Source organism: Oryx dammah, unplaced genomic scaffold (genome assembly GCF_014754425.2).
Source record: "Oryx dammah isolate SB20612 unplaced genomic scaffold, SCBI_Odam_1.1 HiC_scaffold_5, whole genome shotgun sequence".
Taxonomy (NCBI): Eukaryota; Metazoa; Chordata; class Mammalia; order Artiodactyla; family Bovidae; genus Oryx; species Oryx dammah.
In genome coordinates, this window is record NW_024070189.1 from 38,729,051 (window position 1) to 38,873,229 (window position 144,179).

General features: G+C 43.2%; 1 protein-coding gene, 1 long non-coding RNA gene and 1 other non-coding gene across 4 annotated transcripts; 2 read left to right on the forward strand and 1 right to left on the reverse strand.

Moving 5' to 3' along the window:
* The first annotated feature begins 3,866 nt into the window (after window positions 1–3,866).
* Window positions 3,867–3,938, forward strand: TRNAC-ACA. Its single transcript has one exon. It is a non-coding gene; the product is annotated as a tRNA-Cys (tRNA).
* A 6,118-nt stretch (window positions 3,939–10,056) lies between these two features.
* Window positions 10,057–17,613, forward strand: LOC120863358. 2 transcript variants are annotated; one of them, XR_005720979.1, is made up of 5 exons: window positions 10,057–10,194; window positions 10,485–10,594; window positions 15,412–15,471; window positions 15,877–15,939; window positions 17,373–17,613. It is a non-coding gene; the product is annotated as an uncharacterized LOC120863358 (long non-coding RNA). The 2 variants fall into 2 exon arrangements; XR_005720980.1 differs by lacking the exon at window positions 15,412–15,471.
* A 1,420-nt stretch (window positions 17,614–19,033) lies between these two features.
* ADRA1B (adrenoceptor alpha 1B) lies at window positions 19,034–79,208 on the reverse strand. Its single transcript, XM_040239492.1, has 2 exons — window positions 77,963–79,208; window positions 19,034–19,662 (listed from the first exon to the last, which is right to left on the reverse strand). The coding sequence occupies exons 1-2, from the start codon at window positions 78,909–78,911 to the stop codon at window positions 19,064–19,066; spliced, it is 1,548 nt and encodes a 515-aa protein (XP_040095426.1). The 5' UTR covers window positions 78,912–79,208; the 3' UTR covers window positions 19,034–19,063.
* Window positions 79,209–144,179: the final 64,971 nt, after the last annotated feature.

Consider the following 144,179-nt stretch of genomic DNA (forward strand, 5'->3'; position numbering starts at 1 on the left):
TTTGATTTAGTGAGGATGAGAAGGAACTGATTTTCTAGAAATACAAATGCACAGAAATAGATTAATCACCCAGTGGTGTCCACTTCTGCTGGCAAAGCAAAATTAATGTTCTAAGAAAAAAATTCAGGGGAGTATCTCTTATTGTTCCACGTACTTATTTTTTTGTTAACTCTGTTTTGTGATTTGTCTGAATCAGACAAATTTTGGGGAGGCAGGTTAAAGGGTGCAAAATGAAGACTATTTAACAAATTACCCAGTCCTCATAAACAGGTCCACACTATGCATTATTTAGTGTCAAAATTTCAGCTATGGTGAGGCTAACTTCAAATATTTTTGGCATGCTTTATTTCTACTCCATCTGCATGGTTCGAAGAAATTTATCACATTTTACCACCAGGCACTTAGGAAGAAAACTACTTATTCTCTCATGTAGGCATAAAGGAAAAGCAAGAAGCAACATCAACTGTCTACCTTCCACTCCTCTTTTTCCTGACTTTGGGACAAGGGACACCCTGAGATCAGGACCTATTTTCTAGGTGGAGATCTCTTACCCAAAGTCACTGTTCCTTCTGGATCACAGTGTAGAACTCGGGTCTCCCCCTCCTGTGTCTAGGAAAGCCCAAGGACAGAGCTGCTCATGAGGCCACGTGCTGATGATACATATGAGAAGTTCCGGGGCCCAACAAGGATCCCTTCCATGCCTGACCTTCCAATCTTGTCCCTAAACTAGAACCAGGTTCCTACTGCCCATCTCTTCCATGTTTGTAAACAGGACTATTCTACCCTAGGAGCTAAGTTCAGCTGGGGAGGGCTTTCATTTGGCTAGGTTCTGCTGGGGAGTTATACAAAGTTATATGTTGATTTGTGACACATTTTGTGCCAAAATACAATCACTATTTGAACATCTTTTCTTTTTCTCTTAAATTCTGTTTTTAAAGGGAGAAGAAACATTTGTATGAGAATGTTCCCAGGCACAGGCAGACGTAGAACTTTAAAAATACTCTCTTTGCTGTGATTACTAATGTTTTATTGACTCTGACCAAACACGTGTATTGCACAAAGTTAGGCCTGTGTAAGGCAAGAGTGGGTTAAAAAAAAAAAAAAAAAAGTCCACATCAAGAACTGTCTTTTAGAGCAGGAATGAGACCAATTAACTTTTCTACTTATTTACGCCAGTGATGTTTTAGCATTTTTTATAGATGCCGCCCCACTCCCCATCCCCCCTGGAAGCTACAGAGCTGGTGGGCTATTTAATCCAGTTGTCTACACTAAAGTCCCGGGGCTGTCAAGGCATCAGTTTGAAGGACACTGGAAACTCCTCAGAATGTTTTTTCTTATCTAGGAAGATTTTTCTAAGAACTAAAATGCAGAGAGCTGCTTTTATTATACCTTAAAATGAATAGCCTTTTAGATCTTAGATTTAGAAATAGTGCTCATTTGGGGGCTTCTTAGTAACCATTGCTCTGAGGGGCTCCTTGAATGGATGAATGATGAAAAGAAGTCTGAGTGCTTGTCGAGGCTGCTTAGAGAGGAGTGGACTCTGCTAGTAGCATCCTCGTGGGAGGATAGCTATGACCAGCACTGTGAACATGACTCACGAAGACCCGTTTCTAGAAGATCCTCTCACTTCAGGAGGATGAGCTGGGGTTTGGGAAGTAGTGAGACTGACAAGACTGACTGATTCTTGGGGACTTCCCTGTCCAGGGGTTAGGACTCTGAGCTTCCACGGCAGGGGGCATGGTTCCATTCCTAGTTGGGGAACTAGGATCTCACATGCTGTAGCACAGCAAAAAGCAAAAAAAATTAAAATCGTTTTGAAACACATCAAGTTGATTGATTCTTGTCACCACCCATCCATCCCTTCCCCTGTTGAGGACTTCTGTGAGAGAATCATGGCTGAGTCCCCAGTTACCCTCGAGGTCAGCTCCAAAGGCCTTGGGGGAAAAGCCAGATTCTGCCTCCTCAGCTTTAATTTCCAAGCCGCAGGCCTCCCTGGCTCACTCCACTTACTCCCTTAGAGTGACACAGTGACAGGGTGGGGGTGGGTGGGGGCTGCTACAAGTTGAGCCTTAGCCAGAACTTTGTCCGCAGCCTGTAATTTCCACAGGTTTGATGGGCTCCAGTTCCTGAAAAGTAACAGTATTTGAACAGTGTATTGTTTCCCAAACTTCAGTCATTAGTACAGTCACCACATAATCTTTGCTATTTCTGGGGTCCTCTATTATTTCTGTATATTTAAGATAATAAAAATAATAAATTATGTATATTTAAAAATAATTTCTGACTGAACAAAAAATAACTTCACCGCTTTAAAAATCTATTTTAAAAGGAAAAATTCTGTGTCATCTGCATAGTTGAAATACTAGTGCCACTCGCTCTAAAGAGAAGCTTTCAGCAGAAGTAGATGCAATGAAAATGAAACAATATGCTTAAAGTTGAGCTCTGAGGCTGCCTGCCTAAAGCCCTGGGCCTAAGGTGTGCTACTTCTTTACTTAAACAAGAGAGGGAGGGAGGAAGAGAGAAACAGAGAGGGGTTGTTTGGGCTTTACTAGCACCAAAGTCAGACTTTCAATATGATGTAATCGGAAGGACTAAAAGAAACTGAAAAGACAGTACTTTCTCATTTTACTGTCTAATATTATAGGTAGGCAGCATGCAAAGTACATTAGCTGAGCAGTTGCTGCTGCTGCTGCTGCTAAGTTGCTTCAGTCGTGTCCGACTCTGTGTGACCCAATAGACGGCAGCCCACCAGGCTCCCCCATCCCTGGGATTCTCCAGGCAAGAACACTGGAGTGGGTTGCCACTTCCTTCTCCAATGCATGAGAGTGAAAAGTGAAAGGGAAGTCGCTCAGTCATGTCCGACTTTTCGAGACCCCATGGACTGCAGCCCAGCAGGCTCCTCCGTCCATGGGATTTCCCAGGCAAGAGTACTGGAGTGGGGTGCCATCGCCTTCTCCAGCTGAGCAGTTACAGGATCTTAAAAAGTTAAGATCAGGGACTTCCCCGGTGGTGCAAGCAGGCTCCAGGTTTGATCCCTGGTCAGGGAACTAGATCCCACATGCTGCAACTAAAGACCCCATATGCCACAACAAAGATCAAAGATCCAGAGTGCAACAGCTAAGACCCAGCTGCTGCTGCTGCTGCCCAGTTGCTTCAGTCGTGTCTGACTCTGTGTGACCCCATAGACGGCAGCCCACCAGGCTCCCCCGTCCCTGGGATTCTCCAGGCAAGAACACTGGAGTGGGTTGCCATTTCCTTCTCCAATGCATGAAAGTGAAAAGTTAAAGTGAAGTTGCTCAGTCGTGTCTGACTCTTCGAGACCCCATGGACTGCAGCCTACCAGGCTCCTCCATCCATGGGATTTTCCAGGCAAGAGTACTGGAGTGGGTTGCCGTTGCCTTCTCCATAAATGTTTTTTTAAAAAGGATCAGAAGGTCATAATGAAATCAATTTCCTTCTTGAATAGATAAGGAGAGATGAGGACAAACTAAATTTTTTATTGTAGTCAAATACACGTGAAATTCACTATTAGTGATATGTAGTATATTCACAGTGTTGTGCAACTATCACTGCTATCTAGTTCCACAACACTTCCATCATCCCCAAAGGCCTTCCTGGACCCATTATCAGTCATTCCTCATTTCCCCCCTCCTAGCCCTGGCAACCACTAATGTGATCTCTGTTCCTATGCATCTGCTTACACTACAATTTTATATAAATGGAATCATGCAACATCTGGCCTTTTGTATCTGGTTTCTTACACCTAGAATGATGTTTTTAAGGTTCATTCATGTTGTAGCACGTATTAGTACTTTTCATTATTTTTTATGGCTAAGTAATATTCCATTTATATTCCAACAGGGACTTCCCTGGTGGCTCAGATGGTAAAGCATCTGCCTACAATGCAGGAGACCCGGGTTCAATCCCTGGGTTGGGAAGATCTCCTGGAGAAGGAAATGGCAACCCACTCCTGTATTGTTGCCTGGAAAATCCCATAGATGGAGGAATGTGGTAGGCTACAGTCCGTCGGGTCACAAAGAGTCAGACATGACTGAGCAACTTTACTTTCACTTTTCCATTTATACTTGTACCACATTTTGTTTATCTATTCATCAGCTGAGGTACATTTGGGTTACTTCCACCTTTTGCTCTATGCTGCTATGAACATTCATATACAAAGTTGTGTTTGAGTCCCTGTCTTCAGTTTTTTTGGGTATATACCTAGGAGTGGAATTGTCAGGTTAAATGGTCATTCTATGTTTAAGTTACTGAGGAAATGCCTATTTTCCACATTATACCATTATACCATGGGTTATACCATTTTCCATTTCAATCAGCGATGTACAAAGGTTCCAATTTCTCTGTTTCATTGTCATCACATGTTATTTTCTGGGGTTTTTGTATGTTAAATTGTAGCCATTTTAGAGAGATGGACTAACTAACTCTGATTGAACACTAACGCTCCATTTCTTCTCTGATTAATTCTCCACTCAGCAGCCAAATTAATCTTTCCAAAATGCACATCTGATCACATCATCTGATTTTTGATCCCAATCTCTTAGGATGAAGACAAAAAACATCCCAAGTCCTCCGGACTTTGGCCTGGTCCTTGTCTGCCTTTCAGCCGGCACCATTCCACCCAGGCCTTTTCAGAAAGCATCCTCTTGCCAGAGCATGGAGAGTTCCCTCTGCCTGGAATGCTCCCTTCCCACACCCTCAAAGCTTAGCTCAGGCTTCACTCTCTCAGGAAAGCCACCCTCCACCAGGCCAGGGGGCTTGTCCTCAGCTCTTAGAGCACTGTGCATTTAGCCTTTTTAACACCGCCTGTTTGCAGTTACATATTTATTCATGTCATTATTTGGTCCTGTTGGAGAGCTCCACCTTCACTCTGCAGAACAGTCAGCAATGAGACCTTGGGCACTCCTTGAACTTGGAGCACGTGTCTTTCCCCTTTTCCATTCAGTCCTCCCAACGAAGGAGGATGAATTGTCCTTTCTCTGCATTCCTTTGCTCTAAGAGCAACTTTTCCCTTCCTCAAAACCTCATCAAGCATGCAGGGTTGTCTGCTGGGTTTGCTTGATTCTTAAATTCAGAAAACACTTATAGGACAATAAAAAGCATGAACACTGTTCAGGAAATGAAAAGATGAGACAGACTGGGAGAAAATATTTGCAAAGCATATATACATTCAAAGAATTGGACTTAGGATACATAAAGAATTCTTAAAAGTCAGTAAGATTTAAAACAAAAACAAAAATGAGCAGACAATTTAGACATATGATCAAAGATGTAAGCACATAAAAAGATGTTCAATATCACTAGTTATTAGGGAAACACATATAAAAATAAGCACGTAAAAAGATGTTCAATATCATCAGTCATTAGGAAATGCAAATTAAAGCCACAATAGAAGCTATACACCTGCTGCTGCTGCTGCTGCTGCTGCTCAGTCGTTGCAGTCGTGTCCAACTCTGTGCGACCCCATAGACGGCAGCCCACCAGGTTCCCCCGTCCCTGGGCTTCTCCAGGCAAGAGCACTGGAGTGGGTTGCCATTTCCCTCTCCAATGCATGAAAGTGAAAAGTGAAAGTGAAGTTGCTCAGTCGTGTCCTACTCTTCGCGACCCCATGAACTGCAGCCTACCAGGCTCCTCCGGCCATGGGATTTTCCAGGCAAGAGTACTGGAGTGGGTCACCATTGCCTTCTCCGCTAGAATGACTACATTTGAAAAGACTACCATTACCAGGTATTGGTGAGGATATGGAGCTTCTAGAGATCTCACACATTGTTGGCAGGAATGCAAATGGTACAGTAATTTTGGAAAACAGTATGGCAGTTTTGATAAAGTTATCATACAACACAACAATTCCACTCTTAGCTATTTACCCCAAAGAAAGACAAACATCCATGTGTACACACACAAAGATCCTCAGCTGCTGGCTGTGCTGAAGAGGTCTCCCCAGCAGAGGTCAGTCTGCTGCGTGTTGACAGGGTATTTTCAGCCATTACAAAGGAGACATATAAGATGTTAAGTTATCAGTCTTGCCTTTGCTTTTACAGAGTTTTCCAGGGGAATGAGGTTAAAAAACACCCGATAAAAATGCTATATAGGCTTTGTTTTCAGACACTAGAAAAAACTCCAAGTAGCTCATAAGATTCCACTGTGAGAAACACAGAGTCTGATGAGGGGAATAAGAGTCAGGCTTCCCTTGTGGCTCAGCTGGTAAAGAATCCGCCTGCAATGCAGGAGACCTGGGTTAGATCCCTGAGTTGGGAAGCTCCCCTGGAGAAGGGAAAGGCTACCCACTCCAGATTCTGACCTGGAGAATTCCATGGACTGTATAGTCCATGAGGTTGCAAAGAGTCAGACACGACTGAGTGACTTTCACTTTTCCCATATTTAGTTCCTCTAGGGAGGATTTCATATCTATGACACTGAGGAAAACTGTAAGGAAGATCAGTGGTTTCTAGGACTGAAAGTGGGAGGAGAGCGGCTACATACGATGAGTGAAATTTGGGGGTGTTGAAATCTAGATCTTGATTTCAGTATTGGTCACACAAATGCATACAGTTGTCAAAATTTATCAAACCATACACTTAAAAAAAGAGTAAGTGTAAAAAGATTTTTAAACTACTAAGAAAAATTGAAGTATAATTAATTTACATGCTGTATTAGATTCAGGTATACAGCAAAGTGAGTAAACTATATTTTCCAGATTCCATGGCATTACAGGTTATTAGAAGACACTGAATATAGTTCCCTGTGGTATATAGTAGGTTCCTGTTATCTATTTTATGCATAGTAGTGTGTATATGTTAATCACAAACTCCTAGTTTATCTCTAAGTTTTATTTTATATAAATTATACCCAATAAAACTGACTTAAATACTTGAAATTCAACCATAAAAAAGAAATAATTTAAAAATGGGCAAAGGACTTCCAACAAGCATGTAAAAGATGCTCAACATCACTAACCATTAGGAAAATGCAAACCAAAACCACAGTGAGAGGGGTCTTCCCTGGAGGTCCAGTGATTAAGACTTCGCCTTCCAATGCAGAGGGTGCAGGTTCAATCTCTGTTGAGGGAGCTAAGATCCTACAAGCCTCCCAGCCAAAAAAACCAGAACACAAAATACAGAAGCAATATTGTAACAAACTCAATAAAGACTTTAAAAATGGTCCATTAAAAAAAAATCGTAAAAAACCACAATGAGATACCATCTCATACCTATTTAGATGGTTACTATTAAAAAAACAAAGTAACAACTATTGATGAAGATTTGGAGAAACTGGAATACTTGGGCACTGTTAGTGTGGATGTCAAATGGTGCAGTTGCTATGGAAAACAATATGTTAGTTCCTCAAAAAATTAGAATTATCAGATGATTCAACAATTCCATTTTTGGATAAATATCTAAAAGAATTGAAATCTGAGTCTTGAAGAGGTATACATACACCCATGTTCATAGCAGCATTATTCACAAAAGCCAAAAGATGGAAGCAACCTACATGTCCATCAGAGAATAAATGGATAAACAAACTGTGGTATATACATACAATGGAATATTATTTATCCCTAAAAAGAAAAGGAACTGACATATGTTACAACATAGATGAACATTATGTTAGGTTAAATAAGCCAGTTGCAAAAAGACAAATACTGTATGTGAGGTGCCTAGACTGGTCAAACTCATAGAAACAGAAAACAGAATGGTGGATGACAGGGGCAGGGCAGGGAGTTGGAGGGTGGATAAAGTGAAGTCGCTCAGTCATGTCCAACTCTTTGCGACCCCATGGACTGTAGCCTACCAGGCTCCTCTGTCCATGGGAGGGTGGATAAGGAGCTGTTTAATGGGTACAGAGCTTCAGTTTTGCAAGATGATTCTGGAGATTGGTATACAACAATGTGAATATATTTAACTCCATTGAATTACACATTTAAAAATGGGTATGACAGTAAATCTTATGTGTGAGTGAAGTGAAAGTCACTCAGTTCTGTCTGACTCTTTGCAAGCCCATGGACTATACAGTCCATGGAATTCTCCAGGCAAGAATGCTGGAGAGGTGGAGTAGGTAACCATGCCCTTCTCCAGGGAATCTTCCCAACCCAGGGATCGAACCCTTGTCTCCCACATTGCAGACGGATTCTTTACCGGTTAAGCCACCATGGAAGCCCTATGTGATGTGTATTTGACTGCAATTAAAAAAAACACACACAAAACACCTTAGAGCACTTTAGGAATGTGTGTGTGTATATATATGTCCTGTATACAAAAAAGCCAAACAGGGAATATACGAAATAAAAAGAAAAACCTTTCTCTGTTCTTTTTTCTCTCTAGTACATACTCTCATTCCCATTTCCTGTGGAGAGTCACACACACAAATATATAGCTTTAAAACGTACATAAATGGAGTGAAACTATATGTACTATATGTATCGTTAGGTAACCTGCCCTTTCCCTAGCGTCCGCCTCATTTTAGAGATTTTCTGTCAGTATGCAGCCAGTGACTGCACTCCTTCTAACCATCATACTGCATTTCATAGCTGGGCTATGCATAATCTATTTAAGCATTTTTCTCTAGATGGATAGTTACATAGTTTCCATTTTCTCCCTTCCCCTGACAAAGCTGCAGTAAACATCCTTGCACATCTCTGTGGGCTTGTAAGAGTCTCCCTGTGGGTCACAAGCCTACAAGTGCTCTGTTGAAGGAACTTTCCCTTAAAATGTTACAGATATTGCCAAACTGCCTTCCAAAATATCTTCTCTAAGACCACCCCCTAGTACTGCATGAGGTTGCCTTGTATTCACACTCTCACTAGATTATCAATTTAAAAAATAATTCCTGCTGGGCTTTCAGAAGCCCCCAGAACCCCAGCCAAATAGCCCACTTTTCCCACTGACACAGTGGCCACCAGCTCGGTCTTGTTCTTGCTATCTCTCTCTCTAGGAATGTCCTCCCTAACCCCACTACCCCCAGTCCCTTTCCAAATCCTGCAGGTGGGCTGCAGCTCCCCCACCTCAGCATTTTCCTGGACACCTGGGCCTCACCTCCTGCCTGGAGGCCTCCATGGAGTCCAGGCCTATCTAACTGCACCTTCCATTGCTTCTTCAACAGCACCTGTTTCTTAACCTAGAGCTTTTCAGGTGTACCCACCAAAATCTCTCTACCCGCAGGAGAGAGTGAAAGCAAGAACTGGAATGTCTGGGGTGCACAATTGGAAGGCTTCCCCGGTGTCTCAGTGGTAAAGAATCTGTCTGCCAATGCAGGAGATGCAAGTGACATGGGTTCCATCCCTGGGTCAGGAAGATCTCCTGGAGGAGGAAATGACAACCCACTCCAGTATTTTTGTTTGGAGAATCCCATGGACAGAGGGGTCTGGCAGACTGCAGTCCATGAGGTCTCAAAGAGTAGGGCACGACTGAGCATAGCATACCGAGAGGAAAATTTCTTTCAGATCCCTCGGTTTAAGATTCTAGTTTTATATTTAAAATGTTTTAATACGTCTCACCCCATAAAATTGGTGCTTCAGGAGAGGCCCCACATTGATCCCACATTTCTGTTAAGTCCCTGGCACATCTGTATACCCAGGTAGAAAAATGCAATCTTAGTTTGATCTTCCTCACTACTCCCAGAGTTCTCCAAAAGAGACAGACTCAGATGTAGACTTACCTGTCTGGTACAGGGAGGAAGTTCAGTAAATTCACTCAGTGTTTGGTGCACTTTCCCTCTATTTGACTTGTCAGTTGGGGAGATCACGGAATTGCAAAGCAATTTCATGCCTTCACACTCCTCTCGCTTAGGCGCGCTGGACGACAGGTGGCGCCCGGGTCCGCCTCACCGCGGAGCTTGTCCTGCTCCCAGCACCTGCTCCAGAGGAGTCCTGGAGCGGTGTCGGTCACTGCAGTGTCTAAAGTACTGTTTCCCAGTCTCTGCACGTACACAGGAAGGAAGCTCGACTCTGGGAGACGAGGAGCGGTCCCGGGAGGCTTCATCTCTGCTGTGCGCAGCTGGAGACGCGGCGGCGCCAGCCCCGCAGGAGAGCCCAGCGCACCTCGGCGCGCACTGAGCTCCCCGCCCCTGAACAGCGATCCCAACTCCTGGCAGCGGCAGAAAACAGAAATCTTACGCCACTTATTTATGAGCCTGCTAGAGAAGGAAATTGAAACCTCTTGGTGTGACTTAAAAGACATGGTAACGACTGCTATGTGATTTCTGGAAACTGGTTCCCCAAGCTTGTTACAACACCGTCCTTTCCCCCCCTCACCTCTCCCCCCCACCCCGGCTTGGCTTCTTCCTTGCTGGAGGCAGGGGTGGGAGGTCAAAAGCTTGGGACAGAAGGATCAGAGGAGAAAAGTCATTTCTCTGAAGCCACCTAGGCTTAAGGCAGATGGCCAACTCAGTGTTTACCCAAGCAGGTCCTGGAAAACAGTAGACTCTGGTGTATGTGGAAGGGGTGTAAAACCTGATCCTTTTCCTGACAGGGTGCATGTGCTTCTCCAAAGGTAGCTTACCCACCAGCGGAATCATTTGCGAAAAATGCAGATTACCAGGCTTTACTTCCACATAACAAATCAGCCGGGAGAGGCCAGAGGTGGTAGCCCGTGGGTCTGTGTTACATTTGCGGTAGTAGTTCTCTTTGGAGAAGGCAATGGCAACCCACTCCAGTACTCTCGCCTGGAAAATCCCATGGGAGGGGCCTGGTAGGCTGCAGTCCATGGGGTTGCTAAGAGTTGGACACGACTGAGTGACTTCACTTTCACTTTTTACTTTCATGCATTGGAGAAGGAAATGGCAACCCACTCCAGTGTTCTTGCCTGGAGAATCCCAGGGACAGGGGAGCCTGGTGGGCTGCCGTCTATGGGTCGCACAGAGCTGGACAGGAATGAAGTGATTTAGCAGCAGCAGCGATTATTCTAGGGATTATCTCATTATCACCCACCCAAGCCTTTGAGGTAGGCATTTGACCCCCATTTTACAGGGGTCCTAAGATGATATAAAACTTTCCCAAACCAAACATCTTCCCAGTTCTTAGCAAAGGTTCTTCTCCAGGAAGGACAGGGGACATTGGAAAAGTTACAACCGAGTTTCTGGTCTGAGATAAGTAGAAACCCTCGCCCCGAACAGCATTCCTTAAACTACGGTTCTTGCACTGTGAAATTGAGTTAGTGGGCCACAGTTAGCACTATTTTAAGTGACCATGTAATTAATAATACAAAATGAGAAAGAGAGTCTATTCTGTAAGCAAGTATAAACTTTATGAAACTTTTGTTCCTTATATCTGTATGCCTCAGTGGTTTTCAGCTGTGGACAATTTTGTCTCCTAAGGAGACATCTGGAAATGTCTGGAGACAGTTTTGATTGTCACAACTAAAGCGGGACAGGAAATGCTTCCGACATTGAGCAGGTAGAGGCCAGGGATGCTGCTAAGTATCCTACAGTTCACAAGAGAGCCCTCTGTCCACTCCCTTAGGAAATAATTATCCAACACATGCCCTCAAGAAACCCTGGTGTAGGTATATCTATATATCGAGATCTACGTGTGCTGGGCTGCAGTGTGCAGTGTCCCATTCTGTGGGTTGTAGTCAAAAAGCTTGAGAGCTCGTAGCCTAGAAGACTCCTTGGAAATCCAGCTCCTGAACCTAGTTCTGCCACTGAGCTTTGCTCACCAGGCCCTAGTAGCATCTGTCCCTGCTCAGAGGATCTGAATGCACTATTGGTTTTCTCCTGGTTTGCCTTTATTGTCAGATCTCCCCAAATAGGATTTCTCCCAGGAGAGCTGGCATGTGGACATAAGTAGCTTCAGAAGAGAACCTTCTGGGACTTCCCTGGTGGTTCAGGGGTTAAGGCTGTGCACTTCCAATGCAGGGGTCTTGGGTTTGATCCCTGATCAGGAGACTCTGATTCCACATGCTGGAGCGGAGCAGCAGGAAGAGAACCCTCTAACACCCATTAACCCTGGTGCAGACAGAAGGTTTTCACTTTCCTGTTGGCCAGTTCTGAGACCCTTGGTTCTCCTTGTGTCCCCACACTGAGCTAATCACTAACACTAGTTGAACACTTTCTGTAAGCCCAACACTTCTCAGTTCCATTCATTGGAAATATTTCTTCCTCTTAGCAACTGTGTGAAGAAGATTCTGTCATGGAGGTTTTACTAGTGTGGGAACTAAAGCTCAGAGAGGTTAAATCACTTCACTAGGACCGCACAGCTTGTCAGTTGCAGAGCTAGGGTTTGAACTCAGCCTAATGACCAGGCTATACTGCCACTTTCCAAGCTATGTTCTGATTGGAACCTAGGCTTGAAACACGTCTATCACACAGACAGACCTGGTAGGAGAGGACGAATTCTAAGCTGGGGCCAGGCAGTGTTTAGTCTTGTTCTGACTCTTCCCCTTTTACCCCGGAAAGGAACTTTCAGAGGTTCAGCTTCCCAGTCTGTCAGGTGGGGATTCCTGTACCTGCTAAGCCTGTCTTAGGAAAACTGCTCTGGGAACACTATGGACATGGAACTGCTTGGGCCAGTCCTTTAAAGACACCCACCCTGTCACCTCTTACCTCTTTGACATGCCTCTTCATCCAGGTTCTCATTTGTTGCCTCTTAGAGCCTCCTGTATCCATCAGCTTGGGCTGCCAAACAAACTCTGCAGACGGGGTGGCTTAAACAACAGACATTTCTTTCTTACAGTTCTGGAGACTGGAAGTCTGAGATAAGGCACGAGCAGACCTAGTCCTTGGTGAGGACCCTGTTCCCGACTTGCAAGTGACTTCTCTCTCACCACGTCCTCTCATGACGGAGACAGGATGCTCTGGTGTTGCTTCCTCTTATAAGAGCACCCATCCCATCATGGAGGCCCTGCCCTCCTGAGCTCATCTAAACCTAATTACCTCCTGAAGGCTCCACCTCCTAACACCATCACATCGAAGGTTAGGGCTTCAACTCGAATCCTTTCTCCCTGGAACTCCCAAAGCCCTTTATCTACTGGCCTCCAGTGGCAACGACGCTGGGTCCTTCCAAAATTCCTGTGTCTTCAGGGAATGTCCAATTTCCTCTTCCAGACTGAAATTTTCACGAGACAAACCCTGTGTTTTATTTGCGTTTGTTTCTTTGGCTCCTGGCTTTGTGTAGGTGCTCAACAATCGCTTGTAGGATAAATGAAAGAACAAGTGGGGGAGTGAAGTACAGGTGTGAGTGGTTGCTGGGTTTCAGGTGGTGTTTGGCAGAGACACAAACGTGCTTCCAGCAGTAGCAGCTGGCACTACACGTGAGAACAGTCACCAGGTTTTTACACTTTCATCTGCTCCTGAGCTGTTCTGGAAGCTTGTATATAGATGCTGCTTTTCTGATGAGGCCATCAGCAAGGGCCAATGCTCTTTATCTTACTAATCCCAATGAAGTTGTCTCCACAAATAGCTTGTCTCTGAGGATTGCGCTTTGAGGAGAGAACAAAAGCGGAATCATAGATTGGCAGAGCTTGGGGGTTGTCTTTGACTCAGGGCTTCTGATTGCCAGACAATAGACAGAAACCTAGAGAGGGGTGGGGACTTGGGGGCTGGGCTATGACCAGATGCCTGGCCTTCAGCCTCCCGCCTCCACTGAGGGGTATATGAAAGCACTAACTATGAAAACACAGGGGTGCTGGGTAGGCAGGACCCAGCTGACATTCTTCAGATGCCTCCTCCTACAGGAAGCCTTCCTTGACCAGGACTGCCCCTGGCCCAGCTCCCAACATCAGGTTAGAGGTAGGAGCCCCTGCCATGAGGTCCCCGAGCACTCTCTTCTGCTGTGAGAGCATTCTGACACTCATGGGAGGTAACATACACTCATTCATTCAAAAATATTCAAGCACCTACTGTATGGGAAGCACTATTTTAGATGCTGAGGATATAATAGTGAACAAAACAGACAATAATACCCACCCTCACGAAGCTTGTATTTCTAGTGAGCATAGGAAGACAACAAAACATGAAAACAGATAAAAATATATAACATGCTCAGTTCAGTCGCTCGGTTGTATCCAACTCTTTGCTACCCCATAGACTGCAGCATGCCAGGCCTCCCTGCCCTTCACCACCTCCTGGAGCTTGCTCAAACTCATATCCATTAAATTGGTGATGCCATCCAACCATCTCTTGCTCTGTCATCCCTTTCTCCTCCTGCCTTCAATCTTTCCCAGCATCAGGGTCTTTTCCAGTGGGTCATATAACATGCTAGGCATCAATAAGCGCTGAATGATGTGGGCGGTGAGGAGGTCAGTTTTAAATAGGACAGCCAGAGGAATCAGATGACCCCTGAGGGGTGACATTTGAGGAAAGACGGAAAGGAGTTGAGGGAGGAAGCCACATGGACAGAGTGGGAGCTAGGCAGAGGTGTCAGCAAGGGCAAAGGCCCTGAGTAGGGAGCAAGGCTCCCCAATTTGAGGACCAGCAGAGGCCAGCGTGGCCACAACGGAGCGAGGGAGTGGGAGGGGCCTGGGAGAGAACGTCAGAGCAGACGGAACATTTGTTCACTCCCCACTTCCCAACGCACACTCTTCAGTGAACTAAATAGGAAGACAAACATGGCCAATTCCTGGCTATTAAGCTTCAGAAGGCAGGTCCAGGTACAAGGTGGGAGGACTGTGAGAGGATGCAAGTTCTTCTGAAGTGACATGACATTTCTTCATATCTTCACTCTCACCCTCAGCCAGCCTAAATAGAGATTCTGCGGACTGATGGGGTAGGGTGAAGATGGTCCTGAAGGAATCGACTGAGAGCAGGTGGGGTCGCTGGAAGGAAGCTACCATGTCTGTTTCCAGGGCCAGGTGGAAGTCCACCCAGAGTCTGAGCTGAGGATTGGTTGCTCTTCTCCTTTTTGGCATCTGCTGAGGCCCTCTTGGGGATAACAGGCAGGGTGAGGCCAACCTTCATCTGGAGAAGTGATGCTCAGTACTTTGCCTAGGTCCCATGCACTCCCCTCCCAAGGTTCCAGGGCACTTACCTATCACCTCCATGCCCCAGATGTAGATGAAGCCTGACACTTGGGGTCTCACCAGGAGAGGATGGTGGTAGACACCACCCCAGCCCAAATCCTGTCACACACGTAAATGGGATTCCCTGGTGACTCAGCCACCTCTCATCCAGGCTGGGCTCCATCTCTCTTGTGTATGTTTCTCTCTTGATTTGGCTACTTCTCTATATCAAGAGAGTAAAATCTGTTGAAATCCATGTATCTGTTAGGAGATTTGGGTTATTATGCTCAGTTTTCTCTGGTTTTTATCAGACTTTTAAAGGAGCTGTTGGTTTAAGAAGGTTCAGTACACATAAGGTGGCCCACAGATATTAAAAATAATGCCCAGTCTGGCAAAGCTCTTCGGTATTTTGTCTCATCCCAATGTGAGGTCAGTGCTAATTGTATCCACTATTTTCACGCAGGGCATTCAATCTCAGGCCTGAGTAGCTGGTTCAGACAGTGGAGATGGGCCTTGAACCCAGGTACATGTTCAGAGCAGCCCAGTGTCCCCTCCTCCCACTCCTTTATCATGGGATGCACTATCTCTAAGACACCCAGGCTTCCCTCACACACATATTCTGTCTTTGTCACTCTAGAATGTTCTATAACATTATTTTTTATTAAATTTCACTTTTCCTTTTAGTTTGGGCTGATCACTGCTTTGAGTAATATGTTTCTTCATGCTATGACACAAAATTCTTTTACTCTGTTATAAACTTGTGTCTTTTTTCCTCAAGTTGGACCTGAGTCCTAAAACCCTGATGTCTGATGAATAGCACTGAATTTTTTTTCTTTGTCCCTTTACTCAGATTCTCTAAACTTCATATATCAAAGTAATGAATAACTAATACTCTGCGAATAGCTACCCTTTATTGGATGTTTTCCAGGTGAGTAGCACGGTGTTGTTTTACCCTCATAATCTCATTAGATCTTTCTAATATCCCTATGAAGTAAGTATTATTATTATTACTATTTTATAGTTAAGGAAACTGAGGTTGTGGCAGGAGTGGGATTTGAGCCCAGAACTGCAGGATTAACTACTGCCCTTGCCAAGCCACTGCCCTCTTTACTTTAGTTGCTGTAAAAATGTATCCCCGTGCATGCTTCAAGGGTGACAAATGACCCAGCAGTGGTTGGGTGGCTGGAGATGATAAAGTAGGGCTGCTTTACGGCCAGTTGTGAGGTCAGAGCAGAGAGGACCTGCTCTCCCCAAGGGCTCTTGATGAACTCGTGGCTTTGGCTGGGGTACACCGCAGTGAGGCTTCCTGGAGAGGTCAGCGTTATTGCAGGCCCTGGCTGGGGGCAGATCTGGAACCTAGCATTCTCTGGGGATGTGAGCCATGGCTTGGTCAATTTTCCTTCTGGAAAGAGGTATGAGGCTGTCACTGCTATTTTGTGCTGCTGGGTGGCCTCCAAACACCAATCATGTCTGAGGTCATTGGAACTGAGCAACTCAAGGAATACCTTTGGTGACTGTGGCTTTAGATACCCGAGGTCCAAATTATAACTTGCGTCTGCCCAGTGATTCACTGTTCAGTGTTTACACCACAGTGAGCTCATTGAATTCTTTGTGCTTCCTGCTGGGCTCTGATGATCGTGTCCATTTGATAGATGCGGAAACAGATGAGAAGAGGCAAGGTAAATTGCCCAAGATCTTGAACCCAGGTCCTGTTGACTCCAAGTCCCATTCACTGGTGATCTTCAGACTTCATGCTGTGGAGCCCTTGAGTGTTCGGGGCAGGCCAGGGAAAGGGCTGAGGAGGTGGAGGAGGAGGCCAACGGGCTGAGGCTCTGTCTTCCTTTTCCTACTTCACTCCAGGCCACACTTGCATCAGGATTCTGTGACAGACTTATTTGAAATTTTTGTGTTGCTAAGAAAATATTTCCAGAGGACTCTCTCAAATGGTACTTTCTTCTCTGGGAATTGGGCACAGGCTCTTCCTTCCCTAGGACTCCCTTTTTTCTATAGAGGCAGGGAGATACCTGCTCTTTGTTGGAGAGTATACTCAATCCCAAGGTGGCAGCACAAGGGAAGGGAAACGTACTGGACAGGGTTGCAGCAAGTCTTAGCCCTAGGTTAGTGTGACTTGGCAAGTCATTTACCTTACCCTCTGTATCTGTTAAGATGAGGGCATTGGCCTACATAATTCTGAACATCCAGTTTCATTGAAGTCACCAGTGAATCTGGGATATCATGCTTAGTTCATAGGATCTTAAACAGAGCTGAGTCACTTGAAATTTGATGAACATGTAGTAATTTTTTTTTGTATGCATTTTTTTTCCCCTGGAAGGTGTACCTACAGCTTTCATCAGAGTCTCAAAGGGGTCTGTGATACAGAACAGCTAGCATCTAAGGATTTTTTTCTTTTTCTCTTTTTGGCAGATATGCTGGGGAATCATATTTCTCCTTAGGGAGGGGGCTAAAGTTATAAGAATGGTGTGAGAAAGCTATTTGGAGAAAGGAAACAAGGGAAACTTATGAAGACAAGCAGAGCTAAAAGATGGAAGCTATATCAATGAGTAAGAGCCTGTGAGCAAGTGGGCAGTACTATTTAAGCTCCTGGATCCAGCCATGCCTGATACCCCAACACTTTTCAGCTAAATAAATGACTGCTCCTCCATTCTTAAGGCATTTTCTATTTCAATCATCTATCGGATAAATAACTGATGTGCTAATATTACTGGAAGAAGCTACTGCCATTTAAAAAATTAATGAATCACAACATAGAAAAAGCAAAATAGGAAGAGAAAGGGATTGAGGGGGTTTCCTCTCAGGTTTTTTGTTTTCAATTTCAGGGAAGAAGAATGCTCCTTATTTTGTTCCCCATCCTTTATTCTTTTAGCAAACCAGAGGCAGAAAAGACCTTAGAATCAATCTTGACATTACACAGATGGGGAACCAAGATCCAGAGGAGATGTGACTTTCTCAAGGTCATATACTAAATTGGAAGCAGCACTGAGAGTAGAACAGAAGTTACCTTCTGCAAGGTATGCTCCTCCTCTCCGCAAATCTTTCCTCAGTGATTCTTCTCCAGGCAGGCTCTTCAGTTAGCAGAGCTTAGGAAAGTTCTTACACCCACATGTGTCGTATCCACACATGGATCCTTATCTTGCCCAGAAAATTCTGCAGTCTGGCTTTCTTCTTCCAGTTCCATGGGCACAGGCGAACAGTGCAGTGTTTTGTCCAAAGATGTTGGAGGAGGTAAGGGACCCAAGCCCTCACAGGTGACAGGCCCACCTAGGTAGCCCCAGCTAGGATTGGGGTCCTGGGGATCTGGACCAGGGCAGGTATTGCCCACGGCAGGAGGATTTACAACTGCTAAGGGTCAAAAGGAGACAAGCGGGATCTATGGGACAAGTCCAGGGGTCACTTTCAGCCGCAGGGTTAGATTAGTGCAGCCCTTAAAGGCAGGAATAGCAAAGGCACAAACCCGGGCCAAGCCGGGGCCGGCACAGCCATTACCCATAGGGTCGGCAGGAGAGAGGGGCATACCTGGACGCGAAGGTAAAGGAAAGTCAAGAGCCTACCTGCCCCCGCATTCACAAACCACTCAAAGCTGCACAGGAGAAATGACCTTTAATGTCCAAACTTTGTTTCCAACCCCGCCAAAGTGACACCCTTCAGGGAAGTACAGGAGGGGCTTGAGAGGTAAGAAATCAGGAGACAGACAGCGCCCCGGCGCCTCCTGGGCGCACGCACACTCGCTCTGCCCCCCTCGCGGGCGGCCCCACACACGCACACACGCAATACACGCACATCGCACAGACACACGCACGTGACCCCACAGTTAAATACATGTACAGAGGGACTCGTTTAGATATATACAGAGAGAGACGGAAATCCCGGCCGGCGTCGGGTCCCCCAGGCTCTCAGCATGCTCGGCCCAGCTCTCCGCGCTGTACCTGGCACCCATGCCCCTGCCAGAAAAGCAGCTGCCCCTCTTCCCGCCCCCCTCCCCCCGTTTCCCGGTGGGGCCCCGAGTCTACCGGGCGCCGACACTCCCCTCCCCCCTCCGCCCGCCCTCCCCCCACGATGATGGGCTCCCCAGGGAAAGGAAGCGGTGCGCGGGGACCCTAAAACTGCCCGGGCGCCAGGGGCATGTTGCTTTTGAAGCCGGGCTGCCCGTTGGCCACGTCGGCTGCGGCCTCGTGGCCGGCGTCCCCGTCAGTCCCGGGGCTCTCGGGCTCGGCAAGGAGCTTGAAGGTGAAGAGCGGCCCCGAGTCGCGGCGGCCGCGGCGGCCCGGGGGCTCGGGCGCGGGCAGGCTCAGGAGGGCGCCGGGCGCCTTCCACTCCGGGAAGGCGCACAGCTCGACGGGCGGCGCCGCGCCGCGGCCCAGGTAGCCGGGGCTCGGCGAGGCCGAGGGCAGGGTCCGCTGGCTGCCGCTCAGGCAGCTGCCGCTGTCGTCCAGCGAGTCCTTGCGCGACTGCGAGCGCTCCAGCGAGCCGCCGCGCGTCCACGGCCGGTAGGTGTAGCCGCAGCCGCCCAGGCGCCGCCGACGGCGGCGGCGGCGGCGGCCGCGGCACTGGCACCCGAGGATGCGCACGAAGGCGCGCTTGAACTCCTTGCTGGAGCACGGGTAGATGATGGGGTTGAGGCAGCTGTTGAAGTAGCCCAGCCAGAAGACCACCTTGAACACGGCGTCGGGGGCCTTCAGGGTGGAGAACAGGGAGCCTGCAGGGGGAAAGGGTGGGGTGGGCACGGGTAGAAAGACAAACAATCGGTGAGCAATCAGACCCTCTCTTCCGTGTGATTTGCCCACAAACTGTCCACCGGTGGTATTCCTGTCTCCTGCCTCCTTTGCCCAGGCCAGTTCCTCTGCCCGGAATACTGCCTTTCCATCTCAAAACACATGACTCCTACATGCTTTTTTTAAGTCCAACCTCCATCTCTTCACCTTCGCCCATAAAAGTTTTCCTGATTCAGCTAAACAGGATCCAAGCAACTGCATTTATAACGTTCTTAGGACAGTGCTGACCACTTTCTTCGTGAATGGTAATAAGAACCACACACAGTTCTTGCACAGCTGTTGGAACGGCACTGTGTTGGTTCCTCACCTTCTATTTTATCCTTCACAGAATGCTATGAAATATGAGATGTATTAAAGACCTAAAGGTGAAACCTTTATAAGGTAAAAGAAGACAAGGTAAACGACAGTCTTACCGATGGAGAGGTGAAGAAAAACGACTTAACACTTCAAAAAGATCAACTGTGGGGCAAGAGTCGGAGAAGATATTTACAATGTCTCAAGACTAAGGTCCGTCTAGTCAAGGCTATGGTTTTTCCAGTGGTCATGTCTGGATGTGAGAGTTGGACTGTGAAAAAGGCTGAGGGCCGAAGAATTGATGCTTTTGAACTGTGGTGTTGGAGAAGACTCTTGAGAATCCCTTGGACTGCAAGGAGATCCAACCAGTCCATTCTGAAGGAGATCAGCCCTGGGATTTCTTTGGAAAGAATGATGCTAAAGCTGAAACTCCAATACTTTGGCCACCTCATGCGAAGTGTTGACTCATTGGAAAAGCCTTTGATGCTGGGAGGGATTGGGGGCAGGAGGAGAAGGGGACGACAGAGGATGAGATGGCTGGATGGCATCACTGACTTGATGGATGCGAATCTGAGTGAACTCCGGGAGTTGGTGATGGACAGGGAGGTCTGGCGTGCTGTGATTCATGGGGTCGCAAAGAGTCGGACACGACTGAGTGACTGAACTGAACTGAAGACTGTCAAGAGATTGGTATTTAGAGTATATTAGGACTCCTAAAAGTCAACAAGAAAAAGCATTCCTAGTAGAAACGTGGGCAAAGAAAAGGAACAGGCAATTTACAAAAGAGAAAACTTGAGGGCTAATGAGCATATGCCAAGGTGCTCAAAATATTAGGCAGTCAAATAAAGTGAGAGCCACAAAGTGAGAGAACATATTTGTTACATTGGCAAAAATTAGAAAGCTCGATAGTGCCAAGTGTGGAAACATGGGGAGTCTCCTGCTGGTGGCGGACACAGGCTGTGAAGACCTGATCCCATTAAGTATACGGATACCTCCTGACCCAGCAATTTTGCTCCAGGGCAGGGATCTGAAAGAATTTTCACACAGGTCATCAGGGGCCATGTGTGACTATGCTCAGGGTGATGATGTTTATGGTGTTTATGGTGACAGAGCTGGAAAACACTTGGGTGCCCCTCACTGGGAATTATGGAAAAGGGGAGTTTGGACATGCATAGCAGAGCAATTACGAAGTACCTAAAAGTCCAAATAGCAATATGGAAAGATCTCAAATACCTTGTTCTTTGTAACAACAACAACAAAAAGTAGGAAACAGAATGAGCTTTATAACATAACATCTTTTAAGTAACACACCAAACAACCAAACTCATTTGCAAAAACACTTTCAAGTTAAAAAATACATATCAAATGCAAAATGGGTGTCTATGGGTGAGGCAGAGGGAAAGGGGAATAGGGGATAGGAATAAAAGGAAATGAATCAATAAAATAAGAGAGACGCCAGACTTAGACCTATGATGATGGGGTGCTGGTAACTGAGAAACATGACTAACTCACACGTCTGAATCGAGGTCCAAAAGCATTTAATGCAAAATTAAGTTCAAAACTATTTCCATTTTAAATACAAGGCAACTGAGACTTGGAGAGGTTAAATAACTTGCCCCAGGCCACATAACATGTTTGTAATATAGCTGGGATTTAAACTCAATTCTGTTTGAATATGAAACATTTTTGTTTGTTTGTTTTGAATGCTCTTAATTTCCCTTTGTGGAAAAATGAGAAGCTATTAAAAAGCAAAAAGAAAAGAAAAAATATTTTAAAAGCACAAACCCACAATGTAGAGATACCACATTTTGGTACACAAACTTCCAGATTTTTTTCCTGTTGTATATACTACACACGTAAATACATACGTAAATGTTTGCATATGTACACGTAAATGTTGCAGATACATATACATATGTAAATGAATATATTTGTTGTATATACATATGTAAATGTTTTAAAAATGCAATTATACTTCACAGAACATTGTGTAACTTCAAACCATGTCCCTAAACCAGCCACTCCACCTGTAGCACAGTGACTTCCGTATTCCTGTCTAACCTCCTCTGTTACACTGTGAGCTTCCTAAGAGCCTGGTCTTTGGGATCACCTTTGAATCCATTTGAAGGAAGAGCGTATGAGTGGGAGAAATCTTAGCAAATCTCGAAATCCAACTTCCTCACTTGATCCATGGAGACACTGAGACCCAGAAAGTGGCTGAAGATCCCACAGTTGTTGCATAGAAGCTGTAAGAATCCCAATTTTGGATTGCACTTGAGTTTTCCCCCTGCAGTACTTGACCTTCTTGATTATTGAGCTCTGGCTTGTTACAGGGAGCCTCCTGATTCTCTGCTTGGCGATAGAGGGATGGTGGCTGGCCAGGGTTTCTGCTGCAGGGTTAAGTCAGAGAGGGATTAAACTTGGAAAGGTTATCCATACTTGTTGCATGCTCGCCAAGCTGCTTCAGTCGTGACTGACTCTCTGTGAGCCTATGGACTTGTAGCTCACCAGGCTCCTCTGTCCATACGATTCTCCAGGCAAGAATACTAGAGTGCGTTGCCATGCCATCCTCCAGGGGATCTTCCCCTACCCAGGGATCAAGCCCGAGTCGGCTACGTCTCCTACATTCGCAGGCGGGTTCTTTACCACTAGTGCCATCTAGTGTTAACTATAAGTATGCTGACTTCTCAACTCTGGGTTAGGGCTAGGTGAGGCCAATGAGGGCGCCACCTCGTGGTCTGATTCGTGAAAAGGTCTGCACCGTTGGGTTTTTGTCCCAATGTCCATCACCGACTCGATGGATGTGAGATTGAGCAAGCTCTGAGAGTTGGTGATGGACAGGGAAGCCTGGCATGCTGCAGTCCATGGGTCGCAAAGAGGTGAACACGACTGAGCGACTGAACTGACTGTCCAGGATTATCCTTTGGATAGAAGGCTCCAATGGCAATGCAAATATGACGTGTGGACCTCAGATATGCAGATGACACCACCCTTATGGCAGAAAGTGAAGAGGAACTAAAAAGCCTCTTGATGAAAGTGAAAGAGGGGAGTGGAAAAGTTGGCTTAAAGCTCAACATTCAGAAAATGAAGATCATGGCATCTGGTCCCATCACTTCGTGGGAAATAGATGGGGAAACAGTGGAAAGTGTCAGACTTTATTTTTTTGGGCTCCAAAATCACTGCAGATGGTGACTGCAGCCATGAAATTAAAAGACGCTTACTCCTTGGAAGGAAAGTTATGACCAACCTAGATAGTATATTCAAAAGCAGAGACATTACTTTGCCAACAAAGGTCCGTCTAGTCAAGGCTATGGTTTTTCCAGTAGTCATGTCTGGATGTGAGAGTTGGACTGTGAAGAAAGCTGAGCACTGAAGAACTGATGCTTTTGAACTATGGTGTTGGAGAAGACCCTTGAGAGTCCCTTGGACTGCAAGGAGATCCAACCAGTCCATTCTAAAGGAGATCAGTCCTAGGTGTTCTTTGGAAGGAGTGATGCTAAAGCTGAAACTCCAATACTTTGGCCACCTCATGCGAAGTGTTGACTCATTGGAAAAGACTCTGATGCTGGGAGGGATTGGGGGCAGGAGGAGAAGGGGATGACCGAGGATGAGTTGGCTGGATGGCATCACCAACTTGATGGACGTGAGTTTGAGTGAACTCCGGGAGTTGGTGATGGACAGGGAGGCCTGGCGTGTGGCAATTCATGGGGTCGCAAATAGTCGGACACGACTGAGCGACTGGACTGAACTGAACTGGACACCTAGTATCCATGATGGGGCGAGTTCTTTCTGCCCATGTGGATGGTCTTGTTTCTGTCACAGAGTTTAAAGGGAATAGTTAAAGTGGTCTTGACAAAAATGGGAAACTGGAGAATAAATCTGGGAAGTGGAGAGAGGGAGCTAACAGTTGGTAACCTTGTGCATTACTCTGGAGGGTAAATGTTGGTGAGCATGTGCACAGGTAAGCACACTATCCATGAGGACATGTTAAGGCCTGGGATTGAGCTGGGGTGGGGCACAGACAACTGTGGCAAAGGCTGGGAGGGTCCAGAGGAGGAGAGCATCCTTGCTGAAGACAGACTTGTAACTCTGCTTGCCAGCCCTGGTGAAGATGGTAGTAAAATGGCCTAAAGGGGGTGTATCCTGAAGGACCAGCTTTCAAAGGATACACGAATTACAATAATACTAATAGCTAATATTCATCAGAACCATCAGTTGCATTGTGTGTGCTTTATGCACATCCTGCACTAAACCCTGTACACCATTCACCTGTTTAATGATCACAATAATCTCTAGGCGAAGGCACTATAGTTGGTCCCATATTATGGATCAGGACACCAGCATATGAGTGGTAGCTTTTTACATTTTTATACATTCATTCTTTCATTTGTTTATTCATTCATTCCACAAATATGGAGCTCTGCTAAGTGTCAGGCAAGAGGCCAACCCGTGGGGATACAATTAGGGGTGTTTCTGTTCTGTGGCAGTCCACAGGCTTGCAAGGAGGCAGTTCATTGCACCGGAACACACACAGCATTATGATAGGGGCATAAATGCCATTCTCTCCTTCTGTGCCATAGGGCATTTCTCCCTAGGTTCTTCTTCACCTGCATCACACTGAAAGCACCTTGTTAGGGATAAAGATGGGCTGGAAGTTTGTCTTTATTTTTTCACAAAGCACTCTCCAAGGACCAGTGGGCTGAGATGTGCTCAGCCAAAGGGAAGGGGGATGATGTTGATTTTCTCATGGCGTTCAGTTACAGCCACAATTTGAGCTTGGGCTCCCTGAGATGCCTGTTCCTCTGAGAAGAAGGTCATTCTTTGCCTTTAGCCAATTTAGGCAATGTGGCCTGGTGAATTGAGCTCAAAGTTTGGGATCACAGAGGCCTGGTTTTGCATCCCTTTTTTTTGGAGTATTGGCTGTTTGACTTTTGAAAAGTTAATTGGCTCTCTCAGGCTAAATTTTCTTATCCATAAATTGGGGATAACATCTGCTTCATAGGATTATTCTGAATACATGAAAATATCCATGTGAAAATACTTGATTTGGGGTCTGGCACCTTGAAAATTGATAAATGGTGGCCATTTTCCAAATATACATTATATCCTGGCCCATTCATTGCCATCCTCCAGGAACTCTGCTGATTAACCCTACCTGACTCAGAGTGACTCCTTTATTCTGTACCCCTCAGAACATATACAATCAGATCTTATTCTGTTATTTTATTGTTTGTCTGTTAATGTTGCTGAGCCATCCCAGGGCTGACTAAGTCCTTGTTTACCACCCAGACTGTAAACTCCTTCTGGGCAGAAACCATATCTTTATCTCTTTTCCATTCCAGGAAAAGAATATTTTTATTACATTTTATTAATATTTTATATTTTTATTATAAAAGTGGCACAATGGAGAATGAATAGGGGGAGCACAGAGAATTTTTAGGGCAGTGAGATTTTTGGTATGATACTATATTGGTGGATATATGTCATTATACATTTGTCCAAACCCATAAACTGTACAACACTAAGATTGATTCCTAATGTAAACTGTGGAATTCAGGCGACCATGTGTCAATATAAGTTCACCACAGTACCTTCTTGTCAATTTGGACGTGAACCTAGAACTGCTCTAAAAAATTAAGACTATTAAAAAAACCTCACATCCTTAAAAAGAGGGTTTCCCTGGTGGCTCAGATGGTAAAGAATCTGTCTGCAATGCAGGAGACCCAGGTTCGATTCCGGGGTCAGGAAGATCCCCTGGAGAAGGGACTGGTAACCCACTCCAGTATTCTTGCCTGGGAAATCCCATGGATAGAGGAGATTAGTGGGCTATAGACCAGGGGCCCCAAAGAGCTGGACACGACTGAGCGACTCACACACAATACACATATCTTCACAAAGCTAAAAATAGAGTTTCCATATGATTTAGCAATCCTATTCCTAGGCACATATCTGGAAAAGATGAAAACTCTAATTCAAAAAGATGCCTGCACTCCAATGTTCACAGCAGCACTGTTTACAACAGTCAAGACATGGAAGCAACTCAAGGGTCCATCACCAGATGAATGGATGAAGAAAATGTGGCGGGCGCACATGCACGCGTGCGCGCACACACACACACACACACACACACAGAGGAATATTACTCAGTCACTAAAAAAATGAAATGATGCCATTTGCAGCAACATGGATGGACCTAGAGACGGTCATATTAAGTGAAATAAGTCAAAAGAGAAAGACAAACACCGGATGGCGTCACTTACATGTGGAATCTGAAATATGACCCAAATGGGACTTTGTTGCTGATACAGTGGTTAACACTCTGCCCTGTCAATGCAGGGGGCCCGGGTCTGACCCCAGGTCAGGGAGTTGGATCCCACGTCCTGCAACTAAAGCACCTGTATGTCACAACTAAGACCCAGAGCAGCCAAATAAAGTGATAACACAAATGAGCTTATTTACAAAACAGACTCACAGAGGCAGAAAACAAACTTACGGTTACTAAATGGGAAGCAGGGCAGGGATACATTGGGAGTAGGGGACTTACAGATCCACACTACCAGATATAAAATAAATAAACAACAAGGATTTACTGTGTAGCACAGGGAACTATCTTCAATACATGGTAATAAACTATATGTAACAGAATTGAAAAAGAATCTATATCTATATATATATAGATATAAACAAATCACCTTGTTGTATACCTGAAAGTAACAAATATTATAAATTACTTAAACTTCTACTAAAAAAACCTGTCATATTTAAAAAGTGACACCTGCTAAATTACACACTACAAAAAAATCTATGGCAGAGCCTGGTGGGCTCTCGTCTATGGGGTCGCACAGAGTCAGACATGACTGAAGCGACTTAGCAGCAGCAGCAGCAGCAGCATAGAGTGAAAATTTTCTCTCAAGTAGATAGGACCAGAGTTAACAGTTCTGTTTTTATCCTTTCAGATGGATTTTTAAAATGGGGTCATACACATACCTTTCCCCAAATTTATTTCTTCACTTAGAATATATAAAAGACATTTCCTCATGTCATAACATTACATCCTGCTGTCTGGATATATAGTAGTTCACTTAACTCTTTTCTGATAGTAGTCAAATAGGTAATTTTCAATTTCGGGCTATTACAAAATGCAGTAATGAAAAGCCTTATGCATCTTGTGTTTTTGCACACTTGAGTGTTTCTGCAGGGTAACATTCTTCATGAGGAATCACTGGGTAGGTTCCATATTTAACTCCTGACAGCTAGCCAAACCGCCTTCTGACTGGCTGTATCAATTTACTATCCCATTGACTGTGTAATGAGTGTGATATTTTCCCCAGACCTCCACAACTTTGTGGTGTGGTCAGTTTTGAATCCTCTTGTATCTGGAAGCTGAATAATGACCTTGCCCACCCTCTTGTTCCATTTGCATTCTCCTTTATTTTGTTCTCCAGCAGACCAGAATGGCTCTCCCACCTTGAGCAAGCCCTCAGTGACTTCTGACAGGGACTGCCCTTTTCTCATTAGATTCTGACTCTTGGTATGGAATCCTGGTTCTCTCACCAGACCCGTGACCTTGGGCAAGCTTCATACTATCCCTAAGCTTCTTCAGTTTCCTCATCAGTAAAATGGGTCTAATAAGAGTATCACCTTCCCTGGGTTGTTTTGAGGATTAAACAAGATTAAACATGTAAAGCTCTTATTAGCATGCTGGGTGCCAGGTTCCTGCCACCTAAATCAACTCTGCATTAATGCTAATTAACCAAATGATAATTATTCCTATAAACTGCTCATTGGGCTGAAATCTAATTACAGAAAATCGATGTTTGTTAACTTGATGTATCATTTTGGGTCAGTTGCTTTCCCTTTCTGGGGCTCAGTTTCCCTCCTTTAAAATGTATTTATTTATTTTACTGAAATAGAGTTGATGGACAATATTATGTTAGTTTCAGGTTCAGTACCTAATCACTTGACATAGTTTCCCTCCTTTAGTTGAGTGGTTTGATCCAAGTCCTGTCCAGCCGTATCATTCACAGTCTATGAGGCCAGCGCTAGAAGCCCTGCCCATCCCTGCTTCTCCAGACCACCACAGAGGGGCAGTGCGGGTCAGGGACTGGACGGCCACGCGCCTCGAATTCCACACATATTTCGGCCCCTTCCTTCCTCTCTCTCCTGCCAGCAGCACAGTAGCCATCGGGATTAGGGGCTCTGTGTGCAACACCAGCATGTCCTGGTGGGAGCCAAGAGCCCTCATTAATTAGGGAAGGTGCCAAGCCTCCTCGGCATGAAAGCATGTTGGTGACAGGAATCCTTTTTCCTCTGGGCACAAAAACAGACCTTTGGGCGCCAGTGAAGATGCCAAGGGGCTTCCCTGATGGCTCAGTGGATAAAGAATCTGCCTGCAATGCAGGAGACACAGGAGACGTAGGTTCCAGCCCTGGGTCATTTGGAAAACCCCCTGGAGAAGCAAAGGGCAACCCACTCCAGTATTCTTTCTTGGAAAAGCTCTTGGGCAGAGGAACTGGTAGGCTATAATAGTCCATGGGGTTGCAAAGAGTCAGCCACAACTGAGCAACGAGCAAGAAGATGCTAAAAGAGGGGGCAAATATCAGTGGGAAATGTAGGTTCCTGGAAGTAAGGCTGGAAGTAAGGCTGGTGTCTGCTCTTTGCCAGGGTTACCAGCTCTCAGTGCATGTCCTTGAGCCTGGCTCCACATCTCCTGCCCATGAAATGTTCCCATGTGCCTTAGCCCTGAGTCTTAGCATCATGGCTTGGCAGAACTGAGGAACCTTCTTCCTTAAGGGAAGGTCAGTCAGGGTGAGTGACTTTTACAAGGTCACTTGGCTGGTGAATGGCAGTACGAGAGCCCGAACCTGTTCAAGTGTCCTTCACTTGATCCAAAACAACATTTATCGAGACAGTGGAGCTCAGTGATTAAGGACCTGTTCAGCTAACACAGGCAGGTACACCTGGGTTCAAGACCCTGACTTCTTAGCTGAGTGAACTTGGAGAAGCTGCTTGAGTTCTGTTTCTTGGGAAACAGGAATGGTGATAATTCTTTTCTGAATGGATGAGTTGAGCTTAGGCTTGGTAAATGCTTGGCATGTTAAAAGTACTCAATAAGTACAGCTATTTGACTGCTGCAAACACAATTACTGTTACTACCGCCAATGCTGCTGTTGCTGCCAGCACTATTGCTATCAAGATGAAGGAAATGGAGAAGAAGACGAGATCTCCTGTGCAGAGCAGGTGTCAGGACTCTCACCCTACTGCTCTTCCCAGCACAGGCCCAGGGATAGGGCTCCAGGTGGTTCTGGAACTTGATGAAACTGTGTGTGATATTCATGCACTTTTCTGGGGGTGAATCCATAGCTGTCATGGGCTTGATGGGGTCAGCAACCCTCAAAGGTTTAAGCCTCACCCATCTCAAGTCTAGAGCTTCCTAAGCATCAGTCACTCTACTCCTTGGACCACCCATTACTTAATGTTTTTCTCTAAATCAACTCACTTTTGGTATCTAAATTTTTTTTAAAAGAAAGCTTTTTATTACTGTTTAAAAACCTGCATTATTTGCTATAAGCAATGCAATGGCAGAGAAAAAGAAGATGAAGACAAAACGTTATTAGTAGCTCTGGATGGCTCCATAGTGTAGTGTGTCTGAGCCTCCTCTCTCTTTTTCAAAGAGGGAGATTAGCTCGGGTTGAGGGGTGTTGAAGACTTGCTGGCCTTAAACTGAGGGGCATTCATTCCTCTTTGAGGACCTGAAGGATTGAAAGAGAAGGGAACAGGGAACATTTCCTCACTAGAGAACCCAGCCGCTGGCACACAATAGTGCTAAATAAATATCTGTTCACTGACTGACCGACTGAGTGTGTGAGTCAGGTTTTTGGTGCCATCTCTGGCTCGCATCCCAAGCCATCTTGCATATCACTCAGATTCGTGGTCATTTTGAGCAGTGTGGGCACAGCTCTGGGAAACCACTTGCAGGAGGCCCCATGGCTCCCTTAGGGTGCCTCTTGCTAGTCTCTTACTGAGGTTTTTCAAACAGATCAAATGAGACGACACTTCTGAAAGGGCTGGGAGGGGTTGAAAGCTTCACATCTGGCTGGGGCAAGTAAGAGGTAGAACTTGAGAGGAAAGGGATAAAGCAGCAAGCAGATGGTGCAGTGAGCCCACTCATATCACATGGGCTTTGCCTGCTGAAGGGTGACTTAGAGGGATGAAGTACAAGGTTCCAAAAGCTAAAGTGAAGCAGGATCAGCACAAGGAGAAGTACTTCTTGGCTGGACTATGGTCCGGGTGGGTCATCCTTAAAGTGCTATTCAGTGAATCTGAACAGTGAATCCCCACTCTTCAAAACCACAAGGTTTGTTTCTGGAATAGTAGCTACTGTGAAGATCCCCTGGGGAAGGAAAGGGCAACCCACTCCAGCATTCTGCCTGGGAAATCCCAGGGACAGAGGAGCCTGACGGGCTACAGTCCAAGGGGTCACAAAGGAGTTGGACGTGACAGAGTGACTAAACAACAACAACAAATTCTGTGTCAGTCACTGGCCACACGCCTAACCATCTTTACACCCTTTTTAACTTCGTCACCCAGCTCTGTTGCTAGGACAGCTCAGCGTGACTGCACCCTGCCTGGCTCTAGGGGGCGCCATTCTGCCCACTTGGACTCCTTGGTGTCTGAGGGTCCAACCTAAGGGCACTCATTGGAGGCCACGACTATTACACTTGAGGGAACGGAACTAGCTCCAAGTCACAGAGCTAATGGGCGCAGAGTTTGAATATGAGTCCAGGAAGCCCTTACAGAGGCTGTTAGTCACTTTCAATACAATTCATGGGGAAACAAAATACACATGCTGATGTGTAAAAAGGCCTGGAAAAATAGACACGAAAGGAGACATCAACTGTGTTTATCCTTTGGTGTTGAAATTATGGGTGAATTTTTATTCTCTGGGCTTTTTGGTGTTTTCCAACATTTTCTCCATAAACATGAATTACTTTTGTAATTGAGAAAAATCCAATGAATATTACTTAAAAGACGAAAAAATGAACCAAAAGACACTTTTTTAATGTTCCATTTAAATATAATCCACATGACAGTTCTTTGAGCAAAGTGGGATTATCCGTACTTTTCAGATGAAGAAACAGAGCTGTAACTAGAAGGCAGCGCTTGTTCAAGGCTCTCTACAGGTAAGGGGGGAGAGGGGGGTTGAAATGAGACCTTTTGTTGTTAAGCCCAGCAGCCTCCTCTGTTAGTTCCTGATGTGTCTGTGGCCCCCTGATGTACCTTATTCTCTTACTGTGGACCCTGTAATATTCCTTCATTAAATACTGGTTGAAGGAATGACCAGCGGGTGGGGATTGCACCAAGGCATAGAGAAGTGCAGAGCATCTGGTCCCTCCAGGGCTGGGTGGTTTGTAACATCCTTCTGAGTTCTGACAATCTGGGTCTCTAGGATTATAAATTTGATTTGACTTATTTCACAGTCAGCATCACACAAGCAGATGACCTCAAGGGAGCCAGTGGGTGGTAAAACCATTTTGATCAGCTTGTAAATAGAGTGGAACTCCCTTTCAATGGGGCTGTTATTAGGAGCATTTGGCTACACCTTCAGCCAAGCCAAGTCTTCCCAGTACAAACAGTTTGCCCAATAAAAACAAAACAAAACAAGAAATGTCAAATACTCGTTACTAATTCTTTCAGCATTGAGAAGGAGGTTTCCTTGGATTTGGAAATTCCCTTCGAGGTTTTTCCATTTTCATTTGCCACTTAACCCTGGAAAGAGATCACAAAATTGACCAACAAATACAATATCCTCAGGGCCAAACAGACCCATGTTAAGTTTTAAAGCAAATGTTGAAGACAATAATAATCACCAGAGCCACTACTTATAATGAACTAAGAACCAGTTATTAGGTACTATGTTTACAAACATTCTCTCATCCAATCCTTCCAGAAGCATTGCTATTATTATATTTCATTCTATGGATAAGGAAACTGAGGTTTAAGAGATTAATGAAGTCACATGTCTAGTAAGAGGTAGAGTTAAGATTAAAATCTAACTCTAAAGTCTGGGTTCTTACTCATTGCTTAATAATAAGAAAAAGAAGCTTCTATTCATTTCTTTAAGCACTAGGCAATTTCCCCCTCAACTGGAACAATCTTTCTCTTCACTAAACTGTCACAGTATTTTATCTGAAGCTAAAATATGGTATTTATCACTCTCTATCTTGAATTACAGTTGCTTGGGGCTATGCCTCATCTAAGATTAGACTGTGAGCTTCTAGAAAAGAGAGTTCATGTCTGATTCTTCTCTTTCTACTCAGGGCCTCTCACAGTGCCTGACACAGAATAGCTACTCAGTCAACATGTGTTGCAAGAATAATAATTAATAATAAAGACAGCAAGCCAAAATACGTTAGCCCTTGGCTACTCAAGGTGAGGTTCATGGATAAACAACATCAACATCACCTGAGTGCTTGTTAGAAATGCAGAATCTCAATGATCCAGTGAATCAGAATCTGCTATTTAACAAGATCCTGAGGTGAGAAGCATTGCCTTAGTCCACATTACAATTTTATTTTAAAAATTGTTTTCCTGGGTATCTTGGAATTCACGGATGAGCAAAGGCTGGGCTGAAAGCCACCTCAACATGGGACTGACTTCCTTGTCCCAAACCCTCCAGTGGCTCCTGTAGTTTATAGGATAAATTTCAAACTGTTTAGGTTGGAATTTCAGACTTGTTCAACCCGGCTGCAATGGACTGATTCTTCGCAACATAAGAGTTGACTTTTCTTGCTCTTTTCCTTTCATCTACTCTGTCCACTGATCTGAAATGTCGGTTCCTTTCCCCTCCTTCTCTCCATCCCTTCTAGGCCTGGCTCAAGATCCTCCTTCTCATAACCTCAGCCCACAATGCCCAGCTTCCTCTGAAGTGTGAAAATAGAAAGAAGGGGCAGGCTGTGAAGACCTGCTCAGATCCAGGTAACTGACACAGCTTAGCTAATTTCGCTCTCACAGTGAGGCAGGAGGGAGAAGCGGGTTCTGTAATTCTTAACTTAATTTAGAGATGAGGAAATCAAGTCTTCATGTGTATGGAACTCACTCAATGTTACACAGCTATTAAACTGTAGAGCTGGGATTCAAACCCAACTCTGCATGAGCTTCCCTGGTGGTTCAGACAGTAAAGAATCTGCCTGCAATGCAGGAGTCTCAGGTTTGATCCCTGGGTTGGGAAGATTCCCTGGAGAAGGGAGTGGCAATCCACTCCAGTATTTTTGCCTGGAGAATCCCATGGACAGAGGAGCCTGGAGGGCTGCAGTCCATGGGGGTCACAAAGAGTCAGACACGACTGAATGACTAACACTTCACTTCATTGCCTGTCCCAAAGCTGGCATTTTCCCTAACAAACAACACAGCCTCTGAACTCTCAAAATACTTCTAAGTTGGGGGAAGACCAGAATTATTTACTTTCTATTTGTAATGGTGTCTTTATCTGGCCATTAAAACACAGAAACCAAGAATTTTGTGGCACTGTACCTCAGTGGTTCTTAACCTAAGTATTCTGGTTATGCAAGTAATTTAGCACTGCATAATTTCAGGAGTTCACAGACTCACTGAATCCCATCCATGGGTGCCCAGGAGATGCAGTCACCAGATTAAGAGTCTCTGCTATTCTCTCCACAGAATTCTATCACAACAGCTGCTGAACTTATTTACCTAAGAGTCTGTCTCCCTTGTTCACAAGCTCCTCAAGGCCAGGGTCAGTCTTACTCATCTTGTTTTTCTAGCACCAAACACAGAGCTCGGGTTATAGTGAAGGCATAAAACCATTTGTTGAGCACATAGCCTCCTCTTCACGTGCCTGACCCAGTATCTATGTGATTCATGGTAGGTGTGGGGGGATTTTCTTGCTTAGAATGTGCTTCCTTCCTCTTCTTTATTTGTTTAAATGGTAACCACAGGGACTTCACTGGTGGTCCAGCGGTTAAGAATTCACATTCCAATGCTGAGGACCTGGGTTTGATCCCTGGTCAGGGACCTAAGAGCCCACACATCATTAGGCAACTGAGCCCATGCACTGTAGAGTCTGTGCACCACGACTATTGAGCCTGCACACTCTGGAGCCAAAAGTACAGCTCACACTATGAGCCACCACGAGAGAAGGCAGTGTGCTGCAACAAAGACCTGCCACACCCAAACAGATAAATCTTTTTCAAAAGGTAACCACAGGCCAATGCCCAGTTCAGTTTTTGCCCTCTTCCTGAAATCTTTCCTGACTGCTCCAGGCCTCTTCTCCTGTATTTTCCATCAAAACACAGGCCATGTCACATAGATCAATATGGAATGTCATTCTTAAGTGCCATTTGTCTCTTTAGACAGCATCAAAGCTGTTTGAAGATGGAGTCTGTCCTATATTTCTAGCACAGGACTGGGGATCAGGTCAGGGACATCAACTGCCCACTGGTTAATTGATGGACCCATTCCCACTTCAAAGAGGGAAGCTACCTCTTGGCTTAGGCCCAGAGTTGGGAGCAGATGGGATGGAGTGGTTTCTGTAGCACTTAAGGGTCTATCTTTGATGCCAAACTGAGTGTGTTCCACACTTTGACCTTAATGGCAATTTCCCAATAGAACCCTTTTAAAACTGAGCATTGATGGGATCTATGTGAAGGAAGCCATACGACTTTATGAACGGACATCAAAGGAAGACGTGTAAAGGGAGAGACACAGCTTGCTTTACTATGTTGCTGTTGTTCTGTTGTTAAGTCATGCCCAACTGAGACCCCATGGACTGCAACACGCCAGGCTTCCCTGTCCTTCACTATTTCCTGGAGTTTGCTCAGACCTGTGTCCACTGAACTGATGATGCCACCCACCCATCTTGTCCCCTGTTGCGCCTTCTCCTCCTGCCCTCAATCTTTCCCGGCATCATGGTCTTTTCTAATGAGTATAGAAAGTCTATCCAAGACAACTTCATTTCTCCTTGAATTCATCCGTAAATTCAAGACAATCTCATTAAAATACCATCAGGGTATTTTTTAGGGACTGGAGTGGGTAGAGAGAAGAACCTAAATGATCCTAAACTAAATATATGGAAGAATATAGATGATAAAAGAATAACCATGAAAAAAATATCCAGGTTAATTAAAACAAGTAAAGAGGAATGACAGGAGTGGTGTGCGGAAGCTTATTTCTGTATAGATAGTAAAATGTACCCAAAAGTCATCTCCCATTATAAAAACATTTAAAAAACTCTAGGGCAGGAAGTGCAAGAAAAGGCAGATAGGTCAATGCAATTATATAGTTTATAAAGAGAACCAAATATCCATGAGAATTTGATATGTCATTTCAATGCTTGTGGGAAAAAAGATTATTCTATAAGTGGTGTTGGGACAATAGCTATTTAGAAACAAATAAAGCTGGATCCTTACTTTATTTCTTACATTAAAATAAACCCAGATGGATCTAATATATTAAATATTAAACATTATTAAAAATATCATAAGATATAGTAAACATTTTTATATGATTTTGAAATAGGAAAGACCATTTTAAGCATGACAGGAGTTCAGGATCTGTAAAGTATTGCTGTATTTGCCTGGACATTTAAGGTCACAAACTTTGAAAACAAAGCTATAAGAACTGAGAGAAACATTTGTAACTCAAACAACAGTAAAAGCAATAATATTTCTAAAACACAAAACTCTCTTTCAAATCAAGAAGAGAAAAAATTCAATAAAAACAAAGGAAACCATATGGATAAGCAAATAACAAGAGTAAGTACAATGGGTAGCCAGTGAATTCACGAAAACACCATAAAATTCCTTTACCAAGCAAATGAGGCAACGGCACCCCACTCCAGTCCTCTTGCCTGGAAAATCCCATGGACGGAGGAGCCTGGTAGGCTTCAGTCCATGGGGTCGCTAAGAGTCGGACACGACTGAGCGACTTCACTTTCACTTTTCACTTTCATGCATTGGAGAAGGAAATGGCAACCCACTCCAGTGTTCTTGCCTTGAGAATCCCAGGGACGGGGGAGCCTGGTGGGCTGCCGTCTATGGGGTCGCACAGAGTTGGACACGACTGAAGTGACTTAGCAGGAAGCTGCAAAATATTTCAGGTCTATTAGTTTGGCAAATATATGAAAGATTTTCATACATTCTGTGTGGGAGTGCAAATTTTGGATAAAAAAACTGATGTTATCTAATACTATTAAAATGATCTTAGCTTTTGCTTTTGATGTAAATACTCCACATCTAGGAATATATCCTATAGAAGTAGTCATAAACAGAACAAAGGTAAAAGTACAGAGGACTTCCCTGGTGTTCCAAAGACTAAGACTCTGCACTCCCAATGTAGGGGGCCCAGGTTTGGCCCCTGGTCAGGGAACTGGATCCACCTGCCACGACTAAGAGTTAGCATGCTGCAATGAAGATCAAAGATCCTGTGTGTTGCAACTAAAATCCAACACAGCCAAATAAATAAATAGCACAGGATACTCCAGTAATGTGCCCCCGAAATGGGAAATTACCTACATTCTAGCAATAGGGGATTGTGAAATAAACCATGAAGCATTCATGCATTGAAAGACCATACATCTATTAAAATGGTAAGCTAGGTCTACCTGGAATGAGGCTCATGATCCAGTTAAGTAGAAAAAAGCAAATTTCAGGAAAGAAAGTCTAGTATGATCTGATTCTTGTAAAAAAACATGTGTGTGTGCACACATGTGTGCACACATGTGTGCATGTGTCTGTGTGTATGTTCATAGGGCTTCCCAGGTGGCTCAGTGGTAAAGAACCCACCTGCCAGTGTAGCAGGCACAGGTTTGATTCCTGGGTAGGGAAGATCCCCTGGAGGGGGGCATGGCAATCCACCCCGGGATTCTTGCCTGGAGAACTCCATGGACAGAGGAGCCTGGCAGGCTACAGTCCAATACGGTTGTGGAGTTGCACGGACATGAGCACATATACACGCGTGTTCATAGAAAAAATCTGGGTGGAAAAAACTTCGTAACGGTTATCTTTGGAGGAAGGCTTTAGGGGAAGATTTTCACTTTTTATTTAAAATTATTTTTGCAATGAATAATCATTACTTTTGTAATTAGAAATAGGGAGAGAGGGGAGATGGGAAAAGGAGAGAGAGAAAGAGAAGTCGAAAATATTAGCAAAAACAGCCAGCCTAGGGCTAAATAGCTGACTGACATTTATGCACGGTCATCACATTTCTGGGCCCCACTTCCTCATGTGTGAAACAAAGGGGTTGCATTAACACTCATGCTCCCTGTTTCTTGGATTCTCAGCTGTGTTCACTCCACTGTCGAGGTGAAAGGGAGACTAGAGGAGAAGGCAGGAATATAGCTGTGGCCAGAGCGCCTTCGAGCCTGTAACAAACAGGCAGTGAAGTACTGGAGCCTGCCCTCTGAGAAGCAGATAGCTTGCTGCCTGGCTGAGATGCTCAGAGCAGTGGGATGAAAGGCTCCAGAGAGAACAGGGACCATTACTGGCCTTGGGGAATCAGGTGGTAAAACGCTGAGATGGGACCACTTAGGCCATTAGGCACTGTGCGATGCCTTTCATCCCTTCTCTGAGCAGCTGTCTGCTGGCCCCTACTGCCTTCCTCTTTCTGACTCATCCCTCTGTTCTGTCCTTTGGCTGGTGGGAGTCCAGACTTATCTGCTGGCTTGCCGGGTCCAGGCTGGGACCCCTGGACAGCTCCGCATCTCCTCTCCACTGGTCTGGCCTGGTTTAGGACGCACTCCTCCAGAGGGGACCAGACCTGGGCGTCATGCCTCCCTTGTCACCTGCGGCCCTCAGGGTGCATGGTGCCAGCCCGCTCTATCTAGGATGTCTTGCCTTCTCACCAGAGCCCTCGCCTGTCTTTCTGTATCCCGAGGGCCAGGGACATTGCTGGTGTCATGAATATTGTATGATGAAATGATTAGTCTTTGCTGCTTAATATGTGCTGCTGTCCAGATTTCAGCAAATCCTCGTCTTGCTCTTCAGTCCAGGTTCACACACCTGCCATAAAAGGACCCCCAAACTGCTGCCCTTTCTCACAGCTCAACGGCTGCTCGCTGCTAGGAAACTTTGCAGATGCAAGTGCCTAGGAGACCGTTCAGAGCTCAACTCAGAGATGGCTGGTAGGCCAGAGAGCTGGCTGGGCTTGCTGTTACCCTGGAAGAATGTTTTCTGAGAATTTCCGTGAAGGGACAGGATGTAGTTGTTCGGTATTTACTGCCTATGCTGTTTATATACATATGTAGCCCTGACATAAATTGGAGCCTTTCCTCTCCTTGAAAGCTAGGCAAGGTGATCTTGAATGCCCCTTTTCCATAACCCTGGGATGTCTGAAACTCTCCCTCAGTGTTCCTGGCTCCTGGGTGGGGCAGGGGGGATAACTTTATCCCTCTCTCCTGTTTCTTGGCTCTATTTCCCTAGATGCCTGCTGTGCTTATAGCACCCTGAAGCACTGAAGAGGAAAGTCGCCTGCACCAAGTACTTAAAGCAGTGCTCAGGGCTGGGCTCCCTGCCCCTCTGCTTGCCCTCTCTCACCTCAACTCCTTTCCTCCCACATTGCTTCAGGGGTTCCAAATTCTTATTGTTTTTAGGGCAATAATTTCTGTTCTCTCTTCTGGTAGCTTTGGCATCAGCATTATTGAGGGCAATAAGGAAGACAGGATGTGGGTAGTGATGTGAAGAGATGGATTTCACTTTCCACCTTCAGCTCTAATTAAGATATTTACTTAAAAACAGTTCCTTTCCTCAAAGAACCATATTTTCAGAAAATACAATTTCTTCACCTCTTTCATGTAAACAAATGCTTCTTTCTCAGTTTAATGTAGGTTTTTAGGTTACTGCTTGCAGTGGGAGGGCCCCAAACTTTGATCCACTTCACAGAGTCTTTATTGAACAACATCTCCTACGTGTCTGGAACTGGTTGAGAATTTAATCCAGGAGATTAACACTGACTGGGAAAGCAAGGAGATTTAAGCCACTGAGTTTAAAACAACCATCATGCCCATTTTATGGATGAAGAAAACTATGGTTTAGAGCAATTAAAGATTACATAGTGGTGGAGATAGGATTCAATCCCAGGCATAATCCCAGAGCATCTGATTTTTCTGCATCTCAGTGCTGATTCCCACAGACCAGAGACTTGCTATTTCCCTGGAACATTCTTTGTGAAGGGGCCTAGAAGAAAACCAGGAGATGCTGGTTACTTGCCAAAATGGAGAGGTGTTTGTGGGTGATAGTTTGGGAAAGGGTCATTAGATTTTATGCTTCCCTGATGGCTCAGCTGGTAAAGAATCTGTCTGCAATGCGGGAGACCTGGGTTCGATCCCTGGGTTGGGAAGATCCCTTGGAGAAGGGAATGGTTACCCACTCCAGTATTCACACTGTAGAATTCCATGGACTGTATAGTCCACGGGGCCACAAAGAGTTGGACATGACTGAGCGACTTTCACTTCACTTCATTAGATTTTGCTACTTTCAGAGAAATTTCCTGCAAAACCAATTCCATCTTTGCACATTTTGAGGAGACAGGAGCTGAAAAGACAGGGAATTGCTTCCCCTTTGTGAGTGAGGGTGTAACAGTAGTGGGGCAGGTGTGTTTCTGGGGGCAGGTGTGTTTCAGACAGCTGGTGACCTTAGTGCTTGAGTAGGGAGGTCTGATGTCCTATGCAGTGTCCTGATCACAAGGAAGGTGGAGAAGTTGGGGTGACTCTCATGATAGCTAGAAATGGACTCAATCCTTATGATGTTGCCCAAGAAGATACAGAAGATGGTGGTGATCTGAATTTAACAATAACAACAATAGCCGTTACCATCTACCAGGAGCATATAAGAGACAAGGGCTGTACTGAACCCCTAACATGCATTATCTCAGTACCCAAAACAACTCAGTGTGGGAGGTACAATTACTGTCCCCATTTTACAAATACTGAAATTGAGGCTTAGAAGAGAAGTTATTTCTTCAGAATCACAGAGATATTAAGTAGTAGAGTCTTTGCTCTCCTATCTTTTGCCATTTGGACCTGGTGAGAAAGGCCCCCAAAACACCAAGGACTAAAAGGGCATTTTAAAAAGTGGAGCAGATTCCACAACAGGATACAAGAGGGTGCAGGGGAAACAGAAAAGCTATGTTGGGGTGTGAATATATTAGTTTTCAGATGACTCATATTCCCAGCCAAATCCAGGAGGAACTGTAATTATTTAGAATTGAAAAGTCATTGTCTGTCAGCTCCTAGCCTTGTGAAAGTAAGCTCCAGGGGCCCAAAAAGGTGGGGGGTAAAGGGACATTTAACCCACAAACCCTTCCATCGCCTGCAATGCTGAGAACCAACGTGAGAGGATAGGGCCTAAGATGAACAAAAAGTAATAAACAGAGATAAAAAGAAAGAGCTAAGCCAGACAATAAAAGGACAGAGCAACTCCCTTTTCATTACCACTCCTCCTCATGTTTCTGACAAGAATATGGTTGTCCTGTGCAGAATAAGACCTCCAAGGTGGCCACGGACAGGCAGCAAGGACAGGGAGCCCGGGGTTCAGCCCGAGGAGCTGCCTGCAGCCTCCATGTGTGCCTCCTGGTGGTCTGGCAGCCCCAACCTGTCTATGCAAATGGAGCTAAACCTTCCACTGGGTCACCCCCAAAGGCAGTGCACTCCAGAGTGCTGATTCCTCTGTCCCCCTCCTTCCTTGAAGGCTTGGACCAGATGTTCCACCCCTAATTCTGAAAATGCCACTGAGCCTCAACAGATCATTATTAAAAACGGCCCCCAAAGCATGTGCTCTGGCCAAAAGGAAGTCCCCAGAAAAAACCTTCCTGGCAGAGCGGCATCACAGCAGATGGATGGGCGAGATCCTGGCCCTCATGCTCCCCTCCCCTCTTGTCTTCCTCCACTGCTGGTGATAGGAGAGGCTTGATGGATCTGGGATGAGGTTTTCCAAACCATAAAGGAGCAGGATGACAGGGGAGATGGTGAAAGACACTGGCGTGTGAAGAAGTGCATTTGGCAGAAGGAGCCCAGCCTTGTTCTTCGGAGGCTGCTGAAGCGCAGGAATGGGGGCAGGCCAGGGCTGGCCTGTCCATCTGCTCTGAGGTCTTGCTGGTTTGGGGGAGGACAGCATGACCTCAGAAGAGAGTTTTGACCTGGGTACCACCCCTCCACAGGGCAAATGGACCATTATTGTGCCTGGGCATTTTATTCCAGCTTTTTCTGATCTGGTTCCTTATACTGAAGGACTGTTAAAAAGAATCATCTGGTCAAACCAGCATTTGACGAGGTTCATTAGCCCTGATTTTAGTTTTAGTTTCACTGAGAGCATAGGAGTCCTTAATGGTGTCCGTGAATTCCCAAAAACACAAGGTCATCTGACGTGCATGTGTGCGTTTTATGTGTAGCTGCTTTACAGCTTCCATTAGATTCTCAAAGGGGCCCACGTACCAAAAAAAGGATAAGAACAATTGGTTTAAAGAAAATCAATGTTTTGATTGGGAACCAGGTTGCACGCATGCTCTAAAAAGCATGAGTAAGCTATCAGAAGTCTGGACTTTATTTCTCTAAGGACAACAAAGATTAATAATGCCCAGTGTTGGCGATGATGCAAGTGAGTGGGCATTCATATCCTGATGGTGGAAATATGAATTGGAACATGCTTTCTAGAGGACAATTGGGCAATATGACTCAGAGATCTTACAATCTGATGTATTTAGTTATCCTGAAATTACAATCCTAAGAATTTATCTTAGTGATTAAGGGCGCTGCCTCTGGAGTCATTATCTATGTCATTGTTGGCAAATTACTCAATCTCTCTAGGCCTCAGTTTCCTCACCTATGAAATGAAGGTAATTTTATTTATTCATAGGACTCTTGGGAGGGTTAAATTTGATAATACAAATGAGGTACCATCTCATACTGGTCAGAATGGCAATCATTAAAAAGTCTACAAGTAACAAATGCTGGAGAGAGCATGGAGAAAAGGGAAGCCTCCGACACTGTTGGTGGGCATGTAAGTTGGTGAAACCACTATGGAAAACAGTATGGAGGCTCCTCAGCAAACCAAAAATAGAATTACCACAGACATATACCCAGACAAAACTACAATGTAATTCAAAAAGATACACGCACCCCCACGTTCACAGCTGCTCTATTGACAATAGCCAGAACATGGAGACAACCTAATTGTCCATTGACAGATCAACGGATAAAGAAAATGTGGTACTATACAATGGAATATACTTCCCTGGTGGCTCAGATGGTAAAGCGTCTGCCTATAATGCAGGAGACCCGTGTTCAATTCCTGGGTTGGGAAGATCTGGAGAAGGAAATGGCAACCCACTCCAGTATTCTTGCCTGGAAAATCCCATGGAACAGAGGAACCTGGTGGGCTACAGTCCATGGGGTCTCAAAGAGTCGGACACAACTGAGTGACTTCACTTTCACTTTCATACAATGGAATACTACTCAGAGGTTTGACAGAAAACAACAAAAGTCTGTAAAGCAATTATCCTTCAATTAAAAAAATAAATTAAAAAAATGAAATAATGCCATTTCCAGCAACATGGATCCAACCATAAATTATCATACTAAGTGAAGTAAATCAGAATAAGAAGGATGAATACTATATGATATTGCTTGTATGTGGAATCTAAAGCATGGCACAGATGGACCCATCTACAGGACAGAAACAGATTCACAGACATAGAGATCAGACTTACGGTTGCCAAGGGGGAGGAGCGGGGAAGAGGGATGGCCTGGGAGTTTGGCATTAGCAGATGCAAAATAGCATATATAGAAAGGATAAACAACAAGGTCCTACTGTATCGCACAGGGAACTATATCTAGACTCCTGGGATAAATCATCATGGAAAAGAATTTTTTAAAAATGTATACATATATATGTGTATAACTGAGTCACTTTGCTGTATAGCAGAGAGGGGCACAACATTGTAAATCAAGTATACTTCAATAAAAAATCAACCAATAAATAAAGATAATACATGTAAAATGCTTAGTACAGAATCTGAGTAATAAACGCTCAATAAATGTTAGTTATTATTATTTAGATATAAGAACTTTGTTGCCACATTATTTATCATAACTAAAATTTTGAACCAATCTCAAATATTCAATATAAGTGTTTGGTTTAATGATCCATATATCTCAACCATTAAAGATTAAATTAGTGAATATGTTTGGAAGAATGTTCATAATAGTAGGTTACAAAATAGCATGTAGGGTATCATCCCATAGAAAAATGGCTGAGTAAATAAATATACATCAAACATTTCAGTGGTTATGTGTGAACAATGGCATTTTATTACCTTTTTGTTTTTCTGTATCTTCTAAAAATGAACAATAAGACAAAACTAACCCAATAAAGGAGAAGGCAATGGCACCCCACTCCAGTACTCTTGCCTGGAAAATCCCATGGACGGAGGAGCCTGGTAGGCTGCAATCCATGGGGTTGCTAAGAGTTGGACATGACTGAGCAACTTCACTTTCACTTTTCACTCTCAACCATTGGAGAAGGAAATGGCAACCCACTCCAGTGTTCTTGCCTGGAGAATCCCAAGGACGGCAGAGCCTGGTGGGCTGCCGTCTATGGGGTTGCACAGAGTCGGACACGACTGAAGCGACTTAGCAGCAGCAGCAGCAGCAGCGACCCAATAAAAGTTACTTATATAAAAAATAAAAACAGATGACTAATCTTAGTTGAGAAATACTGCATGGCCTTGAGTAATTATTTCTGTGAAGGTTCCTTTCTTTGTGTCTAAAATGAGAGCTGTGCCTCTTTCTTCCTGAGAAACCGGGAAACCCAAATGGATGGGTGGGGTGAATGTGGTTTGTGAAGGGTGATACCTGACGTGCACAGAAAGGCAGGGGCTCTTAACCAGAATAGCTTTCCCCAAATAATCTGCGTTGTCATGCAGGAGGGACCCAGAGACCCAGTTGTCTGGACTCCAAAAACCTGCCCCCAGCTCTGGACCAAAGTCCTGTTATGATTATCTCTGGGGAACTTGGTATGGATTGAGGATGAGAGGCACAGCGACTTTTAGCTACGAAAATTGGTCTGCAGTCAGGATCCCAAGTTTAATCTCTGTGAAACGGATGGGCAAGTGTGGCCATGCTTACTAATTAGGCAGCAGCAATGTAATTGATCAAATCAATTCCCTTCATGACGCAAAGCCAAAGAACCTAGGGACAGCTTGAGCTTGGAGCTTCCAGAAAGCCAGAGAACATGAATTGCTCTGCCAGAGATGTTAACGCAGTTAATTTAGATTGTTTGTAAATTGCTGACTCCCTTCTCAATAACAGACACACTGTGGCTTCTATGTTCCTCGAGTGGCCAGGCTCTGAGTTGGGGGATTTAAATTGTGCTCATTCATTCTTTTCCTGGATTTACAGCAAGCATTAAACTTCATCAGGTTTAAAGAGCCCTTGTTTTCTGGAAGAAAGCAAAGTTATAGCCAGGTTTCCCATTTCATTTACAAATTGTTGTTGTTGCCTCACCGTTAATTTCAAACTCAATGCATTAAAAAATGTAAATGGGAAACCATTAGAAGAAATGTGGCTTATTTCAGGAACAACATTTTCAATTTATTAAGTACAGATCAAAGGAAAAAAAATGAGAGAGGCTGCTTTGGTTGAGTGAAATGAGCATGGGGATGTGGAGGCAGACAGAGCTGGTTCCAAGTCTGGTCACTATGAGAGAGAACTTGGCCCAATTATTTCGCCTTTAGCCTCAGAGAACTTGGCCCAATTATTTCGCCTTTAGACTCAGTTTTAGGCTTCCCTGGTGGTTCAGACGGTAAAGAATCCACCTGCCATGTGGGCGACCTGGGTTCAATCCCCAGGTTGGGAGGATCCCCTGGAGAAGGGCACGGCAACCCACTCCAGTATTCTCTCCTGGAGAATTCCAATGGACAGAGGAGGCTGGTGGGCTACAGTCCATGGGGTCACAAAGAGTTGACATGACTGAGCGCCTAAGCATAGCATAGCACAGCCTCAGTTTTCTTAGTTATTCAATGGAAAGAATGACTTCATCCTCAAAGGGTGGTGAAGGTTAAATAAGAAAACATACTGCAACACCTAGTTCAGTGCCAGAGACATAATAAGTGTTCAGTAAATATTGGTTCTCTGCCAGTGTCTTGTCCCCTGAACAAACCCTGGAAATCATGGCTTTGTTCTATTACAGACTCATGTATCCCAGTCCTATAGTCTGTGCTATTAGATTTCCAGACTGTTCTAGACAATGGCAACTTGCAGTCTTAACAGAATTTGGACATGTGATTCTCAAGAAGGGGGTGCCTAACAGAATGTGGGAGTTGGAGTTTATGTCAGGTTTGAAGAAAAGCACATTCAACATTATATTAGAATTTTTGTTTATACGAAAATACTGTTGTTTTCATACTATCCATCACAGAATGCAAGGCTCAAATCTCTTGGTTGGCTGTGTAAGAGAATCTCTGATGGCAGAGGGCATGCAACTTTGAGTTTGGAGAAAGGGGTCATAGGTTAGGCAAGACTGAGAAAATTGATTTCCAGAATGTCATTCTGGAAAAACATACTTGGAATGCCAGAGACTGACAGGATGGGGAGCTTTGGGGTGTGGAAAAGTTTTTCTTTCTTGGTCTGGGTGCTGCTTACAGCGATGTGTTCACTTTATGAAAACCAACAGGGCTCTGTCCTTATGATTGGTGTGCTCTTCTGTATGTATGTCACACTTCTATAAAAAGTGTAAAGAAAAACAAGTAGTATATACTTTGCATACATTTAGTATGAGATGGGACAAGGCCTAAAGATGTCTCAAGTCATTTAGTAAGGAAGGAAGGGTTCTCTGTAAATCCTACATCACGTTTATGTTTCCTGGATGGTTTCACTTTTTATATATAAAAACAGAGCACAGTCCCAAGCCATCATCACCTCTCTCCTGGACCATTTTTAAAACTGCCTCCCAAAAGTGTCCTTCCTGCTTCCATTCTTGAGTCTCTACAATCAATTCTCCATTTATGCACAGAGGTCTTTAAAAAACATAAATCAAACTATATTATTTCCTGTAAAACCGTCCAATGATTTTTTACTACACTCAGAGAAAACTAAACTCTTTATCATGACCAGGAAGACCATACAAAATGTCCATGCTGTCTTTCAACCTGACATCCTTTGTCACCTCTCTCCTCTTTCTCTTCACTCTAGCGCTCTGGCTGCCACTTTCTTGTACCCTTCTAGTCCACCACTTTGTTTTATTTCCTCTCTAGGAGTTACAGTCACTGGACATATTGTTCACTTACATACGGAGTATTTGTCCAGACCCACTCCCCAAGAATGATGGCTTCAGGAAAGTGGAGGCTTTGCCTGTCTCATTAGAGCTGCAGTGCCTGGAAGAGACTTTGACACAAAGTAGGTACTTAACATGTGAGCTGACTGTGTGATTTTTTTAAGCCTTTCAATCTCTGAACTTCAATGTGTCCTCCCTTCCTGCCTTTACAGACATCTGTAAACTTAGGTTACTAATAAGCCTCTCTTCTCATCTCTAGGGTTGTTGTAGAGACCGCAGGAGATAATGTATATAAGGCACTTAGCACAGGGCCTGGCACATCGTACAAATGGTGGCTGTGCTGGCTGGTGCTAGCAGCAGGGTCTTGTTAATCTGACATCTACTAGAGGGCTCTGATTCATTTATCATGAGCAAGCAGTCACCTTTTATTAGGGACACTTTGACAAAATTGTAACATGGTATGTCGAGGGGCCAGGTTTCCCAACATCATCCTGATGTTTCTTTGGCTGTTTGCCATTCTCTCTGCATGTTAATCAATTATTGACTGGTTAACAGAGACTTTGTGCTGCGATCATCCTTCAAAAGGCAGGGCAGATGAAATTTGTATCTAGAAGAATGAGCAGCCTCTGGGACACTGTGCCAGGGTCAGATGTAAGAAATGAAAACACAGAAGCAGGAGACTCCAGCCAGGAGATGTTGGCCGGTGAGAAAGCAGATTGCCAAGGCTCTCCACTAACAAATGGGATCACTTGTTCTTGGGACATTCTGAGTAAACTGGTATCTTTAGAACGGTTTTGTTAAAAAAAGGAAAGGCTGCTTGAAAGGTTCAGAGGAAACAGAACTTGTCTGTTTTAAGAAGTTCCCAAAGGTAAACATGCTGTCAGTAAGATGATGATGTAAATAAATGGGCACATCTTGAGTAAAGATCCTCATTGAATGATAAAGAGCTACTGATCTGAAAGGAAGAGAACACACAGAAAAATAAAACTGGAGAATGAGAGTCAGAGAGAGAGAGAGAGAATGAAGGAGAATGGGAGCCAACTGTGGTCGTAAGTCAGTCACTCAGTAATAACATACTGATTGGAAGAGAATCACCATGGCATTTTAGCTACACAATGAGAAAGTATTCCTTTGTATTCTTTTTCATTTTACCTTTTTTCCTTGTGATTTGGGGAAGAAAAGATTGGAAAAAAAATTCAGAAAAATTGAATGAAAAGGATCTCTCTTCTTCCCAAACTCTGGGGGAAGAAAAATCCCCTAAATAGGGTCACATGTAGCATTCTCAACCATCTCAGCAGAGGCACAGGCTACAGGAAGCATGAAAGAATCTCAGGGTTTCACCGAGATAGACCTCTTAGTGAGAGGTGATGTCAGTGACAGAGAGGAACTCACCCAGCTAACAAATCTAATCAGGTTGGAGTGCAGGCCCTTCAGGAAACCAGAGGAAGGAGCCCCACAGGAGAATTTCCAGCCCTAGAGAGTTCAGGGAGAGGCAAAGTTGAAGTGTTGTACACAGCAGCTTCCCACGAGTTATTTGTTTCACACATGGTAGTCTATATATGGTGAATGCTAATCTCCCAGTTCACTCCACCGTCCCGTTCCCCCAGTGGGCCCTCATGTCCGCTCTCTACTTCTGTGTCTCTATTCCTGTCCTGCAAATATGTTTATCAGGGAGCTCAGCTCAGTGCTCTGTGATGACCTAGATAGTGGGATGTGGGGAGCGTGGAAGGGAGACCCAGGAGGGAGGGGATATATGTATACAGACAACTGATTCACTTCATTGTATAGCAGAAACAACATTGTAAAGCAATTATACTCCAATTTAACGAAAAAAAAAAAAAGTAGTTTGCTTTAGCTGGGAGAATATAACTGGTTAATTAACAAAGTATCTGATTATACTTAGGTAGTTTATTTCTTTGAAGCAAGCTCTTTGTTATATTTTTCTTTATTCCTATAGGGATGATCTAATTTATACTTTTATTTTAATAAAGAGAGCTTTAAAAATCATTAATTACACACACAAATGAGAAACTTTTCTTTGTAAAAATTAAGAACCTATCTTTGACAACTGCCTCAATTTCAGAGTCCTTCCTTTATGTAGCTATTGATATCTTTTTGGTGAATAACCTTACAGTATTATTCCCCTTTGTACAGGTATTTGGAGATATTGCAGGTTTAGGTTCAGTTCATTGTGACGAAGTAAATATGCAGTAAAGTGAATCACCTGATTTTTTTCCCATTGTATATAAAAGTTATGCTTATATTATACTCTATTTTAAAGTGTGCAATAGCATTATGTCAAAAAAACTACATATAGTACCTTAATTAAAAATATTTTAATGCTAAAAAAATGCTAACCATCATCACCATGAACCTGCAAGTGAGTCATAATCCTTTTGCTGGTAGAGGTCTTGCCTTGATGTCATTGACTGAGGTTGCTTAAGGTTGGGGTGACTGAGGCAATTTCTTAAAATAAGACACCAGTGAAGTGTGCCACGTCTACGGCTTCTTTTCAGAACGATTTCTCTATAGCATGCAATGCTGTTTGACAGCATTTTACCCACAGTAGAACTTCTTCTAAAACTGAAGTCAGTCCTCTCAAACCCTGCTGCTGCTTTATGAACTAAGTTTACATAATATTCTAAATCTTTTGGTGTCATTTCTCTTCCTTTCATGAATGATTTCTCTGTAGCTTGCAATGTGGTTTGATAGCAAACTGAAGTCAGTCCTCTGAAACCTGGATGCTGCTTTATGAATTACGTTTACATAATAGTCTAAATCCTTTGGTGTCATTTCAACCATATTCACAGCCTCTCCACCAGAAAGCAGATCCCATCTCAAGAAACCACTTTCTTTGCTCATTCATAAGAAGCAATCCCTCATCCATTAAAGTTTCACCATGAGACTACAGCAATTCAGCCCATCAGTCACATCCTATTCCAGTTCTCTTGCTGTTTACACCCCATCTGCAGTGAAGTCTTGAACCCCTCAAGGTCATCCATGAGGGCTGGAATCAACTTCTTGCAAACTTCTGGGTTTTAAAAAACTTTTAAAATTGAAGTATAGTTGATTTACAATGTTGTGTTAGTTTCTGATGTACAGCCAAGTGATTCATTTATACATAAATATGTATGTTATTTCTCATATTCTTTTCATTATGGTTTATTAAAGGATATTGAATATAGTCCTCTGTACTATACAGCAGGACCTTGTTGTTTATTTTATATATAGAAGTTTCTATCTGTTAATTCCAAACTCCTAATTTATCCCTCCCTTACCCTCTTTCCCCTTTGGTAACTGTAAGTTTGTTTCCTATGTCAGTGAGTCCATTTCTGTTTCATAGATAAGTTTATTTGGATCACATTTCAGATTCCACATGTAAGTGATACCATACAGTATTTTCTCTTTCTGACTTATTTCGCTTAGTATGATCATCTCTAGGTTCATTCATGTTGCTGCAAAAGGGATTATTTTACTATTTTTTTATGGCTGAATAGTATTCCATTATGTATATGTACCACGTCTTCTTTATCCATTCATCTGTTGATGGACATTTGGGTTGCTTCCATGTCTTAGCGATTACAAATAGTACTGCTGTGAACACTGCGGTGCATGTTTATCTTTTCAAATTACAGTTTGATCTGGATATATCCAGGAGTGGGACTGCTGGATCATAGAGCAACTCAATTTTTATTTTTTTAAAGGACTCTTCATATTGTTTTCCATAGTGGCAGCAACACTTTATATTCCTACCAACAACATTGGTAGCATTTCTCTAAACCCTTTCCAGCATTTGTTATTTATAGATTTTCCGATGATGACCATTCTGACTGGTGTGAGGTGATACCTCATCGTAGTTCTGACTTGCATTTTTCTAATAATTAGCAATGTTGAATATCTTTTCACGTGCCTATTGACCATTTGTATGTCTTCTCTGGAGAAATGTCTGTTTAGATTTTCTGCCCATTTTTCAGTTGGGTTGTTTTGTTGTTTTTGTTGTTATTGAGTGATATGAACTGTTTGTATATTTTAGAAGTTAAGCCCTGTTGGTCACATTATTTGCAAATATTTTCTCCCAGTCTATAGGTTGGTCTTTCATTTGTTTATGGTTTCCTTTGTTGTAAAAAAGCTTATAAATTTGATTAGATTCCATTTGTTTATTTTTGCTTTTATTTTTATTGCCTTATGAGATTGACCTAAGAAAACACTGATATGATATATGTCAGAGAATGTTTTGTCTATGTTCTCTTCTAGGAATTTTATGGTGCCATGTCTTATATTTGAGTCTTTAAGCTATTTTGAATTTATTTTTATATAGGGTGTGAGGGTGTGTTCTAACTTCATTGGTTTACCTTTGGCTGTCCAGCTTTACCAGCACTACCTGTTTTAGAGACTGTCTTTTCTTCACTGTATGTTCTTGCCTTCTTTGTAAAAGGCTGACTATAGGAATTTGGGTACATTGAGTATATGGGTTTATTTCTGTCCTCTCTATTCTGTGCCATTGATCCATATGTCTGTTTTTGTGTCAATACCATGCTGTTCCAAACTTCTGTTAATATTGATTAATGACCTCTTCCCATGACTCATGAATGTTTTTAACAGCATCTAGAATAGTGAATTTTTCCCCAAAGTTTTCAATCAACTTTGTCTTGATCCATCAGAGGAATTACTGTCCATGCTGGTTACAGCCTTATGAAATGCATTTCCTAAATTATAAGACTTCAAACTGAAAATCCTCCTTGATCCATGGGCTGCAGAAAGGATGTTGTATTAGCAGGCATGTAAACAGACATTAGTCTCATTATAGATCTCCATCAGAACTCTTGAGTGACCATGTACATTGTCAATGAGCAGTAATATTTTGAAAGGAATCTTTTTCTGAGCAGTACGTCTCAACAGTGGGCTTAAAAAATTCAGTAAACCATGTTGTAAACAGATGTGCTGTTATCCAGACTTTGTTGCTACCTTGGTAAAGCACAGGCAGAGTAGATTTTAGCATATTTCTTAAGGGCCCTAGGATTTGCAGAATGAGAAATGAACACAGATTTTAACTTAAAGTCACCAGCTGCTTTTGTCCCTAACAAGAGAGTCAGTTGGTCCCTTGAAACTTTCAAGCCAGGTGTTGACTTCTCCTCTCTAGCTATGAAAGTTCTAGATGGAATCTTCTTCCAATATAAGATTGTTCTTTCTGCATTGAACATTTGTTGCTTAGTGTAGCCACCTTCACTACAATCTTAGCTAGATCTTCTGGATAACTTGCTGCAGCTTCTACATCAGCACTCGCTGCTTCACCTTGTACTTTTATGTTGTAGAGTGGGCTTCTTTCCTTAAACCTCATCAATCAGCCTCTGTTAGCTTCAGGCTTTTCTTCTACAGCTTCCTCACCTCTCTCAGGCCTTGTGGAACTGGTGAGACGGTCTTGCTCTGGATTAGGCTTTGGCTTAAGGCAATGTTGTGACTGGTTTGATCGTCTCTCCAGAATACTAAGTTTCTCCACATCAGCAATAAGACTGTTTCACTTATCATTCTTGTAGTCACTGGAGTAGCACTTTTAATTTTCTTCAAGAACGTTTCCTTTGCATTACAACTTGGCTAACAAAAGGCCAAGCTTGTGGCCTATCTTGGCTTTCTGCATGCCTTTTTCAATTAAGCTTAATCATTTCTAACTTTTAAGTGAGAGATGTGTGACTCTTCTTTACACTTGAACATTTAAGAGGCTACTGTAGGGTTTTAATTGGCCTAATTTCAAGATTATTGTATCTCAGGGAATAGGGAGACCTGAGAAGAGGGAGAGAAATAGGGAAACAGCCAGTGGGTGGGGCAGTCAGAGCACATACAATATTTATCAATTAAGCAAGTCATGTATGGATGTGAGAGTTGGACTATGAAGAAGGTTGAGTGTCAAACAATTGATGCTTTTGAATTGTGGTGCTGGAGAAGACTCTTGACAGTTCCTTGGACTGCAAGGAGATCAAATGAGTCAATCCTAAAGGCAATCAACCATGAATATTCATTAGATGAACTGATGTTGAAACTGAAGCTCCAATACTTTGGCCACCTGATGCAAAGAGCCAACTCATTGGAAAAGACCCAGGTGCTGGGAAAGATTGAGGGCAGAAGGAGAAGGGGTTGACAGAGGATGAGATGGCTAGATGCCATTACTGACTCAATGGAAATGAATTGGAGCAAACTCCGGGAGCTAGTGAAGGAAAGAGAAGCCTGGTATGCTGTAGTCCCTGAGGTTGCAAAGAGTCGCACCTGACTTAGTGACTAAACAACAATGAAGCCCTACACAGGCATGGTTTGTGCTTTGCCCCGCTCCTTACTATAGTAAACATCAAAGGTCACTGATCACAGATCACCATCACAGAAATGACAATAATGAAAAGGTTTAAAATATCGTGGAAATTACCAAAGTGTGACACAGAGACACAAAGTGTTGTTGGAAAAATGGTGCCCATGGACTCAATGCAGTTTTGCCACAAACCTTCAGTCTGTAAAAAGCACAGTATCTGCTAAGTGCAATAAAGAGAAATGCACCAAAATGCTTGCATTTTTAGATATACACTCATAGAAAATAAAATATTGGGGATTAAAAAAAATGTTACATTTTACACTGTATGCAACAGGCTTCAGCAATACATGAACCGTGAACTTCCTGATGTTCAAGCTGGTTTTAGAAAAGGCAAAGGAACCAGAGATCAAATTGCCAACATCTGCTGGATCATGGAAAAAGCAAGAGAGTTCCAGAAAAACATCTATTTCTGCTTTATTGACTATGCCAAAGCCTTTGACTGTGTGGATCACAATAAACTCTGGAAAATCTGAGAGAGATGGGAATACCAGACCACCTGACCTGCCTCTTGAGAAACCTGTATGCAGGTCAGGAAGCAACAGTTAGAACTGGACATGGAACAACAGACTGGTTCCAAATAGGAAAAGGAGTATGTCAAGGCTGTATATTGTCACCCTGCTTATTTAACTTATATGCAGAGGCCATCATGAGAAATGCTGGACTGGAAGAAACACAAGCTGGAATCAAGATTGCCGGCAGAAATATCAATAACCTCAGATATGCAGATGATACCACCCTTATGGCAGAAAGTGAAGAGGAACTAAAAAACCTCTTGATGAAAATGAAAGTGGACAGTGAAAAAGTTGGCTTAAAGCTCAACATTCAGAAAATGAAGATCATGGCATCTGATCTCATCACTTCATGGGAAATAGATGGGGAAACAGTAGAAACAGTGTCAGACTTTATTTTGGGGGCTCCAAAATCACTGCAGATGGTGACTGAAGTCATGAAATTAAAAGATGCTTACTCCTTGGAAGAAAAGTTATGACCAACCTAGATAGCATATTCCAAAGCAGAGACATTACTTTGCCGACTAAGGTCCATCTAGTCAAGGCTATGGTTTTGCCTGTGGTCATGTATGGATGTGAGAGTTGGACTGTGAAGAAGGCTGAACGCTGAAGAATTGATGCTTTTGAACTGTGGTGTTGGAGAAGACTTTTGAGAGTCCCTTGGACTGCAAGGAGATCCAACCAGTCCATTCTGGAGGAGATCAGCCCTGGGATTTCTTTGGAAGGACTGATGCTAAAGCTGAAACTCCAGTACTTTGGCCATCTCATGCAAAGTGTTGACTCATTGGAAAAGACCCTGATGATGGGAGGGATTGGGGGCAGGAGGAGAAGGGGATGACAGAGGATGAGATGGCTGGATGGCATCCCTGACTCGATGGATGTGAGTCTGAGTGAACTCCGGGAGTTGGTGATGGACAGGGAGGCCTGGCGTGCGGCAATTCATGGGGTCACAAAGAGTCGGACATGACTGAGTGACTGAAATGAACTGAACTGAACTCTCTGAAACTTGTTTCTGCCCTGCAACAATTTGTCTTGCAGATCTTTCTTCACTAGATTGAATCCAGTCTTTCTAACTGCTGCACTAAAGTTCACTGTATGGATGTGTCAGGGATTTTTTCTTACTTGCCTACAGGTGGACATTTAGGTTGCTTCCCAAATAGAAGAGTTTTTTTTTTTTTAAATTACAGGTTCACTGAGACATCACACCATAAAATTCATCCTTTTAAAGTGTACAATTAGTGTGTGTATGCACAGAGTTGTACAACTATCACCACTATTTAATTCCAGAACATTTTCATCACCCTCAAAAAACACCTAGTACCCATAGGCAGTCACTTCCATTTCCCCTCTCCTCAGCCTCTGGCAACCACTAATTTACTTTCTCTCTGTGTGAATTTGCCTATTCTGGAGATTTTGTATACTGGAATCACAGAATATGTGACCTATTTGGCTTCTTTCCCTTAGCCTTTTCAAGGTTCATCCACGTTATGGCATGTATCAGTACTTCTTTCTTTTCTTTGGCTAAATAATACTCTATTGTATGTATTTATCAAATTTGTTTATCCATTTTTCAACTGATGGACATTTGAGTTACTTCTAATTTTCATCTATTATGAATAATGCTGTCATGAGAGTTGATGTACAGATTTTTTCTGTGAGCATATGGTTTCAATTCTTTTGGGTATATATCAGAAGTGGGATCACTAGGCCATAAGGCATCTCTATGGTTAACTTTCTGAGGAACTGCCAAACTGTTTCCCAAAGTCACTGCATCATTTTACATTGCAATGAATATATATAATATAAAATATAAAAAATATGTATGTATATATTATTTTTTAAGGGCTTCCCTGGTGCTCAAATGGTAAAGAACCTGCCTGCATTGCAGGAAACCTGGGTTCGATCCATGGATCAGGAAGATCTCCTGGAGGAGGACGTGGCAACCCACTCTAGTATTTTGCCTGGAGAATTCCATGGACAGAGGAGCCAAGCGGGTTACAGTCCTTGGGGGTCCAGAGAGTTGGATAGGACTGAGCAACTAACATTCATGCATATTTTTTAAAGTAAGACATAACATATTCACGGGGTAAATGGATGTGTTTATTCTCTGGAGATATCACCAACCACGTTGACAGCAAGCTGAGAAACACACTAACACAGCGGTGCCTGGTAGAACCTTCTGAAAGATGTGCTGTCCAATATGTCAGCCACCAGCCACATATGACTACTGAACACTTGAAATGGGACACTGGTGACTTAGGAACTTTTAATTTTGTGAACTTTTAATTGTATTTACTTTTAGTGAATGAATAAAGTATGATTCATGTTTTCTGACCAATGGCTACTGTATTGGACAGCAGAGTACTTGTTCTCTCCTTCCTGTAAAAACTCCAAGTTCCCCCCAAAAATCACCTTGAAGATACTGAGAAAGTGACCTTCTGTCTGATTTGTACCTGATCTGAGCTCCAAACTAGCTCCTGTCACAGACATGATAGAGAAGAAATTCAGAGACTTCAAGGTCTTAAATCAGAACTGCACCACACTGAAATTCAGCAATCTCCCAACTTTTTCAGAGATATATTTGGAAAACCGGCCCTTTGTGTATCTCCTTTATGCTTTCAGCTCACTCAATTTGAAGAACTGTCTTTATTATTTAGTTCTTATTACAAGAGCAACACATATTTGGCATAGAGAAGCATGAGAAGAAAACACAAACTACAGGTAGTTGCTGCTAATATCTTGTGTGTGTAAGTGTGTGTGTCTGTGTGTGTGTGTTTGAATGTGTATGTAATCATGAATGGAATTTATTTATATTTCAGTTTTGAGGACAGGAATAAAAGTGACAGTGGAACCAACCAATCTTGTTTTCTTGTTCACAGCTCCTTTTTATAGTTCCTGTGATAAGGTGCTATTCACTTACTGTGTTCTCATGTGTGCTGGGCTTGTGCTGAGCAAGACCCAGTCTCTTGGGGGAGAGGGACATCAAGAATCCATTCAGCCCAGAGTGACAAAGTTCTGATGGGGTGAAGCAAGGGTAGGGGAGCACAGGACAGGAGTGTCCACTACACTGTGGCGAGCTGTAGAGGATGGCAAATGTACATTTGATTACATTTGAGTTGGAAGAATTCACGACACAGAGAAGAGGGGGAGGGGTACTATAGGCAGAGAGAAGAGCGTGTGCAAAGGCTTTGGACACAAGGCAGCAGGCATGTTCAGGGAAGGGAGAGTGCTCTCGTGTGGTAAGAGACGTAATACCAGGGTCCCCTGTGGCTCATCTGCTTTACTGTCACTTAATCCTCCTATTTCCCTGATGAGAAAAGTCAAATGTCACCCCCATGTTATAGGCAGAAGGTGGGAGCTGAGAGAGGAAGTAATTTGCTCAAGGCTGTCCACTAGTGAGGGCAAAGCTGGGACTCCTGTTTGTTGAGCATAAAGCTTAGCCTTTTTTTTTTTTTCTATTTAATATTTTTTAATGAGGCATCTTTGTGACAGCAATCCTGGTGTATTTACTGGCAGTTCAGAAAATTCAGTCTTCAGTTCATTCAGTTCAGTTCAGTTGCACAGTCGTGTCTGACTCTTTGCAACCCCATGAATTGCCGCACGCCAGGCCTCCTTGTCCATCACCAACACCCAGAGTTCACTCAAACTCACGTCCATCGAGTTGGTGATACCATCCAGCCATCTCATCCTCTGTCATTCCCTTCTCCTCCTGCCCTCAATCCCTCCCAGCATCAGAGACTTTTCCAATGAGTCAACTCTTCGCATGAAGTGGCCAAAGTATTGGAGTTTCAGCTTTAGCACCAGTCCTTCCAAAAACACCCAGGATTGATCTCCTTTAGAATGGTCTGGTTGTATCTCCTTGTAGTCCAAGGGACTCTCAAGAGTCTTCTCCAACACCACAGATCAAAAGCATCAATTCTTCGGTGCTCAGCTTTCTCCACAGTCCAACTCTCACATCCAAACATGACCACTGGAAAAACCATGGTCTTGACTAGACGTACCTTTGTTGGCAAAGTAACATCTCTGCTTTTGAATATGCTATCTAGGTTGGTCATAACTTTCTTTCCAAGGAATAAGTGTCTTTTAATTTCATGGCTGCAATCACCATCTGTAGTAATTTTGGAGCCCCCCAAAATAAAGTCTGTTACTGTTTCCACTGTTTCCCCATCTATTTCCCATGAAGTGATGGGACTGGATGCCATGATCTTTGTTTTCTGAATGTTGAGCTTTAGGCCAACTTTTTCACTCTTGTCTTTCACTTTTATCAAGAGGCTCTTTAGTTCTTCTTCATTTTCTGCCATAAGGGTAGTGTCATCTGCATATCTCAGGTTATTGATATTTCTCCCGGCAATCTTGATTCCAGCTTGTTTTGTGCTTCTTCCATCCCAGCATTTCTCATGATGTATTCTGCATATAAGTTAAATAAGCAGGGTAATAATATACAGCCTTGGCATACTCCTTTTCCAGTCTTGAGTGATGGAGTCCAATTGTGGAAAAATATTTCTGCCATGGTCAGAAGCTCAGAAGCTCAGAAGTTACCCGCTGGTAGTTCAGCAGGATGCTAGTGTGACTAGATCTGTGTTTTAGGAAGATCGTTGTGGCAGCAATGCACTGGTGGTTTTGGAGAGAGCTCAACCCACACTGTAAGTAGGTCTTCAGTTACCTGAGACTGAACTACTTTCAACACATCAAACACACACACACACACACACACACACACACACACACACACGGCTTCAAAGACAGACTCTGAGAAGCCAGTGCCTTTTGTTTCTCTCTTCCTTCCCAAATGAAAATCCATACTAGCAGCTCGAGTTCTATGTCTTTTCCAGACTACAGCAGGAGGAGGTTGTGGAGAGGGGACATTGCTCCTGGCTGGAAGACCTTGAATAAATCATTTCTTAGGCCCTCTTTTGTAATATGAAGTTCTTAGAATTTCCATCTTTAAATGCCCTTTCCATCTTTTAAACTGTCTGGCTCCTAACAGCAGTGGGACCTATTAAGGGATTTCACTCTGGCCACACATCATGGTTTTTGGAGAGCTGAGATAGTCTGAGACCAGCTGCCTCAGATTCAGAGCCTCTCAGCATTTTCTGCATGAGACTAGAGATCTGGCTTTCTAGGGATCATGGAGGACATAATAGAATCTTCTTTTGTTCCCAGGCTAGGCCAATGGCAGCAAATAACCTAATTAGGACCTCACAAGCAGCTTGCCCAGTGAAAGGTAATTTAATTAAAGACTTATTAGTTGTTATAACTACTTTTTAATGAAGCTTTATTACATTCAACCACGCAGATACCAAGCAATTGTATTAAATGTTGGCAAATGGCTCATTAGTCTTTGATTTCACTTTTTTTTTGCATCATTCCAACCTATCCTGATATTCAGATGCCAGTAGCTCATTGTTTCTCTTCAAAGCCAGATGCAACCTTGAAGGCATACTTCCCTCTCTTGTCCCATTTCTCATTTCTCCAGGATTCCCTGTCTATTAGAATTGCATTGGAGCAATATGAAGGATAGGGAAAGGTTCCCCACTGGCCTTCCATATTCCCTAATATTTCTATCCTTAATCACTCCCAAGCTGCACAATTTCAAGGACTAAGGGCCTCTGGTTGAAGTGTAAATGGTATGGTGGAGGCAAACACAGAAAACCATTATTATGAATTAATACCTTAGTGAAGATTAGCTCCTCATAGTAGCTAACTGGCCAATAAATGAGACTGCAGTAGAATCAACCCTGGACTGAGTAGTTTTGATAGCTGTTGGTGTGTAAAGCATGGGGGAAAAAAAACAAGAGTTAATTAGTTTTTACTATGCAACAGGCACTGGGCTAGATGTTTTCATATTTATTATCTCATTTAATCCTCTTAACAACCTTGATATGAATGTATTACAATAACTGATTTACATATGAGAAACAGGAGCACAGAGAGGTTAAGTCAGTTTCAAAGACACACAGCTAGTAAGAGGAAGAGTGAGGATTTGAAGTCCCAGGATATGAGGCAAGGGCTAGAAGAACATGATAATGTGGGCAGCCTTGGCTTCTAAGGGGAAGAATCAGGTCACTGGGGGTTAAGATTCCCAGGGGATTACCTATGGCCAGGTGAACCCCAGGACGGGGGGCACTAAAGACTAACTTGGCAAGGCTTATAGTTTGGCCCCAGCAGGGCTGAGGAGTTCGTGTTCTGCCTCTCTTCATCATTAGTGGGCAGTGTGATGTCATTGTTAAGAGGATAGGATTTGGTGGAAGGTTGACCTAGATTGAGATCCTGATTCCAGTCCTTTTCTATAGCTATGACCCTGGGCAAGCTGTTTAGCTTTCTCAGCTGAAATTTTCTCATCTGGAAAAAGGGATAACAGTATCTCCCTCATATTCTTATGCAAGTTAAAGAATATATGTGAAGCTTCCAGCCCAAGAGAAATGCCAATAAAGAGTAGCTCCTCCACTTTTGAACAGGTATTGGTGAGCTCTGCGAGCTTTGTTGCAGCAGTGAGGGCCACGGGCAACAGGAAATGGACCCACAGGGAATGTGAGATGTGGCCTTATTAGGTTGTGCGTATGCTCAGCCGTGTCCGACTCTTTGCGACCCCGTGGACTGCAGCCTGCCAGGCTCCTCTGTGCATGGGATTCTCCAGGCATGAACACTGGAGTGGGCTGCCCTGCCCTCCTCCAGGGGACCTTCCCGACCCAGGGACCCAGCTTCGGTGTCCTGAGCCTCCTGTATTGTCAGGCAGATTCTTCACTGCGAGCCATCTTATTAGACTGCTGTTGCTGCTGCTGTCGCTTCAGTCGTGTCCGACTCTGTGGGACCCCAGAGACGGCAGCCCGCCAGGCTCCCCCGTCCCTGGGATTCTCCAAGCAAGAACACTGGAGTGGGTTGCCATTTCCTTCTCCAATGCGGCTCTTAAACTTGAGAGTGCATCTGAGTCACCTGGAGTACTTGAGAACCCAGACTGCCTGGCTGAACCCCCAGTTTCTGACTCAGTAGGTCTGGGGCATCATCTCTACTAGCTCCTGGGTGATGTCGATGCTGCTGGGCTGGGGACCACACTTAAAGACTCGGAGCAAAAGCCCTTCCTAGTGGGTGCTCTCTGCACGTAGCCCAGACCTGAGCCCGCGGTGAATCAGAGAAGCAGCGCTACGGCCTCTCTCCTTTTCCCCATCTTCTACCCCGCTTCTGTAGTTTCTTGGGGTTTTGGGAGCCAGTCCTTGTGAAGAGGAGCCAAAAAGACTAGCTTAATTACGATGCTTTAATTTTTTGCTATGCTAGCCCCTGGGCTTGCTTAGGTTGAAGGAATATTTGTGGTTTAAATGAACCCATTTTGTGGCTGAAAGTGCTGATACAATTTGTTCTTTACAGAGAGCAAGGAAGGGTTAGAATCTGAGTAACAACTTCCAGTTAATCTATTAGCCTGAAATTTTATATTTTAAGTAAGTTTACCACTTTAACAAGTAGAATAAGATATCCTCAGATAAGCAGAAGCAACAATGTTTGCCTTCTATCATTCTTTTTACTAAGAAGAAGCAACTCACTGACTACTAGTGAGATAATGCATGTGGAAATGTCTAACACAATATCATAACAAATAAAATTATAATGTATTATGTTTTTTGAATAAATATTTTAAAGCCCTTACAAAATGATAGAATGCTTTCTATTAGGATTTCTCTACTTTGGCATAACCAAGATCTTGGGATAGGTTATCGTTTGTTGTGGGGGGCTGTTCTGTGCTCTGTAGGACTCTTAGTTGTATCCTTGGTCTCTCCCACTAGATGCCAAGAGCACACCCCAGTCATGACCATCAAAAATGTCTCCTGACACCGCCAAATGTCCCCTGCAGGGCACTGATCCTTGATTGTGAACCACTGCTTTACATGAATAGTCTTATCTCATCCTCACAAAACCCAGTGAAGTGTTATTTGTCCCATTTTTAGAGAAGACCGGGGGAGAGGAGGAACAGAGAGGTTGAGCAATTTGCTATAGACTACCCAGCTAGTAAAGAAGCAGGAGCAGAATTTGAACTCAGAACTGATCTAATCCAAGGCCTCATTTTGGACCACTCTCCTCTTTCCTTCTAAGAGGACCCATTTAGGAAAATGTAGAGAAGAGAATCTACTCAATCAGAGGCAGCCTGGTGATTGCCTCTGAGAAGGAGAGAGATGAACGGGACAAAGAGTGGGCCCTTTCAGATGTACTTGCAACATTTTATTTCTTAAGAGAAGAAAGAAGATAGGTAGCAAATTTAGCAACATGTTAACATTGGTTAAATCTGGATGTAGGAGTCATGTGTGTGTGTGTTAGTCTCTCAGTCACATCAGACTCTTTGCGATCCCACGGCCTGTCCATGGAATTCTCCAGGCAAGAATACTGGAGTGGGTTGCCATTCCCTTCTCCAGGGGATCTTTCCAACCTAGGAATCGAATCAGGGTCTCCTTCATTGCAGGTGGATTCTTTACGATCTGAGCTGCCAGGGAGGTCTCAAGGAGGGCTGTCATAAGTACCAGTTCAGTTCAGTTCAGTTGCTCAGTTATATCTGACTCTTTGCGACCCCATGAACCGCAGCACGCCAGGCCTCCCTGTCCATCACCAACTTCTGGAGTCCATCCAAACCCATGTCCATCAAGTCGGTGATGCCATCCAACCATCTCATCCTCTGTCGTCCCCTTCTCCTCCTGCCCTCAATCTTTCCCAGCATCAGGGTCTTTTCCAATGAGTCAGCTCTTCACATCAGGTGGCCAAAGTATTGGAGTTTCAGCTTCAGCATCAGTCCTTCCAATGAACACCCAGGACTGATCTTTAGGATGGACTGGTTGGATCTCCTCACAGTCCAAGGGACTCTCAAGAGTCTTCTCCAACACCACAGTTCAAAAGCATCAATTCTTCGGTGCTCAGCTTTCTTTATAGGTATCATGGTGTCTCAAATTATTTTTGATCTCCTAATCTTTAAATGAAAGGAACTGATCCCATTTTTATTTCCCCCAAAGACATAGCCTATCTTGTCAACAGATACTTATTAAATGTATTCTGCAAAGTTGATATTATATTAAAGGCTTCAAAATGTTAATAGCTGAAATATTAATAGTTAATATTTTTGAAATATTTAAAGTGTCTGGGACTCAGCTGAGTTCTTTTCATCTATTTTCTTATTTATTCCTCACTCCAATCCCATGAGATGGTCTCAGTCTCATTTTACAGATGTATTAACTGAGGCTTAGAGAGATGAGCTGCAGAGTCAAGACTTCAGACCTGGATTCATCTGATTTCAATGTCCCTGTTCTTTCTAGTACTCTAAGCTGCCAGTCAAACAGAACTTGTGAAGGGCTACCAAGGATGTTGCAGAGAAGGGAAGGTCCCAGCCCTCTTTAGTGGATGAGAGGGGTGCAATGGGCATGACAGAGACAGGTGACTGGAAAGGCTTTCCTGAGGTTCTGAGAATCCCTGGTTTAGGATCTTCCTGATCTCCCAACTTGGTAGCAGTGGATCAGAGTTCACCTCCTCCCTTCCCTGTCCAGGATGGTGGTTCCAACACCTCTAGATTTAGTACAGTCTGAAAATAACCCTGCCTCTCCATCTAGACCAGCAGTTCAAACTCAAGAGTACATCACCACCCTGATGACCAGGGCCCCTGGACTGCCTCTCAAAAAGCCTTCTTCCCCAGCAGGATCTGCTTGACAGGCCTTCTCCTTGCTTCTTAAGTAATGCTCAATTCAATTTTCACTTCGTGAGGCTGGCATCTTCCAGAGTCAATTTGAATTTTGCAGCTAAAATGTGGTGCACTTGCAATGCCCTCATCTAAATATAGACTGTCCACTCCTGTTTCCTGGATCCACATAGGCCCTCATGGTCGGGTGTGGCAAGCTTGGGTGCCCGAAGGAATCCTTCCTTATTAACTCATCCTTGAGTGCCTCAAAGCTGACTGTTTTCCTGGGGTGTGTGGGCAGGGAGGTGGGGGAGTATCTTGTTTAGTTATTGTTTTTAATGGGTACATGAGCCCCAGGGCCTCGAACCATTGATGTGGATCGCGGTGGGTCTGCCAGCCCTGTGAAAGATCAAATCTGTTTAAACACTGTGGGTGACTGCTTTTTGTTCTCAGATCCTGTATGAAATATACACATTCCAAGGCTGCTGCCTGCTCGGCTCCCCTGATGGATGGGATGTTGCGTTCCAAGAGGGCGGTTTGCTAGCCTGAACTTTGGAAGGCTGGCACCAAATTAGTTGGAAGGATTTGAAACTTTCAAGCCATCTTATCACCTCTGAGTGGAAGCTGACTTGTCACACAGATGTCTGAAGCTTCCCCAGGTAGTGAGGAGCTATCAGCATAAAAAGTGGTTTCTTTAGCTATGCTGAAACACACTTAGTGGGAGTGCAAATTGCTACATCCTTCCCAGAGGGTAATCTGCTAATGTATCTGAGGTGTTTCACATGAGTCTACCTTTGGATGCTAACCATTCAAAGTGGATTTTATCCTAAGGCAATCCTGAAGAGCAAGTGTACAAAAGATATTAAAGGAAAAATACATGTATAAGAAAATCTGACAGCTAAAAACTCAAAGCAATCGTACATCAAGAGGGGATGGCTTATCAAACATGCAAAAAGGCGTGCAACTTCATTCACAGAAATTTCACCTATCAAGTTGGCAAGATCAAAAAGTTTGGTAGTAAACTATTAGGGAATGAGTGGTCACTCTCAAATGTCAGTCAAGGAAATACAAATTGGTATAATCACTATGAAGAACAATTTGAAAATATTTATAAAAAATTAAAAGTTTCCTCAGAATAGTCCACTTCCAGGATTTTAATCATATAATGTGGGAAACAGTGAAGTATGTATAGGAATATTCACTACAGTGTTGTTTGTAATAATAAAAGAGTTGAAACAACCTAAATGTTCTTCTATTGAAGTCTATTTGGGAAAAAAGGAATACTATGAAGTTAACAAAAAGAATGAAGTTGCTCTGTTTATCTTGAAGTGGAAACATCTCCAAGATGCACTATTCAGTGAAAAAGCAAAGTGCAAAACAGTATATTATTTCTATTAAAGAGAGCATATAAAAATATTTTTATATGCTTAGAATATTTCTGAAAGGATGTGCAAGAAACTGGTAATAATAGTTGCCTCCAGGGAGGAAAATTAGATAGGTGGGAGGGAAATTAGATAGGTAGGAACCAAGGAAGTGAGAGGGACATGCTTTGCATTCTACACTCGGGCCTTGTGAATGTGATACCTTGTGTGTGTCTTACCTATTAAGATAAATCTGACCACTACTGTCATAAGTGGATTGGTTAATCACATTATGGTACTTCCTAGCCTGGTGGGCTGCCGTCTATTGGGTCACACAGAGTCGGACTCGACTAAAGTGACTTAGCAGCGGCAGCAGCAGATGGTGCTAGTGGGAAAGTATCTGCCTACCAATGCAGGAGATACAAGAGGCATGAGTTCCATCCCTGCGTTGGGAAGGTCCCCTGGAGAAAATGGCAGCCTACGCCAGTATTCTTGCCTGGAAAATCCCATGGACAGAGAAGCCTGGCAGGTTACAGTCCATGGAGCCAAGAAGGAGTAGACATGACTGAGCGACTAAAGACACACACTTTCCATTATGGATTGCAATACGCCCTTAAAGAGATGTGAAATATAAATTAGAAACTGAAATGATTCAGATTTATTGAAATGGTAAGAAGTCCATACTTTATATTTAGTGATAAAAGCACTACGTGGTCCTATTTGTGTATATACACACAGGCACACATGTGAAATAATGTGAAATATGAAGTAACAGAGGCGTGTAAAACATTAAAATCTACTCCTCCTCACTTCATGATACTCCTGAAAGTGACTAAGTTAATAGTTTTTAAAAATAAGATTATATATAATCCTGTGAATTATCGTTTGCACTTCAGTATCATGAACAACCCTCCTGCATGATAAATCTAACCTGCTCATATTAACAACTTTACATTTTAATATATTTTAAATTCCTTAGATAGTAAATTTTTGAACATGATCAGGTTAAACCTAAAATGCCAAATATTTCTTGCTCCAGTGATTCCATTTCTTGGAATTTATCCTGAGTATGTGGGCACAGACACAGAGACAAGAGTCCTCATTGCAGCACTGTTCTTAGTATGAAAAAAACAAAATTAACCTAATGTCAATGAACGGGGAAAATGTTAAATAAAGTAGGATACTCCATAAACGGATTACACAGACATGAAAAGGAAAACAGTAACTATAGCATTCTGACAGAGAACTATGTCTAAGATATGCTATTGAGAGTAAAATGTAACCTCCACTATGGTGTTTATAAAATGATACCATTTGTAAAATTACACAGGATGCACACACACATTCCACACACATACAACTCAAATATTTACACATACACACGTATGTGTGTGGATGCTTACAAATAAATAGACTATGTCTGGAACTATATGGAATCTGGTAACAATGTTCGCTCCTGGAGAAAAAGACGAAGGTGCTGGATAGAGGGGACCTGGGGTCTGGTGTGGTTAGAATAATTTTTCTATTTTTTTCTTCTTTCTGTTTTAAATAAAAGTCTATGTGCTATTATAGACTTTTTTTTTATTATGGTGCTTAAATAAAGAAACGAGATTTAAGAATTGCTACGAGTAAACATGCCAGATACTTATAAAGCACAAAGGTGTACAAGTTCCCTGTAGTCCCAAGACTATATAATTTGAAAGAACACACAGTATAGAAAACATCATGTCCTGAAGTACATCTTTATAATGTCATAAGACAGGGTCCTTGTTCTCGGGTTAGGGAGTTTCTGAATTAGGGTAGGAAAAATGACCTATCTCTTTTTTTTTAAAATTAATCTTTGGTTGAAAGTTAGCATTTTCTTCAGCAGGAAGGCAGGCAACCAGCCACAGAAGAATTAGCAGGTTTGCCACCATAGAAATCAGATTTATGATGTTATATTACATTTGTTGCGGATATCTTGACATATTCCCACTTGTCACTACCTCAAATTATAGTAGTTATTTATTTGACTTGCTGCTAGGTCTTGTTTATTTAATATGTTAATAAAGAAGAACATTGTTTTACTCCACAATAAATTTGTTTTTTCAACATTATAATAGCTATTTCAACATAATTGATTTTCTTTGAAATCCTGTGTATCTTATTTTATGTATCTGTTGTGAGAAGGGGCTTCACCAGATTACCAAAGAGGTCCATGGAACAAAAAAGCCCAAGAGCCCCTGTTTAAGATAAATTCTGAAGAGTTGGGGACAAGGAGCTGCAAATGACTCTCTGAGGGTATACCTGGGAGCAGGTACCACTTTCTCATGATGCCAGGGGGTGATTAATGGCCTGAATATAGAAATCAGAGATGCAATTTTTTTTTGTTTGTTCCAGTTGGTGGCACCCTGTCCTCCCCCGCCAGCTGCCTCTCTGGATCTCTGCCCAGCCCTGTGCTGGTGGTGTGAGCCCTGGGGCCCATGCTTGCGAATGACAGTGAGCCCGGCTTGCCCTTGGTCCTATTTTAACCTCCTTCTGGGGCATGGCCAGGGTGCTGAGCTCAGCCCCTAAGCGATGCATGTTAGCTTGGCAGGAAACTCTGTCTTAAACAGGAATTTTAAAAAGTGTGCTAAGCCAAGCCCCAAATGCATCCCAGCTTCAGGGGAACAAGACACTGTGGGCAGATACCCCTGGAAAAAATTAAATGGGGCTCTGAAAGGAACGGTCCGCTTGCCTGTGTTAGGACATTCTGTTTCTGAACGTTTCAGTGTGAACTGTTCATTGGCGTGACTTTTATAGTGCACTTTGTGAGCTCACACCACAGAGGGGCGCTTGAATGCTCCCAGGGGGCTCACGTGTCCTGCCCCTGGGTGTGGTCACGAGTGTGTTGTTGACAGAATTCTAAGAACACAAGCCTGCCAGTGAGGACGGTACCCTGAGCTGACCTATACTCTGTTGTCCCAGGACAGGCGTGAAGGATGGCTGGATATGCCCCACCCCTACTGCCATTCCAGCCTGCTAAGTCCCTAAGACATAGCTCGCTTTTCTTTTCCTCCCTCAAATATCATTTTGGCCCACCTTATTTCTGTCTCCTTTATTCTGGAGACACTCATTCAGATAACACCATTTGCCTTGTGCTGAAATGGATGCACTCATGAAGTCTTTAGGGTCAGACAGCCATGGATTCAGATTCCAGCTCAGTGACTCACTTGTGCACGCCTGGTAAACTCACTGATGAAGACAAACATTTACAACCAACTTTTACATTAATCCGTTTCCCACAAAAACACACACATGAAGTTGTGTCTTTCCTCCTTAAATTCATGCCCAGTTCATTCTCTCATTATTAATCTTTCTCTGTCCTGCTGAGGCCTGGGTGCCGTACTCCTCCCACCCCCATCTAAGGTTTCTCAGGGAAATCAAGTCACCCTCGGCTGTTACTTTAAATACCGTTACTCCCGGAGTTAAAATATCAAGGCACTTTTATCATTCAAACTGAGACACTTTTGAGAATAAGAGAGGATTACAGTAATCATCAGAACCCTTGGTAACAGACGTAAGTGGAGACTGGGCCAGGCAAAGTGGGATGTCTGGTCACCCCATTATGGAGCAATGCTATGTCACCCACAAACAGACTCAGTGTATCTTTAGAGTGTTAGCAGAGCTGCTGGGCACCTTCACTTTTTTTAGGAGATGCTTGGGTTTGATCCCTGGGTTGGGAGGATCCTCTGGAGAAGGGAAAGGCTACCCACACCAGTATTCTGGCCTGGAGAATTCCAAGGACTGTATAGTCCATGGGGTCACAAAGAGTGGGGCTTGACTGAGAGACTTTCACTTTCACTTTGATGTTAAAGAAATCAAAGTAGACTTCCTGGGAAAATTAGAATCTTGGCCTTCTTCCCATTTATTTTAGGGCTGTGTGCGTGTGTGTGTGTGTGTGTGTGTGTGTAAACCATTTGGAAGTGGGGGCAGCATTCACTTCTCAGTGTCTTGGACCTTTCTAAAGGTCTTAATTGGGCCCTGATGCAGAGTCACCAGAATCGTGCCCTCCTCTCCCACTTCTGTGGTGATCAGCTCTGACCACAGCCCTCCCAGAGGTGAGAGGGAGGTGACAAGGGCTGAGAAGGTCAGGGAAAATGGGGACTGACTGGCAATAGACAGGTCTCCCAGAGGCAGTGGAATGGCAACCTTTCATAAAGAATTAAGACGTTGTCTAATTTTCAAGCTCATACCTTGTGTCCACGCTGGTCTTCACCTATCTAATCTTTCTTCATTGGCCCCATAAGCAGACCCATACTGACATTTTGGTTTCACAAAAGTAGTCAAGGCAGTTTCCTTCCAACGTGCTTGTGGTGGTCTCAAGGAATGGGACAAGTCACCTAAGCTCTAAATCTGTTTCCTCAGTTGTAAAGTGAGTAGAACATTAATACCTATCTGATAGGTCATTGGCAGGTTCAAATAGTAGGTGAACTCTGGTGCATACTGTACGAATCATAGCTGCAGTTGCTGTTCTTACTGGGAGTCTAGCAAGTACCTGTCTCTGGGCCTGAAGGACAGGAAGATGAGTGAAACCTGGACCCTTTCCTCCAGAGGTTTGCAGTCTGGTAACACTGCTGAAGATGTACCTGTCAGTCCTATTCCCATGAACAAACGTGACAAGCACCACACACAAGGTATAAAGGCAACCATCACTGCCTGGGAAAGAGGTGGGGGCCAGGAAAAATTCCTAAGAGAGGTGTCCACAAAATCAGGGGTCTACAGGTGGGCAGGATATGGATATTCAAGGGTACGGGAAGAGCATTCCTGCCGGAGGGGACAGTATGAAGAAACACATAGGGGGAGGAAAATACAAGGTGTACTTGGGGAAACGACAAACGATTTGAGTCACAGCACTCACCTAGCACTTGTATTAGGCAAGATGGAAAGATGTGGTCCCTGCCTACAAGAAGTTCTCATGTAAGTCGCGAGGTTGCTAGAAAGAGCATTGCTGCAGTGTTTGGGGGTGGACCATGGGCACTTCGTTAACCTCAGGGCTCCTCTCTTCATGGGGCCCTCCAAAGCCCCAGGAAGGATCCCAGTGTGTCTCCTCCAGGTTGAACTATTTTGTAAAGTTCTCATGAGTAAGATCTGTTACCTGCAACGTGTTAGGACCACTGTGTATTTCCACTCCCCCTTCCGTCTGCTGTATTCCCCTTCACGTGCATGTTAGTATAGGGGTCATGGGCATTTTGGGGAACCAGCTAAGAGTTAAAGATATGTTTCACTTGGGTTCTTTTGAAAATACATATGTGGTGTGCAGTATTTTCTTTTTGTATGGCTAGGTTATCACTAGTCAGGATTACTGCAAAGTGGAAAACCAGCTTTTAGAAATACTCTCTTGTCCATGATGCCAGCCTTTGTGACTTCAAGAGGTAGGACCAGAGGCTGATTCAAGGTAGGAGAGAGTCCTATGGTGCATGTGGTCTCAACCACACCTATGAGGTGCAGAGGTGAATCCAGCTCTGAAATGTATACAGCCAGAAATTAGGCTGTGAAAAGTGTTCTAGATTTTATGTGTTTAACCCCAAAGCCCAAATTTGATAAAAGCCTTAAAGGGTATATGGCATCACTCATGTGTTGAGAAGCTGAAAAAAATCTAAAGCACTCATAATAAAAGAGAAATTGTGACTTAGCTTGCTAGGGGAAAGACCCAATTATTTTTATATTCTTTATGTTCTCACCAGGATATGATGCCTCTTGGTGGCTGAATAATAGGCAGCTACTCGCCCTTCCTTTCCACTTTCTCAGAATAGACTCTGCTTTCCCTAGGGCCTCTTTGAGCTTCCAAAAATCAGGGCTTAGAGTCCCACACCTAGGATCCCCCTGATAATGAATCCTTTCAGTCTTATCTTATTGCCTAGATGTGAATTCAGGTTCTGGCATTAATCAGCTGAGGGAAAAAAGTGAAAAAGTAAAAATGTTAGTCGTTTAGTCATGTACGACTCTTGTGACCCCATGGGCTACAGCCCACCAGGCTCCTCTGTCCACGGGCTTCTCCAGGCAAGAATACTGGAGTGGGTAGCCATTTCCTTCTTCAGGGGATCTTCCCCACCCAGGGTTTGAACCCAAGTCTCCTGCATTGCAGACAGATTCATTACTGTCTGAGCCACCAGGGCAACCTCAATCAGCTGGGTAGCTTGAGGCAAATCATTCAGTCTCTGAACTCCAGTTTCCTCATCTGTAAAATCAAGGCAACAATAGTATCCACTTGGTAAAGTCTCTGGAGAGGAGTGAATGCGAGAATGCACAGAAAGCACTCATTGCGGTGTAAGCCAGGCACACGGCAAGACCTAATAAATGGAGCTATTAGTATTATTAGCAGACATGGTTAGGGAACACAGTGACTGCGGAAACATCCTGCAGATGTGGGAGAAAGCAATTTCCCAGTGTGGCCTGACGGCCATCCGTTATTTTTATGAGCCACACACACTCAGGTAAAGGCATCGCCTGCATTACAGATCTTACGAGGGCCATCTGTGATGGCACTGCAGCTACACACACACCCGCTGGCATTTCTGTGCTGTTTCATCCCAGCAGTACTGGGTGTTTCCACAAATGGCCCCCAAACTATCATATCTGACAATCATGACCCTACATACATCATCCTTCCCTGTCCCCAACCCCTGCCCCAGGCCTCTGACTCTTACAGCAAAGCTGAGGCTAATTTGTTTATCCATCACTGAGAGGATAAATCCTCCTCCTCCTTTCTTCCACAAATATTTTTCATGTCTAATCATCACGGTGTCTTCCATGATTCTAAGACTTTAGGAAACTCATAGAGAAATTTCAAAAAAATTTTGGTGGGGACAAACATAGGGTTACCAACTTTTTATCTTGTCAAGTAAACACTGCATACATACACACACACACACACACACATACACAGACTATCATCATCACTTATTACCATCATTCCATTAAAGAAATGTTACTTTAGTTTCCCAAAATAGGACATAGTCTTTAGAATAAAAGAACAGTCATTTATATTGAGTACATTTGGAAAAACACAGAATTTTCATAACTTCTTTTTCTCATTTTTGTCATGAGCCAGTACAAATTTTATCACTCATGGGCACTAGACCTCAGATAAATGTCTGGAAGTACTGTAGTAATAGCAAGAATAATATAACAAATGTTTACTGAGTGCCAAATATGGAGTCCGATAGACTCCATTTACTAGCTGTGCGACCTTGGGAGATTTTATGAACCTCTCTGAACTCTAGACACAGGGTGATGATACTGGCTCTGCAGAGGGGCTGAGAGAATTATAAGCTGTATAGAATATTCAGTGTTGAGCAGTGTACCCGCTACACTGGAGACCTGCTTCCACAGTGCTCACTCAACTCGCCTTCTCCAAGGAGGCTCTAGCTTGAAGAATTCACTTTCCCTTCAATCTTCTGCCATATGGACTGGCCTGAAGGACTGGGCAGGATTGAGGATGCTTCTGGCTACACTGGGCGAAGTTTAACCAAACTCTCTTGGCTCCCCATGGAGTGTTCATTCCAGGTACCAGGCATCGCAGGGACTGGTGCTATGCTGGTGACATAATTGCCTGTGGGGACTGGTTAAAAGTTGAAACTCATGGTCCCATATGAGAGAGTCTGATACAAAGGGTCTGTAAGGGGAATTCCAACAATCTATGCATTTGAAAGCAGTTCCCTGCCAGATGTTTCTACTGAGCATGTGGGTTTGCTGATGGGTTCTGACTTTTGCTTTGGGACATTTTGTCTACTCAACTTATAAGTGTTAATCGCTCAGTTGTGTCTGACTCTTTGGAACCTGATGGACTGTGGCCTGCCAGGCTCCTCTGCGCTTGGAATTCTCCAGGTAAGAATACCGGAGTGGGTAGCCATTCCCTTCTCCAGGGGATCTTCCCAACCCAGGGGCTGAACCCTAGTCTCCTGCATTACAGACAGATTCTTTACTGTCTGAGCCACCAGGGAAGCCCCTACTCAACTCAGAAGAGTGTCTGGCATATCATGGTGTCTTGTGAGCCCTGATAAATGGGGTCTGAGGAGAGCCTGGGAGGAATCTTCTTGGTTTTTACCTAGTAACCTCAAGCATATTCCAGATATATCTCTTGCTCTCCTGTATCATAACCAATCCATCCCCAAGTCTCTGAACCATCTTCCTTCCACCTTCATTGCCACCAGCCTAGTCTAAATTGCCATTAGCTTTCACTGGGATTATGTTCTAACTGCTTCATCTCTGCTCTGTGCCCCATATGGCTGCTTGAGTCGTCTCTTAAACACATAATTCATACTGTATGCCTTGTTGGCTTCAAATCCTTCAGTAGTGGCTGGTGCAATTTATCATAAAACCTAAAATCCTTAATATGGCTTAAAAGCCCTGGCGTGGTCTGGCCTCTGCCCACACCTCCAGCCTTGACTCATACCTGCGGGCCCTCTGTTCTCCAGGCTCTGTTAGTTCCTTGCCAGCTCCTGCCTCAGGACTTTCAGGCGTGCCCTCCCTTCTGACTGGAGCTCTCTTCTTCTCCCTGCTCTGTCACTGGATTAACTCTTCCAAACTGTTCAGAGTTCTGCTTAAATGCCACTCAGGAAGCCCTGTGATATACTGCTCCCTGGTGTATACTTCTAATAGCAGCGCACCCCTTTTCTTAAAACCATTTATGTTTATTTGCATGTGGGTATTTTTCAGATTACCTGTGTTCCCCACTAGAACTAAATTCTATGAGAACATGGAGTAGCTGCTTTGCTCACCACTGGATCCGTAGCACAATGCCTGGACCTAGTAAGCTTCCAATAGATATAAAATTATTCAGTGAATGAATGAATGCATGATAAAGATGTGGAACCAGGTTTCCAGATGAAGGTCAAGATCCCACTTTTTCTTCCTGGTTGGGATGACTAGATGCCCAGCATAGAGAGACCCATATCCTACACGGTACAGGAGGTAAGAGAAGGCCTAGCCTTGAACTAGAATGTGGATGATCTTCTCTAATATTTTATGAGTCAATCTTTTTAAGGGGTGAAAAGGGAATAGAAGGTTTTGTAACAGGGTTTTGTAACAGAACTACAATAATCAGCTTTTGACAAGGTGGCTCTGGGGTTCCTGGAGAACACTTGCTATGAGAGCAGGTTGGGACCAGAAAGCGAAAATATCAGACATCGCCTTTGTGCACTGGGCCAAGTAAGTACCTGTTCTGACAGACATGGATTCAAGTTTTGTCTCTATCATTTACTTGCTGTGTGAATTTGGGCAAGAAGTCTAACCACTCCGAGCTTCAGTATCTTCTGTCAAGAAGGAGCTCCCCAGTCAGGGCAGCTGAGAGGATTAGTGGGATAATGTCTGTAGAGGGTCTAGCAGAATGCCTGGTACATAGTATGTGCTCTGTGATAATATGACCTCACTGGGCTATGAGCCTCCTGCAGGCAGGGACCATGTTTGCTTTGGCACAAGAACCCAGGGATTAGTACAGTGTCTAATACATAGTAGGTGCTTTAGGAAGGCTTCATTAAGGATTTCAGAGGTGGCTGAATATATTTTCTTTCAGTAAGATTTCCCTTTTCTAGGAAGGCTTGAATGCATATAAGTTGCTTCTCTGGTGTCTGACTTTCTGCAACCCCATGGACTGTAGCCTACCAAGCTCCTCCATCCATGGGACTCTCCAGGCAAGAAGTGGAATGGGTTGCCATGCCCTTCTCCAGGGGATCTTCCTGACCCAGGGATCAAACCCATGTCTCTTATGTTTCCTGCACTGGCAGCTGGTTTCTTTACCACTGGTTTCTTTGCCACCTGGGAAGCCCCTAGGAAGGGTTCCCTGTGTGTAAAATTTCCCCTCACTCAAACCCAGTTACTTTCCTTGTGAGCAACTCAAATCTCTGTGTTTTGAAACCTCAGAACCATAAATTTCTTGTATTTGTGGGGGTGGCTCTGTTCTGAGTCATCCCTGAGACCCCCACCCTCCCTTATGCTCCTGTGGGAGGTGGAAATTCATCAGGCCTGATCTGAATGAGAGGACTGGAGAAACAAATCAATGGACAGAAGGATTCCGATTTGGTTCCAGTACTACAGAGAGCACAACTGTTTCTTTGAAATTGACCTTCATTTATTTGGAGGGAAAAGCAGTTAGTTCAATAATGGCTTCCTGGTGCCTTTCAGCATTTTAAAAGACGGAAGAAAGATTTGGAGCGAGGCAAGGTTCCAGTGTTTTCTAAACAACACACCAAGCTCAGCTACCAGTTGGCTGCCCAGTGCTTCCTGCTACCCACCCCCACTCCCATCTTAAACCCCTCCCCCACCCTCCCCAGTGCAATGCACATCCCTCAATAGCCCAGGCACTTCTTGAACCCTGACCATCCCAGGCGGGTGGGAGTTGGCCTTCATTATAATGCCAGGCAGCTGAAGACTGCTTGGACATCTTGCACACGGCCCATCAAGTAGAAATGCTGCTATATTATATTCCAATTATTTCCTGTCCCTCCGTGGCCTGATTCCAGGGGCTGAATAAAGGCATTCTTGTTTGGTGGATCCATCCCTGCTCCTGAGTAAGTGAGAGCTGGTCCCTGGCCCAACTCTGTTGAAGCCACAGGGAAAGGGTGGGGAGGAGATAGGGAGGGTGTTACAGGTGGGGAGGGCTGCACGGGAGATAGGAGGCCTGTCTCTGCAAGCAGCCCAACCATGCTCTCCAAAATAAAAACAAGGGAGGAAAGAAAACAAATGGAACCCCTAACCAGGATCCTGTAGGGGGCAAAGCTATTTCCTTCCCAGGAGGAATCTCAACCCTCCTCTCCCATGGAGAAGGAAAACACAGAGACAGAAATCTGGTGCCGCCCAGGCACCTGGCTGTCTATCACCACTGGAGGTTTACTCCTACCTGGACCTCTCTGTTTGCCAGCCACTGTCTCCCCCCAGATCTGCTTTCTCCTCTTCAGAGTGAAAAGCCTTTCATGGAAAATTTAGAATTTGGAATCTGCTTCAGATTCCAAAGGAATTATTGTTCTACATCATGTTACTTTTATTTGGGTGTTATCTGAACTCAGAGCAAGCAGAAGTCCATCTCTCCATTTTGCTCAGATGCTCTTTCTAAATTGGTAAGAACATGTTAATCAAATACCTTCTCTGTTTGAAACTCTTGAGTAACTTTTGAAGTCCATCCCAAACTCAATGCCTGGAGTCCACATTCCTTACCCTCCAGGGGCTGGAGGTCCTCGGGAGAAGCGTGTGGATGGAGTCAGCTCAGGGACAGCACATTGGGAGACAGTGGCCAGCCAGAAAGTGTTCAAGTCAAGCAGAAGAGAAACAAGCTCTGATAAATCTCTGGGTGGCAAGAACACCTCACTTTCTGTGGCATGGAAGCCAAGGACCTGAGCTGTTAGGAAGATGAGATCTCAGAAAGAGATGGACAGAAAGAGGGCAGAAGTTGAAAGAGTATAAAGGGAGAGAAAACTGAGGGTGGGCGTGAAGAGCGGAGTGCAGAGCGGAGTGCAGAAGCAGCCACAGTGTCCTGCACCAGCGTGTGGGTGGGCAAGTGCTAACCTGTGCAGTGTTTAAAAACCTTGGTGTCCAGGAGGCTGGCGGCTAAAGGGAACTGAGAGATCCCCTGGCTGGTGCTTCTCAAAGCCTGGTGGTGGGCTGGTTAAGCATGTGATTCCTGGGATTTACTGAATTAGCTTCTCTATGTGTTAGGCCTTAGAAGCTGAATTTTTATTAAGATCCACAAATGATTCTGATCTCTATTAAAGTTTGAGAACTCTTGATTTAGTCCAGCCCTTGGTGTTCCCTGGAAGTGAGACCTGAAGCCCAGACGGTAAAGCAACACACTTGGGGTCACAGAGCTAATTGATGGCAAAGCTCACGTACAAACTCTATTGCTCCTGACCCTCAGAGCCCAGTGCTCTTTCCATTGGAACATGTTGGCAGGCTTTTCACTTGTTTCCCTTGCCCCTAAAGTGAAAGTCTGCAACTGTGATCCATTCCCGCATCTTGCTGGGAACTTGTCTTTCCTGAGGATGCTCTGGTCACAGCCTCTGTCAGTTGAGGATCAGGGGAAGAAGGAAGAAAGGATAAGATCTAGTCAATAGTTCCCTTCTGAGCCTTTAATAACAGGTATAGGATTATACCTATAATCAAGCATTTGCTGTGTACCAAACACTGTATTAAGTCCTTTCCATGCACTAGCGCAAACCCCATGGAGCAAATAGTAATTAGCCCTACTTTACAGATGAAGAAACTGAGGCTCACAGAGCAGTCATCATTTGCCCAAGGTCACATGGCTAACTAGTAGCCAAATCACCCCGTGTGACCATGACCTTTGTATGGTCCAGAGCAGTGTGAACTGTCATGCACTTTAACTGGACAGGCCTGCAAAAGGGCCCTGAGACCTCAGGAAAGAAAAGAATGCTGGGCAGTGGGATGTGACCGCTACTGTGTATAGAGCTATGAACCCTCTCTGCTCAATACAATGAAAATATTTCTGAAAGGCACTAGCTCAAAAGCTAGCCTTAGAAATTACAATATGAGAGTAGGTTAAACAGCTTTTTTTCTTTGTCATTCTTAAATGGAAACTCCTGACATCTGCTTGCCCTCTTTCTATTTGGCTCTTTCTTTTGGAAGCAGTGTGTCTTTAGGATTTTCGTGACTTGAGGGATTGGTTATGTGCGGTTCCAACTGAGCCCCTGGTGTGACTGCAGCATTAGTGGTCCATGGCACGTAGCAGCTGTGGCCTCTTCTGATATCATAGCACATGACTGCCATGATCACCTCCCTTCATTCATTTTCTGGAGTGTCCCCCAGGGACAGGAAAAGAAACTAAAGCAGATCGCTGCCTCAGAGAAGGGACAAGTGTTTCCTGAGCTATGTGGACACGATGGCACAGTATCCTCTTCTAGGTTTACCTCCTAACCATACCTCGGCTTCATCCTTAGAGGAAGTCAGGTAGCATTTTGAACAACTCACTTAGTAGGACTCCCCAGTCAAATGAAGATGGGTACATGTTTATAGGATAGGAAGGGCTCAGTTTCATACTAGCAGGATTTGGTGTCTAGCAGCTGAAGGTGAGGGGCAACTATAATTTAATTCTGGGCATTCCATCAATCACCAGAGTTTGGGACATTTTGGGATATTTTTGGATGACCCTCTGACCATCATCCTTCTCTTTCAAATCTCAAAGCTTTAGATTAAGGTTGGTTGGGGGTGTGAGGCATAAAATGCTCTTACTAACTCATAATGAAGGGAGTACGTGGAGGTGAGAGGAAGTGGTAAGGGATAGGGGCAGAATGCAGCCTCTGCAAAGCTTTAGAGGACCGTGGGTCTCTGCAAAAGCCCTGGAAATGCTGAATGAAAACTGCCTTCCCATGTCCGAGCTGCCTCTCTGCTTCTCAAATGCCATGTCTGCGGTAACTACAAACTATTTTGTATGCTGCATTAGTGACAGACACTGCCTTAGCCGACACATCATTACAACTGAAATAATGCTGGTATGATGTTCAAGTCCAGTGTCCTTTTTAATTATTAAACCAAGGCTGTTGAATGAGTCATTCCACATACCAGATTTTCCTCCCATGGTTCTATTTCGAGTAACTCGTACCTCCCCTTAGCGTGTTCTGCTAACACCTGAGTTGGTTCTTAGCCAGCTACCCAATCTGCAAAGCCTTTGCAGAACAAACAGTATTCTCCAGCCTCCAAACACACACAAACTGCATAAAAAAAACAAAACCCATGAAAACTTTATAGTAAGCTCATCAGTAATCCCCAAAGCTGAGGATGCCCAGTTCCCCTCGGCCAGTCCCCAACTTACCAAGTGGCAGAGCGATGAAGAAGGGCAACCAACACAAGATGAACATGCCGACCACAATGCCCAGGGTCTTGGCTGCTTTCTTTTCCCGGGAGAACTTAAAAAGTTTGACAGCTATGGAACTCCTGGGGTTATGGCCCTTGGCCTTGGTACTGCTGAGGGTATCCTCGTGAAAGTTCTTGGAGTGGATCCTCAAGGTCAGCTCCTTGGAGTTGGACATCTCCTTCATGACTCCAGCCTCCAGGTTCTTGGTGGTCCTCTTGGCAACGATGTATACGCGGCAGTACATGACCAGAATGACCGCCAGAGGGATGTAGAAGGAGCCCAGGGAGGAGAAGAGGGCGTAGAAGGGTTCTTCAGTGACCCCACATTCCCTGTCATCGTTGGGTGCCGGCTCCTTCCACCCAAGAAGAGGCCCAATGGAGATGACTGTGGACAAGACCCAGACACCAAGGAGCGCCAAGATGGCCTTCCTCCTGGTGACCAGTGATGGGTACTGCAGAGAGTAGCGCACCCCAATGTAGCGGTCGATGGAGATGGCGCACAGGCTCAGAATGGAGGCTGTGCAGCACAGGACGTCCACGGCGGCCCAGATGTCACAGAAGATCCGGCCCAGCACCCAGTAGCCAAGCACCTCCAGGGCAGCAGAGAAGGGCAGAACGGTGAAGCTTAGCAGCAGGTCGGCAATGGCCAGGTTGACGATGAAGTAGTTGGTGGGCGTCCGCAGGTGACGGTTGCAGGCCACAGACAAGATGACTAGGATGTTGCCCACGATGGCAAAGAGGATGAAGGCGCCCAGCACCAGGCCCACAGAGATGGCCCTGGTGATGTCCAGCTGAGGCAGTGTAGAGTTGGTCGAGGTCTGGTTGGGGCCAGTGAAGTTGGCATTTTTCAACTCTCCCCAGTGGGCAGGTGCTGATGTGTTGTGGCCGGTGTCCAGATCGGGATTCATTTTAGAGTCCGCCCTCCATAGCCAGCGGGGTGACAGGGCTCAGAAGGCTGCGGGGAAGGCTCTTCAGCTAGCTGCCCTGAAACTTTGCTTCCCCCGTGGTCTTCTTCCCAGAGGTGCCCTCCTGGCGAGAAGTCATCTCCCCCGGGCAGCCCAGCCCGGCAGCACGTCTCCTGCCTGCACCGAGCCGCTCGCTCGCCTGTCAGAGGGAGGAGGAGGAGAGAAGGGACGAGGCGGCAGCTCCAAGTTTAATGGTCCACGTCAGGCGCGCCAGGCTGGGCTCGCGGGGCGCGGCGGGGAGGAGAGGGTTGCGGGGCAGGGGGCGCCCGGCTCTGCCCGGTCCGCGGCGGGTCTGCGGACAGCGGCGCCTCCGCCCAGCCAGCGCCGAGGAGGGTCTGCTTTCAATGAGCCGCCTCTGGGCTGACTGCACGGCGGTGACATCAGGCGGGGGAGCCCGGCGCCCTGACTCCGCGCGGCACTAGGGGGCAATGCGGGTCCAGCGAAGCCTCCCGCTGCCCCGACGCCGCCACCCAGTAGAGCTCCGAGGCCGGCTGCGGCCCCGCCGCCCCCGGGGGGCAAGCCGGTAGGGTGTGCAGTGAGGGGGGCGGGGTAGGGCGACCTCAGCGTGGGGATTCCCCCTGCCCTCCATTCCTCCCCAACCCCCCACCCCGAGTGGCCCTCTGGGGTTCTTTTCCCTCCTGTTCACCGCGCAGTTTCAAAATGGGGGTAGGGGCGCTTGTTTTTAATGAGGGGGGTCTGGAGTGAGCACCCAGATTTAAGGGGCTATGGAACTTGCGTGGAACCTAAAAGAGGCAGAATTCGATGGTTAAGCAGGTTAGAGGGCCTTGAGTCAGGTCTGAGACCAACCCCCATCCTTACCTCCCTGTGCAGCCGTTCTGTGGGAAGCTTCTTGTCATTCATTCATTTGCTCACTCAGTCATTCATTAAACAGGTTGTTAATCGGGCGTCCACTGTCTGCCCTGGGTTCTCTTCTAGGTGCTGTGGGTATAGCAACTGAACCAAGTAGATGAAGACCCCTCTGTCCTTGGGGAGCTTATATTCTAGTGGGAGGAGACAGACAAATAAGTCGGCAAATTCTGAGACGTGCCCTAGGTGGACAGGTGTAACAGAAAATAAAGCAAGGTTGGGGAAATGGAATGGTTTGGGGGCACATTTGAAATTTTATCTGGGTGCTCAGGATTTTACTGAAGTGATGTTTGAGTCACGACCTGAAAGGAATGGCAACAAACTGTAGGCTATCTGGGGATGGCAGTGGGGGTGGGGGTAGGGCAGGGACTTGGAGAATCCATATTATTTGTTGATTCCACCCCCTCCCCTTTCTGCCTGCTATCCATGTTGGACATTCAGCTATAGGGACACACTCTCCAAGGTGGATGAACGGTACCTAGGAGAGAAGGTGTGGCTAAGGATGCTGAGGGAGAGCCTCATGTTAGTTAACATTTATCTGTATGTCCCAGTCCCAGACAGCGTGCTAAGTACTTTTCCTATTTTCTCACAACACTAGGAAAGATAGACTGTTCTCATAACCATTTCATTCTGCAGATGGGATGCTAAGGTGCAGCAAAGTTGAACTCTTTGCCTATGTTCACACGGCCACCAAGCAGAGGATTTGGGAGCTGAACTCAAACGCACGTCTACCCAAAGTTGAGCCCTTAGCTGCTATGTCACGCTTTTCCTCCAGAAGAAAGAAGGGGGTGAATCCCACCCCAGCTTTATTGAGATATAACTGACATATAACATTATATAAGTTGACTTGAGACACTTGTAAATTGAAAAATGATTACTATCATACTGTTAGCTAATACCTCCAACATGTCACATAATTACCATTTGTTTTTTTTGCAGTGAGACATTTAAAATCTGCTCTTTTAGCAACTTTCAAGTATATAATATAGTATTACTACAATCACCATACTGTACATTAGATCCTCAGAACTTATTCATCAAGTTTGTATCCTTTGACCAACATCTCCCCACCCGGTCCTTCTCTGCCAACCCATGGTAACCACCATTTAACTCTGTTTCTATGAGTTTTTTTTTTTAAGATTCATATATAAGTGATATCATGTAGTATCTGCCTTTCTCTGTGTGACTTATTTCACTAAGCACAATGCCCTCAAGTTTTATCCATGTTGTTGCAAATGGCGGGATTTCTTTCTTTATCTTGGCTGAATAATACTCCATTGTGTATATATATCAATCTTCTTCATCCAACCATCAGTTGATGGACACTGATTTCCAAGTTTTGGGTCTTGTGAATAACGCTGCATTGAACATGGGGGTACAGATATCTCTCTGAGATCCTGTCTTCATTTGCTTTGGATATATACCCAGAGGCAGGATTGCTGGGTGATATAGTACCTCTATTTTTAATTCTTTGAGGAACCTCCTTATTGTTTTCTATAGTAACTATACCAATTTCCATTTGAGATAAATGTTAATTGATTGTTATAGATGGAGCTATCTTCGAAATAGTCAGTTTTGCGATCCGAGCCACTAGTGGTGGGAAGAAACTTACATTTATTGAGTTTCCATTGATAGTCAAGCATTTACTCAATTTATTTTATTCCTCACAACAACCTTTAAGAGAAACATACCATGCTCCACTGAAAGTTGAGAAAACCATGATTCAGAGAAGGTTAGTAGATTCCTGAGGTTGTATGGCTAGCAGACATGCAGCAGAGCAATGGGTAGTGATAGCTGGAGGTTGAAAAGTAAAGCCTATGCTTTCATTTATTCTCATCCAGAATCCTGCATCTTCCTACTTCCTGCCCTTGATAATCAGTATAGCCTGGTGTTCAGGGAGGGGGAACCGGGAAACCACTCAAGATGATTTACACTTCAGTTCTTCATCCTAGAGGTGGGTCCCTAATCTCTTTTGGGGAATATTGTACACCTATCTAAGGATTTACTCTTCTCCCACCAAAATTTACAGACTCTCAAATGCATAAAATACAAAATTTCAAGGAGTTCCCTAAGATTAAGGAATCTGTGGTTGAGAGAACCCTGAAAACACTTTTTCTATTTCAATTAAATTGGCTTAAGTTGTATTTGAAGATTTTAAAATAAGAGATTCACAGGTTTATAGGGATTCAGGTCTTCCAGAGCTGGCAGAACCCTCACTTGCCCATTTTCTCATTTTGGAGGTAGTCCAGGAGGTAGAGGAAGTTGGTGAACTCCCATAACTACTCAGGTGCAGAGCTGGTTCTCAAACTCCATTTCCCTGGCCCACAGAGCAGAGGGAAGCCACACATGGCAGCTACTCATGACTTATACAGTGAGATGTGAGATGGGGACAACTTAGGCAGGCCTCTGCCAGGGGTCCTTGTGAAGAGAAGAGACTGTGCTTCGTCTTGGGTGGCTCATGTACTAATCTGTTTGGAGAGAGGGCCTGAGCTAGACGGTCTTTTGAGGTTTTCTAGTTCCCAGTGGTCAGCTCCCGTTGCTGGATAAAGTGGCCTCTGACAGCAACCCTGCTGCCCCTTCTCCCATCATCAGCCATAGTGGGGTGGGAGTGGGGTCTCATACGCTCAGCTCCCATCATCTTCACGAATCTTCAAGTCTAGGATGATGGCACTTCTCTTGAACTGGTTTACTCCCAAGGCAGAGTGGGAGGAGGAGGAGAACGCCAGTAAGTTGGCAGAAAGCTGGCGATTAGCACAAAGTCAGGGATGTGGGAGGGAAAGAGTGGGGCGAATGAGGAGCAAGTTTGAAGTCCACATTTTGATTGTGGTGGCCCATTTACCACTTCCCTGGGCATTAATTTTACCAGCTATTGAGCAGCCAGCAACACACACTGAATTTACAGAGACTGTGTCTACATAATCACAGTAACCAGCTGCAGTGTGAAAACTTAGCCTATTTGACATTTTTCTACAGTGGCAAAAGGCCAGGAAAAAAAAAAAAAGAGCAAGGATGAGATACAGATTTGGTTTATACTTGTTACAAAAGAAGATAGTTTGTTACCTAATTGAGAACTTATGTCTTGATTTACATGTCCAGATGTGGATTTCAGACATGCTGTCATTTATTGGCATCTTTCACGAAAGCAAAACACACATCCCATCATAAGGCAAACAGGTATTAGCCTTAACAGGAGCCGTGTACCTGGACTCCACTAAGCACCGTGTTCACGATCTGCTGCTCCTTTCCTGCCTTCACTGGAGACGCCTCTTAACCCCTCTGGCTGATATTTGACCCACGGAATTGACCATTTGTTTAGGTGTCACGAGGATATTTCATTTTCTTGGTACTCCCCGGGGCAATGCCAGGCACAGAGCTCTGACTCACTCAAGGCTCAGGGAAGAAGAACCTTTTCATTATCCATCTGATTACATTAGAAACCTCTGATGTTGCAAACTCCCATTTCTGTGGGCCCTCTAGGAGAAGATGCCACTGCATTTGACCTGTGGGGAGACCAAGGCTGTGGGAAATTCAGAGATCTGCTTAGAGACCTGTGGGAAGAGACCTCTCAACCACGGTCATGCACTTTTGCCTGGTGCTCCCTCTCTACCTCTCTCCAGTTTTCGGTTTAGCCAGCCATACACAGGAGCACCTACTCTGTGTAAGGCATCGTGCTAGGCACTGTGGGTGAACCAAGTGGAATCAAATCAAGCGGAATCAAATCAAGCAAATAATAACCTAGACTGAGCTAAGTGCCTTAGGAGATGATGATGATGATGGTAAAGCACCCTTCAGAGAGGACCTACTCTGTGGCAGGCACTGTTTTAGGTACTCTGTGTGCACTTACTCAAATCTTTACAACAATGCGAGGTGGGAAATATCTCCTTTTACATATGAGGATACTGAGGTTCAGAGAGGTCCTGTGACACGGCCAAACCCATTCAATGAATAAGCAGCATGAGTATTCAAAGCATTATTGTCTGGCTCCAAAGCTTGCATCCTTCTCTCTGCATCAGATTGAGATTAAAAAAAAAAAAAAAAAAAAGGAGCAGAAGGTTCAGTGTTAGCCCTGAAGGAAATTACAGTAAAAGACAGAATGTGATCAGGCTCCTGAGCAAGGCAGAGGTCAGGCAAGGGACGGCATGGCAGAGCTGTCCAGGTGAAAAGGTTCTGTAGAGGAGCTCCTTGGGTAAGGCTTTCCTGCCTCCCAGGACAGCGCTCAGTCTGATGAAGATCTAAGAGCCAACTTGGTGACTAATCCTGCTTCCTTTATTTAGTAGCTGCTAATGTGATCTTGGGCAGGCTAGTAAAGTAACTAAGAGTCTGAACACTGCCACCAAACAGACCAGGGTTTATGTCCCAAGCCCATTAATTTATTAGTTGTGTGTCCTTGGGCAAGTCACTTAACCACTCTGAGCTGTGGTTTCCTCATTTGTGACATGAAGATCATAATAGTGCCTATCTCAGAGGACTGAGGTGGGGATTAAATGTGATACCGTGTCGAGTGCCTAGCAGTGTAATAGTCTATCAGCCAGGAGTTTTAGTGCTAGAGTAGACATTGTGCCCCAAATGCCTTATGTACTTTTTCCGGTTTAATTCTGATAATATTATAGATGCTGTTATTATTGACATTGTAAAGATGAGCAAACTCAGTCTCAGAGTGGTTGCCCAAGGCGACAGCTGGCAGGTGGGCACAGCTAGAATACAGAGTACCCAGTAAATGAAACTTAAAATGAAAAAAGAATTGGAAGTGTGAGGCCTCTGCTTCATGAGGTACGCTAGGTTCTCTGGGGACCTGAAGGAGGATTTCTGTCCCTGCTGTGGTCCAGGAGGGAGAGGAGAAGCACCCTTTCTTCTGAGCAGGAGATACTGGCTGCTGTCGAGGCATCCTGTACCTCCAACGTCGGCAGGTCTGAGGCTCCTGGGAGTGAGGGATTTCAACTCCCTCAGGGCAAACTTGCTTTTCTCTCTGGTGATTATAGTTTGTCAATCTTTGGTGAGCAACGATTTCCCCAGCCCAAATATTCTAGATGCATTACATCTCCTGGTAAGCAAGAGAGTGAGAGAGAGAGGGAGAGAGGGAGAGAGAGAGAGAGAAAGAGAGAGAGAGAGAGAGAAAGAGAGCGAGCTCAGAGCAGCCCTTTGCAGTAAGCTGGTGAAGATTAATTGCCAAGTCACCAGGGGCTAAAATCACATCACATGGTCCAGGAGAGCCCAGGAACCCTGAACTGGGAAGGGTGGGGTGGGGTTTAAGGGAGTCAAAGCACAGAGTGTGAAAAGCCTATTGGGTCTGGAACCAAGAAAGTGTCCTTTCTTCCTTAAGGGGAGCACATGCCGTTTTTTTGAGAGGTTCTGGTTGTGCCATTATCATCCATGGGCTTTGCCCATCACTTTGTTCAGAAATCTGTGGTGGCCCCCACATTTCTCAAGAAATGGTCTTTGGGTTGCAGTCTGGTTTAAAAGTGGGCACACAGCTGTGTTTGCACCATGCTCTTCACAAGACAGATGTATTAACAGTTGTCCACATCAGGTGTCAATGGAGATTTTGCTGGAGCTAAAGCTCTTCTGAGCTGCTTTGTATTGCCACTGCCAAGATTTACTTTTTTTTTTTTTTTTCCCTGAGCAATGGGTTTTCTTTCTTTCTTTTTTAATGTGGGTGTGTGTCTATATAATTTCATTTATTTATTTTTGGCTGTGCTGGGTCTTTGTTGCTGCGGGGGCTTTTGTCTAGTTGTGGCAAGCGAGAGTTACTCTCTAGGTGCAGTGTGCAGGCTTCTCATTGTGGTGGCTTCTCTTGTTGCAGAGCACAGGCTCTAGGAGGTGTGGGCTCAGTAGTTGTGGTTCCTGTGCTCTAGAGAACAGGCTCAATAGTTGCAGCACACAGGCTTAGCTGTTCCATGGCATGTGGGATCTTCCCAGACCAGGGATCGAACTCATGTTTCCTGCATTGGCAGGTGGATTCTTCACCACTGAACCACCAGGAATCCCCAGGATTTACTTTCTAACCACACTTGTTGACATTGTCAAACACGACAAAACAAAAGTTATAGGAACAAGCTCTGTACAGCTGACTTTTCAAGGCATTGGTCCCTTTGGGCTCCACTGCTAGAATCAGGACCCAGACTTCTGAAATGTCAGACTCAGAAGGACCCTATGGATCATCTGGTCCAGGGTCAGCAAAGTATAATCCCATGGACCAAATCTAGCCTTGAACCTGTTTTTGTACATAAAGTTTTATGGAACACAGCCATGCCTGTTCACTTGGGTATGTCTCTGGGTGCTTTCATGGTACCATGACAGAGTTGTGGAGCTGTAACAGAGACAGGCTGTCTTGCAAAACCTAAAATATCTGCTCTCTGACCCATTACAGAAAATATCTGTTGCATACTTTGTAAACACTGTTGCATCAAATGTTTATTTAGTCTCACTCTCTTATTTTACATGCAGGGATACAAAGGTCCAGAAAGGGGGAGGGATTCACCTAGGGCAGAACCAGGGTCCATAGCCTGAAGGTTTGACTCCTCCCCCATGGCTTTTTATGCCACTGAGGTCATCAATTCCTGTAGCTTGGCATGGACTGAGTTTGAATCCTAGCTTTGGTTGACCAGATGTGTGATCTTGGGCAAGCTACATAAACTCTTTCAGCCTTCGTTTTTTTCATCTGAGACTTGGGAATAATGCTTTCTATTTCTTGAGATAATGCACAGCAACATAGGTGGTTGTAAGAATTAAAGGAACTATAGTCTGTAATGATTTAGCCTGGGACTTGGCTCATAAAAAACACTCATCCCAAAACAGCACTACTATTATATTGATGTCCCCTGTAATATGGAGCTTCCCAGTGTTGCTAGTAATAAAGAATTCTCCTGCCAGTGCAGGAGACGTAAGAAACACGGGCTCGATCCTTGGGTCAGGAAGATCTGCTGGAAGAGGGCACAGCAACTCACTCCAGTATTCTTGCCTGGAGAATCCCATGGGCAGAAGAGCCTGGCAGGCTGCAGCCCATAGGGTCCTACCGAGTTGGACATGACTGAAGCCACTTAGCCTGTAATTTTATACGCATTAATCTTATTCCTTGCCCTCACTCCAAATTTCAAAAGAAAAAGTGATATCCCTTCCCAGTTGTTCTTTATCTTTTTGGGTCCTAGACCTTATTGAGAATCTACTGAAAGCAGTGGACACATTGCTTTACTCCACACTTTTTCTGAATTCCGAGGAGGGGATGCTTCAGTGACAAATTCTTGGGAGGGCCCCTTGATCAGTTGATCGCCATCCTGTTGCTTCTTACTTTTGTTTGCTCCTGCTAACTTTATCTTGGTGTAACCTCTACTACTCTTGAGCAACAGAATGAATTCAGTGTTTTACCCTTCATTGTGGAGGAGAACTTGCATAGAATAAAGTAAATGGACGCTGGCCTTCTTTGTCCTCCTGGAGTTCACAGTGTAAGACGGATAATGGAAATGTGCATCTGAGGATGTAGAGAGAATTGTGCCTGACACTGAACAGTAATGTGAGTTAAATAAGGAAACACATAAATATATGACATAGGTCTCGTGTTTCTCTGACTTCCTCTTCTTCCTCTTTTGGGTTCTTTGAACCAAACCATCAAACCTCTTTTGGGGGATTTTCACTTGTGGTGGCCACCAAGTTCAGAAAGGTCTAAAAGAAGTGGTGGGAAACTTTTTCCTTGGGGGCATCTAAAAATTGTATCTGGACAAAGTGTTAGAGCCAAGCTTTGGAGTAGACAGACCGGGCCCCTAGGGAGCAAGGCAAGGAAGTGATGTCATAGAGTGATCTCTGCCTCCTCTGGCAGAGGTGACTGGGCAGGACCCAGGGATCGGGGTGGACATGTTTGGGAAATGTGTGTGAGATCACGTCAGGCCCCGTGGACATGGTGGAGGAGGGAGCCGTGTGAGAAAGAGGCAGTTGGCTTTGCCCATCTTGATCGTGTCCTAAGGAACTCTGGGACAGGAAATGCCCAGCGTTTCTCTACTGTTTACTGGACGCCAGACCCACAGATTTGGAAGGTTGCCTTGGGAGTCATGAAAAGATGAAGGGAGAAGGAGGAGGAGCATTGGTTTTCTGCCTCTTGTGGGACTGCCCTGGTAAGTGCTCGGGGATAGGGTATGTGGAAGATTTTGTAGAAACTTCTAGATAGGGGCTTCCCTGGTGGCTCAGACAGTAGTAAAGAATCCACCTACAACGTGGGAGACCTGGGTTTGATCCCTGGATTGGGAAGATCTCCTGGAGGATGGCATGGCAACCCACTCCAGTCTTCTTGCCTGGAGAATCCCCATGGACAGAGGAGCCTGGCAGGCTACAGTCCATAGGGTCGCAAAGAGTTGGACACGACTAAGCAACTGAGCACACAGCACAGAGCAGTTAGGGCATGGTGTGAATTACAAGTTCTTGGAAAAGCTTCCAAATGTCTCCTTAATTCTTTAGAGTACTATCTGTTTAGACATAAGCATTGTCCTCTTCCAATAGCCCTATGTTAATTAACTATGAGTACAGTTACGAATCAAGCCTGTGTCAGGCATCATCTTATTTAACCCTGCAAACAACACTTTTGTAGAAGACACTATTGGCTCCAATTCACAGGTGAGGAAACTGAGGATAAGAGTGATTTATTAACTTGCTCAATATTATTCAGAGATGGGATTAGAACAGATATGGTTTGACTCAAAGGCGGCACTTTTCACCTCTCAGATAACCTGAGTTTGACTGTAGGCTGACCTCACAGATAAACTGACAGGAATTTCTGGGTATCTCAGCAGGTCAGAGACCTTGGTCAGAGAGACAGAATTTGTTCTGGTCTGCGTGCTACCACACAATGTGGGCCCTTCTCTGGGTGAGATCTGAGGACTGCATCTTTCCTGCTAACCCCTCCCTGGGAACCTCAAGTGAGGGCAAGAGCTTGTATCAGGCTTGAGCCTTACTTCTTCCAAGAAGTGTAGGGGACCTGATTTAAAAATTGCCTTTAAGGACTGCAAAAGTTATTGATTTTGTGATGGAAATCAATTGTTGTTTATTTGTCTATCTCAGAGAGAGAGACAGAGCAGATATAGCCTCCTAAGACAGCATGAGAGATATCAGTTAGACCTAAGGAAGTAGCTTATTAAACATCGGATTAAATTCAAGTTGCTGCCATTTCCTAGCTTTGTCACTTTGGAACTTTGTTTAGTTAAGCTTCTGTTTATTTGTAAAATGTGGATTTTAATAATTCTTATGAGGATTAAATGAAACTTTGCCTGGTCCTAGAAAGCTCTCAGCTAGTTATTGTTAATGTTTTGTATATCTTAAAAACATACAACAGGATTCTCAGTATCTAGAACATGTAGGTACAGATTTTCCTAGCTGATCTCTCACTGATACTTTCAACCTCTTACTTGCCAGTTGATATAACTGATTTCTTTTTTCTTCCCTTATAAATACCCCTAAACAAACAGTGGCTGGAAAAACAACATAAATATAAAGGACACTAACATTTGTTGAGAGTTTTCTGTGTGCTAGGCTGGAGTTATGTGCTTTATATGCACTATTTCATTTTAATACAAGCATTTTGGCCAGTAGGTGGAAATAATATACCTGGCCTTTGAAAGGCAACTGGTGAGACTGGCTCTACCACACCTAGAGAGCTCAGGGCCTGCTGGAAATATTTCTTCACACAGAGACTCAAAATGAGGTTGGAGACCACCAGTATGGGTGTTAGTGCCTTGGGGGTGGGTGGGGTATGTGGGTGGTGGGTTCTGTGAGCTTGCTGTGCAGAGGGAAAGGGAAACAGCTTGGCCCAGCAGGCCGGGCAGCCAGTAATTCTTGGTCTCTGGTAGAATCAATGTCAACAGGAGTTTTGCATATCAGACCAAAGAGGCTCACAGACTATAATCCATCACATCAGAGGTGACTATTCATGCCCTAGAAAGTCAGGGAAGGAAGAGGAGACCTATGTGAAACTCTACTGGCTCCCAAAACTGCAGGGAACCAGAGTCATGAGAGGGGAAAGAAGAAGGGAGGGAAAAGGGCAGGGAACAGACCAGTAAATATATATTTTCAAGTAAATCCCAGGAGTGGCGTGGAAGGTAAAGAGGAAAAAAAAAAAAATTCAGGGACTTCTCTGATGGTCTTGTGGCTAAAATTTTGCACTCCCAATGCAGGGGGCCCTGGTTCTATCCGTGGTCAGGGAACTAGATCCCACATGCCTCATCTAAATATACCACACACTGCAACAAAGATCAAAGGTCTCATGTGCTGCAAATAAGATCCAGCATAGCCAAGTAAATTAATAAACAAAAATAAATATTAACAAAACACTCATAAATCTTAAAAAAATAATCAGTCTAGAGCTATTTCCTCTCAAGTCAGTCTGGGGAACTTGTCCCTAAAACAGCTGGACCAACTCCAGGTATAAAAGCTCAGACCTTTTGTTGTTACCTGAAAACTTTAGTAGGTTCCTTCACTCAGTCTGGAGGACTGCCCACTTTACCTCTTCTTGGTGCTGCTCCACTGGGAACCTAGGAATCTAGAAAGAAATAGCCACTTAGCAGGTAAAAGTTTGCCTACCCAGATAGTCAAACTTTACTGAGCATAAGAGCCATCTAGAGTAGCCTTAAAATGCAGATCTTGGGACCTAGCCCCAGATATATATATGTAATTTTTTTTTTGACTTGTGAGTTAAATTTTATTTAGGAAGATAGCATTTCAGACAGGTCTGAGAAATAGCTCCAACGAGGTAGAAGGGAAGGTCAGTACATATATGATTTTGGTGAAGGGGGAGTACATGCAATCAAGCACATATTTTTTTGCAAAACGTTTCTGTTAGTCACAAGGAGCAGAAATCACCATGAAGAATTTTAGTTCTTTTCTAGATATGAGGAGGTATAAGAATTGTAGCGCAAGATACTTTGATCCAGTAGGTATGAAGTGAGGTCCAGGAATTTATATTTTTCACAAGTAACCCATTTTTCATGTGTCTTCTGCTGCAGAAGATCAGAAAACCACATTTTGAGAAATGTCATTTTAGTCCATCATTCCCATTTTACAGATCATCAAATGGAGGCCCAGAAAGTCCAAATAACTTTGCTGAATGAATATCTCATAGGTGGGTTCTTGGAGGGTGTAGGTCTTAACCTTAGATTGTCTGCACTACTAGTCTTGCTTTGGCTAGACCCATTAAAAATGACTCGTCTCCACTTGCTGTGGTTTATTCCTTGCCAGGGGCCCATGGTTCTTCACATCTCAAGTCAGGGGTCAATTCCTCAGGGAAGATTGTCTTTACCCTCCCCACCCTAGTCTAGGTGCGGTTCTTTTTTTCTCTGCTCTCAGAAAACTTCATCTCTCTCCTTCATGGCATTCCCCCTGGTTTGTGTTTTATACTCACACCTTCATGTGATTATTGGATCAATATCCGCCTCTCTCTCTAGATTTCAGACTCAATGAGAGCAGGCACATTGTTTCTTTTTGCTCATCTGAGGAGCCAGTACACTGTCTGATGGATCCTATGTGCTCAATAAATATTTATTAGATGAGTAATAGAATGAATGAGTGAGTGAAAAGGGCAGGTTGATTTCAGCCTTAACTGAAACTCAAAATAAGGAAAACTTTCTTCCTTCAGTGGACTTTCTCTAGACATTTTTTTTGTTCTTGTTTTTGACCCACTTTTTTGATCCCAACATCTAATCTCATCCCTAAAACCAGACCTTCTTGTAGGCAAAATTGTGTAGAAGGAAGTTTGATCTGTTTGATTGTCTTTCTTTTACTCTTTCTATTTTTCCAGTGAATTTTGGGTTGGAAATCCACTCTCCTCCTGCAATCTTCCTTTCCTTTCAACTCTAACCCTTGTCCAAGATCCCAATGCTCTCTGACAGGTGTGAGGTGATATCTCACTGTGGTTTTGATTTGCATTTCTCTGATGATTAGTGATCCTGAACATCTTTTCATGTGTCTGTTGGCCATTTGTATGTCTTCTTTGGAAGAATATCTATTTAGGTCCTCTGCCCACTTTTAAATTTGGTTGTTTATTTTCTTGATATTGAGTTGTGTTAGTTCTTTGTATATTTTGGATATTAATCTCTTACTGGATAGATTGTTTGCCAATATATTTTCCTATTCAGTAGGCTGCCTTTTTATTTTACTGATAGTCTTTGCTGTGCAAAAAGCTTTTAGTTTGATATAGTCCCATGTGTTTATTTTTGCTTTTGTTTTCCATCAAAAAGACAACAAATAAGTGTTGGCAAGGATGTAGAGAAAAGGGAACCCTCTTGTGCTATTGGTAGAAATGTACATTGGTGTAGCCACCATGGAAAACAGTATGGATCTTCATAAAAAATTAAAAATAAAATTGCCATATAATCCAGCAATTGCACTTCTGGGTATTTACCCAAAGAAAACAAAAATGCTAATTAGAAAAGATATATGCACTCCAATGTTCACTGCAGCGTTATTTACAATAGCAAGAAACAGAAGCAAGTTAAGTACCCATAGATAGAATGGATAAAGATGTGATATATGTATACACACAAACACACACCCAATGGGAAATTACTCATCTAATAAGAAAAGGAAATCTTGTCATTTGTAGCAACATGGATGGATCTAGAGTATATTATGCTCAGTGAAATAAATCAGATAGAAAAAGACACTGCATGATCTCATTTATATGTGGAATCTAAAAACCAAACAAAAGGAAAACAGACTAATAGGTATAGAGGAGAAACAGAATGAAGAGAGATGACAGGGTAGACAAAATAGGAGAAAGGGATTAAGAGGTACAAATCTCCAGTGATAAAATAAACAAGTCACAGGGATGTAATATCCAACATAAGGAATATGGTCAGTACTGTAGTAATGATCTGTATGGAGACAGATGGTTGCTAGCCTTATTGCAGTGATAATTTCATAATGTATGTAAATGACAAATGATTATGGAGCATACCTGAAACTAACATAATATTCTACAGCCACTGTGTTTCAATAAAAATAAAATTCCCAGTGCTCTCAGATTGCTTCCAGACACCCCTAATCCTGACCTTTCTAACCTGTTCCTGATCAAAGTCTACCTGTCCAATGTCCTATTTCCTGAATGCCCTGTACATAGCAGGACAACTCTTTAAAGTGACAGCTTCCTATCAACAGTGGATAATCACCTAATCTGTTGTTCCTTATCCTCCCCTTTAATGTGATCATCATTCTTAACCTAGGAGCTGGTCAAACCTTTGATATTAGGAATAATCCTCTATGGAGCTCAAAAAGCAGTGTAAGGAGGAGGTTTCTAATGATTAGCAAGGGTTTATTGAGCCCTGTGTTAGGGTCTGAGGGACATATGAAGATGAACAAAGAGCATTTCTTCCTCCCAAGGATCTTCATGGGAAGGCAAGCATTCAATAATGGTGCAGGAGACTTTAGTATTTAGTTACTTGTCGAATAAATGATGGTAACAACATTATAAGTTTAAATCAGATGATGTGTATAACACAGTTTGTATTAGGCCAGACGCATAGTAGGCCTAGTCAGTAATGTTAATTCTTCTCTCTTAGGGATGGAGAGATTTCTCAGGGCTGGAGTCAGCTAACTGGTCTCCACCAAGGAGGGCACTCTTTTAGTAGCTCTGGGAGCATGTTCAACTTCTGAAGAAACTCTCAACTACATAAATGTGCCCATTTTTATTCAGAACTGATTTCTATTAGGCAATAATTACAGAAAAAAAAATATATATACAGTTGAATCACTGAATGGCTTTGCTATATACATGAAACTAACACAATGCAGTAAGTCTACTTCAGTTAAAAAAAATTACAAACAAACGAAAACAAACCGAACTTCCCTGATGATCCAGTGGTTAAGAATCTGCCAATGCAGGGGACACTGGGTAGATGTCCACAGGCCTGGGGGCAACAAAGCCCGTGTGCCACAACTACTGAAGCCCACTTACCCTGCAGCCCATTCTCTGCAACAAGAGAAGCCACGGCAACAAGAAGCCCATGAACCACAATGAAGAGTAGCCCCTGCTTGCTGCAACTAGAGAAAGTAGCAGCTGATTCTAGAACAATGGGGGTGGGGAGAGGGGCTGAGGAGGAGTGTAGGGGTCAAGACAGAAGGGCTTGCAGACAGCCCTGGTCTTCTGTATCCACAGATCAATTGGGGATTGTGTAGTTATGTTACATAGTACATATTCACTGAAAAAAAAATCTGTGTACGAGTATCCACAGAGCTAAAAGCTGTGTTGTTCAAGGGTCTCTTCACATTCAGGTGGATCTCCTAGGACCCAGCAGATCTGCACCTTTTCACTTGCTGTATGTACACAGAAGGGGAGAGAATCATAACTGGAAGAGACTGCAGAGGTTGTGTGACCCTTTTCTCATTTATGGATAGTGGAATTGAGGCCAGACAAGTGACATGACTGTGGTCAGTCAGAGCCAGAACTGGGACTGAGGCTTCAAATATCCAGCCCCGAACTCTTACAATTCAACATATCTAATATAACTGTATATTATTTGCATTATTTAACCACTAAATAAAAATAGGTTTTAAAAAATTATCAAACTATGTGCTTATTTATGGTAAACCTCTGGAAAAGATAGAAAACAAAAGAGAAATCAACTTCTTATTCCACTATCCAGAGAGAACGTCTCTGTAAACATTTTGGCAAATGTTTTAAGACCACACACACACACACATCCTGCTTGGGCCCTTAGCCTCCCTCCATTCCACATACCTTTGTGCCCACTGCTGTCTGCTGGGCTTAGGCTGACCCTCCCTTCCAGCTCTAGAAGTGGACACTCTGACCCAATCAGAGCCAATGAGAGCCCAGGGCCTCCTTGTTCATAGGACTTGAGGATTCGACTATAAAGCATTTAGAGTAAGTTCTGGAAGCATTCCAGCCATCATGCAACGACAGTGAGGGCACCTGTCTGGCTCTGGAGCTGAATGGAGCTGAATGATAGTGTCTGTCCTTCCCCTAGGACTTAGTAGGGTAATCCCTGTGCATTATAGTAACTAGCTGGCTATTAACCAGTGACTTTGATTCTCAGTAGAAGCACTTTGAGTAAGTCACTTTATCTTTCTGGTCCCAGTTTCCTCATCTCTAAAGTGGGATAAATGCTTTGGAGATTATAGTGAGAACAAGTTACTATTGCTGCTATCAGTACGAATAATAATCATGACATTTACAGCTGCCTCTGTTAATTGTTTGCTGTGATCAGGACTTAAGCCAAGCAGTTTAATATAATGTTTCATTTACTCCTCACACCTGCAGAGAGTAGAAGGGGGATCTGCCTATGCTTGCCTGTGTAATGGTGAAGGAATGAAGTACAGATCCAGATTCCAGCTGCCCTGGTTCCTGTCACAGTCATTTTGCTAACTGATCCCTTCTGTCTCTCTGAATGTCTGGTAGGAGGATCTTGGTGCATTTCAGAACCTCTTGGCTGGAGGCCACCTTTGCCTTCTACAGGGGACAGGACCTTAGTTCCAAACTAGAGAGAGGAAAGTGCTGGCTGGGCTGTCGCCGAGAGGCTGGGACACTGGCCAGAGCCTTCTCTGTCTGCAGTGCCCCTCTTTCTGGCTGGGCCCCAGGGTTCCCTAAGTAACCACAGGGACGCAGCATAGATTTATGGCCCCGCTGCTCCTGAGCAAGTACCTGACATGTTCTGTCTGAGAGCGATGGTGTCTGGCTCCAGATGACTCATCAGGAGGAGAACAGACACATGCAGGCAGCACAGAAGGAAGGAAAACCCACTTCTCACCTCCCCAAAGCGAGGAGACCAAGAGGAATCACTCTATCACACAGGCTGTTCAAAAGGCAGATGTTCAAGACTCCCACTTTATAGATGAGGACATCTGCTCCTTCATGGAGTACATGAGCATTGGTTGAGCTTTGTGCCAGGCTGGGTTAGATCATGTGGGGAACACAAATATGGAAAAAACATAGACTCTGCCATCAACAATGCTGAACTAAGCAAAGGGAGAAGACATGAAACAGGGAACCATCACTAGGGAGGGACGTCACACTGTGGCCAGGCTCCAGAGAGTCAGTATGTCAATCATCTGTATTTAAGTAGGTTCAGCTTCACTTCACCTCACTTCACTTCATTCTTTTAGCATCCAGTAGGTGCTGAGGACAGCCAAGATGAACAAGAAACCCCTCAAGAAACTTTTAGAAAAGTATTGGGATGAAACAGAGAAGTCAGGACATTTCTCTCTCATCCTCTTTCTCAGGAGTTCTTCCATAGCTCCTGCTGCACCAGACAGGTTCAACAATGTCTATCTCAGTCTCTACCTGTTACCTCCACCTCCATCTATACATACATATTTCTCAATGGCTTGCTATATACCAGCATGAACTTTCTATAAAGTATTATGCCAAAGAGACTTAACTCACAATAGCAAATAAATATGTAACACCCAGGAATAACTTTAACAAGAAATGTACAGGACCTAAATGGAAAAAATGACAAAATTTTAGTAAGGAGCATGAAAGAGGACTTGAACAAACAGAAAGATGTATTGTGCTTCTGGAAGTCTTGTAAAGATGTCACTGTCCCACAGTTTAATCTATTAATTTAAGGCAATTCCATCCAAAATATCAATGGGATTTGGAAGGAACTTAACAAAATGATTCCAAAGTACTTCTGGAAGAATAAATGCTTTAGAATAGCCTTTTTTTTTTTTTTCAAAAAAGGAAGGCTACATGGAGGGAATTGCCCTACTAGATTCAAATGCTGGATAATGAGACCGGCAGAGGGTAGGCTGGCAGATCACTGGAAGAGCATAGATCATCTGAAACAAGATCAACTATGCATGAAAATTAATATGTGATAAAGGTGACATTAATATGTGATAAAATTGACACAAATGGTGTCAGTTTTGGATATTTGGAAAAAATAAAGTTAGAGCCTTACTTCTCACCTTAAAAAAATATAAATTCCACACAAATAGAGATTGAATGCAACCATCTAAATCATGAAAATGCTAAAAGAAAGCAAAGGTGCATAGTTTTAGCTTCTTAGGGTTAGGGAAATTCTTTTTAGCAAAGGTATTAACATCAGAAACCATAAAAGAAAGATATGACTATAAATAAAAATGTAAAACTTATGTGGCAAAACCTCCCACATCATCAAGTTAAATCACAAAGGATATATTTGAAATATACATTCAACTTGTTTAAATAATAGGTAATTAACATTAGATATTTAAAAAATTCTTTTGATCAATCACAAAAAGGTGAGTAACATTCATTATAAAAATGTGGAAATGATATGAATGGATAAATCATAAATAAAATACATGAGTGATCAATAATCATATAAAATTTGTATATTAATAAAAGACATGTAAATTGTATACAGTGGAAGTGAGAAATAGATTTAAGGGACTAGATCTGATAGACAGAGTGCCTGACGAACTATGGATGGGGGTTGTACATGAGACAGGGAGCAAGACCATCCCCAAGAAAAACAAATGCAAAAAAGCAAAATGGCTGTCTAAGGAGGCCTTACAAATAGCTGTGAAAAGAAGAGAAGTGGAAAGCAAAGAAGAAAAGGAAAGATATGCCCATTTGAATGCAGAGTTCCAAAGAGTAGCAAGGAGAGATAAGAAAGCCTTCCTCAGTGATCAATGCAAAGAAATAGAGGAAAACAATAGAATGGGAAAGACTAGAGATCTCTTCAAGAAAATTAGAGATATCAAGGGAACATTTCATGCAAATATGGGCTCAATAAAGGACAGATACGGTGTGGACCTAACAGAAGCAGAAGATATTAAGAAGAGGTGGCAAGAATACACTGAAGAATTGTACAAAAAAGATCTTCACAACCCAGATAATCACGATGGTGTGATCATTCACCTAGAGCCAGACATCCTGGAATGTGAAGTCAAGTGGGCCTTAGGAAGCATCACTACGAACAAAGCTAGTGGAGGTGATGGAATTTCAGTTGAACTAATTTAAGTCCTAAAAGATGATGCTGTGAAAGTGCTACACTCAATATGCCAGGAAACCTGGAAAACTCAGCAGTGGCCACAGGACTGGAAAAGGTGTTTTCATTCCAATCCCAAAGAAAGGCAATGCCAAAGGATGCTCAAACTACTGCACAATTGTACTCATCTCACACGCTACTAAAGTAATGCTCAAAATTCTCCAAGCCAGGCTTCAGCAGTATGTGAACCATGAACTTCCAGATGTTCAAGCTGGTTTTAGGAAAGGCAGAGAAACCAGAGATAACATTGCCAACATCCACTGGATCATCGAAAAAGTGAGAGTTCCAGAAAAACATCTATTTCTGCTTTATTGACTATGCCAAAGCCTTATGACTGTGTGGATCACAATAAACTGTGGAAAATTCTGAAAGAGATGGGAATACTAGACCACTTGACCTGCCTCTTGAGAAACCTATATGCAGGTCAGGAAGCAACAGTTAGAACTGGACATGGGACAACAGACTGGTTCCAAATAGGAAAAGGAGTACGTCAAGGCAGTATATTGTCATCCTGCTTATTTAACTTCTATGCAGAGGACATCATTAGAAATGCTGGGCTGGAAGAAGCACAAGCTGGAATCAAGATTGCCGGGAGAAATATCAATAACGTCAGATATGCAGATGACTCCACCCTTATGGCAGAAAGTGAAGAAGAACTAAAAAGCCTCTTGATGAAAGTAAAAGTGGAGAGTGAAAAAGTTGGCTTAAAGCTCAACATTCAGAAAACTAAGATCATGGCATCTCATTACTTCATGGGAAATAGATGGGGAAACAGTGGCAACAGGGTCAGACTTTATTTTTCTGGGTTCCAAAATCACTGCAGATGGTGATTGTGGCCATGAAATTAAAAGACGCTTACTCTTTGGAAGGAAAGTTATGACCAACCTAGACAGTATATTAAAAAGCAGAGACGTTACTTTGTCAACAAAGGTCCGTCTAGTCAAGGCTATGGTTTTTTCAGTAGTCATGTATGGATGTGAGAATTGGACTATAAAGAAAGCTGAGCACTGAAGAATTGATGCTTTTGAACTGTGGTGTTGGAGAAGACTCCTGAGAGTCCCTTGGACTGCAAGGAGATCCGACCAGTCCATTGTAAAGGAGATCAGTCCTGGGTGTTCATTGGAAGGACTGTTGTTGAAGCTGAACTGCAATACTTTGGCTACCTGATATGAAGAACTGACTCATTTGAAAAGACCCTGTTGCTGGGAAAGGTTGAGGACAGGAGGAGAAGGGGTCAACAGAGGATGAGATGGTTGGATGGCATCACCGATTCTATGGACATGAGTTTAGGTAAACTCTGGGAGCTGGTGATAGACAGGGAGGCCTGGTGTGCTGCAGTTCATATGGTCTCAAAGAGTCGGACACAACTGAGCGACTGAATTGAACTGAACTGAAATTGTATATACATGATATCTGGATTTTACCTACTAGACAGATAGTAAAGAATAAAACTGAGTCTAAAAAGTCTGTAAAGGGTGAGGAAAATTGACTGTTTCATACAGTGATGGTGGGCATGTAAACTGGCACATTGCTAAGGGCATTTGACAATATATATCAAAGGACTTGAAAATATGAAAGTCCTTTAACACAGCAATCCCACTTGTTGAAATTTCTCTTAATAAAACAAGCAAACAAATGTGTAAAGATCTGTCATCATGGTTTTTTATATAAAAGCAAAGACACACACACGTATACTTGCAACCTGATTGGAAGCAGCTTAAATGTCTGCCAAGGGGGAACTGCATATCTGAAGTTATTGATATTTCTCCCGGCAATCTTGATTCCAGCTTGTGCTTCTTCCAGCCCAGCGTTTCTCATGATGTACTCTGCATAGAAGTTAAATAAGCAGGATGACAATATACAGCCTTGATGTACTTCTTTTCCTATTTGGAACCAGTCTGTTGTTCCATGTCCAGTTCTAACTGTTGCTTCCTGACCTGCATATAGGTTTCTCAAGAGGCAGGTCAGGTGGTCTGGTATTCCCATCTCTTTCAGAATTTTCCACAGTTTATTGTGATCCACACAGTCAAAGGATTTGGCATAGTCAATAAAGCAGAAATAGATGTTTTTCTGGAACTCTCTTGCTTTTTCCATGATCCAGCAGATGTTGGCAATTTGATCTCTGGTTCCTCTGCCTTTTCTAAAACCAGCTTGAACATCTGGAAGTTCATGGTTCACATATTGCTGAAGCCTGGCTTGGAGAATTTTGAGCATTACTTTAGTAGCATGTGAGATGAGTACAATTGTGTGGTAGTTTGGGCATTCTTTGGCATTGCCTTTCTTTGGGATTAGAATGAAAACTGACCTTTTCCAGTCCTGTGGCCACTGCTGAGTTTGCAAATGGTGACTGCAGCCAAGAAATTAAAAGGTGCTTACTCCTTGGAAGAAAAGTTATGACCAACCTAGATAGCATATTGAAAAGCAGAGACATTACTTTGCCAACAAAGGTCCATCTAGTCAAGGCTATGGTTTTTCCAGTGGTCATGTATGGATGTGAGAGTTGGACTGTGAAGAAAGCTGAGTGCCGAAGAATTGATGCTTTTGAACTCTAGTGTTGGAGAAGACTCTTGAGAGTCCCTTGGACTGCAAGGAGATCCAACCAGTCCATTCTGAAGGAGTTCAGCCCTGGAATTTCTTTGGAGGGAATGATGCTGAAGCTGAAATTCCAGGACTTTGGTCACCTCATGTGAAGAGTTGACTCACTGGAAAAGACTCTGATGCTGGGAGGGATTAGGGGCAGGAGGAGAAGGGGACGACAGAGGATGAGATGGCTGGATGGCATCACTGACTTGGACATGAGTCTGAGTGAACTCTGGGAGCTGGTGCTGAACAGGGAGGCCTGGCGTGTTGCAATTCATGGGGTCGCAAAGAGTCGGACACAACTGAGCGACTGAACTGAACTGAAGGGGGAACTGGTTAACACCTTACTATAAACCCACCCAGAGAATGCCATGAGGCCTTTTAATGACGATGTAGAATCATGTTGTGTATATTTAATGATATTTTGTTCATAAAATATTGAAAGTGGAAAAAAACTGGGATGCCACACTGTATAAATGGCTCAAATCTACTTTTATATAAATGTTTAGATGCTTCAAAAAGAGGTAATAAGCAGACAGACAAATATTAGTTGAGATTGTATCTGAGTAGGTAGAAAGATTATAGGTGATTTCATAATTTTTCATATTTTCTGAAAGTTTTTTTTTTCAAACAGCAGGCCTGTAATCAACTGTCTCCCTCCCCCCTGCAAAAATTTTTTGAAAGGATGAAGTCAGTTGGAGTCAAATCTACTGAATAATATAGGAATCAAGATGGAAGGCTTTTTTTTACTTCGAGTTCCACTAAAGCTGGACTTACCCGTTTCCTCGCAAACAGTTCGGCCTCTTTCGTTCCTTCTGCTAGAAGCATTCATTTCAAGTTTCCTTCCACTCAATAATCCCAGTCCTCTCCACTGATTAGAGTCCCGCCAGCCTTGGAGGGTTAGCTAAATCCCTGTGGACCTCCCTGGCCCTTGTAGCTGGATCCGCTTGCTCCTTCCTCAAACTCTCCCACAGCAGCTCTGGCGCCGTCTGACACAGCCTTGGCACTGTCCACACCTGCCCCTGGGTGTCACGGTTTCCTTGAACCTGCCCTATTCTCCTGTCTTCACAGGAGATTCAAGGTGGAGTTCTGCAGAACGGGATGAGGGTGGGGAAGCCCCAACTGAGAGAACAAAGACAGCAAGTTGGAAGGTAGGTCAGTGCTCACATCCAGGAAGGTCTAAATGCAGGAATCAGGCAGTGACCAAATCTGGCTGGGTGGACTTAAACTGGAACCAGAGATGTGAGACCTACCAGGACCATGTGCTTTCAAGGACCCTTGGTTCTAGAAAACTAGTTTCAAATGGATTAAGTGAAAACAGCAATTTACTGTGTTAATTGAGTATCATAAGCAATTTAAAACCTGGCATGTTATCTATGCTTCAGGAGCAACTGGACTCAGGGTTCAAGACCCTTTGAATAACTCCTTACATACTTTATTTCATCTTTGTTTCTTTCCACAGGATGAAACCCTCTTCCTGTGATTTACAAGATGAGAAACAAGGCCACAAAAAGTCCTATTTTTTATACCTTAGCACATGGGCAGCCACAAAAAGCCTGGGTTCTTTACATCAGTCTTGTCCCAAAACTTCCATGGAAGGGTTCAGGTAAATCTGAGGGTCGGGGTTCATATCTGAACCAATCAGCTGTCACTAGGCAATAGCTTCTGTCATTGGATAGCCTTTGGTAGGTGACCAGCCCCGAACCATCAACACTGGCCAACATTTTTATGGGATGGCACCCATGGTGACCATATGGATAAGAGAGGGACAGTTCTTAGTAAGGAGCCTTGTAGGTGTTTACTTCAGAGCACATAAGGATCCAGAATGGAATGAAGGAAAGAAGAGCTTGATAGTTTGCCTAGAAAACCACTTAACATTTGAAAATTATTTTTATGATCCATCCAGCATATAATGTTTGATTTGATTGGACACCTGCCTTATTTTTTCCTTCTATATTATGAATGCTTTGAGGTTCTGGACTTTTTTGTTGTCATTGTTGCTGCCCATCTCTCAGTGAGAGAGTCTCTCCCAAGTCTCTAGCTTAGCTTCTATTCATTGATACTAACATCAGATAGTGAGAAAACTCTCAAGCAAAAGGAGCAGTCAATACTGCCAGGATAATGTCATAGAATGTTTTCAAGATTAAATGAGGTAACATATAAAATCCTTGGATAGTGACTGGCATCTTGCAAATGGTCAATAATTAATAATAAAAATTATAATAAAATATTTAAAAACCACCTTGTTGGAATATATAAACATATGTTTAACATGCTAACAGCCTCTAATGTCTATATTCTTGATTTAATCCCTAGGTTACGAATGTAAGTCAGAGGCATAATTTGTTGAGTATAATTGATAATTAGATGCTTATCAGATGGTAGGAATGTAAACTGATACGGCCATTATGGAGAACAGTATGGATATTCCTTTAAAAGCTAGGAATAAATCTACCATATGACCCAGTAATTCTACTATTTGGCACATGCCCTGAGAAAGCCATAATTCTAATAGACACACATATCCCAAAGTTCACTGCAGCACTGTTTACAATAGCCAGAACATGGAAGCAACCTAGATGTCCATCTATAGGTAAATGGATAAAGAAGATGTAGTACACATATATAATGGAATATTACTCAGGCATAGAAAGGCTGAATTTGAGTCAGTTCTATTTAGGTGGATGAAACTAAAGCCTGTTATACAGAGTGAAGTAAGTCAGAAAGAGAAAAACAAATATTGTATATTAACTCATATATATGGAATCTAGAAAAATGGTATCGATGAACCTATTTGCAGGGAAGGGATGAAAATGCAGAAGTAGAGAATGGACTTGGAGACACAGTTGGGAAAGGAGAGAGTGGAATGAATGAAGAAAGTAGCATCAATATATATATACACTATCAGGTGAAAACTAGATAGCTGGTGAGAAGCTGCTATATAACACAGGGAAGCCAGCCTGGTGCTCTGTGATGACTTAGAGGGCTGCAATGTGGGAGGGTGGGGGGCTCAAGAGGGAGAGTATATATGTATAATTATGGCTGATTTGCACTGTTGTATGGCAGAAACCAACACAACATTGTAAAGCAATTTTCCTCCAATTAAAAAAATGTTTTTTTAAAGTATATAAAAAATCTGTTAAGCATATCGCTCCCCCACCAAAAAAGATGCTTATCGTAGTTTCAATTATCACACACACACACACACTCTTTTTGGGGATCAGGTTCTGTGATATAGTGACTTTTAAAATCTAAGGGCATAATTCTCTGTTATTATGCTTTATGACTATCTCAGGAGTCTCTCTCTCTCTCTCTTTTCCCTTGTTTTCTGTGTTCACAGGAAACCACTGAACTTGTTGGGTTGTGGTGGTGACAGGGGTCAACAGGGACAATTCTTCAGTAGTTCTTACGGGTGACGCAGAAGCAGCCAAATACGTTCGACAGAATCACAGACCAGCATAATTTGTTTCTTTCTTTAGAAATGTTTAAAAATATTATAGTTGATTTACAATACTATATGTTTCAGTATTTTAATAAATTATAATCCATTTAAAATTATTATGAAATCATGACTACATTCTCTGTGCTGTATAATATACCCTTGTTGCTTATTTATTTTATACATAGCAGTTTATGTCTCTTAATCCCATACCACTATCTGGCTCCCTCCCCCCTTCTCCCCACTGGAACTACTAACTTGTTTTCTGTATCTGTGAGTCTGTTTCTATTTTGTTATATTCGTTCATTTATTTTATATTTTAGATTTTACATGTAAGTGATAACATATATCAAATATAGTATTTGTCTTATTTTACTAAGCATAATATACTTTAGGTCCATCCACATTTTTGCAAATGACAGAATTTCATTATTTTTTATGTTTAGGAATATTTCGTTGCATATATATATATGCAGTATATATATGGTATATAAGATATAGTATATATATATATATATCCATTCATATGTTGATGGACACTTAGATTGCTTTCATATCTTGGTTATTGTAAATAATCCTGCATGTATCAATAAACATTGAGATGCATATATCTTTTCAAATTACTGTTTTCATTTTCTTTGGCTATATACTCAGAAGTGAAATTGCTGAATCATAGGGTAGCTCTATTTTTAGTTCTTTGAGGAAATGCTGTACTACATACATTAGTGGCTGCACTAATTTACAATTTACATTCCCACCAACAGTGTATGAGAATTCCTCTTTTTCCACATTCTTGCCAACATTTGTTATTTGTAGACTTTTTGATAATAGACATTTTGACTGGTATGAGGTGCTATCTCATTGGGGTTTTCATTTGCATTTCTCTGATGATTAATGATGTTGAGCATTTTTTCATGTGTCTGTTGGCCATCTGTATATCTTCTTTGAAAAAAATGTCTATTCAAGTCTTCTGCCCATTTAAAAAATTAGGTGGTTTCATTTTTTGATATTGAGCTATTTATATGTTTTGAATATAAGCTCTTTATTGGTCATATAATTTGCAAATATTTTCTCCCATTCAATAGGTTGTCTTTTCATTTTGTTGATGGTTTCCTTTGCTGTACAAAAGCTTTTAAGTTTAATTAGATCTTATTTGTTTATTATTGCTTTTGTTTCTTTTGCCTTAGGCTGCTGCTGCTGCTACTAAGTCACTTCAGTGGTATCGATTCTGTGCGACCCCATAGACGGCAGCCGACCAGGCTCTGATGTCCCTAGGATTCTCCAGGCAAGAACACTGGAGTGGGTTGCCATTTCCTTCTCCAAAACATGAAAGTGAAAAGTGAAAGTGACGTCGCTCAGTTGTGTCCAACTCTTTGCGACCCCATGAATTGCAGCACTCCAGGCCTCCCTGTCTATCACCAACTCCCGGAGTTCACTCAAACTCACGTCCATCGAGTCGGTGATGCAATCCAGCCATCTCATCATTCTCTGTCGTCCCCTTCTCCTCCTGCCTCCAATCCCTCCCAGCATCAGAGTCTTTTCCAATGAGTCAACTCTTCGCATGAGGTGGCCAAAGTACTGGAGTTTCAGCTTTAGCATCATTCCTTCTAAAGAACACCCAGGACTGATCTCCTTTAGGATGGACTGGTTGGATCTTCTTGCAGTACAAGGGACTCTCAAGAGTCTTCTCCAACACCACAGTTCAAAAGCATCAGTTCTTCAGTCTACATGACTATTGGAAAAACCATAGCCTTGACTAGACAGACCTTTGGTGGCAAAGTAATGTCTCTGCTTTTGAATATGCTATCTGCTGCTGCTGTTGCTAAGTCACTTCAGTCATGTCCGACTCTGTGTAACCCCATAGACGGCAGCCCACCAGGCTCCCCCATCCCTGGGATTCTCCAGGCAAGAACACTCACTGGAGTGGGTTGCCATTTCCTTCTCCAATGCATGAAAGTGAAAAGTGAAAGTGAAAGTGAAGTCGCTCAGTCATGTCCAACCCTCAGTGACCCCATGGACTGCAGCCTACCAGGCTCCTCCGTCCATGGGATTTTCCAGGCAGGAGTACTTGAGTGGGGTGCCATTGCCTTTTCTGATATGCTATCTAGGGTGGTCATAACTTTCTTTCCAAGGAGTAAGCGTCTTTTAATTTCATGGCTGCAATCACCATCTGCAGTGATTTTGAAGCCCCCCAAAATAAAGTCTGACACTGTTTCCACTGTTTCCCCATCTATTTCCCATGAAGTGATGGGACCAGATGTCATGATCTTAGTTTTCTGACTGTTGAGCTTTAAGCCAACTTTTTCACTCTTCCCTTTCACTTTCATCAAGAGGCTTTTTAGTTCCTTTTCACTTTCTGCCATAAGGGTGGTGTCATCTGCATATCTGAGGTTATTGATATTTCTCCTGGCAATCTTGATTCCAGCTTGTGCTTCTTCCATCCCAGCGTTTCTCATGATGTCCTCTGTATGTAAGTTAAATAAGCAGGGTGACAATATACAGCCTTGACGTTTGCTTTAGGAGACTAATTAAAAAAAAATATTGCTACTATTTGTGTCAAAAACTGTTCTGCCTCTGTTCTCTTCTAGGAGTTTTATGGTTTTAGGACTTACATTTAGGACTTACATTTACATACTGAGAGCTTGTTTTATTTATTTTTTGGTATATGTTGTGAGAAAATGTTCTATTTTTTTTCTTTTACATGTAGCTGTCCCATTTCCCCAGAACCGCTTATTGAAGAGACTGTGTTTTCTCCACTGTATATTATTGCCTCCCTTGTTGTTGGTTATTTCTGAGTTCTCTATTTTGTTCTATTGATCTATATGTCTGTTTTTGTGTCAGTATCATAATATTTTGATTGCTGTAGCTTTGTAGTATAGTTTGAAGTCAGGGAGCATAATATCTCCAACTTTGTTCTTTTTTTCTCAAGATTTCTTTGGCAGTTCAAAGTCTTTCGTGGCTCTATATAAATATTAATATTATTTGTTCTAGTTCTGTGAAAATGTTATGGGTATTTTGATAGGCATTGCATTAAATCTGTAGATTGCTTTGGGTTATATGGACATTTTGACAATACTAATTCTTCCAACTCAAGAGCATGGGATCTTTTCATTTCTTTGTATCATTTTCAATTTCCTTCATCGATGTTTTATATTTTTAAGAGTATTTTGTTCTTTTTGATGCAAATGTAACAGAGTTATTTTCTTAATTTCTCTTTCAGACAGTTTGTTATTAGTGTATAGAAAGGCAACAGATTGTTATATATTAATTTTGTATGCTGAAACTTTACTGAATTTATTTATTAGTTCTAACAGTTTTTTGATGGAGGGTTTAGGGTTTTTTATACATAGTACCCTGTCATCTGCAAATAGTGATAGTTTTACATCTCCCATTCTAATTCAAACCAGCACAACTGGTGGAATCATAGAACCAGTGGAGATACCACAGACCAGCCTTTCCCAGGGCTTCTCTGACTGTGGTTTGCCATCCTGGCCAGGCAGGAAGAGGAGAGAGGGAGGGAGAGAGGGAAGGAACAGGGAGGGATGGTGAGTGTTATTAGCTTGATGGCATTGGAAGTGGAGCTATGCCAGCCCCTGGGCTCTCAGGCATACTTGTTTTTTCAGGCGCCAGTGTCCCCTGTTCTTATCCTGCTACTGAGCATTTTATAACTGGATAAGGAAGAGGTGGCCAAACTACTTATATATCCATGTAGATCAGAATGACAGAGAAGGTCCCAGCAGGAGGGGACTTTGAAGATCATGGACCCAAACTATTCATTTTAAAGATGAAGGCACTGGGAGTCTGGAAGGAAAATCTTGACTCAAATGTTTATCAACATGGACAGGTCTGGGTCCTTTTGAGGACCTGGCTGGGACAACTCTATGAAGAGTTACCTGTTGGCATTCAACCTTGAAGAGAGGTGGACAAAGATTTCAGGAAACTTGGAAGATCATTGGAGGAGACATTTCTGGAGGTAGAGAAAGTTTTAAAAATCTGCTTAAATGACTACCTGTTTCATCCACAGGTGGGGCTGGTCAAGACAGCCATAGGAGCCAGTGGGAGAGGCCAAGGAGTTCAGGGAAATAGCCCCTGGAGTCCAAAGCTTCAGTTCCAGCTCTGCCACCTCCTTGCTGTGTGACTTTCAGTCAGTTGCCTGATTTTCTGAGCCTTGATTGCCTCCTCAGCTACATGGAGATAATAAAGCTGTTGTCAAAGGTTTCAAAGGGTTTCTGGGGGAAAAAATGAAAGGAAAGAAATGCAGGCAATTTCTAAATTGCCCATATTATATAAATAATTATTTGGGACTTGGATAGAGTTTGGTTACATGGAGCTTTTTTTTTAAATCTATTTTTATTTATTTGGTTGTACCAGGTTTTAGTTGAGGCATGTGGGATCTAGCTCTCTGATGAGGGATCAAATGGTGGCTCCCTGAATTGGGAACACAGTCTTAGCCACTGGACCACCAGGGAAGTCCCACATGAATTTTTTTTTAATCACTTCAGAAGGGAATTCTTGGATTCTTATGTGCTGGGCACTGAGTTAGATACTTCCCCCAATCACTGAATATGTTTAATGATCCTGCATCTGTCTTAGCAACCTGGAGGAATAAAATGCTTGATCTGTCCTGTCCTAGGCAGTACCCTCTGCCCTTGAGAATTTTGTCCAGGAGGATGTTACATCTGAGATTCCAGTGGAGCATGGCTGATGAATATGTTTCCTGAGATGATCACGTAGGAAAACAAGAATGAATTTGACAGATAACTTAATGTGCTCTTCAACATGTGGTTGGTTTTGCATTATATTAAATTTTCAAGCCCTGTGAAATAAGGGATTCATGGGTCCCTCTCCTTCCTCCCCACCCTTCCACACCCACATTCACTGAACAATAGAGATTGTCAGATATTCTCTCCCTTCCCTGAGTCAGGAGTACACTGGAGAATTCCAGGAACACATTTAATCACTTAAAATTGGTCGGTGCCATCAATCTCTGGGGAACTGATACAAAAGCTGGGAATTATAGCAAATGTTCTTTCGGAAGCACCCTGCTGAAAAGATATCTCTTTTCAGGCTCAGGTTTGGTTTCAAATCCAAGGCTTTTAACATTTTAAGTTTATCTGAACTGATCTTGAGTAACTGAATTGAAAGTGTTTTCTCTTCTTTCTTTGCCTATTGATAGTTTGTTTATTGAAACAGAAGAATGTTCCATTTAAAATTCATTTTCTTTTGAATTCTAGATAATAGAATCAGAAATTCTTAGTTCTGCTTAATCTGTAAGTAACAGGAGTGTTCTCTTATGATTCCACAAATCTTTACTGAGATCTTTCTATATGCCAAGCACTATGCTGGGAACTGGGATACAAGATTCATGGGTAGATGCTCAGCCATTCTTTCATTAATCTATTCATTAATTCAACAGGTATTTACTGAGTACCTCCTGCAGGTGTCAGGCACTGCGCTATGTGAAGGGGACACAGAGCTGAACAAGACAGAGATGATCCTTGCTTTCTTAGATCTTACAGTCTTTAGGAAGCACTAAAACATGGGCTGTGCCTTCTAGGAGCTCTCAACTTGGTGGATGAAAATGACAGAGCCACAGCACCTGCAAACTACTGTGTAAGAGCTTTAGTAGAGCTGTGTAGCAGAGCACTCTGGAATGCCAAAGGGAGGATGGGAATGATATTGGGGAAGGCTGCAGTTACAAATATTGAATGCAAGCTTTCGATGTCTGAAAGGTGAGTATGAATTCCAATTCTACCTCTGGTTGCTCTGTGACCTTGGCCGCCCCTTGTCTTAGAGTCCTTTTCTTTATCTGTGAAATGAAGGTAGTTGTGTCATCTACCCCAGGGTTGTCAAACTTGAACAAGACCCTATTTGTAAAGCACTTAACACAGTGCCTCGGAGAAGGCAATGGCACCCCAGTCCAGTACTCTTTCCTGGAAAATCCCATGGATGGAGGAGCCTGGTGGGCTACAGTCCATGGGGTCGCTAAGAGTCAGGCACGACTGAGCGACTTCACTTTCACTTTTCACTTTCATGCATTGGAGAAGGAAATGGCAACCCACTCCAGTGTTCTTGCCTGGAGAATCCCAGGGACGGGGGAGCCTGGTGGGCTGCTGTCTATGGGGTCACACAGAGTCGGACACACGGACATGACTTAGGTTAGCTTAGCTTAGCTAACACAGTGCCTAGAGGCTACTTCTCTTCTTCAACCCTCAGAGTTTATTCTAGACACATTCCTAGAAAGACACAATCCCTTATGGGTCTAAGATGTGGGGTGAGCTGGGGAAATAAGTCCATTTGGTCTTTGCTGCCATCCTGGTCTAGAAAGGTAATGCCTGGCAAGAGGAAGAATACTGGGCTCAGGCTGAGTTCTACTTGTTGGCCTAGGTCAGCATTTCTCCAAGTATGGTCTACATAGATAACTTTAGGTGGTATGGAGGTCAACATTTTTATGTGTACTGCAAAGATACCATCTTTCCGTTTATGGTGGTTCTATAATGCTTCCTTTAAAAATAAATTTATGTAAGTTAAAAAAAACTGATTTGATTTAAAGGAGAACCCTAAGGACAAACCCTAAGGTATGTGAACATGGTAAAACCACAAATGGTACTTTTCTGTGGGGATCTGGGAAATACTGGCCTAGAACGAGGTTCTGAGTACCAGTTCTCTGGTTCCAGTTAAGTGGAAGTTACAGCATTACATCCCAGGGAGTAGAGGCTTGACCCGAGACAGTGTGTTTTAAGGCCCTGCACGGTGCTTCAGGTAAGAACCCGTCTTTGAGAGGCTGCTCTGTCGCTGCCTCACTCAGGATTATATGATCCTCTTTTGGTTATCTGCATTGTCTGTATCACTATCTAAAATTATCTTGTTTACTGTCCACCTCCGTGATTCTGAAATTCCAAACGCCCTGAAAATGGAACATTAAAAAAAAATGGGTTTGGCACTCATTAGTTTGTTCTTGATATAAATTTTCAGTTTTTGTAGCAAAATCTGACCTGAACTGATGTGAAACTATCTGTCTCCTTAATTTATCCATCTTAGTGTAAATGTGGATATGTGCAGCTACAGAGCTGCTAAAGTGTTTGGTTATGAAGAGCTGGCCCAGACGCTATGGGGTATAAAGTATGTTATGAAATTTGAACAGCATGACCTCTCTAAAATGTGAAAAATTGTCTTTCCCTCCAGAAAACATCTGGTGGTGACTGTTTCAGATAAGGGATTGTGGCTCTCCAGTTGTTTGTTTCCCCAACCTGAACATATACCCCAAGGGGCAGGGACCTCATTGGTTTTATTTAATACTGTATCTCCAGGCCTAGACCAGAGACTGGCAAATAGTAAGCTCTTGGTACATGTGCATGGACCAAGACACTGAATAAATGTCTCCCTATGAGCCTGGCTCTGGTGAGGGAGTGTCTGGCAGTTCAACAAGGACTGCTTTGGGCTGGCAGTACAGAGCACCTTACGTGTAGCAAGGGCCGGGGAAATATTTACTGAATGACTGAATGGATGAAAGAAATAGTGAATTGTGTCTTTCTTGATATTTGACCTTTTCTCTTCTTCCTAGCTTGGTGTAACCCCCAAATCTTTACCTTTGAGGTGCTGACACGCATATCTTGCTCCCCATTTTGTTTTACAATATGTTTGACTCTCATTCTTGGTTTCCAGGCTGTGACTGTCACCTGGAGACCCTTCTTCTAGGCTGCATCTTCATCCTCATCTTCATCTTTGTTAAGCATTGCATGAACACTTCTTGTGGACCAGGGACTATATTTAAGCTCATTGTCTTATTTAATTATTTTATCTCATCTCACATGGAGTCAAACCTAGCCTAAAGCAAATGACTGAGGGAGCAAGGTTGCAGGAGAGTGTTGTGAAAATTCTCAGCAATGAATCACTGATGCTTTGCCCAAGAGCTAAAAGCAGTCAATTTATTTGGTGTCTTTTCACTTCCAAATCATCCACCTCCTGCACGATCCTTTGCTTGGGGACGTTAATTCAAGTTTAGGGCCTCATTTTTCTGTTTTGGAAGCCACCATCCTACCTGGTTTCCTTTCCCACCTCAACAAGTTTGCTGATGCGGAATGTATTTTATGCTGAGGTGTCAGCCCTCGAGGCGCTAGGTCTTCATGAATATAATTCAAGGTGGCAGAAGTTGAGTGGAGAAAGTGTAGGGTGAGCAATTTTCAAGCCACGTTTGTCCTTAATACTGTGTAGTTTTATTTATTTTTTTATTATAGAAATCATCTTGGAGTTTATTGATTAAATAAGCTATGCAAGTAAAAGTGCAGTGAGCCATAAAGTAGTGCACAGCTCCAAGGCATTACTGAAATCAGTATCTTCAGGTTCGTGTGTGTAGCAGAGAGCTCTATTGAGATGACATTTGCATTTATTTGCTTCTTCTCAGAAGAAGGATCCACAAGAACACCTGGGACTCACTGAGTATAGTCCCCTTCCTAGAAGGTGGATGGACTCACTGAGGATGGGATACTTAGAAGGTCAGGTGCAGAGTGAGCTGCTACACGACCAAAGGAGAATGAATCCAAAGGGGGCCCTTTTAACCTGAGAATTACTTAAGGTGACTGGGCAGAAAGTATTTTTAAGGAAACCATGTAAATGCATTTCCCATTCCACAGGCTTGTCTTACAATGTGACATTTCTCCATTGAGAAGTGGAGGTCTTTGTTTTCTTCCCTTGAAATAAGGTGGATCTTTGTAACTGCCTTGACTGATAGAATGTGGTAGAAGTGATGCCACATGACTTCTGAGGTTAGAATGTAATACTGCTTCCACCTGGCCCTTGGAACGCAGTGCTATACTGTAAGGAAGCCCAAGTTGTGGAGAGGGCATGCCTGGGTAGGAGGTGTTTCAGCTGGTCACCCCAGCTAGGTCCTCAGCCAGCAGACAGCATCTCCTGCCAGATATATGAGTGCATGAGCCCTTAGATGTATGGACCCTCCAACATTTGAGTTTTCTAGCTGAGACCCTCAAACATTGTGGAGCAGAGATAAGCCATACCTATTGTGCCCTGACTGAATTCCTGACCCTCAAAATCCATGAAAGGTAATATACTACTCTTGTTTTAAGCCACTAAGTTTTTGAAGTGACTTATCATGAAACATTAGATGACTAATTTAATAGATGACAATTTAGAATAAGAGGAGTGGGGTGAATGTCCTACTCCTTAGAGATCCTTGGCTAACATTGCAAGGAGGCTGGAGGTTCTGAAATTGCAAGGGGTTAGAGTTTAGTAATAAATGATAGTGTTTGGTCTGGGAGAGGGGGAGATGTGATAAAGCCAAGAGCTTCCTGGATGGGTGAATCTTGTGGGTTTCGAACTTAACCTTCAAGGAGAGTGACTTTTCTTCAAAGTCATGGCTGGAGATGGCTTGCTTCTACACCTCTGGATGTTGGAAGCTGGTAGCACACTTTAGCCTCTGAGGACTTCTAGAGGATTCTAAGCCAGTATGCTTATTTGCCATTGCCTATTTCTCTTGGATATTATAGGGGATGAAACTCCCTAAAACTCATGGGCAATCTTACATGCTAGACTGAAGACATAAGATCTCTGGTTACAAAACAAGGAAGGAGTTTATACTAGTAGAGGTTTGTGGTTGCAAGCAACAGACAATTATTCTAGAAGATTTAAGCAGAAAATGAAATTATTAGAAAGATTTAAATAGTTTTCAAAATCCCTGGGCGTCTAGATCATGTCTAACCAGTTTGGTCGAGACATAGTTGCCACAGCACTGGAAAATCTGGATATGGCTACTTCTCCATCAGGATGGAACCTCCCTGTCTCTAATTCTTTGTGTCACTAGCTCCTGGTTCCAAGTCTAAGAATAGATGTATCTGATTGGTGGAGCCTTGGTCATATGTTACCTCCTAGTTACAAGGGAGGCTGGGAAATTCAAGATCTAAAGTTTCATCTTGTACAGTGGGAGAGTCCCCCTCCTAAAAAAGGAAGATACTTCCGGTACTGGACAGATGAAAAAAACTGCAGTGTTTACTACTGGGTTGCTATTGTGGGTATATCACTTTGTCATTATGTGTTTATAGGGAGAGCACAGACCCTGGCAAAATTCCTGGGAAGAAGGTAACATTCAGAAAATGTGGTGTGCTGATTATTTCCTGCTTATTCTCAGCACCATTCTTACCTTTGCACACCTTAATCTTCATTACAGGGCCTGGACTTCTGCAAACCACAGTTTCCATATCCTCTGTGTAGCTTCAGCCAAGGGGAAGCAGTGGTAGGATGTTGGAAGGTGGGAGGAAGTGACAAGCTATGTTCTTTGTGCAATTTTTGGGAGTGACTGCATTTCTGAAGATTCTAACCTCAGCCACAACAGTTCAGTATCAGCTTGAAAGAACCCTCCCTGGTGGTCCTATGACAGACCCAGAGGTCCCTCCTTCATGATTCTATCACTCTTTCTGGCACCCCTAGAAATGCAGTCATAAGTACATTCCTGCACTTGGATAATAACATGCTGTTGTCTCTGTCCGAACCCTTGGGGTAGTAGCTGCTTTCTGCTTTTTCCTAGTCTCCAGCTTACCTCAACTTTTCCTATTTATTCTCCTAGCATTTCCAACACTTTGTAAGTACTACATTGGATTAAATCCTCTGATTTGAAATATTAATATGCTTGGTGTTTCCTGACTGGTCTCTGATTGATACACTTGGTAATTTGGTCAGAACAATAGGCCTTATATTTATAACATAGTTCTCAATTTCAAAGAGGTTTAATGTTTGGAGTTACTCCCATTCCTTCCCCTTTCCAACTGGTTAACTCGTATGTACTGTTCAAAACTTAGTTCAGACATTAGTTCTCCAGAAGCTTTCCTGATATTACCCCTGCATTCTGCCCCTCCAAAATCACTGCAGATGGTGACTGCAGCCATGAAATTAAAAGACGCTTACTCCTTGAAAGAAAAGTTATGACCAACCTAGATAGTATACTCAAAAGCAGAGACATAACTTTGCCGACTAAGGTCCGTCTAGTCAAGGCTATGGTTTTTCCTGTGGTCATGTATGGATGTGAGAGTTGGACTGTGAAGAAGGCTGAGAGCTGAAGAATTGATGCTTTTGAACTGTGGTGTTGGAGAAGACTCTTGAGAGTCCCTTGGACTGCAAGGAGATCCAACCAGTCCATTCTGAAGGAGATCAACCCTGGGATTTCTTTGGAAGGAATGATGCTAAAGCTGAAACTCCAGTACTTTGGCCACCTCATGCGAAGAGTTGACTCATTGGAAAAGACTCTGATGCTGGGAGGGATTGGGGGCAGGAGAAGGGGACGACGGAGGATGAGATGGCTGGATGGTATCACCGACTCAATGGACTTGAGTCTGAATGAACTCCAGGAGTTGGTGATGGACAGGGAGGCCTGGTGTGCTGCAATTCATGGGGTCGCAAAGAGTCGGACACGACTGAGCGACTGAACTGAACTGAACTGAACTGAAGCCCTATAGTACCACACACTTATAGGCAGGCATATGACAATAGTGTTTGTTGATATTCATAGTGACAGTTATGTAGATTAGAAGTGTATATTTGTAATAGAATGCTTCAGTAGCTTTACTTAGGCAAGTGTGCTGATCTCTGAGTCTGGAATTCTAGTCCCGATTCCATTAGTAGCTACTGTGCAAACTTGGAAGTCAGATGACTTCTCTAGGCTGTATTTTCCTCTCCTGAAAAATGAGTAGGTTCAGTCAGGAGAGTGATTTCCAAACTATAAAAAAATTTTTTTGAGTAATATTACATGAAAGCCCAACATGGAAACCAGAAATAGATATCTAGTGGAAGTCAGGGGTGGGCATTCTGGAGTTCTATGAACTCTGTTCTTCCTCTAGCCCCAAACCCTTGATAGCACTTTCACCATTCCTCTAGGGCTCCATGGAGCAAAGTTATAACTCTGCACTAGACCATCTCTTCTATGTATTTCAGCCTTACACATATAGGCACAAGTAGGTGATCCAATTAAATATGATGCCCACACATTGCTCACATTATAGTCTGCACAAGTCCCTGCTTCATCTTTATTGCCATCATCATTGTAGCCAGTTTCATTATCTTCAAAGGCACTGAGCATTTACTATGTGCCAGGCATAACGCTCATCATATCTAATCCCCACAGTCATCCTACCCTTATTTTCCTGGAAGAGAAAACTGAGTTTCAGGGAAGCTCCATTACTCACTTTTTGCATTCACTAGTTAACAAGTAACTGTATTGGCAGTCAAATCCATATGGACTTAATTATGAAACTATGCTCAACATCATGACATCCTACTGCTTATTTACTTCTAGAACCCTGTGGTGTAAGGAGGGGCTCCTTGTTTCTGTTTGTCCTATTAGCATGGTGATATCAGTCTGTCAAGCCATTGTCAGTCTGTCTTCTTACTCATGGACAATGGGGGGGCCCTGGTGACCCATTCTCAGCTTGAAGCAGTTTCCGGTGTCTGCCTTTTTTCCATGTCTGGGACTTCTGGCCACTACAGGGCTGTCACCTGACTTGGCAGACCCACTGAATCATAACTGAAATCAATTAGCAGGGGAAACCTGCCAACTCACCCTCCAAGTCCCCAGCTGACAGCCTAATTTCCCTGGTGGTGAGAACTTCCCACTGGCAATGATGTTACCCCTGCTATGGGGAGTGTTCCAGGATTATCATGTCTTTCTTCAGTGGCTGCAAAATAGTCACTTAATGAGCTGAAAAGGCAGATGAAAAAGGAGGTGGAAGGGCATTGAGAACCAGGTAATGTGGCCAATGATTAAAGAGAAGGGCAGACATTAAGCCAGAGTATGGGTCCCATGGAAAGGGATGTCTTGGTTAAAGGAGAGACCACACTGTCTCCTGATCTCTGAAATCCTCACCATCCACAGGGGCATTGAAAGAGCACTGGACCTCTGTTTCAATCCCAGGATGATATTGACTTCTGGTGCATTTGGAGCAAATCTTTTCCTTCTCTGTTATAGAGTATAAAGGCTAAAAGTGTAAGCCCTGGAATCAAGTGCTTAAATTCTGAATCTAGCTTCTACCACTTACCAGCTAATTCTGACCAATTATTTAATCTCCCCAAGACTTAGTTTCCTCAACCGTAGAATCACATAACAATGATATTCATCTCACAGGATTGCTACAAGGTAAATAAGAGAAAATTATTTCCCTTTGGCTTATAGGGCACCACAAGGTAAACAAGGGAAAATTATTTCCCTTTTGCTTATAGGGTATACCAGGCACAGTGACTGGAACATAGTAAGCATTCTCTAACTTTGGATGTTTTTGGATGCAAGTAATTGAAACTCCATCCAAGAGTGGTTTAAAGAAGGAAGTGTAATAGCTCATATAACTGAAAGTTTAGGGAGAGGATATCTGCAGGGTTAGTTAAACTAGGTCCTCAGTGACATCATCAAGAACCTGGCTCTTTCCATATTTCTATTTGTGATCTTGAGTGTTGGTTCCACTCTTAGGCTGGTTATCAGGATGGCTGCCTTACTTTCAGGTACCATATCTAAATACATCAACGTCCTGAGGAAAAAGGATGTCTGTCCTATGACTCTCTATTTGAAGCAAAGAAATTTTTGTTTTTTTTTTTTTTTTTAAAATCCCACCAGCAAGCTTTTGCATATATTTTATTGTTAAGAATTGGGTCACATGCCCATTTTGACCAATTACTTATAAGAAGCATTTAACCAGTGGAACTCACCTTGGCTCTGAGGGGTACAGTCAGCTTCGCCTGAGGCTACATGGAGGGAGGTTGGGTGTCTGAAGAAAACAGAAGTTCTGTTGGGAAAGAAGAAGGGATATATGGATGCTGGCTAGGCATTTGACTAAAATCTCTACCATCCATAAGTTTCACTATTATTGCTTTTATTATTCCTTTTTTTTAATCATCAGCTTTTGCTTTGGACTGCTTGTTCTCTGTCTCTTTTCTGTTCTGAGAGTCATGAGTCTGATCTTACTCAGCATTCTCAGTGTGTGCTGGGCTGTTTGATCCCTGCCTCTTCTAATGAGAGGGCAACTGAAATGTACCATTTCTATTTCCAACTTTCATTCCCTTCTCAGAAATACTTCAAGCCAAACACTCCAGGTGTGCAGAGTTACTCAGATCCAGTCAACAGAAATTGATTTCAAGATCCCAGCAACTGTCACTTACAACAGTGAGTTGTGTAACTGAGCTGATGATACAGTTGACTAAGGGCCAAAGTGTCTGCCTTTCTCTACTTCAGAAACATACCTGGGAATCCTTCCTCCACCCAAGATGGCAAGCCCACCTCAAATAGTGTTTTGGATTGAAGAGTGGTACATTTGAACAATTCTAGTGCCTCTGTGTGTTGTGGTCACATATTGTATGGCTAACACTTTTTTTTAAAAAAGAAGAATCAGTGTGGATGGTTGATGAAAAAACATTCCCATTTTGGAGAAACAACTCAAAACATACTGGCATGCCATTTGGAGATTGGGAAAATATTCTTCAGTTATGTGGGACAACAAATTTCTTTTTAGTTCTCTCATCATGAAACACAGCTTAGTCACATGCATAATTAAATTGATTTTTTTTCTTTTTAATTTACCCTTGGCTTTTGGCCACAATGAAGGCTGCTTGTTGAGCAGATGGCATAGACCATTTTTCCGGTCTGTTCAATCAGCTATCAGCAACTGCTCAGCCTCTGGCCAATTGGCCTGAGTCAACCAGAAAGTGGTGTTTTTGGTTCCAAGGGTAGACAGAGTCTATCACCTCATGGTTTAGATAACATTTTTCCTCCAAGGGTCAGGTCAGACTCTGCTCTCTGATGTCATAAACTCCCAAGCAAATGGCAGAAATTCAGCATTATGGTAGTGTTCTCAATGATCAGCCAGGAAGTCTCCAGCATCTGGCAGAGTGAATTATGGCTCATTGAGTAAGACATTCATCACCCTCGTCTTAGAAATAAATTCCCTTTGTTTCCTCAGAGAATCACAAACACTTAGAGCTAGAAGTGACTTTGGAGGTTATGTGTTTAAATGTTTCTGCAGCAAAATCCACGGGGTGAACCTAATTGTGTCTGCTGCAGGGACTCTGATGTAGGGATTCAGTCTATATGAAGTTCCCATAGATCTTCTTGGAGAACTAGTGAGGAAATGTGTTGGAGCTGACTGTTTGCTCTAGGCTAAAATTCATGAACGGAGATGGGGAACAAGAGTTGCCCCTTAACTCTTGAATTGAACCAACTCTAAATTTGAGTCCAGTTCTTAGATGGTCTGTCAAAGAAGGGGGATAATTCTGAATGGTATGCTTTTTTGCATCTTGCCCTCTGTTCTGGCCTCAAAGTAACCATCCCCAGATTCCCAGAAGAAAGGGCACAATAAGAAATTGTATGCATGAGTTAAAGGAATCATAACACTAGGTTCCAAGATACTGAGACAGCAAGGGAACTCTACTTGGGGGGGGGTCTGACAATAGTTTGGTGTTATGATTCTTAGTTATGAAAGCCTGACAAAAGGCAGGTCAAGGTGGGAGAGGTCAGAAGGAGCAAGGGCCACTTGTGAAATAGGTAGCCTGTGACTGCTTGAGCCATGCTACCCAAGACTTGGCTCAAGGGAAGCAGTAAATATGGTGACCTGGAGAGCCTAGAACAAGCAGTTGTACAAAAGAATGTCAGTGGATACTAAGAAGGTGGTCATGTGACCTGTGTTCATCCATCTGTCTCCTCCCATGACCTTGCAATCTTGGGAAAATTGATTGACCTTCATTCATTCCATCCATGGTGACTTGACATTGTCAGTTTGGAAGGCTCTTCAATATTCTCTCTCAATCTCTTTCATGCTAGTTAGAGTTGGGCTCTGTTGATTGCAATTAAATTACCCTAACTGCTACGAGGTCCTTTTATGAATTAGGTAATTGCAAAATAGACACCTGAGGAGTGATTTGGCCCTTTAGGGAGTTTGGGCCCTGAAGCTACCATTTCATCACTGTCCTACCGCTTGAACATTGCCAAGCACAGCTGTATGTCTGGGCTACTGGGTGATGGAAAAGTGTCAGGAGTGAATGCCTGACACTTTGCTGTAGGAAGAAAACACAGATGGTTAGCTGTCATGATACTTATCCCTGTCAAGAATCATTGTTCCCTTTCTTGTCTCAGTATGACCTGTGCCAACAGAGAGAGAGGGCTCTGGGAGTCAGCATAGTTGGAACCAGCTCTGCTTGGACTCTGGCTATCCGTGTGACCCTGAGCAAGTCACTCCCCTCTCGGCAGTCAGTTTACTCACCTATAAAAGAGTGAAATAGCACACAGAAATGCAACATATAATATTAAGAACAGCAGAATTGCTGCGCTGCTGGGAAAATGCAGGTGAGCCAGGTGGTGGTGGTGGTGGGTGGAAATCTGCCTACTCAGCTGCTCCTGTTACCTCTTCCTTTGGTTTTTAAGGAACCCTAGAGGTCTGAGAAACACAGTTTGATGTCCACAAGGGTAGATGATCTCTAAGGGACTTTCCAGTCTAGAATTCAATCAATTTTAATTTCTTTTTACAAAACAGCCACATTCCCCTTTTCTCTAGCCCTTCCCTAACCATAACCCTCATCACTCCATGTGCACATACCTTCTCTCTGCATACAGGGAAGAAGAAAATGGGCTGTTTATGTGTTTATTTGCTGACTGAATCTTCTGTATTAGATGGCCAAGATTACTGATAGGATCTAAAGAGCCACAGTAACTCCAGTAGAACATCCTCCTGCAGGTGCAAAGCTTGAGCCCCCTCCAGGCCACCTATGGCCACTGGTCAGGCTTTTCAGGGCCTTATGGCCCTGAAGTGGAATTACAGAAACACTAGAAGTCCTGAAAGTCCCTAGTCCCTAGAGCCCATGTTTAGACATCCTAAGGATAAACTGCTTCTCTGAGAGCGTCATGTGCCATACAGATAGATGTATAATCTGATACTTAAAGGTGTACAAGAGGTACCATCATTTCTATTCACCCATATTCCTTTTTTCAAAGAATCTTCCCTCCCTTTTAAACATGCTCTTGGAAGCTTTGCTAAAGAGGTACTAAAGGATGCATGTTTGTGCTTGATGATCACTCCCTGTTGCCTACTAGCCTTTGCTGACTGGCCTAGAATTAGTCATCTGACTCAAGTATGACCAATCAGTTCCTCTCTACTGAGACACAGACTCCCTGATACTTATGCTGATGGACATGGAGCTATATGGGAATATGGCTATGGGACAATCATCATGTTGGACCATGAGCAATAGTGGAAACCAGCATGCCAAGAAGAGAATATAGTAGATATAAAAAGTGAAAGTACAGATCAGAGAACACGAGGAAGCAGAGAGAGGGGGTGGTAGGTGCTCTCCAATATTGTTCTCATTCTACAAGTCCCTTTAATACTTTCATATTTAGCTTAGAGTCCCTTGGATGCTTTCTTTAAACCTGAATTTTCAGTTGAACTAGTCAGAATAGGCACATTGGCAATGGAAAATCCTTAATTAAGATAAAAATCTTAATGAAAAAAGTCACAGTACCATCTGCCCTGAAAGAGTTTGTTTTATTCACTCAACTGATATTTACTTAACCAAATTGTGTCAGTACTGTGCATACCAGCATGATGGATACAGTGATGAACAAATATTTAGAGATTCAAAATTATCTCAAGTGTGGAATGGTTGAAGGAAACATTGGTGAGGAAACAGTTTGACAGTGGTCATCCTTTATTTGAAGGGAAGTGATAGAAAGAGGAATTAGACTTTGTTGGCCCAGAGGGCAAAAGAGTTGACAGGCAGAAATGAGATGAAGGTTGATGGGGATTCAACATAGGAGAGAACTTTCCAGCAGTTTGGCACTGTCTATAGATAGAATAGTTTGTCTAGAAAGTTGAGTTCTCTACCAAGGGGCCAAATGGCCAGTTTTAAGGTATTTTATAGGGTTGATGCAAATATTAGATGAAAATTTAGATGCTGCTGCTGCTGCTAAGTTGCTTCAGTCGTGTCTGACTCTATGCGACCCCATAGATGGCAGCTCACCAGGCTCCCCTGTCCTTGGGATTCTCAAGGCAAGAACACTGGAGTGGGTTGCCATTTCCTTCTTCAATGCATGAAAGTGAAAAGTGAAAGTGAAGTCGCTCAGTCATGTCTGACTCTTAGTGACCCCATGGACTGCAGCCTACCAGGCTCCTCCATCCACGGGATTTTCCAGGCAAGAGTACTGGAGTCAGGTGCCGTTGCCTTCTCCGGAAAGTTTAGAGGAGAGGACCTCTAAGAACTGCCCCAAAGTTCTAGGTTCTTATTTTACCTTGGACCTTTAGGGTTTGCATGATTTCAGGTAAGTTATCTAACTTCTCTGAGGCTGTTTTCTCATTTGTGGAATGTTCTTGTTATGAGAAATAAATGATGCAGCACTTGGTAAAGATCTAGTACAGAGAAGGAACTCAGTAATTGTTTTCTTGACTCTCCTCTGCCTCAGGTGAGGCTTTCCTTGAAATGCTTTCTCAACTGCCACTGCCAATTCAGGGATCTTATTTTCTTTAAGCAGCTGTAGTTAAGATGATATAGCTATGTCTTATTTTCCTTGCTTAGCATAGGGCTGTGCACAAAGAAGGGCCTTAATAAATACTAGTAGATGTGACTTAATATGGAGGCTTAGCTAACAGTCCTTATGGCAAAATTTATGTGAGACTTCATGTTCTTTTTATCCTCTAAAATTAAATACTGAGTCACAAATAGATGCAGTACACACACAGAATTCCATGCACAGATACGCATGCATGCACCCAGACTGCACCTAAACAAATGCACACAGCATGCAGACAAGCATGGCCATGCACACTCACTCACACAGACAGGCACAGACTTTCACTCCCCCTCCCTATAATCAAGAAGATGGAAGAAGAATCTGCCTGTGGGATGAGTCACAGAGGCGATTGGGATAAAGGGCAGGATTCAGTATCCCTGGGGAATCTTTATTTATAGCCCTGGCTTCTGGAGAGGGGGCTGAAATCATTCCTAAGGAGCTTCAGCGATGGAGAGCGATAAGATAACCAAGAGATGTCATTCCCACCACTGTGCTCTCTTAGAAGCAGGCGCCTGTTGCTGCCGGAGCCCACAGAAGTGCTGTGTCACTCCAAGGCTTGTTGTCCACGGGGAGGAGTTGAGCTGTGTTCTAGCTGGGCCATAGGCAGCCACTGGGCCCTTTTTCCTGGTGCGCAGACAATCTCTATGCTAATCTGAGCAAATCTTCCCAGCTCCAAACAAACAGACGCCTCTCTGAGCCTGTAGAAGCCTCTGATCACAGAGGATGCAGTTTAGATTCAAAATGATACAGTCTAATCCACTCAGCCAATGGTCCTGCACCTGTCAACACTATGGTTTCATAAGGGGCAGAGCAAGTTCATGGGGTAAATGCAACACCACACTCAACCTGCCCTCCCAAGGGCCAGGGAAGGATAAGGAGAGGCAGCTGGCTTTTTGCTGGGCTTTGAGGGACATTGGCAAAGTCCAGTGGGAGGGGTGGGCAAGGGGGTTCTTCAAGTGCAGACTCAGTGTCTCATCTCCTGTTGCACTTGAGGCACCCAGAACACTGCTGACAGAGGCAGTATCTAGAAGATTTTATCTCGAAGATCTTAGCTGACAATTGGATACAGGCAAGATTTCTTTAGTTTCCTGGTGTATGAGGATGCCAGTTACGGTTCTTGGGTAAGAGATATGCTAGAAAGGAAAGAAAATTTTCTAGGGCGTCAGGAAGACCAAGGCTCCAATCCTGTCTCTTCTCCTAGAAGACCTGGGGCAGGTCACCTAAGCTCTTCAACCTTCAGTTTTTTCATCTGTAAAATGGTAACTCACTGATATCTACTATGTTTGGGGGCTATGCTAAGGATTTGAGATGGTACAAGTATATCACTTATGTGCCCCCTGAGAGAGATGAATTTGAATATGAAGCAGTCAATAATACTTTAGTTGAACTAATTGGTCAGATTGTACCCGGCAGGACAGGGACCGCCAAATTTGTCTGGGACTGTTTGTTCTATTGGCCCCTTACTTCTGAGCCCTCTGCATGGCCCAGAGTCCTGCTTTGAGTGTGGGTCCCCCTCTTAGCTCCCATGGCTCTCAGGTGGCTTACGTGTGAGCCTAAGCCTTTGCTCCTAGCTGAGGTGGGCAATCCCTTGGACTAGATACCTGTTGTCCAAGTGCAGACCCTGTGTTCTTCCCTCATATGCTCTTCTTCTTGGTCCCTGACTTTCACATTGGCTCCTGGCCCTGAATGTGGCATAAGTAGGAGATGTTGCTCACCTATGAACTCTTGATTCAAGTGGATCCTTCTGGGCCTGCTGGTCCTGACCTCCCCAACATGTCAGGATTGCCTGAGACTAGTCTGGTGTTTGGTCCTGCCAGTTTCCACCTCTGATTCTCAGGCCTAGTTCAGTCTTGGAGTCCTGATGGGACAAAGTTGAAGAGCCCTGGACCTGTTCTTCCAGGATATAGAGAACCCAACCCAGAACTTGAGTCTTGAAGGTTTTCCCAGGGAAAGTCAGAGGGCAACAGAAAGCAGGAAGTGAGTCCAGGGAGAGAAGGAAGAAGCAGGAAGTGGAAGGGAGTCACATTAATGGTATAGTGCCCAAGCTTATGCATGAGATGAAGAGTAATCACTCCAGCCACCATTAAAACACCACTGAAAGAATAACATAGTGATTACTAAAAGCCCAGGCTTTGGAACCAGACAGATCCGAGCTTGAAACCTGGCTCTGCCGCTTGCTACCTTGGGCAAGTTGCACCATCTTTCTGAGTTTGGGGTCTCTCACTTGTAAAATGGGGTGAGTAATGATACCTGCCTCTTAGGGCTGTTGAGAGCATTAAATGAGATGGATGTAAAGTGCTTAGCACAGTGCCTGGCATGCAGCAGGCAGTCAATACGATGGTGGCTATGATGAGAAACTTGTTCTTTGATCCCATCACTGGTGGCTGCTCAGGGTCATCAGCAGTATCTGATGAGGCAGTGGGTTTGAAGGTATTCAGAAGCCTGGAGAGCATGATGTCAATATAGAGTATAGAAATAATTATTTTATTTCTCAGTTTTTGAAATTTGCTAACTGATGTGCCATTTTGGATCTGGCATCTAGCAAATAGTGCATGAAGGACTCCCATGACTAGGCTCCTAGTCTGATATTTTAATATGCAGTGGGATGGAAAGGGCTTTGACAGGGTCTTCCTATTGTCCTGGGGCCTTCTAGGACCATCAACATCGCTCAGTCTTTCCAGTTTAGCAGAGTAGGTTATAAGAGGAGAGGGTACATAGGACCAGGAGCTAAAGTTTTACTTGCTAACCATTTCCCAGAGCCTGGGACTCTGAGGATGCCTGGGACTGAGTGAGCCAAGGAAGAGGTGACAAGGGACCAGGCAACAAGCCCTGATTTATGACCCGAGGCTCTAATTCCAGAAGCCACATCATCAGTTCCTTTGGGAAAGCGCTTTAGCCAGATGAACTGTCCTTCCAGCTGCAGGACTGAGCCCCAGGGCTGCTCCCAAGGGCAATGGTGTTTTACACACCCTTAGGAGAAAGAAAACCTGGAGAGCAAATTCTGGGATGAGGTCAGGATGGGAATCAACCCTCCCAATGGCCAGATGAATATCTGAATGAAATGCCAGGCCCTTAACTGTGGAAAGGGGTGATAGAATTCATAACAAGATGATCTTACTGTCAGCTAGGCAAAATGGAATCCATAAGAAGGGGCAATGGTCCTTCACTTTGTATTCCATCCTTATCTTACCACTCCTACAGACGCCACAGGGGCTTATTCTGCTCAGCCATATTTTAGGTCTTTCCCAGCATCCCAGCTGACATGGAGCCATCTTAGTAGAATCTTGGGGTGTCCTGTATGGCCACATCTTTCACACGTGGTAGGTTTTACAAACACCTACATTCTTCCCTTCTTTTTGGCAGAACTGGGTGGGTAGCAATATACAAAGTGGACCCCTCTACTAGATCCGGGGATGAACCATGTTTGGGCTCATTCAAACATGATGATTCCATTCTCATTTGCTAACAGTTGGCTTAGCAGTGGTCATGTGGTCTTGCTCCCACCAATGAGACCTGTGGCAAAGTCTTCTAGAATCTTCTGGAAAGAGTTTTGTCTTTAATGAGAGAGTTTTTCTAGTCTCTCTTTTCTTTCTTTTCTATGTCATTCAGTGAGGATGTGGTATTTGGAGCTGTGGCAACCATCTGGTCACCATGAGGAGAGAGCAACAAAACACTTCAGAGAAGCTGACCCAGAGTCTTAAAATTGTTGAGCAACTGATCTAACCTTGCATCTGCCAACTTGCCAATTTCTGTTAAAGCATTAAAAGTCCTTACTGTTTAAGCAACTTTTAGTCAGATATGTTGTTATATATGTGCATGTATCCCAAAGCATTTTAACATACATACATCATGGATATACATATTGTATAAATAGTACCTCTTCTCATTTGACCTTCTCTCTTTTCTCTCTGTTCCTTGCCTTAACCCAAGAGACTCAGACTTGGTTGCCTGTAGGAGCCATATAGAAAGGTGAAACAGGCCCTGTGTAAGAGAAGCAAATTGGAGGGTGAGGATTTCTTGTAAAGTGGCTGGGGTCAGTTAACCAGCTTTAGCTGGTAGTGGCCATCAGCAATTCTAGCATGATGTGGTAAGATGATTTTATTTTTCAAGAGAAATCAGAAAACTATATTTTTATGTCTAACTTCACAATTTTATATGTACATTTAAGTTTTAAAGAAAGGTACTGCATGGACTAAACCAACACATCTGAGAACTAGTCTAGAGGTCACACATTGTGTCCTGGCTTTAGCCCCAAAATTATATCTCTTCCTTAGTTTGATCTCAAGTGTGGGTTGTGAGTGACTACTTTCAGATTTTGCTGTTGGATGGGGTTGTGTTTGTGGCTTGGAAGATACAGAGATGGGAGCTAGAGGATGGGGGAAGTGACAGCAAATGCCATAACTGTTGTCTGCCATCAACGCACTACATCTGCAAGACTAAAAACCTTCGCCCTGCAGGATGAACTTCCTCTTTTTATGCTGCTTGTGATTTTACTAAAAGGGTCACTGTCATTCTCCCTACTAAGTCCCATTACCAGAGACCCCCTTCTCTTATCCACACATCACTATGGTTCAGGCTGTAAGGATGGGAGTGAGGAGAATCTATCCTACCAAACAGCCAAGAGGCTAATAAGGTTAGGGAGTTGGATGCAACCTCCTAGGAAGTTGCCATCCTATATGATGTCATTAGTGCTGTGGAGACACAAATTTTATCTGGGAGTAAGCCTCCTCAGTCCCATTTAGCCCAGTAAGTTCTCAGTTATTTTTAGGAAAAACATATCCCATGGAAAATCCAAAGACATTGTCTGCAGAAAGAGGCTTGCATTGAAGTATCATTCCTCTTCCATGCTAAGAGCATTTTGGGGGTGGGTGGATGTGTTCAAACACATCCTCTAAGCAAAGGTTATGGACATTTTAGACCCTTGCTAAACTAACCTGGGGACTCTCCTCCCCCAAGGCAAGTCCAGAGTCCTTGGGTCCCTGCATGACCTAAGTCTACAGGCTGTAAAATTGAAAATCTTTGTGTTTTTCTTTAGGTCATCAAATTAAAAAGTTTCCAGGGTGCCTCTGTTGAAAGGCATCAGAGAAGAGCTATTATGGATTTCATGTGGTGCATTGTACACAGCCCAGTGATGCCCTTCAGCGACAGGAGAGGATGAGTCACCATCAGCTTTGGGGATTGAGAAGAAATGTCAATGAAGCCATGAATAATAGGTGCTGTACTGACACCTAAGAAGGTTAAGGGCAGGAATTAGTTGGCAGGGAAGAAAACAGTGTGTGGGGGAGGTTAGCTAGAGTCCTACAGAGCTTCTGCAGCTCACTACCATCTGATTGGAGAGCCAAGAAAAAAGGAAATTTCTTTCATTTTAAAGGAAAAATATGGGTGTGTTGGAGAGAGGGGTCCTTCTTCAAGGTCAGAGAGGCAGACTTGATGTCTTCTAGAATTCCCTTCATCATGGCTGAGAGGGCTGGCAGTCAGAAACCAATGAATTTAAGCACACCTTCAAGCATTTTGCAGAAAGGCAGAGTCCAATCTTGGCCACTTCCAGGCAGACTCTAACATGCAGAAGTGCTAAGAAATGCTAGAGTGGGTTTCAGTTCCTGCCATCAAGACAGTAAGGGGTTCTGAAGGCATTTCCTACCCTCTGTGTAAGAAACAAGCCATGAAGTTAAAGAGCTGGGGGTTGTGCTTCTATAGAAGTTCTGATCAAATGCTTTCCTGGTGATTCATTCTGGGAGGACCAGCAAAGGATGAACATGAAGAAAATGACTAAGTGCCTCCCCATCTGAGAGTTGTTTCAATTGCTTCTCAATCTTAATCAGAACAATCTCAGTGAGGGCAGATTTAGAAGCCCGTAGACAGTCTAAGAGGAAAGTAGGTGACATTACCCCTATTGCTTTCACTATAATGGGTATTTCTGCACTATCAACTAGTATCTGTAGATTGAGAGGTTATGGGCCAAGGTGAGAACAATAACAACAGAAGTCATCATAGGTTGAGTTCTCTAAAAGCTGGTACAGAGACAGGGTTGGTGTTAGGGACCAACACCTGTAGAAGGGAAATGGACCAACACTTGGGATTGGGCAGTGGGAGAGGTAGAACTCTGATGTTCATTTGTGTTGTTCTGCTGCAGTGTGTCCAGAAAACCCAGCCTTTATCAGTTATTGGACATGGGCTGCCAGGGAAGGGCAACAACTTTGGGCAAGGTGGCTCTCTGTAGTTGACACAGTCCTTGAGCTGATAGCATTCACAGCAGTGGGCATGGCAAGTCCTTCCATGAAGTGAGAAATGAAGCAGTACATTTCTGTGTCCTTCAAAAAATCCAAATCTCAAATCCAGAGAAGGTCCTCTTAAAACAGTCTCTCAAAACCCTAAGCTGCCTCTATGCTTAGTTGCTCAATCATATACAACTCTTTGTAACCCCATGGACTGTAGCCCACCAGGCTCCTCTTTCCATGGGGATTCTCCAGACAAGAATACTGGAGTGGGTTGCCATGCCTTCCTTCATGGGATCTTTCCAATCCAGGGATCAAACCCAGGTCTTCCACATTGCAGGCAGATTCTTTACCATCTGAACTACCAGGGAAGCCCAAGAATACTGGAGTGGGTAGCCTATCCCTTCTCCAGGGGATTTTCCCAACCCAGGAATTGAGCTGGGGTCTCCTGCATTGCTGGCAGATTCTTTACCAGCTGAGCCACATGGGAAGCCCCCAACCTGGCTCTGGAGCAAGGCAATTGGACAAAACAACTGAAATGTCCATGATGGTAGAGAGATCAGAACACAGCAACAACTCAGGGTTTGGATTCAGATAGACTTGGACTCAAAATCCACACTAATACTTACTGGCTATGTGACTCTGGGCAACTAATAACTTTTGCTGAGTTCCATGACGTGCTCTATAAAATGGGGATAATAATACATGTTGGTCCTGGGCCTGTGTGTCTTCAGATTCATGCCTTTCCCTCCCTCCCCTGTTCTATGTCTCAGGAACTGATTTCTGCAAGCTGTTGTTTCCATGCTTCTGTGGCAGCTAGCTTCTAGCTGGGTTTGGCCAATGGTGAGAGATCTGGGGGCAAGAAGAAGGGGCTAGTCAGGGCATTTGCCCCTTCCCATCAGCTTCAGGTGGTGTCTCTGGCAGCAGCTGCATCTCCCTAGAGGGATCTGGTATCACATTTTCTGGGCGATGCATATAGGGCTTAAAATTTTTTTTATTAATTTATTTTGAAATTTTTTATATTTTTGGGGTGTGCTGGGTCTTTGTTGTTGCCTGTGGGCTTTGTCTAGTTTCGGTGAGTCGGGGCTACTCTATAGTTGTGGTGCATGGGCTTCTCATTGTGGTGGCTTCTCTGGTTGCAGGAAGCAGGCTCTAGAGCATGCTGGCTGCAGTAGTTGTGGCTCTACGGCTAGTTGCCCTGTGGCATGTGGAATCTTCCTGGAGTAGGGATTGAATCTGTGTTCCCTGTGCTGGCAGGTGAATTCTTAACCAGTGGACCACCAGGAAAGTCTGTGTATAGGTTTTTTAATAATGTTGATGAGCCAGTACTTTCCTTAACGAAGATTATTTCACTCAATTAGCTATCATTAGAGGAGCCTGGCAGGCTACAGTCCATGGGGTCCTAAGAGTCAGACATTACTTAGCGACTAAACAACACCACCACATGTAGAGGATGGGATATGGGGTGGGAGTTTTAGGACATGGAAAAGCAGACATTGAAGTATGTCAATGCTTCCTGAACTGCAATGATCCCAATGAGTAATTAAAGTAAGGGAAGGAGGGTTGCAGGGTGTCAGATAGTGGTGGTGAGGCAGAGGAGGGGACCCTATACTATAGGTGTTTGAACAGTTGTTGAAGTCAAGGTTGCTAGCATTACAACTCTGCAAAGAACCCTCAAAGACATTTGAAGTTGGCATTCAAAGCTGGTCAAAATAGAGCTTCAATCTGCTTTTATTTCTCCCTTTCTGAAATCTTATAGTGGTTTAGATGGTGGCTCCCCAAAATATGTCCAAATTCTAGCGTCAGGTACCTATGCATGTGATCTTATCTGAAGAACGAGGTCTTTGAAGATGTTAATTAAGTTAAGGATTTCAAGGTAAGATCCTGGATTTAGAGTGAGCCCTGAACCCAATGTCCTTTTAAGGCAAGGAAGAGAGAAGATTGAGACCCAGGGAAGATGGCCACAGGAAGACAGAGGCAAAGATATGGGAACTTTGCTGCCAGAAGCCAACGAATGTGGAGCTACCAGAAGCTGAAAGAGGCAAAGTCCTAGAACCTCCAGAGAGTATGTGGTCCTGCTGACACCTGGATTCCAGACTTCCAGCCTTCAGAACTATGAGACAATAAATTTCTATTGTTCTAAGACAGTTTGTGGTAGTTTCTTATGGCAGCCCTAGGAAACTAATACAGACCCACAAATTTCAGCTATATTGTGTAAGTAAGTTATTTCCTGAAAGCATAACTCTTTGCTGACCTCAGGTCTTTGATCATGTTATATTGGATACACATCATTTCTATGTAATGTATGCAAATTTAACTATTTATTTGGCAAAAAAATAAGGCTAATTGGTAGAGAGAGGCAGAAAGTAAGAGTGAACTAATAGGTAAGCTCTTGGGGCAGCTCTTCTGGAGGATGCGGGAGGTGTGGCAGTGACTGCTTCTCACCTCTCCCGTGGACCTCACACCATGTGACTTAAGCATTCATATGTAAGAATTTAAGAATTCATATTTTTCATCCAATGTAGCACTTTATTTTTTAAAATTAATTAATTTATTTTAATTGGAGGCTAATTACAATATTGTAGTGGTTTTTTGCCATACATTGACATGAATCAGCCATGGATGTACATGTGTTCTCCATCCTGAACCACCTTCCCACCTCCCTCCCCATCCCATTCCTCAGGGTCACCCCAGCGCACCAGCTCTGAGCACCCTGTCTCATGCATTGAACCTGGACTGGTGATCTGTTTCACATATGATAATATACATGTTTCAGTGCTTTTCTCTCAAATTATCCCACCCTTGTTTCTCCCACAGAATCCAAAAGTCTGTTCTTTACATCTGTGTCTCTTTTGCTGTCTCACATATAGGATCATCATTACTATGTTTATAAATTCCATATATATATGTTAATATACTATTGGTGTTTTTTTCTTTCTGACTTACTTCACTCTGTATAATAGGCTCCAGTTTCATCCACCTCATTAGAACTGATTCAAATGCATTCTTTTAATAATCGAATAATATTCCATTGTGTATATGTACCACAGCTTTCTTATCCATTCATCTCCTGATGGACATCTAGTTGCTTCCATGTCCTGGCTATTGTAAACAGTGCTGCAATGAACATTGGGGTACACGTGTCTCTTTCAATTCTGGTTTCCTTGGTGTGTATGCCCAGCAGTGGGATTGCTGGGTCATAAGGCAGTTCTATTTCCAGTTTTTAAAGGAATCTCCACACTGTTCTCCATAGTGGCTATACTAGTTTGCATTCCCACCAACAGTGTAAGAGGGTTCTCTTTTCTCCACACCTTTTCCAGCATTTATTGTTTGTAGATTTTTGGAGAGCAGCCCTTCTGACTGGCGCAATGTGGTACCTCATTGTGGTTTTGATATGCATTTCTCTGATAATGAGTGATGTTGAGCATCTTTTCATGTGTTTGTTAGCCATCTGTATGTCTTCTTTGGAGAAATGTCTGTTTAGTTCTTTGGCCCATTTTTTGATTGGGTCGTTTATTTTTCTGGAATTGAGCCACAGGAGTTGCTTGTATATATATATATATTTTTAATTTATTTTTTAATTTTACTTTACAATTCTGTATTGGTTTTGCCATACATTGACATGAATCCACCACGGGTGTACATGTGTTCCCAAACATGAACCCCCCTCCCACCCCCCTCCCCACAACATCTCTCTGGGTCATCCCCGCGTACCAGCCCCAAGCGTGCCATATCCTGCATCAGACATAGACTGGCAATTCGATTCTTACATGATATTATACATGTTTCAATGCCATTCTCCCAATCATCTCACCCTCTCCCTCTCCCACTGAGTTCAAAAGTCCGCTATACACATCTGTGTCTTTTTTGCTGTCCTGCATACAGGGTCATCATTGCCATCTTTCTAAATTCCATATATATGTGTTAGTATACTGTATTGGTGTTTTTCTTTCTGGCATACTTCACTCTGTATAATCGGCTCCAGTTTCATCCATCCTTGTATATTTTTGAGATTAATTCTTTGTCAGTTGCTTCATTTGCTATTATTTTCTCCCATTCTGAAGGCTGTCTTTTCACCATGCTTATAGTATCCTTCATTGTGCAAAAGCTTTTAAGTTTAATTAGGTCCCATTTGTTTATTTTTGCTTTTATTTCCATTGCTCTGGGATGTGGGTCATAGAGGATCCTGCTGTGATTTATGTCAGAGAGTGTTTTGCCTATGTTTTCCTCTAGGAGTTTTATAGTTTCTGGTCTTACATTTAGATTTTTAATCCATTTTGAGTTTATTTTTGTGTATGGTGTTAGAAAGTGTTCTAGTTTCATTCTTTTACAAGTGGTTGACCAATTTGCACAGCACCACTTGTTAAAGAGATTGTCTTTTCTCCATTGTATATTCTTGCCACCTTTGTCAAAGATAAGGTGTCCATAGGTGCGTGGATTTATCTGGGCTTTCTATTTTGTTCCATTGATCTATATTTCTGTCTTTGTGCCAGTACCAGACTGTCTTGATGACTGTAGCTTTGTAGTAGAGCCTGAAGTCAGGCAGGTTGATTCCTCCACTTCCCTTCTTCTTTCTCAAGATTGCTTTGGCTATTCAAAGTTTTTTGTATTTCCATATAAATTGTGAAATTATTTGCTCTAGTTCTCTGAAAAATATCATCGGTAGCTTGATAGGGATTGCATTGAATCTATAGATTGCTTCAGGTAGTATACTCATTTTCACTATATTGATTCTTCTGATCCATGAACATGTTATATTTCTCCATCTATTTGTGTCATTTTTGATTTCTTTCATCAGTGTTTTATAGTTTTCTATATATAGGTCTTTTGTTTCCTTAGGTAGATTTATTCCTAAGTATTTCATTCCTTTCATTGCAATGATGAATGGAATTGTTTCCTTAATTTCTCCTTCTGTTTTTTCATTGTTAGTGTATAGGAATGCAAGGGGTTTCTCTGTGTTAATTTTATATCCTGCAACTTTACTATATTCATTGATTAGCTCTAGTAATTTTCTGGTGGAGTCTTTAGGGTTTTCTTTGTATAGGATCATGTCATCTGCAAACAGTGAGAGTTTTACTTCTTTTCTAATCTAGATTCCTTTTATTTCTTTTTCTTCTCTGATTGCTGTGGCTAAAACTTCCAAACTATGTTGAATAGTAGTGGTGAGAGTGGGCATCCTTGTCTTGTTCCTGATTTTAGGGTAAATGCTTTCAACTTTTCACCATTGAGGATAATGTTTGCTGTGGGTTTATCATATATGGCTTTTATGATGTTGAGGAATGTTCCTTCTATGCCTGCTTTCTGCATGGTTTTTTTTTTATCGTAAATGGATGTTGAATTTTGTCAAAAGCTTTCTCTGCATCTATTGAGATAATCATATGGTTTTTATATTTCAATTTGTTAATGTCATGTATCACATTGATTGATTTGAAAATACTGAAGAATCCTTGCATCCCTGGGATAAAGCCCACTTGGTCATGGTGTATGATCTTTTTAATGTGTTGTTGGATTCTGATTGCTAGAATTTTGTTAAGGATTTTTGCAACTATGTTCATCAGTTATATTGGCCTGTAGTTTTCTTTTTTGTGGCATCTTTGTCAGGTTTTGGTATTAGGGTGATGGTGGCCTCATAGAATGAGTTTGGAAGTTTACTTTCCTCTGCAATTTTCTGAAAGAGTTTGAGTAGGATAGGTGTTAGCTCTTCTCTAAATTTTTGGTAGAATTCAGGTGTGAAGCCATCTGGTCCTGGGCTTTTGTTTGCTGGAAGATTTCTGATTACAGTTTCGATTTCCATGCTTGTGATGGGTCTATTAAAATTTTCTATTTCTTCCTGGTTCAGTTTTGGAAAGTTATACTTTTTAAAGAATTTGTCCATTTCTTCCAAGTTGTCCATTTTATTGGCATGTAGTTGCTGATAGTAGTTTCTTATGATCCATTGTATTTCTGTGTTGTCTGTTGTGATTTCTCCATTTTCTTTTCTAATTTTGTTGATTTGATGCTTCTCCCTTTTTTCTTGATGAGTCTGGCTAATGGTTTGTCTATTTTATTTATCTTCTCAAAGAGCCAGCTTTTAGCTTTGTTGATTTTTGCTATGGTCTCCTTTGTTTATTTTTCATTTATTTCTGCCCTAATTTTTATGATTTATTTCCTTCTACGAACCCTAGTGTTCTTCATTTCTTCTTTTTCTAGTTGCTTTAGGTGTAGAGTTAGGTTATTTATTTGATTTTTCTCTTGTTTCTTGAGGTAAGCTTGTATTGCTATGAACCTTCCCCTTAGCACTGCTTTTACTGAATCTCATAGGTTTTGGGTTGTTTTGTTTTCATTTTCATTCATTTATATGCATATTTTGATTTCTCTTTTGGTTTATTCTTTGATTTGTTGGTTGTTCAGAAGTGTGTTGTTTAGCCTCCATATGTTTCTATTTTTAATAGTTTTTTTTTTTCCTGCAGTTGACATCTAATTTTACTGCATTGTGATCAGAAAAGAGAATTGGAATGATTTCAGTTTTTTGAATTTACCAAGGCTAGATTTATGGCCCAGGGTGTGATTTATCCTGGAGAAGTTTCCATGAGCACTTAAGAAAAAGGTGAAATTCATTGTTTTGGGGTGAAATGTTCTATAGATATTAATTAGGTCTAACTGGTCCATTGGAGAAAGAAATAGCAACCCACTCCAGTGTTCTTGCCTGGGGAATCCCAGGGACGGGGGAGCCTGCTGGGCTGCCGTCTATGGGGTCACAGAGAGTTGAACACGACTGAAGCGACTTAGCAGCAACTGGTCCATTGTATCATTTAAATTTGTGTTTCCTTGCTAATTTCCCAACATAGCACTTTAAAGGAAGCTCACAGATTCGTCGAATGTTCAACTGAAGCCAACAGTAAATGACTTCAAGATTAGAGGAAACACTGGCTCTAATGGATTTCTTGAGAGATGGTATGTCATTCTCCAGAAGGGTTCGTGCTGAAGAGATTTTCAAGGAATGTTAACTATCATCTAGTTATGATTTTTTGCATCAAATCATGCTTTATGCACTGATTTTAGAACCCAAATGCTGAATAAGATTTGATTCCTTTAAATTCACTTTGCTTAGAATTTTCTGGCATGCTTCAACAGTGGCTGGGCTGGTAAAGAATCCGCCTGCAATTTGGGAGACTTGGGTTCGATTCCTGGGTTGGGAAGATCCCTGGAAAAGGAAAGGCTACCCACTCCAGTATTCTGGTCTAGAGAATTCCACGGACTGTATAGTTCATGGGGTTGCAAAGAGTTGGACACAACTGAGTGACTTTCACTTTTGCTTTCAACATACCACTTTTTCCAAATAATTCTCCTTTATTCCCTCATCTGTGCTGAATTTCTAGTTTCTTAAAATTTCCATAACATTTCCCTCCATCTCCTTGATGTATCTTCACTTATAGGAATTTGTGCTCATATCAGGCTCCCTTGTGGCTCAGCTGGTAAAGAATCTGCCTGCAATGCAGGAGACCTGGGTTTGATTCTTTGGTTGGGAAGATCCCCTGGAGAAGGGAAAGGCTACCCACTCCAGTATTCTGGCCTGGAGAATTCCATGGACTGTATAGCCCATGGGGTAGCAAAGATTCAGACACAACTGGGTGAGTTTCACTTTCACTTTTCAGGCTCCCTTACAGGAGCTCCTAAGATTGGAATCTACATATCTTTGAATCCTTCAATAGAGATGGATGAACAGATGTATATATGATGGATGGATAGACTGATGAATTTATAGATCCAGAGAAAAATCAAATGGGAACTAATAGCTAAAGCAAAGAGAACCTGTTTACACTAAGGTGACCCTTGATACACAAATTGGGACTCAGATGGACAAGTGACTTCATACCCTAGCATATAGCTGGTTTTCTTTCTTAGCTGACTTAAAATAAGGCCAGGCATTTGGCACCCCTTTAAATTACTGATGTTTATATATGTCTCTATTATAACAGGTTCTCAAAGAACTTTTCCCTGTACCTCCCAGTCTAAATGAGTCCCCATCTCCTCTCTTGTATGCTATCATAGCATCCTCTTTTTTTTTTCCTTCATAGCAATTGTCATAGCTTGAACTGTATTTGTATTTTTTGACTTTTTGTCTAATATCTTTTATACCCTACTGGATGACATTACACTCAAGAAAGGTAGGATTCATGTCTGTTTTCCTAACCCTAGTGATTTAGTGTCTAGCTCAATGCCTAACATATACTATTAGGGTTAACAATGTTTGCTATTGACTGTGTATTATATGTCAGACACTGTTCAAAAGTGCTTTACACAAATCATTCCCTTTCATCTTCACAGCAACTCTATGAGCAGAAACTATTACTATTCCCATCTTATAGATGAGGAAACTAAGATACAGCAAAGCTAACCTCCCCAAAGTCTCATAGCTAGGCAGTGGCAGAGTTGAGATTTAAACCCAGCCATGTTGGTCCCAAAGTCAGAACCAGTCACTAAATATTTATTGGGTAAATGAATGAACCATGATAAATATTCCTATATATGGTGGAACTTTGGGATTCAGAACTGGGAGAACATTTATATATTTTCTGGGCTGACCCTGTGGAAATGTCTCCTACAGCAACTCTGAGAATTAGTTCTCCAGATCCTTCTGAAATGCTTCTGGTACTGGGGACTCACTAACTTTTCCAATGGGGCAATTTTTAACTATTGGGATGTTCTTCCTTACACAAAGCTGAAATTCACTTCTGTGGAACTTCTACCTGTGGATATTTGTTCTGCCCTAAGTAATTTAAAAGAATTTTAGTCCCTCCCACATAGCTCTGATAGGAATTTTGAATTAGATGACAGCTTCTGACCCAGCAATAGCTCCAGCTTCTCCCCAAACCATAGGGTATTCAGTACTAGTATCTCTATTAAACTGTGGTGTCCATGTCTGGATACAAGGCTTCCAATGCATGCCAAGTGCAGGGTGGGATTATTCATCTTTTGTATTCCTGGGGATTGGTGTGCTGCTTGTTGAACTGAAATTGGGTGATTTCATAGCAGTAATAAAAAATCTCTTTATTTTATAGTTGAAATATTACCAAACAGTTTTACATGTTCAATTTCAGTTGATTTTCTCTGCAATGTGATACTTGATTTCTGTTATATTTTGAATCAAAGGTTTAAGGATATTAGTGCTACAAAGAGTGTGAGAGGTACTCTGAGGTCGAAAGAGAATGACTGGCTTACCTAGTGTCAAGCTAGTAATAAAATTAAGATTCTTTTTAAAATTTTGCTTTTTGGAAGCTTTGTTCTTCTTACCATGATCTTTCATAAACCTGGTGTATTTCCCCTCTTTTGGTTCTTTTCAACATGTTAATTGTGGTCAAAATTGTATTAGCCATGTACCTCCTTTAACTGGAGCTGTGGGAACTGATAATTAGAGGAATCTGGCACAGGGATGTTGTGCCCACATGGTTGCAACATCTACTGAATATTAGTCTAAATGTTTCCTCAGGCAATGTAATGTCTAGGCTTATACTTCTGTGTCACCCACAGACTGCATAGGCATCAAGTAGAATTTCAGCCATAAAACTTTGAAGAGTTCTACCAACCAAATCTTTTCTGAATATAGCAATACTGCTTCAGTAGGATCCAAGATCATTACTTTCAAAACTAAACCACTGCCAGAAATATACAACTTTTCAACACTGATTACCAACTCCTTGTGGGAACTTCCCAAGACCATTTGTCCAAATCCTACTCATTTTTCATGCCTCTCTCAACTTCTATCTGCTCTGACTAGTCTTTCTCAATCCTCTGAACTAGAGTGAAACGTTCTCTCCCATGTACCACCCTAGTACTTTGTATCACTCCCATAAAAGGTATCCAAGTCTGCCTTATATTGTGTATGTTTTCCTGTTTCATTCAGCAATCAGTATTGAGTTTTATTTTTGCCTTCCATTTATTATTATTGTTAGCCATGTGCCAAGCCAAGAACATTACTTGTCCTGCCTTTTTTCCCTTTATTTCATTTACTCCTTGCATTGACCCTATGAGATAAATGTTTAGGACACCATGATATTATAGATGAGGAAACTGAAGTTTGGACACTGTCGTTTTCCTAAGATTTCATAGTAAGTTTATGCCAGAGATTAGCTTTTGAGTTCCTAATGGACAGGAACAGAGTTATGATTCTTTATTCCTCCCAGTCCCAAGCATAGTGTTTTGTATATAGTAGGTGTTTAATGATTTTTCTTTCTGTTGCTTATTGCACAGACCCAGAAACCATCACAGCATGTGGTACCATCACACCATGTGGTACCAGAGAATCAAAGCCAGGTGGATATGTAAGGCATTGGATGAGGTGAAATCAATCCTTACATTTGCACTGAGATATTATGATAGGAACTCTCTGCTACTTTTCAACATGTGACCACAGGAGATACTGAAAATAAAGGGCAGTGGTCTACAGTTTTGATTTCAGTCTTGGGTGGAATAAAAGGCAGAAAATTCTTACTATCTTAGTTAGTCTGAGAATCCTTTCTAAGAAGAGATTCACCTTGGTAAGGAAGAAAAATAACCTTGACAAGTCCTCTTACAATAGAAACTGGATATATAGTATAACTGGCTGAACAAAGAGGAAGGGCATATTCGTTGCTCTGGGAAGGGAGACAGAGACAGAGAAGGGGTGGTAGAACCAGCAAGATAGTGAATCAGCTGTGCTGGGTTGTGCATGCTATAACTACCCTCCATAACTGTGTGATGTCTAGTCAATTCTTGGAAGCTAGCAACTGGTTTGTACAGTTTTCTCTTGGAAAATGGGGGAAAGACTGTGCCTTGGGACATGGGAGTAGACTGGTAGCAGTGAATCAAACAATAAGATTCTCAGCACCAGGAAACAGCCAAGATCTTGAGGATGGTTTAAGGCTGAGGAACTGGGAGTTCAAGGCAATGTCACTGAGATCTCAAAAGTTTTTGGGTCAAGCGTCTGTCATTTGGTAATGTAGCCACAAGTGGTCACATGGCTAATTTGAATTCAGTTGGACAAAGAGTAAACAGACAGTTTTTAAGGACTAACCCAACGCCAGGCACTGTGCCAGCCTGGACATCTTCTGTGGACTAACAGGAAGAAATTGTAAAATTGACCTTTGGGAGTGCTTCCCTCAGTTGTTCTGCTGAGAATTCTCTCTCAGTTCTGCTGGTCGCTCATTGGTTCCTAAGATAATTAACCCAGATTATTCTTCTAAGAGAAAGGACCTCAGTCTGGGAGCTTTCTGTCCCTCACTTTTCCCCATCAAAATGTGTCAATTGACAAGAAGCTAAAGGATTTCTTTGAGAGTGTTCTGAGCTTAGACGTGGGGGGCCTATGACAAAATCTCTGCTCCAGAGCTTTCTAGCTGTTTGACTCAGGACAAAGCATTTCACTCTGGGGAGTTGTATGCACTTTAACTTGTCTCTCTATAATGATTTTTACCTATCTGTCACCCCATACACTGTGAGTGTATGCAAGCAGTGTTATCTTGTCTGTATCTTTAGCCCCCCCTTATATGTAGGGCTTGATGGTCAGTAATGTTTGTTGTAGAAATGAATTAATGAATGAGCACATAAATCCCTGCTACTTCTGTGAAGCTTGAGTGAGCTAATGAATATGAAAGAAGTTTTAAAGAACCCCATTATTTGCTTGTTTATTAGAAATCTCATAACAGATAGCTGCAACATTTGAAATTATAAAGCTAAACCAATTTATTTAAGGCAAAAATATTTGAGAGTTAGCTTTATGGGTTACCTCTGCTGGGGGACTACTTGTGTCTATGCACGTGGATTTAGGGGAAAAGTATATTTTAGGAAAGGAATTTAATTAACTCAGTAATTAGGGACAGCAGTGATGGGCATGTGGAAAAAGAGATTTTTGGACAAGGAGTGGGCTTTCTTGGTTTCTTCAAACAGGAAATAAAATCTGACAGCTTCAATTGTCTCCACAAATGCCATTACTATAGCATCTTTTCTAAGACTCCTGGAAAAATGCAGTACAGTTGTGACAGGCTATGTCTTTAACTCACTCTCCATTTAAAATGAAGCAAAAGAAGCCCCAAACAAATGACCGAGCCATATAGTGACTGTGGGAATTAGCGATCATCATGGGCTGTGAACCGTCCAAATTACGTTTTTTCTTTGGGTTTCATGCAAAAAAACTTCTCACATTTCAAATTGTGACTGTTTTGCACAAGTGATTTTTTTTTTTTTCCTGGAGCACCATGAATGATTTATGACGTTCTGACGCCGCATCCCACAAGATTACATAAAGAAGAGTGAAAAACAAGAGATTGAGCCAAACTTTAAAAAAAGAATATTTTTTAAAAGTAGATTTCATCTTGGCTTCAGTCAGATAACATTTTTTACTCACTGAAAGTGCTTGCTCATTCCAAAATGCACCCTATTTATGCAAGGATCGCCCCACCAATTTCCTCTCACTGTGACCAGCACACTGCCATCAACTTTATGTTTGGTTCCCAGCACTGTGCTGTAATGTCCATTTGCCCCCATTCCTCTCTTTTTTCCCCAAAGTGAACTTGGAAGTTGGACTGTGTAAAAAGCCTCATTAGGTTGGTAAATGATTCGACAAAAGCACTGATGGGAATAATATCTACCCAGCTTGTCAGTTTCTTAATTTTGAGCTAATAGAATTTCAGAGTTTGCAGAGGGCTGGGATCATCTATTTCTACCTGTTATGTGACAGATAAACTGATGACAAGAGAGATGAAGTGACTTACCTGAGGCCACACAGTGAGAGGAGCTCAAGCAGAGCGATGGTGCAATTCAACCTCAGGGTAGTGTGGTCTGTGCATATTGACCAAAAACTCTCATCTCCTTATTCAAGTTGTAACATTGGATATTACTTTTAAACTACAGGGAATTTGGAATCCCTGTTGCTGACTAGCTTATGAAGCCAGAGTCAGACTAGGGAAGGTGAAAAGGCTTGTGTTGAGGGTTGGGTAGCATGCTGGGTGGGGTGGGATGGCTCACCAGAGTGGACAGAAGTGGCCAGATCATGGGGATGAGAGCTTGTTTGAAACCTGAGGTCTGGTCAGTGGGTCTCTATACAGTATCCAATTTGAGGGGTAGATGTAAGATGATCACCTGCATTTGAGACCAATGTGAGGAGCTAAGGTATGAGAGAGGGCAGGACAGTTGAAATGAGTGGTCAGGGTGTGGGCTATGATGGAGTATTGGGGCCACCAGGTGGGACAAAGGCCAACCACTGACTTACAGGAGTAGGACTGAATCATAACAAGTTTAAAGGCAAGGACAGAACAGTATGTGGACTATGACTCCACATATACATTAATCTGTCTAGACCAGTGGAATGGAGGGTACCATACATATATTTTCCTGGTTAAGAGCATGGATTTATGAGTCAAAAATCCTGAATTTTACTTTTTGACTCTGCCTATTATCAGCTGTATGGTTCTGGGCAAGTCACTTAGCCCTTCTATGCCTTAGTTTTCCCAACAATAAAATAAAACCTACTTTATCAATTTGCTGTTCTAAGATAATGTATATAAGACACTTAGCACAGTGTCTGGCACATAGTAGAAGTATAAACAATGGTTGCTATGTATTTTTTAGACTTGTTCTTTGAAATTAGGTAAGCCTGGAGTTGAAACTTAGCTCTGTCACTTGTTAACTGTGTGCTCTTAGGTAAGGCACAATTTCTCTGAGCCTTAGTTTCCAATCTATAAAATGGGGATAATAATTTGCCACATTGTGGGGATGTTGTAAAAATCAGGTGAGGTAAGATAAGTGGTTCAGCCTGGTGGATTCAAAGAAAGGTAGTTCTAGGGAACTGGCAGCAGCAGGATGAAGTTAAAATGTCAGGTGACAGAGGAGAGAAGTGAAAGGAAGCATGCTCATAAAAGTGTTGACAGTGATTTTTATTTTCTTCTTTGTTAGCATCCGTGCTACTTGAAAAAAATTGTGTTTACAGTTAGCCTGTTTTATTGAAACGAAAAAAATGGCTAGTAAATAGAAAACTTTAAATCAACAAAAATAAAAGCTACTGCATGCTTTACAACGTGCGATTGGCGCAGGCGGCTGCGACCAGCACACTAAGCGCAGGTGGCTGCGACCGGCGCAGTAAGCACGGCCAAGAAGAGCTACCCAATGTCCGAGGTCAGGGGCAGAAGCCGGGAGGATCCCATGCCCGAAGGGTGGCGGCCAAGAGGAGCTACCCCAGGTCCGAGGTCAGGGGCAGCAGCCAGGAGGAGCCACCCCGCGTCTGAGGTCGGGGGTGGCGGGGGGACGGCCGAGAGGAGCCACCCTCCATCCAAGGCCAGGGGTGGCAGCCGGGAGGAGCCATCCCACTTCTGAGGCTAGGGGCGGCGGCCAGGAGGAGCGACCCCATGCCTGAGGCCGGGGCAGCGGCCGGGAGGAGCCACACCACATCCAAGGAGCAGTGGCTGCGTGGGCGCAGGAGAACCTAGAGGAGCTATCCCATGTTGAAGGCCAGGAAGGGTGGTGGTGAGGAGAGACCCCCTCATCCAAGGTAAGGAGCAGCTGCGCTTTGCTGGAGCAGCTGTGAAGACATACCCCACGCCCAAGGTAAGAGAAACCCCAGTAAGATGGTAGGTGTTGCAAGAGGGCATCAGAGGGCAGACACACTGAAACCATACTCACAGAAAACTAGTCAATCTAATCACACTAGGACCACAACATTGTCTAACTCAATGAAACTAAGCCATGCCCGTGGGGCAACACAAGACGGGCAGGTCATGGTGGAGAGATCTGACAGAATGTGGTCCACTGGAGAAGGCAATGGCAAACCACTTCAGTATTCTTGCCTTGAGAACCCCATGAACAGTATGAAAAGGTAAAATGATAGGATACTTAAAGAGGAACTCCCCAGGTCAGTAGGTGCCCAATATGCTACTGGAGATCAGTGGAGAAATAACTCCAGAAAGAATGAAGGGATGGAGCCAAAGCAAAAACAATACCCAGCTGTGGATGTGTCTGGTGATAGAAGCAAGGTCCGATGCTATAAAGAGCAATACTGCATAGGAACCTGGAATGTTAGGTCCATGAATCAAAGCAAATTGGAAGTGGTCAAACAAGAGATGGCAAGAGTGAATGTCAACATTCTAGGAATCAGCAAACTAAAATGGACTGGAATGGGTGAATTTAACTCAGATGACCATTATATCTTCTACTGTGGGCAGGAATCCCAGAGAAGAAATGGAGTAGCTATCTTCATCAACAAAAGAGTCTGAAATGCAGTACTTGGATGCAATCTCAAAAACAACAGAATGATCTCTGTTTGTTTCCAAGACAAACCATTCACTATCACAGTAATCCAAGTCTATGCCCCAACCAGTAACGCGGAATAAGCTGAAGTTGAATGGTTCTATGAAGACCTACAAGACCTTTTAGAACTAACACCCCAAAAAAGATGTTCTTTTCATTATAGGGGACTGGAATGCAAAAGTAGGAAGTCAAGAAACACCTGGAGTAACAGGCAAATTTGGCCTTGGAATGCGGAATGAAGCAGGGCAAAGACTAATAGAGTTTTGCAGAGAATGCACTGGTCATAGCAAACACCCTCTTCCAACAACACAAGAGAAGACTCTACACATGGACATCACCAGATGGTCAACACCG

What these genes read in the sequence shown, in the direction of transcription:
- ADRA1B (XM_040239492.1), bottom strand. Translation starts at nt 78,911, where the DNA reads ATGAATCCCGATCTGGACACCGGCCACAACACATCAGCACCTGCCCAC. An exon ending in CTTCATCGCTCTGCCACTTG is followed by an intron (nt 19,663 to 77,962) that starts GTAAGTTGGGGA and finishes TTCCCCCTGCAG; the next exon opens with GCTCCCTGTTCTCCACCCTG.